General features: G+C 51.4%; 6 protein-coding genes and 1 long non-coding RNA gene across 16 annotated transcripts; 5 read left to right on the forward strand and 2 right to left on the reverse strand.

The window, feature by feature from the left end:
• Positions 1–11515: 11515 nt before the first annotated feature.
• On the forward strand, positions 11516–16233 carry NDUFB7 (NADH:ubiquinone oxidoreductase subunit B7). The gene is made up of 3 exons (XM_047776809.1): positions 11516–11722; positions 15548–15716; positions 16037–16233. Exons 1-3 carry the CDS (start codon positions 11611–11613, stop codon positions 16167–16169), a joined length of 414 nt encoding a protein of 137 aa, XP_047632765.1. The 5' UTR covers positions 11516–11610; the 3' UTR covers positions 16170–16233.
• A 66-nt stretch (positions 16234–16299) lies between these two features.
• TECR (trans-2,3-enoyl-CoA reductase) lies at positions 16300–45261 on the reverse strand. 3 transcript variants are annotated; one of them, XM_047776808.1, is made up of 13 exons: positions 45112–45261; positions 19375–19425; positions 18619–18670; positions 18256–18300; positions 18057–18160; positions 17863–17978; positions 17673–17778; positions 17494–17566; positions 17357–17400; positions 17221–17278; positions 17044–17132; positions 16642–16687; positions 16300–16556 (listed from the first exon to the last, which is right to left on the reverse strand). In XM_047776808.1, exons 1-13 carry the CDS (start codon positions 45124–45126, stop codon positions 16429–16431), a joined length of 927 nt encoding a protein of 308 aa, XP_047632764.1. In that variant the 5' UTR covers positions 45127–45261; the 3' UTR covers positions 16300–16428. The 3 variants fall into 3 exon arrangements, with proteins under 3 accessions (XP_047632764.1, XP_047632761.1, XP_047632763.1); XM_047776805.1 differs by lacking the exon at positions 45112–45261 and adding an exon at positions 19626–20071; XM_047776807.1 differs by lacking the exon at positions 45112–45261 and having other exon boundaries at positions 19375–20047.
• LOC125125576 (uncharacterized) lies at positions 21501–50674 on the forward strand. Of its 3 annotated transcripts, none has more exons than XR_007134439.1 (5): positions 21501–21858; positions 26722–26895; positions 28481–28719; positions 46653–46739; positions 50143–50674. It is a non-coding gene; the product is annotated as an uncharacterized LOC125125576 (long non-coding RNA). The 3 variants fall into 3 exon arrangements; XR_007134437.1 differs by having other exon boundaries at positions 21502–21858; positions 46653–46722; XR_007134438.1 differs by having other exon boundaries at positions 21504–21858; positions 28533–28719; positions 46653–46722.
• A 4047-nt stretch (positions 50675–54721) lies between these two features.
• DNAJB1 (DnaJ heat shock protein family (Hsp40) member B1) lies at positions 54722–58533 on the forward strand. The gene is made up of 3 exons (XM_047776810.1): positions 54722–55051; positions 56261–56838; positions 57136–58533. Exons 1-3 carry the CDS (start codon positions 54841–54843, stop codon positions 57364–57366), a joined length of 1020 nt encoding a protein of 339 aa, XP_047632766.1. The 5' UTR covers positions 54722–54840; the 3' UTR covers positions 57367–58533.
• A 14621-nt stretch (positions 58534–73154) lies between these two features.
• On the forward strand, positions 73155–87150 carry GIPC1 (GIPC PDZ domain containing family member 1). 4 transcript variants are annotated; one of them, XM_047776813.1, is made up of 9 exons: positions 73155–73432; positions 76796–76850; positions 79198–79285; positions 83359–83679; positions 84491–84676; positions 84773–84953; positions 85701–85813; positions 86118–86199; positions 86335–87150. In XM_047776813.1, exons 4-9 carry the CDS (start codon positions 83392–83394, stop codon positions 86484–86486), a joined length of 1002 nt encoding a protein of 333 aa, XP_047632769.1. In that variant the 5' UTR covers positions 73155–73432; positions 76796–76850; positions 79198–79285; positions 83359–83391; the 3' UTR covers positions 86487–87150. The 4 variants fall into 4 exon arrangements, with proteins under 4 accessions (XP_047632769.1, XP_047632767.1, XP_047632768.1 ...); XM_047776811.1 differs by lacking the exon at positions 73155–73432 and adding an exon at positions 74385–74564 and having other exon boundaries at positions 76761–76850; XM_047776812.1 differs by lacking the exon at positions 73155–73432 and adding an exon at positions 74385–74564.
• Positions 87151–87650: 500 nt separating this feature from the next.
• Positions 87651–92457, forward strand: PTGER1 (prostaglandin E receptor 1). 2 transcript variants are annotated; one of them, XM_047776817.1, is made up of 3 exons: positions 87651–87854; positions 90588–91558; positions 92102–92457. In XM_047776817.1, exons 2-3 carry the CDS (start codon positions 90608–90610, stop codon positions 92366–92368), a joined length of 1218 nt encoding a protein of 405 aa, XP_047632773.1. In that variant the 5' UTR covers positions 87651–87854; positions 90588–90607; the 3' UTR covers positions 92369–92457. The 2 variants fall into 2 exon arrangements, with proteins under 2 accessions (XP_047632773.1, XP_047632775.1); XM_047776819.1 differs by lacking the exon at positions 87651–87854 and adding an exon at positions 89437–89527.
• A 520-nt stretch (positions 92458–92977) lies between these two features.
• On the reverse strand, positions 92978–117538 carry PKN1 (protein kinase N1). Of its 2 annotated transcripts, none has more exons than XM_047776816.1 (22): positions 117303–117538; positions 112337–112640; positions 110671–110822; positions 109362–109497; positions 106186–106331; positions 105752–105965; positions 104590–104784; positions 102441–102550; positions 102204–102347; positions 100184–100259; positions 99960–100101; positions 99777–99870; positions 97168–97247; positions 97016–97091; positions 96844–96935; positions 94931–95107; positions 94704–94766; positions 94525–94601; positions 94206–94348; positions 93817–93924; positions 93647–93727; positions 92978–93250 (listed from the first exon to the last, which is right to left on the reverse strand). In XM_047776816.1, exons 1-22 carry the CDS (start codon positions 117321–117323, stop codon positions 93047–93049), a joined length of 2835 nt encoding a protein of 944 aa, XP_047632772.1. In that variant the 5' UTR covers positions 117324–117538; the 3' UTR covers positions 92978–93046. The 2 variants fall into 2 exon arrangements, with proteins under 2 accessions (XP_047632772.1, XP_047632771.1); XM_047776815.1 differs by lacking the exon at positions 117303–117538 and adding an exon at positions 113634–113755.
• Positions 117539–127079: the final 9541 nt, after the last annotated feature.

The raw sequence follows: 127079 nt of genomic DNA on the forward strand, positions 1-127079 counted from the left end.
TGCTTCTGTTTTGTAGACAGGTTCATTTCTGCCTTTCTTGTTTTGCTTTTCGTTTGTTTGTTTGTTTGTTTGTTTGCTTTGCTTTGCTTTTCAGGCCTGTGCTTGTGGCATATGGAAGTTCCCAGGCTAGGGGTCAGGTGGGAGCTACAGCTGCCAGCCTACACCATGGTCACAGCAACTCAGGATCCGAGCCATGTCTGCAACCTACATCACAGCTCATAGCAATCCCTGAGCAGGGCCAGGGATGGAACCTGAATCCTCAGGGATGCTAGTTGGGTTTGTTCCCACCGAGCCACGATGGGAACTCCTGTGCCATATTTTAAATCTTACATATAAGCGATATCATGTGGTATTTGTCTATTTCTGACTTACTTCACTTGGTATGAGAATCTCTAGTTGCATTCATGTTGCTGCAGATGGTATTATTTTGTTCTTTTTATGGATGAGTAGTATTCCATTGTGTATATGTATTACATCTTCTTAATCCATTCATCTGTCAATGGACATTTAGGTTGCTTCCATGTCTTGGCTATTGTGAATAGTGCTGAAATGAACATAAGGGTGCATGCATCTTTTTGAATTATAATTTTGTCCAGCTATATGCCCAGGAGTGGGATCGCTGGATCATACGGTAGTTCTATGTTCAGTTTTCTGAGGACCGTCCATACTGTTCTCCATAGTGGTTTGCCAATTTACATTCCCGCCAGTCATGTAGTAGGGTTCCCTTTTAAAATGGAGGGTATTTTTAAAGTGAAAGTTAAAGAGAGAGGAAGAGGTCTGTCCACTCTGTGGGGAAACCACGAGATGAGGTTTTGACTTATATCCAAAACAGCGCAAAGTAAAAGAATGGACATGGGGGAAAGGGTTGTTGTAGGAGTGGCTGCGTTTTTTTTGTACATCAGGGATGTGGAAGTTTCCTGTGAACCTTGTGAAGGCGGTGGAATAATCAGACTGATGCCCAAGGGGGCAGCCTGCCCGTGTTTCTCAAAAGGACCACCATTTGCCTTTGAAGCAAACAGCCCCAGAATTACCCATGACTCCTGCCTTCTCTCCCATTCCATGGCTATGGCAAATTAAGTTTTCAAAAGATGGCTGCAACAATGTCTCATGTCTTACATGCTCTCATGCAATGTGACCATTTCCACTCCATTGAGAGGTAGAGTCTAATTTCTCCAAGGAAGACATACAGATGGCCAATAAGCACAGGAAAAGATGCCCAACATTGCTAATTATTAGAGAAATAAAAACTACAATGAGGTGCCACCTCACATGGGTTTAAAAGACCATCATTAAAAAGTCTACAAATAATAAATGCTGGAGAGAATGTGGAGAAAAAAGAACTCTCCTACAATATTGGTGGGAATGTAAATTGATAAACCACTAGGGAGAACAGTATGGACGGTCCTCAGAAAACTGAACATAGAACTACCGTATGATCCAGCGATCCCACTCCTGGGCATATAGCTGGACAAAATTATAATTCAAAAAGATGCATGCACCCTTATGTTCATTTCAGCACTATTCACAATAGCCAAGACATGGAAGCAACCTAAATGTCCATTGACAGATGAATGGATTAAGAAGATGTAATACATATACACAATGGAATACTACTCATCCATAAAAAGAACAAAATAGGGGAGTTCCCATCATGGTGCAGCAGAATCCAATCCGACTAGGAACCATGAGGTTGTGGGTTTGATCCCTGGTCTCGCTCAGTGGGTTAAGGATCCGGCATTGCTGTGAACTGTGGTGTAGGTCACAAATGCAGCTCCGATCCTTCGTTGCTGTGGCTCTGGCGTAGGCCAGCAGTACAGCTCCGATTTGACCCCTAGCCTGGGAATGTCCATATGCCACAGGTAGGGCCCTAAAAAGACAAAAAGACCAAAATAAATAAATAAATAAAGGAAACTTTGTTTTAAAAAAAAAAAGAACAAAACACTACCTTGTGCAGCAACATGGATGCAGCTAGAGATTCTCATACTAAATAAGTCAGAAATAAAAAACAAATACCATAAGATATCACTTGTATCTGGAATCTAATATATGGCACAAATGAACCTATTTACAGAAAAGAAACAAACTCATGGATATGGAGAAGAGACTTATAGTTGCCAAGAGGGAGGGGGAGGGAGTGGGATAGACTGGGAGTTTGGGGTTAGTAGACGAAAACTGTTTCATTTCAAGTGCATAAGCAATGAGGTCCTGCTGTATAGCAAGGGTACTACTATATCTAATCACTTGTGATGGAACATGTTGGAAGATAATGTGAGAAAACGAACGTGTGTGTGTGTGTGTGTGTGTGTGTATAAATGGTTCATTTTGCTGTACAGCAGAAATTGACAGAACATTGTAAATCAACTATAATAAAATTTTTAAATGTATTCAAAAATAAATGGGTAAATAAAATATGATGCAAATGTACTTATTTATGAAACAGAAACAGACTCATAGACTTATCATTCCCAAAGGGAAAAGGAAGTGGGAGAGTGATAAATTAGGAATTTGGAATTAACATTTACACACTGCTATATATAAAATAGGCAAACAACAAGATCCTACTGTACAGCAGTGGGAACTATATTCAATATCCTATAATAAACCATAATAGAAAAGAATATGGGAGTTCCCATCTCTGTGTCTCAAAGCTAGATGATGGAGTTCCCATTGTGGCTCAGCGGTTAACGAATCAGACTGGGAACCATGAGTTTGCGGGTTTGATCCCTGGCCTCGCTCAGTGGGTTAAGGATCCCGCATTGCCATGAGCTGTGGTGTAGGTTGCAGACACGGCTCAGATCCCATGCTGCCGTGGCTGTGGCGTAGGCTGGCGGCTACAGCTCCAATTAGACCCCTAGCCTGGGAACCTCCATATGCCATGGGTGTGGCCCCAGAAAAGACAAAAAAAAAAAAGCTAGATGCTATGCTGGTGGGTTTGAAGATTCAGGAAAGGGGCTGTGAGCCAAGGAATGCAGTTCTAGAAGCTGGAAAATGCAAGAAAACAGATTCTCCCACCTAGAGCCTCAAGGGAGCCGTGGTCCTGCTGACACCTTGGTTTCAGCCACATGAAACAATTTTGACCTTCTGACCTCCAGAACTATAAAAAAATTCATTTCCTTTGTTTTAAACCGCTACATGTGTGGTCATTTGTTACGTTAACCATAGGAAACTTACATACCCACAAAGAGCAAGAAACCAATTCCTCTTTTGAGGGGCTTTCCACTAAAAGTAAAAGGAAATTCAACTTGAATTGGCTTCAACAATGAAGAAACCACTTCAGGCCCATCCGTGTATGGGTTTGAATATTGGGGGCGGGGGAGGGGGTCACTATAACAAAGATTCAGAACAAGAGTGGCTTAAACAAGATGGAATTTACTTCTCACCACACAGTCTCGATATAAGCAATCTACAGTCTCCATAAGCGGAAATTCATCCCCAGCATGTGCGGAGGGGGTGGCCCCAGCCCTAGTTAAAGTGGGAGGGCAGCAGCAGACCAGCCTCCCTCTCCAGAGAGAGCTTAGTCCATGGGCTGAGCTTTCCCCCTGTTCCCATGATGTACATGCAGGACCTCCCCAGCCTATGTGAGGGGGAGGTATACTGTTCCCATTCTACAGATGGGGAAATGGAGACTTAGAAAGGAAGGAAGAGTCTGTCCGCCCAGAAAACACCCACCGAGCACACACAGGGAGCATGAGGCTCCAGACAGACATGGACGAGGGGGGTCAGGGTGGAGGGATAAGGAAGGGAGGGAGGCTAGCCAAGAGGACCAATGGCATCCCTGACCATCAAGGGCATTCTTTGAGGTGAGTGGGCCTGGGGCAAGGTAAGTGCAGTGAAGGCTGGATGGTCTCATGGGAGGAGGGTGATGGCCATGGGGCCAAGGTCATCCCTCAAGACTTGGCACACAAGTATGCAGGAACTAGTAGCGAAATTCAGTCCCCTCAACTGGGTGTAACATAAAGCCATGGGCCCCTGCTGACCTCAGCTCTGTCCTGTTCGTTTGTGACCTCAGGGGATTATAAAAACACCTCTGAGCAAAGGTCTCCTGATGTGACCAATGGAGGTGGGGATTCTGCTGTTCATTCATCTATTCCATCGTTATGTGCTGACCACCTACTACATGTTAGGCACTTTTCTGGCTACTAGACATACACTGATGAACTAAAAATCATCATCATCATCATCATCATCATCATCATCCCCACCCTAGGGAATAGCAACAGGTAGAAATATAATGAATAAAATAAATAAATATCTTATACAGAGAACAAACTAGTGAGAGGTTACCACTAGAGAGGGCCAGGGGTAGGGGCAAGCTAGGGGTGGAGGATTAAGAGATACAAATTATGGAGTTCCCGTCATGGCACAGTGGTTAACGAATCCGACTAGGAACCATGAGGTTGGGGGTTTGGTCCCTGCCCTTGCTCAGTGGGTTAAGGATCCAGTGTTGCCGTGAGCTGTGGTGTAGGTTGAAGACGCGGCTCAGATCCTGCGTTGCTGTGGCTCTGACATAGGCCGGTGGCTACAGCTCCAACTAGGCCCCTAACCTGGGAACCTCCATATGCCGAGGGAGCGGCCCAAAGAAATAGCAAAAAGACAAAAAAAAAAAAGATACAAATTACTATGTATAAAACAAATTACTGGAGTTCCTGCTGTGGCACAGTGGGACCAGCTGAGTCTCTGCAGAGCCTGGACACAGGTTCAATCCCCAGCCTGGCACAGTGGGTTAAAGAATCCAGCATTGCTGCAGTTGCAACTGCGACTCAGATCTGATCCCTGGCCCAGAAATTCCACATGCCACATGGCAGCCAAAAAAAAAAAAATTTCAACTGCAGTGCTTCAGGTTGCTGTGGAGGTGCAGATTCAATCCCTGGCCTGGTGAAGTGGGTTAAAGGATCCAGCATTGCAGCAGCTGCAACATAGATCAGCAGCTGAGACTTGGATTCAGTCCCTGACTTGGAACTTCCATATGCTGCCATAAATTTAAAAAAAATAAAATAGGAGTTCCCGTGGTGGCACAGTGGTTAACGAATCTGACTAGGAACCATGAGGTTGAGGGTTCCATCCCTGACCTTGCTCAGTGGGTTAACGATCCGGCGTTGCCGTGAGCTGTGGTGTAGGTTGCAGATGCGGCTCGGATCCTGCGTTGCTGTGGCTCTGGCGTAGGCCGGTGGCTGCAGCTCCGATTCGACCCCTAGCCTGGGAACCTCCACATGCCATGGGAGTGGCCCAAGAAATAGCAAAAAGACGAAAAATAAATAAGTAAATAAATAAATAAATAAATAAATAAATAAAATAAATAAGAAGGACTGGAGCTGCATCATGGTGCAGCAGAAACGAATCCATCCCTGGCCTTGCTCGGTGAGTTAAGGATCCAACGTTGCCATGAGCTGTGGTGTAGATCACAGACGTGGCTTAGATCTGGCGTTGCCGTGGCTTTGGCATAGGCTGGCAGCTATAGCTCCAATTAGACCCCTAGCCCGGGAAACTCCATATGCCACGGGTGCAGCCCTAAAAGGACAGAGACAAAAAAAAAAAAAAAAAAAAGGACATTTTTACAGTGCAGGGAAATATAGTTTTTTGTTGTTGTTTTTGTTTTTCCACACTGGCAGCATATGGAAATTCCCAAACCAGGGATTGAACCCACACCACAGGAGCAACCCCAGCCACAGCAGTGACAATGCTGGATCCTTGGATCCTTAACCCACTGAACCACACGGAAATTCCAATATAGCCCTTATTTTGTAATAACTTTAAATGAAGTATAATCTACAAAAATATTGAATCACTATGTTGTACACCTGAAACTAATATAATATTGTAAATCATCTATACCTCAATTATATATATGTATATACAATTATATATTATACATCTTAGAAATGTTGTTAAGCAAGAAAAAGAAGTAAAATAAAGCAGGAAAGAGGAATCAGATATGCATGGGCGTGGAGGTGGGGGGGGAGGCCTGAGGTTTGCCCTAGGAAGAAAGACCACAGAATGCAAATCATACAAAGCATGGTCTTGGGCCAGAACCATATCTGGGAAATCCACAAGTATTTGGAAACTAAATCACACCCATGAGTCAAACAGGAAGTCAAAACATTAAAATATTTTTAATTTGAATGAAAGTGAAAACATACCATATCAGGAGTTCCCACTGTGTCACAGTGGGTTAAGAATCCTCACTGCAGGAGTTCCTGCTGTGGTGCAATGGGATCTGCAGCATCTTGGGAGCATTGGGACACAGGTTCTATCCCTAGTCTGGCACAGTTAGTTAAAGGATCTGGAATTGCCTCAGCTGTGGCATAGCCCACACCTGTGGCTTGGATTCAATCCCTGGCCTGGGAACTTCCATATGGTGTGGGTGTGGCCAAAAAAAAAAAAAAAAGAACCACCTTTTTTACATGTGCCTATAAACACTTCCTCATAGGCATTACAGAACATACACTCCATCCACCTGAAATAACTGTTTTCGAGGAGTAAGTAGCTTGTAATAGTTCTCATCACAAGAAAAAAACAATTCTAGCTATGTGTGGTGATGGATGGATGTTACTTAGACTTAACGTGATGACCATTTCACGGTATATACAAATATCACATCATTGTGTTGTACACCTGAAAATAATGTCATGGTATACATCAATTATATCTCAATTTTAAAAGAAGGAAGAAGAGGAGAAGAAAAAGCGTTGACAATCAAAATCAACTGAGTTGGGGTGGGAAGGCCATGTAAATATCTGGAAGAACAGCATTCCAGGCTATGCAAAGACCTTGGTGTCTCCAAGAAACTGCGTCTGAGCACCAATGTCCCCTTCTCAGTAAAATTTTATAAAACGGCCTTATTTTGGAGTTCCCGCCTGGCTCTTCGGGTTAAGGATCTGGTGTTGTCACTGCTGTGGTTACGGCCGTTGGGGGGAGGGCGGGGGGCGGGGATCCATTCCTGGTGCAGGAACTTACATATGCCCTGGATGCAGCACACCCCCCCCCAAAAAAAAGGCCCTATGTCAAGTTCCAAGTCAACGCCTCTCCATACACTCCATTCATTTCTCCTAAAGTTATCACCACCTAGTTATACATTAGGTGTCCAGCGGATGCTTGTTGAATGAATGACTGATGGTCCTGCCCAACAAGCCCTGACTAAGGCCAGGCCCCTCCAGGCTGGCTCATGCCTCCACCACCAGCCAGCCGCCCTCCACATAGGCAGCAGAATCTTGGGGCCTCGGCTGGGGACATCTGGTCTGTCCCACAGGCCTAGACGAGGTCTTCCCCAGGGACTGTCTAAGCCACGCTGCTTTATTTTTCCTCCTGCCCCAGAACTGAATTACCCAGAGCTTCCCATCTCCCATCCAGTGGACCGTGGTGAGGCCAGACTCTGCCATCGGAATTTTCTTTTCCATCCTTGGCAGGACTTGGGGCCTCTGAGGCTGTTCTGCCCACAAAATGCTAATAGAGCCGCTGCCCAGGGTGGACCAGGAGGGGCTGGACTGGAATGAGGAAGGGGCGGAGGCGGGGGGAGCGGTGGGCAGTGATGCGCAGGTGCGATGGTGGGGCGCACAGGAAGGTCTCTTTGTCAGATGGTTGGTAGAGAAAAAAAAACAGGAAGATTGCGGGCCACGGGTGACAGAGCCGAGGCTGCCACCTCACCACCACACAGGCTGCCCAATACCACCCTCACTCTAACATATATCCTCTCTCTCAGGTCCCAACTCCGAGTATAAACAACCCAGGCTGAAGCATCTGAATCCAGGGACCTCAAGATAGAATGGTCCACATCACCACCCACGCAGAGTCATCCCTGGCTTGGACTTCTCTGTCCTCTAGTGAAATGACTAAGCGTGGGAGTCCCCTCAGGTTGGCCTTCTAGTCAGAGACAGAGACCCGGATGAAAGTAATCATCGTGAGCATGTTTGGGGCGCCTCCTAGCTGCAGGCGGGAGGGCTTGCAGCCATGGAACTTGACTCCTCCAAACCATCCTGTTCATTTATTCATTGGTTGATTTTGACAAACATTGACTAAGCCTCTTGTTAGGTGCTATCTGTAATGTGGAGACAAAGTCCAAAACGGAAGATGTGAAACCAGCCATATCATCAAAATTCCACCCAGGCTCCAGATGCGATTTCAGCTGACCAAACCTAGAAAGAGACATACTCCAGCACAGATGAAGGCCCCAGTGTTAGGACCTCGGAGTTAAGAGAAACAGAGGCTGGAGTTCCCATCATGGCCCAGTGGTTAACGAACCCGACTAGGATCCATGAGGACACAGGTCTGATCCCTGGCCTCACTCAGGGGGTTAAAGATCTGGCGTTGCCATGAGCTGTGGTGTAGGTCACAGACGTGGCTCGGATCCCACGTTGCTAAGACTGTGGTGTAGGCTGGCAGCTGCAGCTCCGATTCAACCCCTAGCCTGGGAACTTCCATGTGCCTTGGGTGCGGCCCTAAAAAGACAAAAGACCAAAAAAAAAAAAAAGAGAGAGAGAGAGAGAGAGAGAAACAGAGGCTGGAGTAGTGAGAATGCAAGCAGGTTTATTGACCAACAGAGTGGCCGGGAGCACTGAGCAGAGAGAACTCAGGCTCCCTGCTATAGGGGCAAGGGCTTTTTTATAGTTAGGGTTTCCTGTAATAGGTCACAGAGTCTCAAGGAAAAAGGGGAAGGGGGCCTGGGAAACAGGGAAGGAGGCCTGGGAAACAGGGAAGGAGGATTTAGGTCATTCAGTGTGAATTTTAACAGTCCTTTGGGAGTTCCCGTGGTGGCGCAGAGGAAACAAATGCAACTAGGAACCACAAGGTTGCAGGTTCAATCCCTTGCCTCACTTAGTGGGTTAAGGATCTGGTGTTGCCGTGAGCTGTGGTGTAGGTCACAGGTTCGTCTCGGATCCCGAGTTGCTGTGGCTATGGCGTAGGCCGGCTGCTAGAGCTTCAATTGGACCCCTGGCCTGGGAATCTCTATATGCCACGGGTGCAGCCCTAGAAAAGACAAAAAGACAAAAACAAAAACAAAAGATTAGGGGCCTGACCACCTGGAAAAAATCGAACAGCCATTACCCAAGACAGGAAGACAGAGGGCAGGGTGGATTTAGGAGAGAGCAGGAGTGTGGTTTGTGTGTGTTATAGACTGTGTCTCCAGACACACACAAAAAAATTCTATGTTGAGGGGTTCCCATTGTGGCTCAGCTGGTTAAGAACCCCACATAGTATCTGTGAGGATGTGGGTTTGATCCCTGGCCTTGCTCAGCGGATTAAGGATACAGTGTTGCCGTGAGATGTGGCATAGGTCACAGATGTGGCTCAGATCTGCCGTTGCCATGGCTGTGGTTGTATATGACGCCAGTGCAGCCAGAAAAATCCAAAACCAAAACAACATGTTTCCAGCATTGGCAGCTGCACAACCAGAATCACAGAATTCAGACACAGGAGGGCATCAGCCAGAGAGGTGAAGCACTGCCCTGGGGCCTGAGTAGTATTGATACCAAGAAGTGATGATGTTTAGAGTTATGGTTGTTCTACACCAGCTCTACTCACCGGATCTCAGGTGACACTAGCAGCCTTTGTTCTTCAGTAAATTTATTTTGTGTTTGTAATATGTGAGGTCTTCTAAAGCAAGCCAGAGACCTTTACTTGGGTCAGAGGGGGTCCCCTCTATTTGAGAGGACAGGTGTCCTGGATTAGAACACTAGTAGTGTATCCTGGGCTTTGTAGAATGGAGATATCAGGGTTTTGGGGGGGTTTTTTGTTTTTGTTTTTGTTTTTCTTTTTCTTTTTACAGCTTCCCCCATAGCATATAGAAGTTCCCAAGCAATTGGTCAAATAGGAGCTGCAGCTGCCGGCCACAACCACAGCCACAGCCACAGCCACAGCAGCGCTGGATCCAAGCCACATCTGAGACCTACACTTCAGCTTGTGGCAATGCTGGATCCTTAAACCACTGAGCGAGGCCAGGGATAGAACCTGCATCATCACGGAGACTGTGTCAGGTCCTTAACCTGCTGACCCACAATGGGAACTGCAAGACCCTGTTTTCAAATAAGATCGCATTCACAGGTTTTGGGGTGGGGGTGGGGAGGTTAGGACTTCAACATATTTGGGAGGGGGGGGACAATTCAACCCATAGCACCTTGTCAAATGAAATCTAATCTTTCACTGCCAACTATCACTTCCCAGCACTGCCAGGCACCCATTGAAAGGCTTCTCTCTTGTGTTCCAGTGTGCAGGATTCCAGATTTTTGTTACAGGTACACAGTGAAGCCAAGAAGCATTTGGCAGTATTAAATAATGTATTAGACTTTCAAATATTCCGTATAGCAATTCTTTACAGTGGCAACTACAGGAATACCAGAATCACAACTTGGTTTTGTTTTTTGTTTTTGTTTTGGTTGCACTCGCAGCATAACTTCTAGGCCACCAGGGAACTCCACAACTTGTTTTATTTTTACTAAAGTACTCAATTGGACTTAAAATTTCAGCTTTAAATTGTTTTATTTATAAATAACTTTTATTTGCAAACTTAAATTTAATTAAAATATATGTTAACTGTATTTAAATTTTTTATATTAGCTAATTACATACACCATCGGTATATATAATTTTTATATATGCCAATGACATACATATCAGGTTTTTTACCGACAATTCGAATGTTTTAGAATAAAAACTTTTTTTTTGTCTTTTGTCTTTTTTGTTGTTGTTGTTGTTGTTGTTGCTATTTCTTGGGCCGCTCCCGCGGCATATGGAGGTTCCCAGGCTAGGGGTTGAATCGGAGCTGTAGCCACCGGCCTACGCCAGAGCCACAGCAACGCGGGATCCGAGCCGCGTCTGCAACCTACACCACAGCTCACGGCAACGCCGGATCGTTAACCCACTGAGCAAGGGCAGGGACCGAACCCGCAACCTCGTGGTTCCTAGTCGGATTCGTTAACCACTGCGCCACGACGGGAACTCCTAGAATAAAAAATTTTTTAATCAAAAAAAAAATATGATATATTGGTGTTCTCGTCGTGGCTCAGCGGTTAACAAACCAGACTAGTATCCATGAGGATGCGGGCTTGATCCCTGGTCTTGCTCAGTGGGTTAAGGATTCAGCGTTGCTGTGAGCTGTGGTGTAGGTCGCAGAAGCTGCTCGCATCCCGCTTTGCTATGGGTGGCTGTAGCGTAGACTGGCGGCTACAGCTCCGGATTGGATCCCTAGCCTGGGAACCTCCAAACGCCAGCCCTAAAAAGACAAAAAAAAAAAAAAAAAAATATATATATATATATATATATATATATATATATATATATAATAGTTTTCATTTGTGCTCTAGCTCAGAGAGACCAGGGGTTACCTGGGAGGGTGGGAGGAGGCCCCAAACTCGCATCCTCCACCCTCCCCTGCCTAGATGGATTTCCAGATGTAGGGAGGTCTTCTCTGGCCATCCCTAGTGGGGAACGCGCGCGTTGCTTCTCCTCCTAACCGCGAGGTGACGCTAAAGACACCTGAGGACCTCTGGAGTCGTTCATCTTTATGATCCCTGCTACGGCCCGAGCAACCCGGAAGTTGTGGCTGTCCAAGGGGGAATGCTTCCGGGCAGGATCTAGGTGACCCCGGCTGCTTCAAGAACCTGCGGTGTGACAGCAGCCATGGGGGCGCACCTGGCCCGGCGCTACCTGGGCGATGCATCAAAGGAGCCCGACCCCCTGCGGATGCCCACCTTCCCGCCTGAGTACGGCTTCCCCGAGCGCAAGGAACGCGGTGAGGCCCAATGCGCAGGCGCGGCCGGCGGGAGTTGGGCTAGAGACCTGAACGCCGGGGTCCCCAGTGGTGGGCTCGAGCGTAAAGCGGCGTGTCCAAACTCAGCCCTGATCTCTGCCCGGAGGAGTACGGAGGATGCGCGTGACCCTGCCTGAGTGCGAAGGCATTCCAGGCAGAGAGCACGGTTTGAGTAAAAAGCTCTGGGGGTAAAAGAGAGTAGAAGAACGGGGTTTATGAGGCGCTCGGGCATGGGCTTAGCCCTGGAGTTAGTGGGGCAGCCATGGAAGGGTTTATCACGGAAGGGATGTGCTCATGGTACATCTGTCCAGACGGCACTCCTGTTTTTAGATATGCTCGAGAAAACAAGGGGGGGGCTAACGCCGCACATACTTTTTTTTATGTATTAATATCACAAGCATATCGAGCGCCAGTCCTGGGCCAAATTCCAAGTTGGGCATCGAGGATGCAGCAGGCACGATTAAAGGGAACTCACAGCTCTTTGGGGGAAACAGTGGAACCTGGCCGATCTTGGGGGACCAAGCAGTATCAAGGCGGGCTTCTCGGAGGCTGTGACTAGAAGCAAGACCTGAGGGGGATGCGGAGGAGTTGCCCACAAGGAAACCAAGGAGAGGGGAGAGCTAGTGCTTCTAAACAGAGGAGGGACACGATCAGATTTGCTTTGTCCAGAGGTGGCGCTGGCTACCAGGTGGGCCACAATTTGGAGACAGGGAAACCTCTAGGGTGGGGGTGGTTCTGAGAGGTTTGGATTTGGAAGAACGTTGGGAGGTACAGTCCTCTAGTGTCTGAACTCCTGGTAGTCCCTTCAGCTCTCCCTGAACCTACAGCCCATCAGTACACCCACCTCCTTATCATGTTACTGAGCCTCACACCCAGCTTTGCCCATGATGAGTTTTGCAAACACCCACAGCCACCCCCCTGACCCCCATTCCTCTCTCGTGCTTAACCAAAACCCTGGTTAAAGCCAGCTCTCCTTGTCTCCTGTCCTTGTGTAGCTGAATGTCATGGGAGAAGAACATCCAACTTCCCTGACTGGTCTCTCAGTTGCTCCCCCAGTTGACTCTTCATGCTGCTGGTTTTTGTGTGGCATTCCCTGGCCCTCTCTGTTGCTCCCCCTTAGGCCACTGTCTCACACCTTCTCTCTCAGCCTCCAGCACCTCCTTTCAGCTAGTTTTTGCATCTTCATAAGAGAAGCATCCAGGAGTTCCCACTGTGGCTCCGTGGTAACAAACCCAACTAGTATCCATGAGGATGCGGGTTTGATCCCTGGCCCCGTTCAGTGGGTTAAGGATCTGGCATTGCCGTGAGCTTCTGTGTAGGTCGCAGATGTGGTTCAGATCTAACGTCTCTGTGGCATAGGCCGGCAGCTGCAGCTCTGATTCAACCCCTAGCCTGGGAACTTCCACACGTGGCAGGCACCACAGCACCAAGAAAAAAAGAGATAGAGAAGAAACCAAAAGCTCTTTAGGCTCTCTTCACCCCTGCTTGCTACACAGCCTGGGATCCCTCCTTCTCTCTTGTTACTCCAGGTGATCTGCCCCTGCTTTGGCTAAGCCTCTGCTCCAGGTGAACCTTCTGATGCCCTCCATCCCATCCTCTCCCCTACCCAAGGACAGCCCCAACCATTCTCCTCTCGCAGCATTGGTCTTCCCATCAACATGCCAATACATTGTTATTTCCTCTCCTGACCCATCTCCCCCTCCAGCTGTCTCCCCAACACTTTGCTGACCAGGCTCCGGTCAGGCTTCCCCCACCCCTTCCCCACTATGTCCCTAGTGCTAACCCCCATTGTCAGTTCTCAGCTTTAAGGACACTGCAGCTGGGCATTGCCACTTCCTGAAAGCCCGTCCCCACCTGGTTCCAAGAACTCATAACCACTACCCACCTCCCTGCCTTGGAAATGCTGGGGTCATCTGTCTCCACTCACTACCTGGAGGGTCTCAGCAAGTCCTCTGATTTCACATGCAGAAGGCCAATGCCAGAGTTTTTCTCTCCAGCTGGGCCTTGACCCTGAACCCCAGATGCATGGACCTCACTGCCTGCCTGTAAGCTCCACTCCATATTAACAGGCATCTTGCACTCAGCAGGTCCAAAACAGAGGTCCCAACCTCCCCTCCCGAGTCTGCACCTCCCTCCAACACTAACCACCATGTGCTCAGGCGGAAATCCCTGGGGCATCCTGCCTGTCCCATCTCTGCACCTGCTGTTGCCTCATTGGAAACCTCTTACCCCAAGTGTCTTTGTGACTCACTCCCTCACCTTCAGATGCCATCTTTTGAGGGACCCCACCTCCATCTAAAGTTATAACCCACCTCCCTACACAGCCTCTCTCTCTCTTCCTTTTTTTTATTTTCCACACAATACTTAACATTGTCAGGCATCCTGCAACATCTAGTTCTACCTGTTCGTTCCATGTCTCCCTCCAAGAGCAGGGATCCTTGCCTGGCATGCTCCATTCTGCATCCCCAACACCTAAGCACACAGAAGGTGCTCCCTAGATCCTGCCTGCTGGTGCTAGAGCATCTAGTGTGAGTTGGCACCACACTGACATAGAAACTGTCAGGGGCTACAGGTGACCCAAGGCCTAGGGTTGCAGGAGTTGAATTTGAAGATGGAGGGACCAAGTTGGGGCTCATCAGTCTATGGAGTGGAGATCAAAGCCTTGGATTGGAACGTGCAGAGAGCTCTTAGCAAGAACCACCAGAGGCCGATGCTTAATGTTTGGGCTTGGGAAGCCATAGCAAGGGGAGGAAACCTGGGGAGAGTGTGGTGGAGAGGGGAGCCATGGGAAGTGAATGTTTGAGAAAGAAGCAAGCAAGAGGCTGAGGAAGCGCAGTGTTCTGCAGTCATGAGTGGCTCTGGAGAGCCAGTGTGTGGGCAGTGCTGGGGTGGGACATGGAAGCTGGCGGAGGGGGAATGAGGACTTGGGCTGGAGTGAGACAGAAAAGCAGCTGGGAAGCAGAGGGGTGAGGAGCCAGCAGGGAGGACTGCAGGTGAGCTGTGGACACTTTTTGCTGCTGATGGGAAGGCGCTAGGATCAAGAAAGATGCAGGAGTAAGTTCAGGGGGGCTCTCGTGAGGATGCGGGAAGGCCAGGTCCTGAGCACTCCTGGTGGGCAGGACAGAGCTCAGCATCACCGGCACAGCGGGGCACGTGCAGGGGTGTGTGCCCAAAATTTCTCACAGCCCCAGTCGGCCTCTTGAAGGTTGATTTCATCTGCGTCGAGTTTGCCAGGTGGGTGGGCAGGCAGGCAGCAGGACCAGGGGTTAGTTCGGCTCTCTACGGGCAGGCACCTGAGCACTTTACATATAGTAGCTTAGTTAACTTTCAAGCTGAGGACTTTTAGTCCACTCATGAGACTCTGAGAGGCACCTCTGCTGAGAGGGTAAAGCTGGGATCCAGGTCTCCTGCCCCCCACCCCCCCACACACACACACACTGGATTGTTCCCAGCAGAGGGAAGAAAGCGGTTTCTGAGTGCATGCTCTGCAGGGTAGGGCTATCTGGAGAGTGACTCTAGGGGGAGGAGAGACAAGAGTCCAGTATGGGCATTGAGGCACCCAGGGTGATGGGAGAGGGGTCCTTCCTTTGTCTGGGCTTCAATGTCCAGGGTTGCCTTTGTGCAAATCAGGCACACTCCTGTCTGCCACCAGGTCGTTGATGGGGGCGCTCCTGAGCTGTGGGCCCCACCACCACCTCACACATGGGTTGGCTAAGTCTCCCTGGATTGGGGTGTGACTGGGAGGGAGTCCCCAACAGTCAGGCCCCAGCTAGCAAGCCCCGGCTGAGCCCCACCGGTCCTCTGCAGAGATGGTAGCCACGCAGCAGGAGATGAACGATGCACAGCTGATGCTCCAGCAGCGGGACTACTGCGCCCACTACCTCATCCAGCTGCTCAAGTGCAAGCGTGACAGCTTCCCCAACTTTCTGGCCTGCAAGCATGAGCAGCATGACTGGGACTACTGCGAGCACCTAGAGTGAGCCCCACACCCCACCCCTCCAAATTTCCACCTCAATAGAAAGAGGACCCCAAAGGGGTTGTTGGGTGGGATAGTGGCTTCGAGGCTGCCTTGGACCTTTGAGGTGGGAGGCCCAGCCCCTGCTCTGGGTTCACTGGTGTCCACCTGAGGGGGTGGGGGTGGTCCCCAGACAATCCACAGATACAGGTCTTTCCTATTCAGGCCCCCCAAGTGCCACAGGCCATGTGCTCCTGTCCCATCAGTTTCTCAGACTATGGGACGGCTGTGTCCTGGCTGGGGGAGGGGCACCTGACACCACTTCTCTGCTCTGCCCACAGCTACGTGAAGCGCATGAAGGAGTTTGAGCGGGAGCGGCGGCTGCTCCAGCGGAAGAAGCGGCGGGAGCAGAGGGAAGCAGAAATGGCCAGAGGCCAGGGGCCCAGTGAGGTGGCTCCCGAAATGGCCCTGTAGTGGGCCCACCTACCACCCTGTGGACCAGTCAAGAAATAAAAGCCTCCAGGCCCCTTGGCCCAAACTCTGCCTCTTTCTGTCGTGTGCTTGTCCCTAAACCAACCCCCAAAAGAAACACCCTGAGTCTGAGTCCAGCTGGGCAGGCAGGTTTTATTCCAGGCGCTAGAGAGCAACAGTTCCCACCCCTCCCCCAGGATGACACTGGGGCGGGGCAGGGGGACAGAGCCCAGCTTGCCTGAGCCTGAGTGGGGGGAGCCGCTCAGAGCAGGAAGGGGATGATGGGCATGCGTAGGGGCGGGTAGTCTCGGAACTCCTTCAGGTAGCTGCGGTGCTTGCCCTTGGCCCAGATGGTCATCTGGGTGAAGCCCACGAGGGAGAAGAGGGCCACTGTAGAGCAGAGCAGCGGAGTCAGGGAGGGCTGCACACAACCAGGGCAGACAGGCCCCACCTGGGGAAGGGGCAGCAGGCTCACCTGGGAGACACTGTGTCATGATGGCAAAGCCAATCCAGGACCCCACCTGTGGACGGGGCAGGCAGGGCGAGGGTGGGCAGGGCTGCACAGCCCCAGCTGTTCTGTCAAGACCCCGCCCACCCTCCTAGCCACCTCCCCACCAACCCTTACTTTCTATTCTAGTAAGGGGGTGGGAACCAAACTCCAGGGCTCAAAGGGCCTGGAGTAAAGGAGGTGAAGGGGGGACTACATGGTGAAGCTGCCCCCCAGGCCCCCAAGAGGCCATCTCCTTCTCCAGGTACTTTAAGTTCAAACTATGAAAGCAGCTACGAAGCTAGGCAACCCCCCTCCTAAAGACTAGCCCTCCACACAGGATCCCGAACCCCAGGAGGGACAGGGGAGGGGAGCCAGGCAGACCCTCACCTCGTATGTGTAGTTGGGGCAGGACACCAGCAGGAAAAGCCATGTGAAGGGGTTCTTGGTGGGGTATGGGATCTTCCTGGTCTTGGACCCTGGAAGGACAGGACAGAAGTGAGAACACCCTAGCCCAGCCCAGCCTGCCCAGGAGGCCAGCCCCCCTGCCTGGAGGAGGCCACTCACCTGCTGGCCGCAGGTCCCGCAGGGCCATGTGGATGGAGAAGTTGCCAAGCTGGCAGATCTGTCAAAGAAGCAGGGTCAGCTCGGACGGCACCCCCCCAGACTCCCCCAACCCCGTCATCCACCCCAGACTGCTTACCACAAAGATGGCGAGTGCCAATTTAACCTGCTGAGCTCCATAGGCTGAAGAGGAAGCAGAAAGGGAGGCCTGTCAGGGGAGAGCCTGGGTCAGGGAGGGGGCTGTTCACAGGGAGAACAGGGTCCAAGGCCACTTACTTGGGGGTGTGTAGAGAGGGTGGTTGATGTAATAGGCCATCCATGCAGCAAAGCCCCAGTAGTAGGTGCAGTTCTGAAAGGGAGCGGGGCCGGGATGGAGCCTGCCCCAGTGGAGGTGAGGAAGACCAGGGAGGGTGGGCCAAGGGTGAGGGGCCTGGGATGGGCAGCTGGGGGCTGACCTTGAAGATGTTGCGCAAGGGCATAGTGCCATGGGAGAAGCGATGCACGAAGAGCGTCTCCAACAGGCGCTTGATGTAGTGGAATGAGTGGCAGATGCAGGCGAGGCTGTCGGGGAAGTCAGTTTAGCAGGGGCAGGTCCGGCAGGCCTTCCCCTCCCTCTGCCACCGGCTCCCACCTGGCCCTACTCACTGCACCACCGTATGCCGACTGGACGTGAAGTCATATTTGTGGCCATAAATGAAGGGCACCCGGAAGTAGAAGAGCAAATAGATGAAAAGGGGACCCGCATACTCTGTCAGGAAGACCTGGGGAGGGGCAAAGTGAGTCACCGCAATGTGGCAGATGAGAGTCAAGGCTACTGGGAGAGTGGCATCTGCACTCACCGTTACCCAGCTGATCTGGGCCCCCAGGTCCCGGAAGTAGAGTGTGGCCGTGGTGCCCACAGGCAGCTTCTGCAGAACGTCCTCATCCTTCAGGGACTTGCCCTCTGTCAAGAGGCGGGCCAGGGCTCAGGGGCTGCCTGGGCCTCCACCCACTGCCACCCAAAAGCCCAGGGGGAGCCAGGCAGACAGTTGTACTCACTGGGGTCCAGGCGGAGGGACTGGCGGGCAGGGTACCACTGCGGATCTGTGGGGAATGAGATGTCACAGCGCATAGCCTGGTGGGACCCAAGTTCCCTACAGCAACTCCTCTCCCCCCACGCCCCGCCCCGCAAAAGCCCGTGCAGCTCCAGGACACAGACCGGAAGAGCAAGCAAAGCCGGACGTTGTCCTTCCGACAGCCCAGCAAGGGCGTTCCTACCAATGGCCACGTGGGGGCGCCTGCTCCAGGCAAGCCCACAGAAGCCTGGGCCACACAGGGGGAATCTCTGCAAAATGGGGTCCCACCTAAAGGTCCTTGCCCAGAGGGGTCGCAAGGGGCAGTGCATCCAGGCCCCAGACTTACGACTCTTGGTGAAAAGGTTCTTGATCTCGGCAATGGTGGCTTGGGGCTCCACCTGGGAGAAGCACAGTCCGCAGAGGCATCAGCCCTGGGCAGAGCCCAGGACCCAGGATCCCTCCTGATGAGGTGGGATGAACTGGGGTACCAGGCAGCTGCTACTGGACAGGTGGGTGGGACCAAGCCCCCCAGCCCCCATGGCTGACAGGACAGCCATGGGCCTGAGGGCCGTTTTAGCCAGGCAGCCAGGACAACCCAGAACTAGCTGGGAGATGGTTTGAACATGGGAAGTCAGGCCTACTTCTCTGCCTCCTCTCTCCACCCCCACCCACAACTGCCCCAGAGTGAAGGTCCTCAGTCTACTGCAGACCTCCTCTGGGATGGAACAAGCCCCTTCCCCTGGTCTGGCCTCAGAAGGAGCAGGTCTCAACTCCATCTCCCTCCCAGGCCCCAGAGCTGTGTGGGGTCCACGGAGGCCGCTTCACTTCCTCCCACACTAGAAGGCCAGCTCCACTTCCTCCCACACTAGGAGGCCAGCTCCAGACCACACTCAGGGGCCACGATGCACTATCCTGAGGGGCCAGCTGTCTGGGGCCACCAAAGGACAGGACCCCCTCACACAGACCCTCAAGGGCAGGGGTGTGGGTATCAGGGGACAGGTTAGAGGGGCACTCCCATCTCCCTCGGGGCCAGGAGCACCCAGAAGGGGTGGGTCCGAGGCCCAGCACCCTTGGCCCAGCACAGTCTGCACCACGATCTTACCTTGTCCAGGAAGCACAGCTTCTCCCGGGTCTTTGCATCCAGAATCTCCACCTCAAAGAAGAGAACGGCCTTTTTAGGTTTCTTGGTCGTCTTGGGGGGTGCAGGCCGGGGAAGGCCATTGAGGCCAAAGGCAGGGCCGAGGCCCTGGCTGGTCTCCCGGGCCACCATGCTCATGCTCAGGTCCATGCTGCCCGGCTCTGCCGGCTGTGGCCAGCAGCCCCAGCTGCCGGCCGTCAGCCCCCTCCACAGACCTCCCCACGCGAAGTGCTCTGGGCCGGGCTGGCGCGATCAAATTCTGCCGCGGTGCTGGAAAGGAGCCCATGCCTGCCCTGGCACTGCCGGCTTCTGTGCAGATGTAACCCGAGTGGCCCAACGGCCATGGCCCAGCTAAATATAAAACTGCCCCACACTGAGCCCCCCAGGAGCCTGCCACAGAACTCTGAGGAGGGGGGACAGCCCCCCTCCAGGGCTGGGGTGCCCTGAAGGTGGGGCTTTTGAATGGACATGGACCCCCAACAGCACAGGGGAAGGAAGAGTCCCAGAGGCAGACAGGGAGGTGCCTCCCGGCCTCCCCGCCCAGCGCCAAAAGAGGGCCAGTCAGCAGGAGGAGGGTGAAAGACCAGCCAGAGCCCAAGCCCCAGAACCCAGCTCAGGCTCGCAGAGTCAACTAGGCTTGGAGGAATCCCAGCTATTTTGAGAATCCATGAGATAGATCATCCATTTCCCCTTCTGAGCTCTAAGAGACACTCTGGATTATTTTCCTTGTGCATTTGTGTTCCCAGGGAGGTGACAGATTCCATAGTTATTGGTGCAGAGAGCCTCTAAGTGTGGAAAAGATCAGGAAACCAGGAAGTTGCCAACAAGCGCCCCCAGTCTAGGCTGAGATCTTGGCTCCCATCTCCCCAGACTCCCTCTCCCATCTACTTCTCACTAGGTCCACCCAGGCCTTCTTCAAGGCCACCTTCTGGGCAGTCATCCCACCATGTCAGCCCAACACAGCCCTTGTCCAGACTCTGTGCCCCCTAAAGCCCAGAGCAGAAAGCCTGGGCCCCCCACATGCACACTCTGCTCTCCCTGAGCTCAAGGCAGTGGTGGTACAAAGGAACAGGCTGGGAGGGAGGGAGCCTCCAGGGGACCTGAGAAGGCATCCAGGCCAGAAGTGAATGGTGTAAACTGCCAGGGGAGCTGGGGTGAGGCCCCGCAGGCCTCAGCCCATCACAAAAGGCCTCAGAGCCCCAGCGCAGGGCTAGGAGGCATTGCTCCTATTAGACGTGGGGTTGTGGCAGGCAGCACTGGGTCTGACCCCAAGCTGGCCACTGGGCAGCAGGTGCTGAGGTCCCTTCCCCGCCTGGTTAGGTTGTCAGTCAGAGGCAGCATTGGGGCAGAGCTGGGAACCTCGGGGTAGGACTCCAGACACACCCACTCAAAGGAAAGGGCTCCCCTCACAAAGACCCCACCACCAGTGGGAGAGGCAGAGGGTGAGGTGGGCAACACAAGAGACTGAACCTGGCCCTGCCACGAAGTCACAGGGTGACTCTGGCCTCACTTCTCTTGGAGCCTGAGCCAAGACAAGTGGGAATGTATGTACTTCCAAGGGCTGGGTGGTGCCGGACAGACACCCAAACCACAAGGACAGGCGGGAGGAGACTCTGGGAGTCTGTGATGAAGAGAAGGGGATGGGCTTGGGTTCTGGTCCTAACTCCCCTGCCGGCCAGTGGGCAGCTGCAGCTCACAGGCCTGTTTGCCCATCTATGCTCCTCCCACCTCGCATCACGGACTAAGGGTAGGAGAGGGCCTGGAGCCCAAGAAGTCCTGGCCAAGGCTACTGTTACACTGGAGTGTGCCTGCTGTCAACTGGGGGCTCTGTGCAGCCATGTGGCCTTGGGGAGCAGGTTACTGGACCCCTCTGAATCACAAGAATAACAAGCCCAGGCAGAAGGGCCAGGAAGAGGGAGCTGGTCACACCGCCTGGAGTGTCTGGCCCCACTAAGAGGACTTGAAAGAGGAAGGGGCACAGGTGGAATGTGCCAGAAAGGGCGAAGAGAGCAGGTCCCTGGGCCTGCCCTGTGGCTGCAGGTATATTAATAGTGCCTGGGTCCCAGGCGGGCAGTGCCCACATGCCTTTGGAGCCCGTGTAGTCTGCAGGAAGGCAGCAGTGTGCCTACTGGGAGAGCAGGCCTCCGAGTTCCTGCTGAACCACTCAACAGCTTAAAATACAACCAGCCCCTCTCCCTGCCGGCCAGCTGCCGGGGGAGGGCTGAAATCCTACCCTCTCCCCCCAGCCCGGGCACTGGACCAGGACTCAGGAACAGATGATGGGCCATCGGGGGCCCAGACTGACTGCTGGGAAAGGAAGCTGGGAGGCAGGAGGGGGCGGCCGGTACAGGGGCCACACTCCCAGCAGCCGCCACCGCAGCTGCTGCCGCTGCCGCAGCCAGGCCAGCCCACGGCGTGTGGAGAGGAGCAGCAGCACCCTCACAAGAGGTAAGCCCAGCCATGGGACAGTGCTCAAGGGCCCGGCCCTCTGGGGAGGGGGTTGCTGCAGCTCAGAGCCACTGTGACAGGACCAGTCCTCTCTTCCCATGTCCTGCCCCCAAATCTCCACCCAGAGTTCTGAAAAGCCTTGCAGGGCTGGGGCAAGGGGGGTGCAGGACCTCTCTACTATTTTGCAACTGCCTGTGTCTCTATCATTACTTTGAAAGGTAAATTTTAAATGCCAGGTGGGGGGGAACACACACACACACTAGGTGAAAGAAGCCAGATACAAATGGCGACATATTTATGTGAAATGTCCAGAAGAGGTAAATGGAAGGAGACAGAAAGCAGATTGGTGGCTGCCAAGGATAGGGGAGGGGAAATGAGAGGGTTGGTTAATGGGGACCTGGTCTCACTTTGGGAAGATGAAGAAGTTATGGAGTTAGAGAGAGGTGGCGGCTGCACAACACTATGAATGTACGAAAGGCCACTGAACCATTCCATTCACTTTTAAATAGTTAATTTTATGTTATGTGAACTTTACTTCAATAAATCATTTTTAAGGGGGGGGTAGTGTACTAACAAACCAGTCCCAATTACCCATAGAAAGAAAAGGTCCAGGGGAAGGAAGCAGCAGAGGCTCCCCACTCCCCCTCCCCCCACCTGACTGAGGGCCTAACTGTGGGGGGCCCGGAGCCAGTGCCTCCCAGTCTTCAGTCCCTGAGCTTATCCCTGAATGCACCCCTCCCACCCCTACGCTTGTCCCACACACACACCTATGCCTGCCCAGGCCTGACACCAGCCTCGGGTAGGAGCCCAGGACTGGGGTTAGAGGGCACAGGAGGCTCTGGGCAGAGCCCCAGGCAGGAGTCCTGAGCACAGGAGAGGCAGCAGGCCCAGGCCCCACCCTGGAGACAAGGCAGGTGAGGGACAGGGAGGAGTGAGTGGTGGGCCATCCTGAGGGAACCAGGGGCACCCACAGAGGGAAGAGGCTGGGGGGGAGATGAGAGACAAGAGGGTGATACAAAGGATGAATGAAGAAAATCCCGGTGTCACTAACCTGAGGTCCAGCACCGGTCACAGGCAGGGGGTGTGGCCCCAAAGCCTCAGGCACAATGGCCAGAGGACAAGGACAGGGCACGATGATGGCTCTGCAATGGCAGTTCCCTAAGCCTGGGAGGAATTCTCACCCAGAGGCCCCAGATTCCAGGACCGGCCAACAGCAACTGGGGGCAGCACGAGGTCAGGGCTAAGGGGATAGGGGAGGGCCAGATGAGGGGTAGGGCACAGCCCACCCTGCAAGAGGAGTGGGGGAGGAGCAGGCCGCAGGCTTGCCCCACCCAGACTGGGGCACCCAGAGCCACTGATCAAGGAAGCTGCAGCAGAAAAAGAGGGGCTTGTTTTCTGTTTCAAGCTAACGGGGGTGCCCAGAGCCTCAGGGAGATAAGTCTCCAAGGATGGCCCCCATGTGGCAGATGAGAAAACCAGAGCTCGAGAGGAGAGGCTCAGGGCCTTTGCACATGCTGTTCTCACTGCCTGAACTGCTCTCCCCCAGACCCCCCAGGGCTCCTCCCTCACCTCCTCAGACCTTCTCAGTGAGGCTGTTCCTGACCGTCAACCTAAAATAGCAACCCAGACATTTATCGTCTGCCTCCCGTTGGACCTGCCTCCCACTGGACGGTCAGCTCCGGAGGGCAGGGACTACCTTGTTCTGTTATTTCCCAGCACCCAGACCAGAACCTGGCAAGGAGCGGCGTTCCATGAACACCTGTGTAAGGCACGAAGGTCACAGAGGCAAGGCCTCAAAGCCCCCTCCCCACCACCCTCTGAACCAAGGCCTTTCCTACTCCTCCTTCACTGCACTCTGGTGCCCCAGCTTCAGGAGATGTCACCCCCCCAGAGCCCACACTCCCCCACAGGCTCAGTGCAGGCACTGGCTGGGTTGTGCCAGGCTGCCCAGCACAAGGCAGCCTGATTGAAGTAGCCTGCCAGAGCCCAGAGAAGAGGTGGGCACCCCAGTGCAGGAGCTGCTGCAGGGGTCTTTCCCTGACCTGAGCCAGGGGCCTTGCTCCAGGGAAGCCTCTGTGAGCCCTGCAGACACAACCATTCAGCTCTGGTGACCCTGTGGGCTGCCACACCCTCCTCCCAGACCCTAGGGCATGGCTCACTGAAGGAAAGGGTCAGTGATGAGCCAGCTCCAGCTCCTGGAGAACCCCTCTGTCCTTTTTCATCAGCCACCCCACCACAGAAGGGGCCCTACACTGACAGGCTCTACACAGCCTGGGCCCTTGGAGGCAGCACCAGAGGCCTAGCGGCCCCTCATAAGGAGGCTGCAAACTCAAAAACACTCACCTATTTCCTGGCTGTGTGGCCCTGGCAAGTTACCCAACCTCTCTGAGGCTCCCTCTCCTCACCTACAAACTGGGCTGCCCCCAGCTGCTATTTCACAGGGTTACTGCAAGATTACAGATAATAACAACCACCGTTCTGGTCTTTGTGTACCAGGTGGGGAAATAGGGCAGGGACAGATAATTCTTCCATATTTTGCAGGAATTGTGCAGAAAAAAAGAGAAGTGGGCGGGGGGTGTGGAGGAGCAGTAGGGTCAGGAGTGTGGAGGATGGCCATTTTAGACACAGAACTCAGGGAAGGCCTCCCTGTGAAAGCACATAAACATGTCCTGTCTAGAATAATTCTTACAAGGGATCCATGTTATTCCACCAATACTAGCGAAATAGAAGGGGCAGACACACAGGGAGTCAGGGCTCCTTCTCCCCAATTCCTGACCACAGCCATGAAGGAGCCCAACCACACCAAGGTCAGAGAGGTGGTGCCATGAGCTGGTGACAGTGAGCCTGAACCCTAACAATAGCAAGACACGTGCAGGTGGTGGAGGCGGGACCTGCAACTGTCCCTACTTTAGTTCATCACCACTGCCCCAAAGGCGGCAGGCGGCAGAGACTGCCGCGCTCTCTGCTGCCCCCTTGTGGCCGTGGCCTCTGCTCCACCGGCGGGAAAGGCATCCAAAGCAGCTCCCGAGCCCAGGTGAGTGACCCAGGTACATCCAGGGCAGGACGGGGTCAAGAAAGTCGGCACTACCTCTGGCTCTACCACTTAACCAGAAAAAAAGCCCTCAGGGGGCCACTGCTTCATACTTAATCCTTCATCCTTTCCTGCCTCCTCTCTTCCCCTGGGAACTGCTGAGCAAAACCAAACCGCTGCCTGCACAGAGGCTGCATTCCGGAACTGTATGCCGGCAGGGGGAGGGAGCAAGGGCGGGGACAGACAATAAATGGTGGCGAGTTTTGTACCAAGAGTTGTGGAGAAAAACAGAGAAAGGTGACAGGGTGGGGTGGGAGAGTAAGGAGTGGAGAGGATGGCCACTTTAGCAGAGAGGAAGGGGCATCCAAGGCAAAGGCCCAAGGAATAAGGGTACAAACCCTGCACACGTCTTAGGGAAGAGATTTCCAGGCATAGGGAACAGCAAGTCCAGAGGCCCTGGGACTATTTAAGAAGCAGGCAGAGTGGTAGGAGCAGCGTGTAGAGGGGGAGCAAGGGAAGATATGATGAAGTGAGGGGCAGACTGACTTCTGGGCCTGTGGGCCCCTGGGGGCTCTGAGTGGGGTGGAGCCATGGAGGGTTCTTGAGCAGAGGAAGGATGTGACCTGATTCAGCTGCTCATAGGCACCCCCTGGGAAGTGGGAGACCAGGGTGCAGGCAATGACAGGGGCAGGGGCAAGGAGGTGGCCATGGAAAAGGTAAAAAGTGGCAGTCTAGGAAGATGGAACTGACCAGATGGACTGATAGTCTGGATGTGGGGGTGACCTGAGCCGCAGAGGGAGAAGCACCAAGAAGGAGGGTGGCAGGAAGGGTGGGCACCACCTGAGCTGAGGTCAGAAGAATGCAGCTGTTGCTCTGCCCTGCAGGAGCCACCGGGCAGGCATGGCAGAGGGCCCAGACACCAGTGCCCGGAAGGCCTCCTCCAGATTCAGGAGCCAGGGCCCCTCTCAAGCTTCAGTTTCTCCATTTTCATATACATAGCCTGGCCCAGTGTTCCTCAGGCCCTTCCCATCTAAACAAGGCACAGCCACCTCCCCACAGTCTCCTTCCCAGGGTCTGGGACAAGGGGCAGACACAGACCTGAGAGTCAGCTTGGGTTCCTGGTCACCCTCATCATCTCCCACTCCTAAGATGGAGCCCGCCCAATAGGTATGGTGAGAACTACAGACGCCCCTCTTCACCCTCTCCCTTCAAACCTCGCTGCCGGCCTGCTGCCCAGGGAGGAGCAGCCATTAATTCCATTTAGATGAGTAACCTCCACCACATACAGGCCTCTGGGGCCGCAACCCCCAGGCCAGCGCATGCTCTGCAGAGGCCCCCACACAGTGAGTGCGCTTGACACCACATCCTGTCCAGATTCAGCTCTCTGGGGCCCCAGAGGGTTCTCTGCCTGCCAGAAAAGAGTACTTCAATCAGGCTATCTTGTGCTGGGCAGCCTGGCACAACCCAACCACTGCCTGCACTGGGCCTGTGGGGGAGTGTGGGCTCTGGTGGGTGACATCTTCTTCCAAAGCTGAGGCACAAGAGGCCTGCTGTGGGTGCAAGCCCTGGTCCATGCAGCCAAGCAAAGGACTCCAGGCAAAGATGCAGAGGGCCTGACAGGTCCTTCAGCCAGCCAACACGGGCACCCTTGGCCCCACAGCACCCCCCACCAACAGGGGCACAAGGGCTGCCGCACCCAAAGGATGGAGGCCTGGCCCTGAGCAGAGCAGGGCCGGACCAGCTCACCTACTGCACAAATGCAGAGGCTTGAGCATGTTCACCTGGACTCGGCAGCTCAGCACTTTCGGCTCCCTCTCCTTTCCACTTTCCAGAAATATCGAAGTCACACTGCTCATGCCAGGGCATCTGAGAAGACCCTGGGTTCAGCTGCCAAGAAGCCAGCACAAGCCACACCTGCTCCGCCAGAAATACCTCCTTCCCAGTGGCCTCAGCTCATGACCCCGTTTCTCCGAGGTGCCTGGGGCAACTGCATCAGCCTCCGTGAGGTACTGAGGTGGAGAGTATGGCACCCAGGGTGGGATGGGCAGAGAGAGACTGACCACCCACTCCCAGGCCCTTTACCAGCTCCTGCCTCCTGTCCCTAATGACCAGCTAAGAATGCCAGTGTCCCAAGGCTCTAGGATCTGGGGCCAGGAGAAGCTGGCAGAGCCCCACACAGCCTTGGGGGACATTAGGGGACTCAGGTGTCCTGGTTGGTGGTTGGGACCAGAGAAGTCCCAAGAAGAAAGAGATGCTGGACCAACACAATGGGACTCTGGATCTTGGGCCTCAGAGGACCATACTCTTTAACCATTCACCCTAGTGCCCACAGCCCTGGGGCTAGATGCTCACAAGAAAAAAAGGGGAACAAACCCTGGACCCAATTATCTGGAAGGCAACCCCTCCCTGCTGACCTTCCTACTCCAGAACACCTAGTCCCTGGAGGTCCGGACTGTGCAAAACATGCCACCTGGACAAGGAATGCCCTTGGGAGGCTGAGCCTACCTCTCCCCCGGCCCCAGCCTCTCTTGGCCCCAGCAGAGTCAGGCCAGGCCAAGGGCAAAAGGCCTGTCATCCCGATACCACCCAGCAGGGCTCAGACAGGGTCAGCAGCTGTCTCCATACTTCCTGCATGGTTTTCTGCAGGAAAAACCACTAAAGCCACTAATGAGCCTGCAAATCCAATGCCATGGCGGGTGTGAGGGAGTCCCCAACACTGAGCACATGGCAGAACTGCAGAGGCCAAAGTCAGACCAACCTCCCTGCCTGAGCCCTGGCTTCTCCACCTGGTAAATGAGAATGTTTATAAGAGGACCTGACAGAGATGATGCCTGTAGCAGATGGCAGAGGCCCTGCCCAGTGGTCCTGAACCCTGCCTGCTTATGAAACTCGCCTGAAGAGTGCTGGCCTGGGCAAATCAGGCAAGGAAATTGGGATCTCTGATGGAGGGCCAAGCATCCACAGCTTTGAAACCTCCCAGGGACAGGTGGACGCAGCCAGGCCAACCCAACCTGGGCTCGATTGAGCCTTGCTCAAAGAGGCTCCTGCCCTCTGGATTGTGCCAAAAACCCTCCTAACTGATGCTGCCCTCCAAGACCCTCCCTGAGGGCCCTCAGTTGCTCCCCACCCCTTCCCCTACTCCCTCCTCCAGCACCACCAAGCAGGAGGCCAGCACCCAACCTCCACCAGCTCATGATCACTTGTTAAAGTGACATTGTTACACAGTTTTACAGACGAGGCAGCCAAGGCTCAGGAGCAGAAGTCACTGGCCCCAAGGACACATGAGTTAAAAGTTCCAGGGGCAGAGATCTGACTGTCTGTTTTTGCTCCTTAGAGCTGAACATGGAGTTCCTATGCTGGCTCAGTGGTTAAGGAACCCGACTTGTACCCATGAGGATGCAGGTTCGATCCCTGGCCTCACTTAATGGGTTAAGGATCCAGCATTGCGATGGCTGTGGTGTAGCCGGCAGCTATATCTCCACTTCGACCCTAGTCTGGGAACCTCCATATGCCACAGGAGCTGCCCTAAGAAGACAAAAAAAAGAAAAAGAAAAGGAACTGAACGCTCTTTCTCTGGGGCTGTCTCTATAGCCCCAGATCCCCAGAGGATGGTCCAGATCTACACCTCTGCATCCCCTGGCAGGGTCAAGGATGATGACCACATCTGGTCTCTCTGCATCTCTGGGCTGGAAGGCGCTGTCAGGCCAGGAAGCTGGAAGAGGCGGAGAAGCTGAGCCCTGAGGACGCAGGCTGACTGCAGGCTGACCAGGGCAGCAGAAGGCCAACCCCGCACCTGGGCCCAGCACGTCCAGCCCAGGTGCAGCAAGCAGGTCAGTGTACACCCTGAGAAAACAGCTTGTGCACAGTCCAGTCTGGGGCCCACGCAGCAGGCCAGATATCCACAAGCAGCTAACACCTCCCGCATGCACACAAGGTGCAGGCAGGATGGCACGTCCTCCATACAATTTATCTCCTTTATTGTTAATCCCCTTCTGCAGATGAGGACACTGAGGCTCATTCACTCACTGCACAGTAACTGAATGCCTACTACACACCAAGTACTTTTAAGGGCTGTGGGGATTCAACTGTGGAGACAGAAATCCTTGCCGGAGTTGCCGTCGTGGCGCAGTGGTTAACAAATCCGACTAGGAACCATGAGGTTGCGGGTTTGGTCCCTGCCCTTGCTCAGTGGGTTAACGATCCGGCGTCGCCGTAAGCTGTGGTGTAGGTTGCAGACGCGGCTCGGATCCCGCGTTGCTGTGGCTCTGGCGTAGGCCGGTGGCTACAGCTCCGATTCAACCCCTAGCCTGGGAACCTCCATATGCCGCGGGAGCGGCCCAAGAAATAGCAACAACAACAACAACAAAAAAAAGAAATCCTTGCCCATGTGGAGCCAACATTTTATTGGGGTACAGAGACAATAAGATAGATATGTTCATGTCATATTAGATGACATGTGCCATGGGAAAAACAAAGCTGGAAAAGGGGACAGGTGAAAGGGGCAGAGAGTTGGCAGGCGAATGGAGCTGGCAGTTTCACTGCTCATAGGGGTCAAGAAAGGCCTCCTTGAGGGACTGCTGAGCCAAGCCCTGAAGGCAGTGAAGGAGAGGGCAGATGAGATCTAAGGAGAGCATCCAGGCAGGGGAATGGCCTGTGCAAAGGCCCTGAGAGGCAGCCGAGGCTTCCGTGGCTGGGGAGGGGAGGGGGGACAGGGAGGTGATGGGTGGCACAGGATCTCTTAGGCAAGGTGAGGGCCATAGCTTCTACTCTGAATGAAGTGGGAGCCATACAAGGTTCTAGGCAGAGGAGGGATGTGATCTAACTTGGGTTCCTAAAAGATCCCTCTGGGAGTTCCCATCATGGCTCAGTGGTTAACGAATCCAACTAGGAACCATGAGGTTGTGAGTTTGATCCCTGGCTTCGTTCAGTGGGTTAAGGATCCGGCATTGCCGTGAGCTGTGGTGTAGGTCGCAGATGCGGCTCGGATCCCACGTTGCTGTGGCTGCGATGTAGGCCAGTGGCTACGTCTCTGATTAGACCCCTAGCCTGGGAACCTCCATATGCTGCAGGTGTAGCCCTAAAAAAGACAAAAAAAAAAAAAAAAAAGATCCCTCTGGACTGTAGGGGGATAAGGATAGACGCAGGAAGCCCACTAAGGTTCTCAAAATCAAAGGATGGCTTAGATAAAGGGTCAACTAACTATATATAGCCCACAGGCCAATTCTGGTCCACCACCTGTTTTTGTACAAGCTACCACAGTTTCTATATTTTAAAGTCAGAAAAAAATCAGAAAGAACCTATTTTATGACATAGGAAAATTATATGAAATTCAAATTTCAGTACCCACAAAGCCATGTTCACTCGTTGACAATCATCTAGGGCTACTTTTGTGATAGAGGCAGAGTTGAGAAGCTGTCACAGAGGCTGTACGATCAGCAAAGTCTAAGCTATTTATTTACCAGCTGGGCCTCCACAGGTAAAGGCTGCTACACCCTGGCCTGGGCCTCAGGATGGCAGCAGAGCTGATGAGAAGTGGTTCTATTCCACCTGTATTTTGAAAGCAAACAGGATTTGCTGACTTTTGGACATGAGGTGTGAGGGAAAGAGCTGAGTCAAACAGACTGGAGCCTGGTAATAAGATTGGGAACGCCATTGACTGGGGAGGAGGAGGTGGGGAAACGCAGGTTGGTGATGGGGACCAGGTTCAGTTTTAGACATACTAAGTCTGAAATGCCCGTGAAATAGCTCCAAAGAGATCTAGCTGAGAAATACCACTCCTTCCCCCCCGGAATTAGAAGGAAACATCTGCAAGTGAACAAACTCAGCATTCTTTGAACACTTTTTGGCCATGTATCCCTAAAATGAGTCTATAGGAGGTTAATGTGACTCGGTAGGTTAATGATCTAGCTAGTCTTTGTGCAGGCGCTGGTTTGGTCTCCAGCCCGGGTTAAGGATATGGTGTTGCCACAGCTGTGGCGTAGGTGGCAGCTCCAGTTCAGATTTGATCCCTGGCCCCAAACTTCCATATACCACAGGTGCAGCCATTTAAAAAATGCATAAGGTAAGTCTGCAAATTGTGCATACCCCTCCCCCACATTTTTTAATTGCCACACCCAAAGCCTATGCTAGTTCCTAGGCTAGGGGTCTAATCAGGAGCTGTAGCTGCAGCTGCAGGCCTATGCCACAGCCACTGCAACACCAGATGCAAGCAGCATCTGTGACCTATGCCACAGCTCACAGGCAATGCCAGATTCTTAACACACTGCATCCTCACAGAGACAATGTCAGGTCCTTAACTCACTAAACCATAAAAGGAACTCTCCCCTCCCACATTTTAAAATTGATATCCAGTATTTTTTTTTACCTGAGCCTGAATAGTTGCAAAAGATGTCACCTCTGGCCTACTGGAGATAACACAAATTCTATATAAACATTTTTTGGGTTCTGTTATATCTCACAATAGAGTTTAAATACATGACTAATTTGATACCTACCATCATCCCTTTAAAAAGTTATAAACAAGCTCTTTAATATTAACTCCTTTTTTGTTCCATTCCTATTCCCCTGCCCCATGGAATTTTATCCAAATACGTGCTTGTGACTAAAGGTTATTACTAAGCATCCTACCTATTGCTCAAATTGAAATTTAATTTCTTAAAAAACATTTTCATGACCTAAGGCTCTAAGTGTAAAAAGAAAATCCTTCAGGATGAGTTATTACAATAGCAGTTTAACATACATCGTAAGTATAAATCATCAGTGTAGTATAAATCTATTCGCTAAACATTAACCATAAATAGTAGATTATTGGAGTTCCCATCGTGGCACAGAGGAAACGAACCCATCTGGGAACCACGAGGTTGTGGGTTCGATCCCTGGCCTTGCTCAGTGGGTTAGGGATGCCACATGGCCATGAGCTGTGGTGTAGGCCGGTGGCGACAGCCCCAATTGGGCCTCCAGCCTGGGAACCTCCCATATGCCGCAGGTGCAGCCCTAAAAAGCAAAAAAAAAAAAAAAAAACACCATAAAAAGTAGGATATTGGCACTATCTCAGTGGGACGGATGCACCTTTTTTTCCAATTAGTTCATGTAGCCAAGGTGAATTTTGCTTATTGCTAGAATAAGATAGGGCATTTGGTGGGGTGGTGGGACATGCCCACAGGATGCGGAAGTTCCCAGCCAGGGATCAAACCCTGATACAGCAATAACAATGCCAAATCCTTTACTCTGACAGTTCTTTATTCTTTTTTTTTTAAATACTAAGAAGCTGTGTTCACGTAAATAATCAGATGAGAATGAACAGAGTTTTGTTAAAGCAAAACAAAAAAAAATCTCACTCCTGTAAACTCCTTCTGAGTTACAGGCCCAAAGTCACAGAGTGATTCAATGTCGAAAACATTTGTAAGGATCTTCCAGCTGACTAGCCCATTAGGCACCACTCCACTGTTTTTCTGAAAGCAGTGACTTGTGACCTGGTCCCAGGGACTGACAACAGGACCCAGTCCCCAGGGCCTGGTGTTGCTCACTTTCTCACACCCATGCAGGTCCCTAAGAGCCCAGTAGCACAGTAGGCATTAACCAGTCAGGGTCAGAAATCCTGATCCCATCTCCAAGTTCAGACTCAGCCCCAGGCACCACTCATTTCCCAGACTCTACATGGCCCAGAGGAACTCCAAGCAAGCCCATCAAACCTTCTGATACACAAGCCAGAAGGCTCTGCCTAAGGGTGGCTGCAGCTGCCTACTGCAGAGCACTCCTGTTTTCTGCATACTTCTCAGGGATGCCAGGCTCAGGCCAGAGAACCCCAGAGCCCTGGAAACATATCTGTGCCCAAGCTGAATTAGGATGTGCTTGCTGTACAGAGACCTGCAAGGGCTCAACCACAAATAGAGGGCATCTGGAACCCCTAAAAGCCTTTTCTGCTGACTGAGAAGTTCCCGTCCTGCACTTGCTCAGTAAATGCTTACGGAGCCCTGCGATGGATGTGCCAGGCCTGTGCTAGGCGCTGGGCTCGACAATGGACAGAAAGACCTCAGATATGTGACAGTGGCATGCTGAGTGGTGACCCAGGTGCTTGGATACAACAGCCAAGCCCCCCCACCAGGCCTGCTTACACTCAAGGGGAATATACATAAAGAATCGATCACGTAACTCAAGGATGTACCAGTCACTGGGAAGAAAAGAGCAGGGCAGGGAGCCCAGAAGGTCACAGGCTGTGTGGTCCACAGAAAGCCTCTCGAAGGAAGCCTGATTTGAGCCAAATTAAGGACCAGCATGAGGCTCCCTGAAGGAAGTACAAAAGCGCTGAGGCAACACAGAGCCTGGCACAGCTCAACAAAAAACTGGAGCACAGCATACTTGAGGGCACGCAACTGAAGAGGAGGCTGGAGCAGAGGCCAAGACAAGAACTCTGGGTCTGAAAAAGCGATGAGTGATGGCAAGTTGGTGGGGTGCCACAAGCTGATCAGGTTTTGAGGACCCCCCCCCCCAGCTGCTGGGGACAAGCAGGGAAGCAGAGACAGGAGTGAGAATCTCGGAAACAAGACAGGCCAGAGACCGTGACAGCTTTGACTAGGGCACAGAGGCAGCAAGTGGTAGAAAAGACACCCTAGTTCCTGGATCCTGAGGTGCCACTGATTCAAAACAAGCTGGAAATTTGGGGGAGGGGGGAATGACACATATATCAACTTAAGATAAATAGGTAGATGGACATAAGTCTTGATATCCACCCCAACTTAAGGAACATGAAAATATGGGGTTAGGGGGTGCTGCAGGTATGTGAACCTTGGGAGAGTAGTAACAAGTAAGAGAGATGTTGGCAGAGTGCAGGTTTTCTGGAATATTTAACAGGCCTTACTATGTCCATAAAGGGAAAGGAAATTTAAAAGACAACACTCAGCTGCAGCTGTCGAGAGAAGGGTGCGGGAAGCTGCCCTTCTTTGGCCTTCCCCCTGCAGTGTTACCTGCGAGCAGCTCCTCAGGCCAAGGCCCTCGCACCTCTCCCGGCCCCACAGGTCTGGAGGATCGGCTCTGCATGAAGCAAGAAGAAATGAGCTCCAGAGTCTTCACACAGACAGCCCTCCCCATGCTTTCTCCTGCGGTGGTACACAGGTCCCCAGGCCCAGCTGGAGAGACTGGAAATGGTGCCATCCACTGAAGCCCTGGGTGAGTCAGGATGTGGTGAAAAGGACTGTTCCTGGGCCGATGTCTCAGACGGCGGTGTCTAGAGGAGCCTGCTAGGAAATTTACTGGGGCCTGTCGGTCATGGTTAGTTCTTCCTATAGGATCCCTATCTCATCCTTAGAGGAAAACTCAGAGTTCAGGTAACTGGGTCAAAAACGGGCCGAGGGAGCAATGACCAAATTCCCAAATGACAAAAGACAAGCAGGAGCCCAACCAACACTTCGAAGCTACATGTGCTCATGGTCTGGCACCCCTCGAGCCTAAAACCCTCCTGGGACCCTCCTCCTTGTTGGGCAGCAGTGCTGGGGCAGGGATAGGGGTGTGGGCATGATGACGTGGCTAACTGCCTGGGCCTGAGCTGCCCTGTGTGTGAGTCTCCAGTCATGCACACAATCACTCGATCCTCAGCAGGAGTTGCCGAGGACAGCCTGACACGAACAGCTACAGAAGGCGCCAAACACTACGCTGAGAACCAGAACAGGAGAGGTGACAGGGTGACAAGTGTGGCCTGGGTAGGTCAAAGGGAGACTTTCGGAGGAGGTGACATTCGAGCTGAGACCTGAATGATGGGATTCCCAGATGGGACAAGCAGAGCCACAGCTCCTGGAACCATCCCACCATGGGGCTCTCCCCACCTCCAGCCAGGAGATTTTGTGAGACTCAATTATCTGAAGAGTTTCAACAACATACTATTTCAGACTAAACACATCTCCCCAAGAATTCTACTGTTACCCTCACCACCCCCAGCAAAGAGAGATGCTCCCCTGACCCCACCTCCCCAGAAGCATCAATTTGGCAACTCTCCCAACACACACTTCTTTCTGCTCCAGAATTCCAATTCTTGACAGCTTCTCCTCACAAGAAGACTGGCGGCTGCAGCGCTTGGACCCCCTCAAGTTCAACCTGCTTCCTGTTGGTCCATGAAGCCCCAGTGCAAATGTTAAGCTCTCTCCCCCCAACTCGACAGACCCACTCCCACCCTAAGAACAGGCGCCATTCCCTCGGGCCCCACACAACTGGCACGGCCCCCTGCCAGTGCTCCCTGGTCCTTTTAAAGAGGAAGGAAAAAAAAAAAAAAAAGAATTCAGAAGGCCCAGGAGATGGCACAAATGCTGCAATCTCCTGGCTGCCTAAATGGCCCACGAGCTCTGCTTATGTAAGAGCCCAGTTCGAACAGGGACAGGGACAGGGCTGTGCCAGCCTGCCAGTCACAGCGAGCAACTGAGAGGCCCTTTATTCCTCAGAGGCCTGGGAAAGGCTCATGGTCCACCTCTAACTAACCACGGGACTGCAGCAGGGAAGCAGAGAGGCCCAAACACCATCCACAGCACACTCATCAATAATAAGGAACAAGTACTCTCACACATTTACATTTACGTAACACACACCAAATGCGTGTCCCCTGCCAAGGACTTAACAATAAACTGCCCTCTGAAAGTTAAACTTGCCATTCTCCTCCCTTCCTGAAAGACCTCCTCTTTCAGACATGGGCTTAGTGGAAGAGACCCTGAGGACAGAGGCTGTGGTTCACTTAGCTCAGTATTCCTAGTGTGACAGGCACCAGAGTTCCCGTTGCGTCTCAGTGGGTTACAAACCCGACTAGTAATCATGAGGACGCAGGTTCAATCCCCAGCCTTGCTCAGTGGGTTAAGGATCCGAGTTGCCATGAGCTGTGGTGAATCACAGGCACAACTCAGAACCCATGTTGCTGTGGCTGTGGCTGGCAGCTGTAGCTCCAATTAGACCCCTAGCCTGGGAACTTCCACATGTCGAGGGTGCAGCACTCAAAAGCAAAAAAAAAAAAAAAAGTTGGAACAAATGAACAAATAAATACACAATGGACTGAAAAACAGGTGAGCAGAGCCTACCACAAGAGAGCACCCAAACCAGCGGAACCTGTCAGCCACCTCTGCAATGAAAGACAGGCCCACATACAGTGCACAGGTTCCACAAGAAGTAAGACAATAGGAAATAGGTCACTTAAGGCTGGAGTGGATCAGGGGCTTACAGCCACCTCATAAAGTCAGCTTCCCTAGGTCAGGACTACTCAGGACTGGTCACACGGGGCCACCTCAGCCCAACACACGAGACACTGGGCTCATGAGGTCCCTGCAGCAGGCCCCCATTCACCCTTCACTTCCCATGAACCTGACCACAGGGAGAAGCTGCATTCACCTATCCATTCAAGAATCATTTGTTCAACAAGTCGGCACTGGTCAGATATCAGGGAAGCTGCAGGAACAAGACACCCAGAGTCCCTGCCCTCACGGGCCTCACGGTCTGTCCAAGTGAAAGACCATCAGGTACCCAAATGAAAACGCAACCACAGCCCAAGGAGGACCAGAGAAAATAAACAGAGTGCAGGGGTCACACTCCAGACGGGACGATCAGGGAAGGACTCTGGATGACGCTGAAGCCATGCTCTCAATAACAAGAAGGGAGCAACTATAGGGAAAACAAGAGGGAAGAGCATTCCTGCTAAGGGAACAGCCTATGCGCAGGGCACAACCATGGCTGAGGATGTTTGAGATGAAAGCAATGCAGCAATGAAAACATGAAAAGCAAGGGATTAGAGAAGGACCAGAAATCTCAGAGGATGTTCTCAGCACCAGAGTGCTAAGCTCCTCCCCTCTATGTGGAGAGACTTTCTGGGGGCTGCTGGGTGGGGACAGAGTCAGGGGGCAAGAATAGAAGCGATGCATTTGTGAGTAAAAAGGCCATAATAAGTATCAGATGACCAGGCCCACTTCAAGCACCCACTTCCTGGAATGGTCCTTTGTCACAATAAGTTAAAAAGTGGGTTCTGTGCTTGGACTTCACTGAGGATCTTGCCATAGAGAAGGAAAGAGCAGAGCAACCCAAGATGTGACTTGGATGTGTGACATTCTATCAGAACTGATCCTGATGACTAGGCTTCTTCCTCCATCTTCTGGGCATGTCACTGAGCATGAATCCACCTCCGGGAGCCTGCTGGGCCTTGTTCGCTGACAAGTCTTGAGGTGTTCAAAAGAGGCCACATGCAGACAGCATTTCACTGATGCAGACCTGTCCTTATCCACAAAACAATGTGTATGTTGTATGCACCTTGACTACAGGCCAGGAAGCATGCTGGGCACGTCATACTTCCCAGTGGCCTTCTGATACAGGTATCTTTATCCTGGCTTCATGGATGACAAAACCAAAGCTCAAGCAGGTTAAATAACTGTCCCGCAAGCAGACCCAGGGGCCTCCAAAGGCCACAACCACTGGACCACACTTTTTTCCTTCCACAGTGCATGACTGCCTGGACCCACCCACAGTAAAACCGACTTTGGGTCTAGTAGAATCAGGTTCTGCCACACACTAGCTGTGTGACCCTGGGCATGCTGCTTCGTCTCCCCATCTCTCAAATAGGTATAAGAATAGTACCAACTAGGAGTTCCCGGCGTGGCGCAGTGGTTAACAAATCCAACTAGGAACCATGAGGTTGCAGGTTCGATCCCTGCCCTTGCTCAGTGGGTTAACGATCCAGCGTTGCTGTGAGCTGTGGTGTAGATCGCAGACGCGGCTCGGATCCTGCGTTGCTGTGGCTCTAGCGTAGGCTGGCAGCTACAGGTCCAATTCGACCCCTAGCCTGGGAACCTCCATATGCCGCGGGAGCGGCCCAAGAAATGGCAAAAAGACAAAAAAAAAAGAATAGTACCAACTTCATAGGTTTATTGTAGGGGTAAACGAGTTAATAGATAAAAAGCACTTAAGAGTGAGCACCGGAGTTCCCGGAGTGGCGCAGTGGTTAACGAATCCGACTAGGAACCATGAGGTTGCGGGTTCGATCCTTGGCCGTGCTCAGTGGGTTAAGGATCCTGAGTTGCCATGAGCTGTGGTGTAGGTTGCAGACACGGCTCAGATCTCACGTTGCTGTGGCTCTGGCGTAGGCTGGTGGCTACAGCTCCGATTAGACCCCTAGCCTGGGAACCTCCATATGCCGCAGGAGCGGCCCTAGAAAAGGCAAAAAGACAAAAAAAAAAAGAGTGAGCACCATATTAGCAGTGGCTTTCGTTATTATTATGACAATGCTCTGGCTATATACTCAGGTTATTTTTTTTATTAAAACATTCTCAGCTGCCACCGTCAATATCAGCAAGAAGGTGTTAAGACCTAGCCTGAATTTAACCAACCAGCCCAAGGTCTCTGGCCTTTCTGTCGGTGAAAGTGCAGGGTTTCCCAACCAAAGTCAACAGCATTGACAGAGGTGCAAGTCTTCCAGAAGCACAGCCCTCATTCAGGACTGTCAACTCTCCACCTCTCTCACTCCTCAGGAACCACTTATTCAAGAGGATCCACTGGGTTCAGCCCCCACCACTGGGCTCCAACTGCTGCCCCACCCTGCACCCACCCAACCACACCCACCACTGGTCTTCTCCCACCCACCTCCCCCACCCCACCTCCTCCACCTTGGCCTCCACCTCCACCCCACCTCCTCCACCTCAGCACCAAGGTTTGGCTTGGCAGAACTTGTTAAATGTTAGCTGCTGTGCTGTGCCCTGCACTGAGCTGAGTGCTTTCCCTGCAACTGCTCCTCTAATGCTCACCAGAGCGACAACCCCTCGGAGAGATAACCTGGTGAAGCAAGGCCCATTGTGTCAAGCAATGTGCTGGTCAATGTGCAAATTGGGGCTGAACAGGGGGAAGGGCCTGATTGTAGTAGCACTTGCCTCTTCCTACAGTGTAAATAGCCCCACCGCCTCCACTATCCCATCATGGCTGATTTATCAACCTGACGGCCCTGAACGCAGAGCTGGGAAGATAAGTACAATCAAAGCCAATGCAAGCCAGCTAGAGCACAAGCTCACCCCGACCCCAATTATCTTTATGAGAAAATTGGCTTGAGAAGTTACAAAACTGGTCCACAGGCTCCACACCTTGTACAGGGCAGGCTCTACACCTTGTACAGAGCTGAATCCAGCTCTGATCCAAAGCCTGGCAGCCGTTGCTGTCTGCCCAGGGAGGAAACCACCCAACCAAAGGGAAACGGTGTGGCCCTGCAAAAGCCCCTCCTCTCTTGAGCTTCAGATCCCTCATCTGAGAGGTCTAGAGAGTTCTAAAGCTCATTCAGGCTCAAAGGCTCTGAGATTCTAAGTGCCCACAATCAGGGAGTGGGTGGCTGTAGTACAGAGGAACAATACCAAGGGTTAGAAAAAGGGAATCACCAGGAGACTCTGCCAATATGAATTACCACCCACCTGCTCAGAGCAAGAAGCCTTCAGGGTGTGGAAAAGCTAGGATCTCCCATAGGCTCTTGGCCTGAGGCACACCAACACAAAACACAAGAAAGGTCCTTAAAGCTCACCCTGCTTTCCAGGCTCCCCAGTCCCCACCTAGCTCTCACATCCAGAAGGCTGAGGGGCAGCCCATCCAATCTGAGGGCCAAGGGACTCCCTCGATCAGCAAACCACATTGGCCCAGAGCCCCTCCCGCTCTCCTCCAGGGATGCTATGGACTCAGAACAGCACAGCCACCAGCCACCTCAGGGCAGCATCAGCAGGGACAGAAACTGGAGTCTGGGGAACTCCCTGGTGATCCAGCAGTTAGCACTTTCACCACTGTGGCCCAGGTTCAATCCCTGGTCTGGGAACTGAGATCCCCACACCAAGCTGCTACACGCCACAGCCAAAAACACAGATAAATAAATAAAAATAGCAGGAACATGGATGCAACTAGAGATTCTCAAACTAAATGAAGTCAGAAAGAGAAAGACAAATAACATATGATATCACTTACATGTGGACTCTAAAACGTGGCACAAATGGGAGTTCCTGTCTTAGTGCAGCGGAAACGAATCTGACTAGGAACCATGAGGTTGTGGGTTTGACCCCTGGCCTCGTTCAGTGGGTTAAGGATCCAGCGTTGCCATGAGCTGTGGAGTAGGTCACAAACACAGCTCGGATCTGGCATAGGCCAGCAGCTACAGCTATGATTAGACCCCCAGCCTGGGAACCTCCATGTGCCATGGGTGTGGCCCTAAAAAGACAAAAGACTAAATAAATAAATAAATAAATAAAATGTGACACAAATGAACCAATCTACAAAACAGAAACAGACTCATGGACACAGAGAACAGACTTCTTGTTGCTAAGGGGGATGGACTGGGACTTTGGGGTTAGTAGGTACAAGCTACTGCATTTAGAATGGATAAGCAATGAGGTCCTACTGTACAGAATGGGGAACCATACCCAATCACTTGTGACAGAACATGATAGAAGATAAGATAACATGAGAAAAAGAACGTATATGGAGTTCCCATTGTGGCTCAGCGGTAACGAACTCGACTAGGAGCCATGAGGACACAGGTTCAATCCCTAGCCCAGCTCAGTGGATTAAAGATCTGGCATTGCCATAAGCTTTGATGCAGGTCACAGACGTGGCTAAGATCTGGTGCTGCTGTGGCTATGTCTCAGGGCGGCAGCTGCAGCTCTGACTCGACCTCTAGCTTGGGAACTTCCATACGCTGTGAGTGTGGCCTTAAAAAAAAAAAAAAGAGGAAAAAAAATGTATATATACGTATGATTGGATCACTGTGCTGTACAGCAGAAACTGTCAGAACATTGTAAATCAACTATAATCAAAAAAATTTTAAATAAATAAAAATAAAATTTAAAAATTTTAAAAAAAGGAAAGAAACTGGAGTCAGGCAAACCTGAGTCTATGGCCCAGCTCCACTGCTTCCTAGCACTTCCCCTTTTGTGCATAACCCTTGATGACCTATTTCCAGCAATTCCACAATTTTCTTTAATACTGGCCTTTGCTGGAAGCTCCCCCGTGGAAGAGCAGGTTAAGGATCCGGTATTGCCACAGCTGTGGCGCAAGTTGCAACTGTGGCACAGGTTCAATCCCTGGCCTGGGGAACTTCCATATACCTCAGGCATGACCCTCCCCCCAAAAAAAGAGAGTTCCCATCATGGCTCAGCAGAAACAAATCTGACTAGCATCCATGAGGACACAGGTTTGATCCCTGGCCTTGCTCAGTGGGTTAAAGGATCTGGCGTTGCCGTGAGCTGTGGTATAGGTCACAGATGAAGCTTGGACCTGGCATTGCTGTGGCTGCGGTGTAGTCTGGCAGCTATTGCTCCAACTTGACCCCTAGCCTGGGAACTTCCATATGCCGTGGGTGCGGCCCTAAAAAGACCAAAAAAAAAAAAAAAAAGTACCAGCCTTTGCTGTCACAATTAAATAGATTTTAGGGAATTCCCTTTGTGGCTCAATGGGTTAAGAACCTGACTGGTATCCATGAGGACGTGGGTTCAACCCCTGGCCTCATTCAGTGGGCTAAGGATCCAGCATTTTCATGAGCTGTGGTGTAGGTCAAAGACGAGGCTTGGATCTGACATTGCTGTGTTGGAGGCTGGCAGCTATGGCTCCAATTCAACCCCTAGCCTGGGAACTTCCATATGCCACAGGTGCGGCCCTAAAAAGACAAAAAAAGAAAAAGAAAAAAAAAACAATTAAATAGATTTTGCTCCAAGGAGCTGAGAGAGACTAAGTAACCTGCCCTGGGTCGTAGTTATTTAGTGAATAGCAGAGCCAGGCCCATCCAAAGCCCACACACCTAGGACACCAGTACACATGAGTCTGTGTTCTCCTTAATTTTCACCTTCCTACCCAGTTTCCTGACCCTAAACAACTGCCTCTTTACCAGAACACCACTTCCAGAAAGGTTCACATACTTATTCCTGTGGAGGAGGCTGAAGCAAGAACTACGTTGGTCTAGAATTATTCACAAGATGAGCACCAATAGAGCTACCCTTTTGGGGTAGAGGGTTGGGGAGGGAGTGGAAGATCCTAAATGGGGCAGCGGGGAGCCCAAGAGGATGAGCTTTTTTGCTTCTGGGTACCTATCTGTAGGAAATGGGCAGTGACCTGAGCTCAAGGAGGCTAAGAAGGACTGAACTTCCCAGGAATTAACAGACTCATTTACAAGCTACTGTAGCTGTTTTTCCAGTTACTACTGGGATCTGTGACCTCTCACCTGCAATGGCAAAACAAAATTTAAGAATTTTTTAGGAGTTCCCGTCTGGCTCAGCAGTAAGGAACCAGAATAGTATCCATGAGGACTCGGGTTTGATCTCTGGCCTCAGTGGGTTAAGGATCTGATGTAGCCGTGAGCTGCAGTGTAGGTTGCAGACACGGCTCGGATCTGGCATTGCCGTGGCTATAGTGTAGGCTGGCAGCTACAACTCCAATTCGACCCCTAGCATGGGAACTTCCACGTGCCATGGGTATGGCCCTAAAAAAGACAAAAAAAAAATTTTTTTTTAAAATCCTAGAGCCTAGGATAAGCAGTTCCCTTATTGACCTTGCTCTGACCCCAAGACAAGCCCTAGGCCTGCTCTGCCTTCCAAGAGCTGCTTCAGATATGGCCCAAGAGTGAGTGACCTGTTCTACCTGCTTGTCTCATCTCATTGTGAAAGGCCACATTTTCCGCTCACATCACAGAAGGGAGATTGGCAGTGTCGGCAAACTGTTATCAGAAATAGCAACAAATTTCCCCTCCAGTTGGAATCCTTCCTGCCTCATTAACTGTGTGTCACTGAGCCAGTCCTACACTTCCCTGAGCATCATTTGTACCACTTGTAAATTACACTTCACAATCTCCAAGGTCTCAGAGTCAAAAAGGTTTTGGGGTGGGGGGGTTATTAATCTCTCAGTGGACTGGGGGTCACTTGGGTGTGGAAGGATGGACTTACTTCCAAACAGAAACACATTCTTTGACGTGGATAACTAAAACCTTTTCTCAAACTGTTAAATGGGAGGGAAAGAATCTCTGCTATTTTTACTGCAACAAACACCTGAAGTAAAGCTCATCTGCCTGCTGTGCAAACTGGGCTGGGAGACAACTGCTCCTCCCGTACAGAAACTCTGCAGCTATCACCTCAGTACTTACTTGGCAAATGTTAGAAGAGAATGCCATCAGGGAACATGTCAAAATAACAACTTTTTTTTCCCCTCCAAAGTCAGTTTAAACAGTGGGTCTGAAGTTCCCACCTTCCTTCGGGGAGGGAAAAGGTTTGAGTAAGGTAGAGTGTGACCTCCAGTCCAAGCCAAGGGCCGCCCAGCTTCCTAGAACAAAAGTGGCCACCCCCAAGGGTCCTCAGAGGCCTACCTTATCTGCATGCCAACTAGCAAAACTAACTCCGTTTTATAAAAGGCCACACTTATCTTCCATCCTGCATCTTTCAAATTGAATGTGGCTTTTCCTCCAGGGCTACATAGAGGGTTTGAGTGGGAAAACTATATTAGAAGAACTTTATTAGAAGAATTTCATTCTGTAATCATAAAGTTGAATGAAAGATTATTGAATCCTACCTCCTTATTTGTGTACCATGTCAAAACAAGCAAGGACTTATAGGTTAAAAGCTTCAAAAGATGCTGGGTAAATTACCACCAAAAATAATAGTAGTAGTAAAGGGGTGGGCAAAAATAGTGGTGTTCCACTTATGAATAAAAACAAGAAATCTCTCCTTGTACTTACAGGAAGCACCTCACATGATCAAATTCATAGAGACAGAAAGTAGAATGGCAGTTACCAGAGGCTGAGCAGAGGAGAGAAGGAGCGGTTAGTGTTTAATAGGTACGGGGTTTCAGTTATGCAAGAATAGAGTTCTGGAAATGGATGGTGGTTATGGTTGTGTTGCACAACAATGTGAATGTACTTCATGCCACTGAACTGTACACTTAAAAATGGTTAAGATGGTAAACTTTATGTGTATTTTACCACTTTTTTTTTTTATCTTTTTAGGGCCGCATCCACGACATGTGGGGGTTCCCAGGCTAGGGGTCGAATTGGAGCCGTAGCGCCAGCCTACACCACAGCCACAGCAACACCAAATCCGAGCCTCGTCTGGAATCTACACCAGACGCCAGATCCTCAACCCATTGAGCAAGGCGAGGAATCAAACCTGAGTCCTTATGGATACTAGTCAGATTTATTTCCACTACGCTTCAGCGGGAACTCCACCACATTTTTTTTTTAATTGGGGAAGAAACTAATTTTCATTTAGGGACCAGCATAGTATAGTGGCTAGCAACTGAGACTCTGGAGTCCTGAGTTTCTGTCTCTGTTCTGCATTTACTAGCTGGGGACCTTTGAGCCAGTCATTTGAAATCTCTGAGGCTGTTTCTTCATCTATGAAAATTAGAATAATAATTAGTAGTCTCCTACTTCACAGGGGTGTGAGGATGAGAAAATAAGGTAACAGAATCTCACTAGTACAAAAGTAAGCACTCTCTAAATTATTCTTACTATGAACTTTATTAATAAATTTGTTTATTATTTAAGGTTACCTGCAAGCCAGCAATAATTAAATGACGGCTAGGTCTGTAAGGGCATCAGAACACTTCGTTTTAAGGGAAAAAGAGGCCCAAGTTAGGAGTCAGAAGACCTGGACTTCGAGAGTGGCTATGGGTGTCACACTTCTCCCTCGGCGACACGCAAGGGGTTGACTGAGATGATCTATTAGATTACCAGAAAGCAAGATCATCTTTATTGTAGTGTGGGAGCCAGCACTGGAGCTTCACCTCCTTCACCACCCAAGCTTCTCAGGCAGATGTCCTGGGCAAGGGAAGGGGTCCGAAGGTCATGACAGAGAGGACAGATTGCAAAGCCCCTTCCTAAACCCAAGGCGGAGGCATGCTGCAAGGTTTGTAAAAGACACCCTCGGTTTGGGAGCAAAGGCCCCACACCCTCGCTCCTCCCCCTGCCTAAGTCTGCAACTCATCCCACAGGGGTAGCTGCAAGGAACCTGCAAGCTTCTCAGGTCTTTCAGAGACCCCAAGAAAAGGCACCCCCAAAACAGCCTGGGTTGCAGAATTATAAATACCTCCCCCGCACATGCGCACTTCAATTTAAGAGCGGCCGCATAGCACAACACGCGCCTACTGCGCCTGCGTCGTCCGGCTCTTCCTTTAGGGCACAGGGCAAGAAAGGGGAGGTCCTGTTATCTCAAGTAGAAAAAAGAATGGGTCTGCCGGGGCCGCTCGGTCCCCGTTTCCTCGTTTCTTACCTCGTAATGCTTCATGGTTCTCTCAGGCGGCGCTACTATTTCTGCTGCTGCTGCCGCCTACCTGCGCGCGGGACCGCACTGGATAACTCACGCGCTCACGACCGCCGCGCGAGACTAACCGTGGCTCCGCGACGGCCCCGCCCCTCCCTGCCGCTCGCCCCACCTCTAGCCAATCAACGAGGGAGGCTCCCACCTTTCCCCCCGCGGGGCAGGGACAGCAGGAGCAGGAACTAGCCGCGCCAGGGGTCTAGCCAATCAGCTTACGGGACCCACTGAGGGGGCGAGGCGTGGGCAAAGGGGCGGGGGACGGGTGGGGAAAAGATGGGGCTTGTCTACCCACCAATCAAAGGGGCCCTCTGCACCACGAGCCCCCTTGCCCCGCCCTTTGGTGGCGTCGCTGTGGAGACCAAGGGAAGCGAAGGTGTCTGCAAGACCCGAGGAGGGAGCAAGCAGTCGAGTAACAGGGAGGGCAGCATCCACGTGGCAGGCACCTCGACCGGGTGAATTCTGAGGTGGGCGGCCCCACCCGGGTATCCGGAAGCAGCGGGAGAGGGCTAGGGTTGGAGGCGTGGGCTGGGCCACCTGGATGGAGAGGCCCTCTCCAACGAGGGGACCCCCCCCCCCATTTGTCATGATAGGAGGAAAGGAAAGGGGAACTGGGTGGTGAAAAGCCCTCTGGAACCCCCACAACCTGCAGTCTAAGCTCTCGCCCCATTCTGGGTATGTCTTCACGGCCCTTTCAATGCAAGCACTGCCCAACCTTGCTCAACCCTTGTGGGCAGGGAGCCCACATTTGTCTCCACCGGCACTGTCCAATATGATCACTACTGGCTACATGCAGCGAATGAGTCCTTGAAATGTGGCTGGTCAAAACTGAAATGTGCTGTAAACATAAAACACACACCGATTTCAAAAATGTGGTACAAAAAGGACAATGTTAAAAATATGTATAGCATTGATAACATTTTATGTTGCTTACACGTTAAGATGATAATACTTTGGATACACTGGATTAAAATGCCTTATTAAATCTAAATTCCCTTGTTTATGTTTACATTTTCTTTAAGAGCCTCACCCACAACATATGTGGAAGTTCCCAGGCTAGAGGTCTAATCAGAGGTACAGGTGCCAGCCTACACCACAGCCACAGCAACGCAAGGTCCTTACCCACTGAGTGAGGCTGGGGATCAAACCTGCAACCTCATGGTTCCTAGTAGGATTCATTTCCACTGTGCCACGACAGGAACTCCCTGTTTATGTTTACTTTTTTGATATGCCTATTGGAACACTTAAAAGTCACAGACACAGCTTGGATATGGCTGACAGTTGTACCTCCCACACTAGCTCTACTGAATAGTGCTGTCTTGGGGTCGTGTCATGCTTTTGCTTCACTGATTGTCATGAGCTGGCTGGGGAGGTCGATTGCCAATAACACTCGCGTGCATGCACACGCGCGCGCACACACACACACACACTCATGCACACACTCAGGATAGGACTTGGCACATTCTCTAACCTTTTCCTCTTTCTCCTGGTTCCAGATTCTGCCCCTTGAGCCTTCATCAACTGTCAAAACTTCCCAAAACCCAGAGACCTGGCATCAGGGATATGGTGAGAAGTCCCCAAAGGTAGAGCACTGATTCACAGGGGAGGAGGGCGGGGAGAAGGTGAATCAATGCCTGGCACTTAGTCATCCAGGTTAGGCTTGAGAAACTTCGGAGGCTACAGCCTTTGGGGACTTCGTCTCCGAGTAAAGGAAGCTAAGATTGTGGTCTTCAGTAATTCATTACCTTTTTCACTGGGCCTATCTGGGCAAAACAGATGAAAACACAAAGTATTTTATACTTGTACTTTCCAAAGCACAGATCTTTTCCTATTAGCAGTTGTGATGTTCACAGTATCATGAGATTCTTTGTGTTGTGACAGACCTCATTCCCTGGCCTTATGAAGGAGCATGGGAGACTACTCACTCAGAGGCCACAAGTGTGGGGGGGGGGGTTTGTTTGTTTGTTTGTTTTTTCTCTTTTTTGGCCGCCTCTCGCCATATGGAGTTCCTGGGCTAGGGATCAGACCCAAGCTGCAGTCACAACCTAAACCACAGCTGCAGCAACTCAGATCCATAACCCACTGTTCCCAGCCAGGGATCAAACCTACGTCCAGGCACTCCCAAGATGCCGCTGATCCTGTTGTGCTACAGTGGGAACTCCCAAGTTGAGTTACTTGAGGTGTCTATTTCTGAGATGCTAAGGGGGCAGAGCTGAACCCCTCAAATCTAGCCACAGTTTGCCAGTTCTGCCAATGTGATCTAAGCTTCTCCAGTGTGATCTAAGTAGGTATGTCTTCCCTATTGCTGGGTTTCAGCTAGGTAAGGTGTGTGGTGTCCAAGGAGATGTCATTTTTGGAGATTTTAAACACATTCCTGTAGGCTTGGAACATTCTGGAATTTCCCCTTCATGACTGCTTTCCTGAGCCCTGAACTTACTCAATAGCACCAAATCATTTGGTGGACATATTATGCTCCAGGCCAGCTGGGGCTTACAGATAATTTCCACCCCGCCTCCTCACTTGGAAAAAACTCATAGAAAGGCATGATCCAGCCTGCAGAGGATAATTCCTCTTTGTTTTTGAAGGGCATTAACAGGGATGAGGACCCCTCGATGGCCTTGTCTGGTTCTTAGTAAGCAGGTTGTCGGCAGAAACCAAATCCACCCTGGGAATGAAGACTGACCACTTTGTTGAAGCCATTCATGACCCTGTACCATTGCTCTGACTGTACAGAGTTCAGCCAGGTTCCCCAGCACAGTGGCTGATTCCTAATGGTGACAAGTTAATACATTTGGCGTTTGCTGAGCCAAATGTAACACGCCCCTTAAAGCAGTTTCCAAAGGGAAAATTCCAGAAAGATCTTCGGCTGTAGTGGCGTTGAGAGATGAGTGGGACCTCCTTGGGTCTCAGACTTGGAGGAAACTACGGTCGTTGGGATGTGGAAGATCTGGTGTGTTTGGTTGTGTCCTTCTCACGAGCTCTTTTTCTATTTCTCACGTGCAAGGAAGATAGGATTTTAATTCTTCCAGGAACCTTGCTTGGCTTGTTTTTGGGTGTGTGATCAAGCTGGTTCAGAGCAGTCTGAGGGAAGGGAAAGCCTATAACAGACAAGCCAGGGCTGGTCAGCAACTTTCTGGAGCCCCAGAGAGAAGTTTCCCAACCCTATCCTGTCTGTCTTTTTAATTTTAATTTTTAGGTCCATGGGATTTTTTCTTTCTTTTTATTGAGGTATAATTTACATACAGTAAAATACACTTTTTTTAGTGTACAGTTCTGTATAAATAGAGTCATGTAACCATCACCAACAGTCAAGATGACATTTCCATCATCTCAAAAATTCCTCTATATCCCTTTGTAGCAGATCCCAAGCCCCTGGTGACACTGATCTACTTACTTTCTGAATCAATACTTTTGCCTTTTCCAGAGGTCCTTTAAAATGGAGTCACACAGTAAATAGGTTTTTGAGTCTGGCTTCTTTCACTAACAATGCATTTATGGTTTATCTGCATTGTTTCCTGTGTTGGTAGCCAGATCCTTTTATTTTATTTATTTATTTTTTTAATAGCCACACCTGCAGCATATGAAAGTTCCAGGCTAGCGGTCCAATCTGAGTTGCAGCTGCCGGCCTCTCCACAGCCACAGCAACTCCAGATCCCAGCCGCATCTACAACCTACACCACAGCTTGTGGCAACTCTAGATCCTTAACCTAGTGAGTCCAGGGATCAAACCCACATCCTCAAGGACACTATGTGGGGTTCCTAACCTGATGAGCCACAACAGGAACTCTTGGCCAGGAACTGATGCTTTCCCCCTCTTTTGGCCACCCTGCAGCATATGGAGTTCCCAGGTCAGAAATCAGACCTGAGCCACAGTTGCAAACCAGGCCACAGCTTGGCAACATTGGATCCTTAACCCATTGTGTCAGGCTGATGGTCGAACCTGTGTCCCAACCCTTGCAGAGGTGCCATCGATCCCATCTTGCCACAGCAAGAACTCCTAGATCCTTTTTAATGGCCAAATAGTATTCCTTCATGTGGCCAGATTACAGTTTGTTTATTAGTTCACCCACTGAAGAACATTTAGAGGTTTGGGGGGTTTTTAGTTTGTTGATTTGTTTTTGCTTTTTAGGGCCATACCTGCAGCATACGGAAGTTCCCGGGCTAGGAGTCGAATCAGAGCTGCAGCTGCCAGCCTATGCCATAGCCACAGCAATGCAGGATCTGACCAGCCTCCACAATCTGTACCATAGCTCATGGCAATGCGGGATCCTTAACCTACTGATCAAGCCCAGTGTTCAAACTCATATCCTCATGAATACTAGTAGGGTTTGTTTCTGCAGAGCCACAACAGGAACTCCTCTGTTTGTTTTTTTGGCTGCACCTGCAGCATATAGAAGTTCCTGAGCCGGAGATCAAATCCAAGATACACTGCAACCTATGCCCAAACGCTGGATCCTTAACCATCTGTACGCCAGCAGGAACTCCAACATTTAGGTTTTAATGACTATTGATAATGACAAAGCCTTGATAAACATTTGCTCATGGGTTTTTAATGTCAACATGGGTTTTTATTTCACATGGGTATTTCACCGGGGAAGACTGTTAGTTTGTATGGCTGTAATGCTTTTGAAAGTCTTTTTTGATGAAGAAGCATTGAAAAAATTGGTGATGCTTTTTTTAAATTACGACTTTATCATCATCTGAATCACATCTTCACACGATGAGTGCTTACCATAAACAGCTTGCTGAACACCTTACAGCTCAGCATTTTATTCACCGAGCAACCTCAGGCAAGTCACATGACATTCTCAGAGCCTCCATTTCCCCTGCCTGTAAAACAGAGGTATTGATAAACCATCCATTAAAGGGTTATTGTCAGGATTAAATAAGTTAATACACATCAAGTGCTTGGAACTGGCTTGGCACAAAGTAGGATATGTCAGTGTTTGCTATTATTATAATCTTCATTTCCTGTCCCCTCTCAAGTTCATCTGCAGAGCCACCAGGTCTTACCATTTTATGGAGGACATATTAAGGAATCAGAGAGTTAAAGCAAGTTGTACAAGATCACACGGGGAGTAAGTAAGTAAACAGCATTTCGGCTGAGGCTGACTGACTCCAGACTCACTTGTTTAGTAATTCTAAACAGAACCGATAGGATATATGCGTTTGTGACTGCGCCTGTGTTATGTGATTTAAGGCATTGGCTTCCATGACTGTGGGAAAGCAAGTCTGAAATCTGCAGGGCAGATCAGCAGGCTAGAAACTCTTGGCCAGGAACTGATGCTTTTGTCCTTAGGGAAACCTCAGTATTTGCTTCTAAGCCCTTTCAGTATTTGCTTTTAAAGTCTTTCAACTGGAGCTCCCATGGTGGTGTAAAGGGACCAGCAGTGTTTTGAGAGCACTGGGACACAGGTTCAATCCCCAGCCCAACACAGTGGGTTAAGGATACAGTGTTGCCACAGCTATGCTTAGGTCGTGACTGTGCCTCAGATCTGATCCATGGCCTTGGAGCTCCATATGCCACAGGGCAGCCAAAAATGAAAAAAAAAATTAAAATAAAAAAAATCAGTTTTCGGGAGTTCCTGTCGTGGCTCAGTGGTTAACGAATCAGACTAGGAACAATGAGGTTGCAGGTTCGATCCCTGGCATTGCTCAGTGGGTTAAGGATCTGGCATTGCCGTGAGCTGTGGTGTAGGTCACAGACACGGCTCAGATCCAACATTGCTGTGGCTCTGGAGTAGGCTGGTGGCTACAGCTCCAGCTGGACCCCTAGCCTGAGAATCTCCATAGGCCACAGGTGTGGCCCTAGAAAAGACCCCCCCCCCCAAAAAAATCAATCTCTTAACTGATTGGATGAGGCCCACCCCCAATATTGAGGGTCATTTCCTGTACTTAAAGTATGTTAACCTAACCACATCACAGCAGTACTTAGCGTTTGATTGAATAACTGGGTACTATTGCCTAGCCAAGTGCATGCATAAAACTACTCATCAGGGAGTTCCCATCATAGCTCAGCAGTAATGAACCGGACTAGTATCCATGAGGACTCAGGTTTGATGTCTGGCCTCACTCAGTGGGTTAAGAATCTGGCGTTGCCATGAGCTATGGTGTAGGTCGCAGATGAGGCTTTGATCCTGTGTTGCTGTGGCTGCGGCGTAGCCCGGCAGCTGCAGCTCCAATTCAACCCCTAGACTGGGAACTTCCATATGCCATGGGTGCAGCCCTAAAAAGCAAAACAAAACAAAATAAAAAAAAAAACCTGTTCATCATATCTTCTCTGAACTGAGAGCTCAAACCTTTGCTGAGGTTTCTGTGGAGGCCACTTTTCCAATAACAATCTAAAGTGCCCAGTAAGTGTTCAGGTCAAAGAATCATAGCCACAAGAAGAAATGTTGAGGTTTTTTGTTTTTTGTTTTTGCGGGGGGGGGCAGTTCTTAAACAAAACTTCCTGAATATGACCCAGGCTTATTCAAGGAAGGAGAGTTCCCAGACCTAAGATTGCCTTCATTTTTTAAACATAAGGACACAGCTTGCATGATGTTTTGGCCTACCCAGAGCTATGTGAAGACCTTCGGAGGCCCCCACATTTGTAACTCTAAGTTAAGTTTATAAGTGTGAGGAAGTCCACAAGCTCTGGGTTTTTCCCCATGATGACTCCCCTGTTACCTATTTATGTAACTTAAAAAAAAAAAAATCAGGTGTTCCTGTCATGGTTCAGTGGTTAAAGAACTTGACCAGTATCCATGAGGACTCGGGTTTGATCCCTGGCCTCTTTCAGTAAGTTAAGGATCCAGCATTGCTATGAGCTGTGGTGTAGGCTGCAGATGTGGCTAGGATCCCGCAGCTGTGGCTGTGGTGTAGGCAGGCAGCTACAGCTCCAATTCGACCCCTAGCCAGGGAACTTCCATATGCCTTGGGTGTGAAAAAAAAATCAAACTCTCTCCCCTCCATGATTTGTTCAGGACCCCTACCATGCTGTGCCCCTGGGCACCCAGGCTAAGATGCATCCTCCCAGGTCAGCTACTGTGTGTCCTAGTCCAGAGACCTTACTGATATGGCTACCCTAGAGTCAGTGAACGGCCAGAATACCCCTGCTAGATAGCAGGGGAAGGACACGGTTGTCTTTCTCAGGAGTTCCAGCCTGGGCAGTAGTTACTAGAAGCTTTTTGCTGAGGTGCTGCCAGGAAAGGGATGGCCCAGCAGCCCACCATTCAACCAGATGATTAGTCACCACTTTGACAGCACTTCCTCTAGGCCAGGCCTGTCTTGGGCACTTTACAAATGTTGACTCAATGTCGATTTCAAAGCCCTATGAGTCAGGTACAACTACAACTCCCATTGTACACATGAAGAAGCTAAGGCCCTGGAAGGCTCAGTCACCAGCCCAAGGGGTTTCACAGCCAGGAAGTGCTGTAACCAAGAATGAAAATCTGGCTGTCTGGCTGCAGAGCCAGTGTCACACTGCCTGGATCTCCCAAGCAGTTCTTCCAGGAATCTCTCCCCTTCACAGGCCACCACCACCTATCCCTTCTTCCCTATTCCCTTCTCAGGCTGTACTCCTTTCAGAGCCTCCTTTCCCTATCAGCCTTGTCCTTGACCACAGACTTTCCCCAGACTCTGAAAGCCAAAAGGGATCATGTTGCCTGCCGATGAGGAAGCAGAGGCTCTGAGAGGTGTATGCCACACCCATGTCTCCCCGAAATCATAAAGGTAGTGGGGAGAGAAAAAGAAGCAGGTGCATTAAAAATAGCCAGGAATAGGAGTTCCCATTGTGGCTCAGCAGTAACAAATCCGACTAGCATCCATGAGAATTCTGGTTCAACCCCTGGCCTCACTCAGTGGGTTAAGGACCAGGCGTTGCCATGAGGTGTGGCACGTAGGTGACAGATATGTCACAGATCTGGTGTTGCTGTGGCTGTGTCACAGGCCTGCGGCTGCAGCTCCAATTCAAGCCCTAGCCTGGGAACTTCTATATGCCGCAGCTGTGGCCCTTAAAAAAAAAAAAGCCAGAACTAGAAAGTTCCCATGTGGCACAGAAGTTAAGGATCCCAAGTTGCTGTAGCGCAGCACTGGTGGCAACTGGAGTGCAGTGTTTTTATGCTTTTTTTTTTTTTTTAATCTTTTTAGGGCCACACCCTCAGATTATGGAGGTTCCCAGGCTAGGGGTCCAGTTGGAGCTACAGGTGCTGGCATGCACCACAGCTACAGCAACATCAGATCCAAGCCACCTCTGCAACCTACACCACAGCTCACTGCAATGCCAAATCCTTAACTCATTAAGCAAGGCCAGGGATGGAACCCGCAACCTCATGGTTTCTAGTTACACGATGGGAACTCGTGGAGTTCAGTCCTTGGCCAGGTAACTTCTATATGCCGCCTGTGGCCAAACAAATAAAAAAACATAGCCGGGAATATTTAGGAAGAGTCAGACTGTTCTGACACTGAGACTCAGCACTGACAGAGGTCAGGCCCTGCTCTGATAGTGATCAAAGGCTGGGGGGGGGGTGACATTTAGCATGAAAACCAAGGAACAAGATAATTCCAAATTTCAGTGGGAGGTATTCTTGAGAAAATGGTAATAAAGCAAAAGGCTTGAGGGGTTAGACTGAGGAGACCTCTCCAGGGAGGTAAGCTTTGGTCCAGGGTCCTTGGCTCGCTTTACAGGGTCGGTATGGGTGAGGAGAGGGACAGTTCTGGGGCTCCCAACACTGAGGGTGAGTGGGGTGTTTTGTTTTTGTTTTTGTTTTTTTTTTGCTTTTTGGGGCACATGGCTCCACCCGATCAAACCCACAACCTCATGTCTCCCAGTCGGATGCAATTCCGCTGCGCCACGACCGGTAGAGGGGTATTTTTATTCCCGGATGGAAGCAGGTATCTGGGGCAAGGAGCGATTAGGCAACTAGCCTTGAATCACCTGGCGTAAACTGATTCTCCCGCCCAGCGAGATGGGGGAAGGAAGCACCTCCTAGGGGAAGGGCGGGGCCTTTCGCAGCCCGGGGCCTTTCGCAGCCCCGCCCTGCTCGAAGCACCGCATTTTTTTTTTCCCTTTTTTTTTTTGTCTCCTCTAGGGCCGCACGGAGGCATATGGAGATTTCCAGGCTAGGGGGTCCAATCGGAGCTGTAGCCGCCAGCCTGCGCCAGAGCCACAGCAACGCGGGATCCGAGCCACGTCTGCGACCTACACCACAGCTCACGGAATCCCCGGATCCTTAACCCACTGAGCGAGGACAGGGATCCCAGTCAGATTCGTTAACCACTGAGCCAAGACAAGAACATCGAAGCACCCGCACTTTAACCTGTTGACCCAGGCAGGGGCGGAGTACGCGGCAGGCCCGGTCCCCGGAAGCACTGAAGCAAGGTCGCTATTGGTTCCCTCAGAGAGTGGGCGGGGCCTCAGACGCCCAGTGCCCGCGCAGCGGAGAAGCGTTGCCTAGGGCGGAGCGGGAAGGGGTGTGGCCACGCGCGGGCAGCCGTTGGCGGCGCGTCCCCGCCCCGGATGTCGCGCGTCGCAACCTGGGCAGCGACGATTGGTCGGAGCCGCGTGGGGGGCGGGGCGGAAGGTTCTGGAGGGGGCTGGCGGGCTCTGGAAGCTTCCGCCGGACGGGTATATAGAGTCCGGGACGGGGCGGCGGCGGAGCCGGGGGACGGCGACAGCTGGGCGGCAGGCCGCAGGCGGGGGCAATGGGCAAAGACTATTATCAGACGCTGGGCCTGGCCCGCGGTGCCTCGGACGAGGAGATCAAGAGGGCCTACCGCCGTCAAGCGCTGCGTTATCACCCGGACAAGAACAAGGAGCCCGGCGCCGAGGAGAAGTTCAAGGAGATCGCCGAGGCCTACGACGTGCTCAGCGACCCGCGCAAGCGCGAGATCTTCGACCGCTACGGGGAGGAAGGTGTGTGCGCGCGCGCAACTGGGGGTGCGCCCCTGCTGTTTGACAGGCGGAGAGATCGAGGCACTGCGGTACCCCGGCGGCGTCCCCGGGGTAGCGCTAAGGGACCGGGGGACGAGCAGCCCCCGCCTTTTGGCCAAACAGGCCTCCGCCCTCGATTGGCGGCCTCCCGATGGGAGGAGGAGTCCTGGCGGTGCTGCTCGCCCAGAAGCTTCTAGTATGTCTGGGGCCGCCCGTCTCCGCCCACGTCCGCGATCCGTCGGTGGGGGGAGAGGGTGCAGAAGGAGAGGGGGTAGAGTGCCCAGCCTTGATGATGGCGCTGCGGCCCCTCGGGCGCTGGGCTCACCTGGGCGAGGTGACAGCCTCTGCCCGCCCAGGGTGCAAGGCGAGGCCTCTGGCTGAGCGCCGGGCGCAGGCTGCTTGCAGTGAGCTTGCAAATGAGAGTGCCAATTAGCGCCCAGCGACCTCCCGGGCGTCTTTGAGGGTGGAGTGAGGTAATCCCTGTAAAATGCTTACCTAGCTCCGTGCCAGACATGTAGTCGGTGGTCAAGGTGCAAGGAGCAGTAGGGCCCGCCTCTGCCCGGCCTCACCAGGATAGCTCTCTTGGGGAGGCGGGGGAGCGGGAGGAGAAGCTTTCTTGTTGTCCAGCTGCCTGTTGATGACTCAGATTGGTTTCTCGGTTTGGTCTTAAGAAAGAAATGACTTTTTATATATAAGAATGGTGGCACTTAGTGTCAGAGCGTGAGAATTTCAAAATCTCCGATTGCTGTTTCACCTTCATTTCTACTCTCCCTACAGTCTCTAGCTCTAAAGTATTTCAGAGTAAACATTTGGTGAAAACTGACCCTGGGTCACACCTTTTTCATTGGCTGTCTTGAGTTCTTTGTACTCCTTGTAACATTGTAGGAAAGATGGGTCACTCAAATGTGAAGACCTAGGTGGTGGCCCCAAGAGATGGCCATCTCAGAGCTCGAGCCCTTCTCTACTGTCATGCCACAGTTAACTAACTACCTGTGGGCGATGGTGGTTCTGTTTCTGAGACTGCAAGTGGGAAGAAAAAGCCTGGAGTTCCTCCTTGCTCTTTCCTGACAGCCAAAAAAAGAAAAAAAATTCTTCCTTGATGGCTCTCAACTCTTTTTTTCCCTCAAGGAAAGCTCCTAGAGAGAGAAGGTCCTGGCCAGCCATCTGATTTCTTTTGCTTTTGCATTTCAGGCCTGAAGGGTGGTGGCCCAAGTGGTGGGAGCAGCGGTGCTAACGGGACCTCTTTCAGCTACACATTCCATGGAGACCCTCATGCCATGTTTGCTGAGTTCTTCGGTGGCCGAAATCCCTTTGACACCTTTTTTGGGCAGCGCAACGGGGAGGAAGGCATGGACATTGATGACCCGTTTTCTGGCTTCCCCATGGGCATGGGTGGCTTCACCACTGCAAACTTTGGCCGCTCCCGCCCTGCACAAGAACCCACCCGAAAGAAGCAAGATCCCCCTGTCACCCATGACCTTAGGGTTTCACTTGAAGAGATCTATAGCGGCTGTACCAAGAAAATGAAAATCTCTCATAAGCGGCTGAACCCCGATGGAAAGAGCATTCGCAACGAAGACAAAATCTTGACCATCGAAGTGAAGCGGGGGTGGAAAGAAGGGACCAAAATCACCTTCCCCAAGGAAGGAGACCAGACCTCCAACAACATTCCAGCCGACATTGTCTTTGTTTTAAAGGACAAGCCACACAATATTTTTAAGAGAGATGGCTCTGATGTCATTTACCCAGCCAGGATTACCCTTCGGGAGGTAAGGCACTAGGCAGGGCAGTGTCTGTGGAGGGAGAAGGCTGCCTTTGGAAGCAGTTCTGTATTTTGCTTAACAGATATTTCTGAGCACTTGGTGTGTGCCAGGCTTGGGGCGTGCAGTAACAGTAAGACTCTCCAAGGCTTTGTTTTTCCAGAGCTTCTGTGCTGTACCTGGGTAGATTGGGGCAGGGTCAGCTGCAAAGGCCTGATGGCATTTACCCTCCACTAAATAGCCTCTGGGCAGGATGTGAGCTTCCTAAGCTTCTTGCAATCTAATGCTGTCCCTTTGCTTTCCAAGGCTTTGTGTGGCTGTACAGTGAACGTCCCCACTCTGGACGGCAGGACCATACCCGTTGTGTTCAAAGATGTCATCAGGCCTGGCATGCGGCGAAAAGTTCCTGGAGAAGGCCTCCCTCTTCCCAAAACACCTGAGAAACGCGGGGACCTCATTATTGAGTTTGAAGTAATCTTCCCTGAGAGGATTCCCCAGACCTCAAGAACCGTTCTTGAGCAGGTTCTTCCGGTATAATCACCCATGTTCCCCAAGGACTGACCAGGGACCTTTCCAGAGCTCAAGGATTTCTGGACCGTTCCACCAGTTGTGGATCCGCGAGAGTGTGGGAGGGCCCAGGGAGGGCTTTCGTACTGCTGAATGTTTTCCAGAGAATATATTACAATCTTTCAAAGTCGTGCACTAGACTAAAGTGGTTTTTCAAGCGATAGGGCGGCAGGTGGTGGGGACAGCAGGAGAAGGCAGTTCGGTCTGCCCCACTGGGTCCTGCAGCCCTTGAGGATGGGCCCACACCTTCCTCCTCCAGGCCCTGCCCAGGGCGAGAGGCAGACCCACAGCTGGACTTGAACTCTCTGTAGTCCCTTTGCTTGCGGATGTTAGATGGTGTCGACCTGCCATCTTGGTTACCAGACCCTGTACACTCCTGTTTCTGTTGTGTGATCAGTTCATGTTTTATTCTGTATTTGTCTCCCACATCTTGCTCTTCCCCTGAAGAATCCTGTTTTCTCTTTTGCCATCTCAAATTGAGAACCTAGACTATTTTGCAGAACTGCCTGGCCGGCTCCCATAAGCAATACCTCTTGTTCCAGCAGGACCAAGGGAGCCAGCCTCCAGTAAGTGAATAACGTGCAGCTGCCTCTCCCTCAAGGGTCAGAGGCCCTGGCTGGAGCAGGGGGCCCTCTCAACCCCTGGTTCTGAGGCTGAGTACACTCACCTTCCTATTCTTTAAGGCAATCTTTTGGCACACCTGGGATTTACCACCGGCCCAGGTAATTTTTGTTTAATGGACTCTGGACTCTCTCAAAAGGATCTAATCCTTTTGAATTTTGCACAGCCCTAGATATAATCCCTTTTGATAAAAGGGTCTTTGCTTCTGATTACAGGAGCACTGTGGAACGTCTGTAAATATGTTTTTATAATTCCATGTAAAGTTGGTGTGCACTCAAATGAAACTAGTCCACAGCAGCTGCTGTTCTCTGTATAGGGCCATGATGGAATTCAGAAGGAAACTTGGTGGTGGGGGTGGGAGCGGGGAGGGTGTCGGAACAAATGTCTGTTCCCTACAGGCCAGTCTGGTGCTCAGACCTTTAGACTCATTGTAAGTTGCCACTGCCAACACAAGACCAAAGCGTGTGACTTGTCAATGTGCAGCGTGACAGCATTAAAGACTGATGCTAAACCTCAGGGGAGCAGTCCTGCGACTCTGTTTGAGGGCTCTGCTGATGGGCTGGGGTGGAGTCTGGGCATCCCTCCAAAGGCAGCCAGGGTAGGTGGGAGGGAGAGGTTGTCAGGAGCTTCTGCCTTCCTCAGCTGGATGTGGGCTGCACAACATCAACCCACTGGACCCTGGATCTAGGTATCCAAAGAGCCCTGTGGATTCAGAGCTTGTGTTTTTGGTGAAGGTTGGGGCCAGAGTTAAGCAGGTCCTCTTTCAGGTCTTCCAAGATCTAGTTGCTGGGACCTAGGGGAGGTGTATACTCTACCTTCATGATCTCCCCCATTCCTTTCTTGCTAGAACAAGCTGGTGTTGGGCAGGCCCTGGCCAAACCAGGTTAGGATTCCAGCTGCCCTGGAGAAGACCTATTTTATTTGCAGGCCACTGAAACTGCTTTTACTTTGTAACTTTTAGTAAGGACCTGGTTTTATTATAAGGTAAGTGATTATACAGGCAGAAAACAACCTATTGCTATTTTGCTACAAAACACCATATTTAACCAATCTAGGAGTGGCTTTGCCTTCCCACTGAAACAGTTTAACTACTGAAAGCAGTCTAAGGGCAGTGCTGTCCAAGAGAACTTTCTTCAGGGATAGGAATGTTCTCTGTCTTTAAAACAGACATTCTTAAAGATTTCAAGTTAAGTTGCTTGAGAGCTCCAGCCACACGTGGCTTGCAGAGGCTATGGCATAACACAGAGGGCTTTAACCCCAAATCCAAGACAGGTCTCTTAGGACAGCAGCCACGTTGAGCCCAGAAAGGCCGTCCTATTTGGGAGGTCACCCCTGGACTATCAGAACCAAAAGAGACCTTATCACAAGATGTAATTACACAGCTATCTCAGGGGCTGAGATGACATTTACTGCAGAATTGACCCAGGCCCTCAGCTGGGGTCACAGACCCTCAAGGCCACCATTCCCCCTCACTACAGTCTCCTTGATTACATGTTACATCGCAGGTCCCTATCAACCTCATATCAGAAAGCCCTTGGCACAAATATGCACAGAGCTTCAGTGTGTCACAGGTCTGGGAACTTCAAGAAATAACCTATGCAGGGCAATGGTTGGGGCAGTGTGTCTTGTAGGAAAATATTTACAGTGAAAAAGACAAAAGGACTGAAGTGGATGGAAAACCTGCTCCTAGATGCATAGCTTTTGCCCACCCCTGGTCCTGGCTGCGTGTCAAGTTTACAAGCAAACTTCTCCCTCCTCACTTCCTTAGCTTCCTCTTAGGAGATTTACTTGACTTTCCCACACTGCCTGTCTGAGCACATTTTGGGGCTCCTGCTACAGTGTGCATAGAGCTAGCTGCCTGTGTTTTGGACCCACCTCATCTTTATCCACTGCTCTGGGAGTGTCATTTTTATATGATTCAAACAGTATAAAACTCCGGAATTCACCTGTGGCTCAGCAGAAACAAATCTGACTAGCATTCATGAGGACGCAGGTTCAATCCCCGGCCTCATTCAGTAGGTTAAGGATCCAGCATTGCCATAAGCTGTGGTATAGGTCGCAGATGTGGCTCAGATCCCGCATTGCTGTGGCTGTGGTGTAGGCCAGCAGCTACAACTCCTATTTGACCCTTAGCCTGGGAACCTCCATATGCCACTGGTATGGCCCTAAAAAGACAAAAACAAAAACAAAACAGTATACAACTCAAAATTCACTTTCGGCCTGTGGTGAAAAGTCCCCTTCCTCCTTGGGCCCCTTGTAGACAAGCCATGTTGTTAGAGATTTTTTTCCTTTTCATTTAAACGTTTTTGTATGCATCCTCTGAAAGTCTCCTTATATAAGCATAATTTCTAAATTTTCAGTTTCAGTTTTTAGCTTGTAATCACAGTACCAAATTTTTTAGGGCACATCAAGTAAAAATTCTCCCTCCCACCCTGCTTTCAAGTCCACCCCCAGTGAATGTTCCCATTTTCTCTTGTGCCTTTCCTGAGATGCTGCAAAAGTACATTTTTCTTTTTTTACACAAGTGGTACATACTGTACATTTTGCCTTTTCTTTTTTTCTCACACGTCATGGAAATAGCTTCCTCATTTGTTTTTCTTTTTTTTTTTGTCTTTTTGCTATTTCTTGGGCCCCTCCTGTGGCATATGGAGGTTTCCAGGCTAGTGGTCTGATCAGAACTACAACTTCCAGCCTACACCACAGCCACAGCAACACGGGATCCGAGCCGCGTCTGCAACCTACACCACAGCTCACGGCAATGCCAGAGCGTTAACCCACTGAGCAAGGGCAGGGACCGAACCTGCAACCTCATGGTTCCTAGTTGGATTCGTTAACCACTGCGCCACAGCGGGAACTCCCCTCATTTGTTTTTCTACACATTGATTCTGCCAGGCCTGCCCAGATGGGTCTGGGTCTGAAGGTCTAGTTCAGTGTTTGGTGGCCCTTGCCTCTCCTCTACCATTGTTCCTGCTTCTAGGTTTGAATCTCAGTTCGACCACTTTTTCTCTGTGTGGCCTTGAACAAGCGACTTAATCTCTCTGTGCTTCAGTCTCAACTGTAAAATAGGCATAATGATAATACTTCTTCTAGGGTTGTAAATATTTTCAGATATAGAAATATAAATGCGCAACAGGGCCTGGCACAGAACAAGTGTTGTGGGTCACTTATTATCATTACATCCCAACATGAAAGTTTCTCAGCCCACAGCTGGTAACTCCAAAGACTGGGGTGAATCCAAGGTCTTTCAGGTCAATGCTCTTGGCTGAGCCCCAAGAACCAAATCATCTCAAGGAAAACCCCTGAGTCCCTAAGCTCCACCCCTGGCCCTCACCCAGCTTGAGGAAGCTGTGCCTGAAACAGGATCATTCCCATCTGTCTTGTTGGAACCTGCTCACTCAACGGCAGCAGTGGAGCATTGGGCTGTAGGACTGAGCAACCTTGGGTTTGACTCCCACCTCTACCACTCTGCTGCTTTGTGTTCTTAAGTAAGTAAGTTCACCTGCTTAGTGGCCTCCTTTGAAAACAGGGCTAATGAAAGTAGAAAATTCATAGAAGTGTTGTGAAGAGCTAGGGCAGTGGGAGGTAAAAGAATATGACATTAAGAACTTGTCTTCTGGGGAGTTCCCGTCGTGGCGCAGTGGTTAATGAATCCGACTAGGAACCATGAGTTTGCGGGTTCGGTCCCTGCCCTTGCTCAGTGGGTTAAGGATCCGGCGTTGCCGTGAGCTGTGGTGTAGGTTGCAGACGCGGCTCGGATCCTGCGTTGCTGTGGCTCTAGCGTAGGCCAGTGGCTACATCTCCGATGAGACCCCTAGCCTGGGAACCTCCATATGCCGCGGGAGCGGCCCAAAGAAATGGCAAAAAGACAAAAAAAAAAAAAAAAGAACTTGTCTTCTGGGAGTTCCCATTGTGGCTCAGCATGTTACAAACCTGACTAGTATCCATAAGGATGAGGGTTCCATCCCTGGCCTCACTCAGTGGGTTAAAGATCTGATGTTGTCCCAAGCTATGGTGTATATCACAGACGCAGCTTGGATCTGGGCTTGCTGTGGTTGTGGTATAGGCCAACAGCTGTTGCTCCAATTCAACCCCTAGCCTGGGAACTTCCATGTGCTGCGAGCCCTAAAACAAACAAATAAAAAAACTTGTCTTCTGGAGCATGGCTGTGCTGAGTTCAAGTTCTGTTCACTGCCTTCCCCTAGGCAAATGTCAGCACTCTCAGCCTGTTTCCTGCCATGTGAAAGAGGACTAATCATATCCACTCCCCCCTTCTCAATCCCCCAGAGCCAGAACTCAGCCAGGCAGCTAACCCCTGAAAAGAGCTTCACACAGGCCTGGTAAAGAGAAAGTGTGCGATTAACAGGAGCAAATATTTCTAAAGTACTAAGGGGGAAAACCTGCCCCAGATCACCTTAAATGTTGATTATTCTCATTAGGTGTTAATTATTTTATTTGTCTTTTTTTTTTTAGGGCCTCATCTTTGGCATATCCAGGTTTCCAGGCTAGTGGTCTGATCAGAACTACAACTTCCAGCCTACACCACAGCCACAGCAACGCGGGATCCGAGCCTCGTCTGCAACCTACACCACAGCTCGTGGCAACTCCGCATCCTTAACCCACTGAGCAGGCCAGGGATCGAACCCGCAACCTCATGGTTCCTAGTCAGATTCATTTCTGCTGAGCCACGACAGGAAGTCCCAGTTGTTAATTACTAAGCACACAGCATAGTGCCTCACACATAATAAGCAGTGCCCATTCTGTAAACACTGAATACCTACCATGTGCCCAGTCCTGTTCTTGATGCTGAGGACACAGCAGTGGACAAAACTGGCAAAAATCCCAATGTTTGCAGAGCTGACAGTCAAATGGAGTGAGAAAGGAAAAAATTAAGGATAAATAAATCATAGCACATGCTAGATTGTGATGCGAGTGAAGGAGAAATATTAAACAAGTGGGTACAAAATGTGAGGTGCAGTTTTCTTTTTTCTTTTTTGGCTTTCTGTCTTTTTAGGGCTACAGCTGCAGCATATGGCAGTTCCCAGGCTAGCAGTCCAATCAGAGCTGTAGCTACCAGCCTACGCCAGTGGAACAGCAACTCAGGATCCAAGCCACATCTTTGACCTACACCACAGCTCATGGCAATGCCAGATCTTTAACCCCCTGAGCTAGGCCAGGGATCGAAACTGTATCCTCACTGATCCTCAAGTTCATTAACTGCTGAGCCATGATGGGAACTCTTCCTGGGGTGCAGTTTTTAAGTAACATGGTCAGGGAAGATTTCACCAAGAGGGTGACATTTTTTTTTTTTTTTCTTTTTAGGGCTGCACCTGAAGCATATGGAAGTTCTTAGACTAGGAGTCAAATCGGAGCTGCAGTTCCTGGCCTGTGCCACAGCCACAGCAATGCCAGATCTGAGCCTCATCTGCAACCTATGCCGCAGCATGCAGCAACACCAGATCCTTAACCCACTGAGCAAGGCCAGGAATGAAACCTGCATCCTCATGGATACTAGTCAGGTTCTTAACCCACTGAGCCACGATGGGTATTCCAAGAAGGTGATATTTCAACAAAGACTTCAAGGAGGTAAGGGGAAAGCCATGTGAATACCGAAGGAAGGAACTTCTAAGGCAGAGGGAACAGCCTGTGCAAAGACTGAAGCAGGAATGTGCTTGAGTTGTTTAAGGAACAGCCAAGGGTTAGTGAGGCTGGACCAGAGTAAGAGAGGGGTGAGTGGGAGGCAAAGGCAGGATGAGATGAGGCAGATGGTACAGGACCTGGTGGACCATTGGACAACTTTGGCTTTTTCTGAGTGAGACAGAAGCTTGCAGTGGTTTTGGATTTTGCATTATCTTAATTTTACTTTGTTGGAGGGGGTAGGGGGGAGTGTTATTTGATTATATAATAACTTCAGGTACCTGAGTATATCATCAGTCTTTTGAGATTGCAACACACCAACGTTCCATTTTAAAATAGCACAACGCATACAATAAGCATCTATATTTTCTATCAAAATCTCATTCTTAAAGTACATAAACTCATATTCCCTCCCACAAACCTGAGAATGCTTTCATGGTCTGCTGATTCCATGCTTGGGGGTTGGGGGGAGTGAGGTGGTGGCACGGAGTGTCTGATTTTCTCTGCGTTCTCAAACTCTGTGATTATTCAGTCAGACAACTTCACTGTTTGTAATGAAAGAGAGACAGTCTCAGGAACACTCCAGAAGACCACCTGCCACCCTGCCCCAATCAGTAACCCAAGTTTCCTTGAGTTTGCCAACCATGTCCTAATAATCTTTGGGCCCTTGGCCCAGAACTGAGTGTTTGTTGAATGAGCAATTGAGTGAAAAAATGGTTCAGACAAGAAGATCTGGCCCTGTCACTGCTCATGTCAGGGAGGGAGTGTGTGGAGGAAGAACAACCCAGCCTTGAGGTCTCCTTGTGGTTCTCCCTGGGGAGGGATCCTCCACACCCCACTTCCTCCAGCTCTCACCTGCAAGAAGTGGATTTTCTCTCTGGCTCCAGAAAAGCCTCTCTTTCCTAGGATCCTATTCCTACTTCAGAATTCATGTATTAGTTACTGGGCACAGTTCCTGAGGGCCTGCTTAACACTCAGCCTCAGGGGACCCAGCGAGAGACGAACAAAGCAATCAGGGGGGTGGGGTGGGGGGAGTGATCTTGGAGCTCAGTCTTCCAGGAAACAGAGACCTCTGTTTCAGTTTCCTGTGGCTGTGAAGTACGACAAGCTGAGCAGCTTAACTAAAACAACAGGAATGTGTTCTCTTGCAGTTCTAGAGACGTGGGCGGGGAGCTCCTGCTGTGGCACAAAGGGATCAGCAGCATCTTGGGAGCTGTTGGGACACAGGATCGTTCCCCAACCTGGCATGGTGAGTTAGGGATCCAGTGTTGCTGCAGCTGTGGCTTAGGTTGCGACTATGTTCTGATCCCTGGCCCCGGAGCCCCATATGCCAAGGGGCAGCCCAAAGTGACCAAAGGAAAAAAAAAAAAAAAAAAAGAGGTGTGGGCAAGTTTGGTTCCTTCTGTAGGCTCTGAAGAGGAATCTGTTCCATGCACCTCTCCTGGCTTCTGGCCACTGCCAACAATCCTTGGCATTCCGTGGCTTGTGGCTGCATCATTCCAATCTCTGTGTTCCCATTTTCCTGTGGCCATCCCCCCTTTCTATCTCTGTGTCTTTTTTGGTTTCTTATAAGGATACTTGTTGAATTCAGGGCCCATTTTTTAAAAAATTTTTTAAATGAAAGTTTGCTTGATTTACAGCGTTGTGCCAATTTCTGCTGTAGAGCAAAGTGACTGAGTTATATATATATACACACATTGGTTGTCTTCTTTCTTTCTTTTTTTTTTTTTTGTCTTTTTAGGGCTGCATCCATGGCATATGGAAGTTCTCAAGCTAGGGGATTAAGTCGGAGCCATAGCCACCAGCCCACACCACAGCAACAGCAACACTGGATACAAGCCACATCTGCGACCTACACCGCAGCTCGCAGCAACTCAGAGTCTTTAACCCACTGAGCGAGGCCAGGAATTGAATCCGAGTCCTCATGGATACTAGTCGGGTTTGTTACTGCTGAGCCACACTGGGAACTCCCTATACAATCTTATATATATTTTCTTTTTTATATTCTTTTCCATCATGGTCTATCCCAGGAGATTGGATAGAGTTCCCTGTGCTGTACAGTAGGACTTCATTATCCATCCATTTTATTTTTTTGAGGGGGAGGGGTGTCATACTCAAGGTATGTGGAATTTTCTGGGCCAGGGATTGAACCCATGCCACGGTTGCAACCTGTGCTTCAGCTTCAGCAATGCTGAATCCTTAACCCACTGTGTCACAGAAGAACTTTCTGTCCATTCTAAAGGTAATAGTTTGCACCTACTAACCCCAAACTCCCAGTCCATCTCTTTCCCCACCCCACGCTCTTGGCAACCACAAGTCTGTTTTATATGTCAGTAGATCTCTTTCTGATCTGTAGATAGGTTCATTTGTGCTATAATTTAGATTCTACATGTAAGTGATGTCATATTTGATATCAAGTAGTATTTGTCTTTCTGACTTACTTCACTTAGTATGATAATCTCTAGTTGCATCCATCTTGCTGTAAATGGCATTATTTTGTTCTTTTTTTCTGGCTGAGTAGTGGAAGTTTCCAGGACAGGGATGGAATCCAAGCCACTGCAGTGACGCAAGCCACTGCAGTGACAACACTGGATCCTTAACCTGCTGCACCACAAGGGAACTCCCTATACTACATCTTCTTAATCCATTCATCCATCAATGGACATTTAGGTTGTTTCCATGTCTTGGCTATTATGAACAGTGCTGCTATGAACAAAGGGGTGCATATATCTTTTTGAATTATAGTTTTGTCTGGATATATTCAGGGCCCATCTTAATCCAGGATGATCTCATCTTGAGCTCCTTCATTTAATTATTTCTGCAAGAACTTCAGCCCAAATAAGGTCATATTCACAAGTTCAAGATCACGGGCATATCTTCTGGGGGTCCACCATTCAGCGTATTACAATGGCAATGTACTTCCCATGACCAGTGAGCTTGGAGAAAGGAAGCATGGCAGGCCCTAGGCACACAGGCCAAGGGGTAGGAGTTTGTCAGAGCTCAGAGATGGGCCCTTGGAGATGTGGCCCAGTGGACAAGGCTCCTCAGCAGCCCACGGACCAAGCAAGGCTGAGCTGAGTGTCTCTTTGAGGCCTGGCGTGGGTGGAACAGAGAGCAGGAGAAAGTAAGGAGGGGCGTGCCCAGGAATGAGGCCGACCCAGAGTCAGCCCAGCTGGGACACGCCCGCCTGCCTGAGGCAGAGGAGAGGCTGGTTGAAAGAGGCTGAGGCAGGATAGACACAGTGTGGTTTGCTTTTGTCTGGAAGTTGGAGTCGTGATTTGTTTTTGCGTGGTTGGTTTGTCTCAGTGGGGCCCCACCTTTTCTTGAGAAGATTATGCTGGACATTGATGTGGCCAGGCCTGACCCCAAATGAAATATTTCATTGAAGTATTTTAAGGGCACATGGCCTCATGGTGGGGGTCATCAGCAAGAAAGGATGGGACCTGACTTGGGTCCTCACAGGTGCCCTCTGGCTGCTATTGGAGGAATAGAACTAGGGGGGAGGATCCAGGAGATCAAGGAGAAATAGTCTGCAGGAGGTGATGCAGCTGGACCAGGTGGGGAGCAAGGAAGTGGTGGGAAATGACCGAGGTGTTTTGTTTGTTTGTTTGGGTTTTTTTTGGCCACTCCCAAGGCATGTGGAAGTTCCAGGACCAGGGATCAAACCCAGGCAACAGCAGCAGCTCAAGCCGCTACGGTGAAAACACCAGATCCTTAACCTGCTGCGCCTCAAGAGAACTCCTGTAGATGTATTTTGAATGGAAAACTGCCCATTGGCCTCCAAAAAAGCAGCACTACTATTGGGTTTTAGTGTGACTTCCTGAAGTCCAGCAGCCAAAAGCAGGGGCCAAGGCCCTGGGGCTAAGACCTGGGACCAACAGAACCCAGCCCAGTTAAGGCCACTTTCTCTCCTTCCCCTCCAGACCCATCCTGCTGAGTCCAGTCCTTCCAGGCTAATAAGGGGAGCCCAATCACAGGCCACAAAGAGCCAGGCAATCAAATGTCAAGATATCATTCTGGCCAATATAACGTCCCTCAGCACTGTTTCTCCTGGGTCCAGCCTGTTCCTCACATCTCAGAATGATGAGGAAAGTACAACCTACACCTTCAGAAGGATGTCACATATGCTGGGCGTGGAGCTAAATTGTCACACTCATGAGCAGCTGTGCAACTCTGAGCCAGTGGCTCCCCCTCTCTGAGCCTCAGTTGTGTCCTCTGTAGAATGAGGGTGATATCTAGTGAAATCAGTCTTGAAAAGCAACCAGCACATGGCCTGGCACATAGTAATATCTTAATAAATGTATCTATTTATATAACAGTTTCTGTTACAAGTACCATGTTTATCTCTATGCCCTCAACAGTTTAACAATAGTAGCTGGTGTTCACTGAGCACATACTATTGGCCTGGAACCATTGTATGAGTTTAACACAGAATAATTGCTCATTCATCCTAACATAATTGTAACGACTTTAGGAAGTGAGTCCTATTATGATCACCATTTTACAGATGAGACTGGGCATATGGGGGAAGGGTCTTGCCCCCAATCACAAAGCTGGTGAGCAGTGCAGCTTCAGGAGAAATATGGCTGGATCCTACCCCACAACCTGACTAGAGAGGGAATAAAGACATAAGAAAAGAAAAACCATACAATGGATTTAAAACAAAACAAAACAAAACAAAACAGGAGTTCCCGTTGTGGCGCAGTGGAAACGAATCCAACTAGTATCCACGAAGGTGCAGGTTCAATCCCTGGCCTCGCTCAGTGATTCGGGGATCCAGTGTTGCCATGAGCTGTGGTGTGGCTCGGTTCTGGTGTTGCTGTGGCTGTGGCATAGGCCAGCAGCCGTAGCTCCAATTTGACCCCTAGCCTGGGAAACTCCATATGCTGTGGGTGCCGCCCTAAAAAGCAAAACAAACAAACAAACAAACAACCCCCCCACACTAAAAACCTCCAACACTTTGTGATTTAAGGGTGGAAAGGGCCTCCTTAATGAAATTTCATGGGAACAAACCACAAAATGTATATGTCCTATTATACTGAAATTTAATTTTTTTTTTTTTGGCCACACCCATAACTTGAGGAAGTTCCCAGGCCAGGGATTGAAGCTGCACCACAGCAGTGACTCAAGCCACTGGAGTGACAATGCCAGATCATTAACCTGCTGTGCCACAGAGAACTCCTACACTGAAATTTAAAGTTTCCTTCCAATGAAGGGGATAATATGAACAAAGCAAGTCATCACATGACACAGAGGTAGACTATGTTTGCCATGTCTGTATCCACCTTGCATGGTTGTTTAGGGGAGTTAAATGGTTTAATAAATATAAAGTTCTTAAAACAGTGCCTGGCATATAGGAAGCTCTGTCTAAACATTATTTATCAAATTATTGAAACTAATAAGGGCTCAGTAACTCAGCATTATCCAAGAGAACAATGAGGAGTTCCCATCATGGCTCAGTGGTAATGAACCTAATTAGTATCCATGAGGATTTGGGCTCGATCCCTTGCCTCGCCCAGTGGGTTAAGGATCTGGCATTGCCATGAACTGTAGTATAGGTCGCCGACTCAACTTGGAGCACAGAGAACTATATCCAATCTGTTGGGATAGACCATGATAGGCAAAAACATGAGGAAAAAAATATATATATATACATATATATGACTGGGTCACTATGCTGTACAGCAGAAACTGACAAAACACTATAAAAAAATAAAATTTTTAAAAAGTGCAAAATGGACAAAGAGTATGAACAGATAATTTACAGAGGAGGAGAACCTGCCGTCCATGAAGTAAATAGGGAGATGCTCGAAGTGATTAGAAATCAGAGAAATGGGAGTTCCTGCTGTGGTTCAACAGGATCAGTGGAGTCTCTGTAGTGTCAGAACACAAGTTCAATCCTCAGCATGGCACAGGGGATTAAAGGATCCATCATTGCTGCAGCTGTGGCCCAGGTCAAAACTGTGGCTCAGATCTTATCCCTGGCCCGGGAACTTCAAAAGCCATGGGCAGGAAAAAAAGAAAAAAAATCAGAAAAATGTAAAATAAAGCAAAGGTGATGTCACTTGACAGTAAGTCAGAGCAGCAAGAATTAGAAGGTGGGTAATGTCAATGGCTGGTCGAGATGCAGGGACATGGGACCCTCCCGCAAAGCCAGTGGATGTGACAGGGGTAGACCGAGTCCAGAGGGAGAGCCACGTGCCAAAACTGAGTCTGTGCCAAATACCCAGCATCGCCATCTCCAGGGCTCTTTCCTAGGGAGAGTCTCACCACGTGTGCCTGTGGGGAGAAGGAGGCTTTCTGGTTTCCATCCTTGCAGGACAGAGGAGTAAGATGTGAGGGATGAAACCCATGGGACACCAAGCAGAAGTTAGAAGAAAAGATATTCAAGAGATTAGCAATACAGATGGATCTTAGAGGCAGAATACAAAACAATCAATACAAATAAACAAGATGATGCCAAATGGGAGAAAAAAAAAAGTAATAAACTAAGAGTTCTCCTGTGGTGCAGTGGGTTAAAGATCCAGCATTGTCACTGCAGAAGCTTGGGTTGCTGCTGTGGCGGAGCTTTGATCCCTAGCCCTGAAACTTCTACATGCCTCGGGCATGGCCAAAAAAAAAAAAAGGAAAGAAACCAAATGTAATAGAACACTCACATAAAACTGCACATTTTCAAGGAAAGACAGGCAAATATCCATGTTAAACTCACTGTAAGGTTGCCTCTGGGGATGGCAGGGGAATGGGGATATTTTTTTTTCAGATGTTTATTTTGAAATTTTCAAAGCTATAGAAAACTTACAAGAGTAGTAAAATGAATACTCACATATTCCTCTCCTGGATTCAGCAGCAATTGTTACTATTTTGCCACATTTGCTTTCTCTATCTCCCTTTATCTCAATGCAAATGCATACCATAGTATAATATTACATATAAAATGCTGTTTACAGGAGTTCCCATGGTGGCTAAGTGGGTTAAGGATCCAGCATTGCCATAAGCTGTGGCATAGGTCGCAGGTTCAGCTTGGATCCAGTGATGCCATGGCTGTGGTGTAGACTGCAGCTGCAGCTCTGATTTGATGCCTGGCCCAGGAACTTCCATATGGTGCAGGTGCAGCCGTAAAAAGAAAAGAAAAAAAATGCTATATACATTTCTATTTTTTTTTCTGAACCATGTGACACATGCAGGTATCACAAATTTACCACTAACTGATTCAGTATATCTCCTAAGAATAAGAACTAAGAATAAGAACATCCTTGGAGTTTCCCTGCAGCCCAGCAGATTAAGGATTTGGTATTGCCACTGCATCAGCTTGGGTATCAACTGTGGCTCATGTTTCATCCCTGGCCCAGGAACTTCCCAGTCCCATGGCCGTGGCCAAAAAAATGAATACCAAGTTTTAAAAACACTCTCTCTCTCTTCTTTTTTTTTTTTTTTTTTTTTTTTTGCTTTTTAGGGCCACACCTGCGGCATATGGAGGTTCCCAAGCTAGGGGGTCCAATCAGAGCTACAGCTGCCAGCCTGCCACAGTCACAGAAACACAGGATCTGAGCTGCGTCTGCGACCCACACCACAGCTCACAACAACGCCAACTCCTTTACCCACTGAGCAAGGCGAGGAATCGAACCTGAAACCTCATGGTTCCTAGTCACATTCTGTTTCGCTGCACCACAATGGGAACTCCATAAAGAACATTCTTTTATTTAAACCTAGTAACAACAGTCACACTCAGGAAATTTAACATAGATATAATTATCTAACATTCAGTCGACATTTAACTATCCAATCAAGAATCACACATTGGGCTGCCCCAAGGTGTATGGAGTTCCTGGACCAAGGATCAGATCTGAGCCGCAGCCACTATCGATGATGCAGCTATGGCAACGATGGATCATTTAACTCACTGTGCCAGACTGGGTATCGAACCTTCATCCTGGTGCTGCAGAGATGTTGCCAATCCTGTTGGATTAATGGATTGTTTTGCCTTTCCATGACATAGATCTGTTTGATCTTGGTTTTGTTTTTAAAGAATGTCCCTCCATCAGGATATGTCTGGTTTTTTCCTGGTGATTAGATTCAGGTTAAACACCTTGGGCAGGACCAAGTTCTTTGAAGGTGATCTTGTGTCCTCAGTAATACACCACAGCACTGGACATAGTGAGTTTCATCAGCAATGATGTTAACTTTGATCACTCCTTAAGGTGGTGACTCTCAGGTTTCTCCACTGTGTTTTTCCAAGGTACCTTTTTGCCACTGAAATTAACAAGTAATCTGTGGGCTGGTCCTTTGAGACTGAATATCCACTTCTCCATCGACAAGTATTGCCTGAATCAATCATTCCTCTGTTTGTTGCAAAATGGTGATTTTTTTCAAACACAGCATTTGCTTTTTATGTCTTAGTTGGCATTCCAGAATTATTTCCCCACCCCCACCCCCTAAAAGTGGCAGAGGTAGCACTCAAATCTGACCTCCTCACCCACTGAGCCTCCTAGCTTCTTGAGCTATAAAATCAAGTATGTTGTGGTCTCTGCATGTGGGTGGAAAAGTAATTTTCTAAATTTAAAGCAAGGTGTATAAAAGACAAGTATATTGAAGCAAGAGACACTGTTAACACATCAGGTCGACTTCCTGATATTCAGGGAGAGCAGACCGTGGGGGCATGGTTGTGTCTGTTTTTATAGCCCAAAGACAAAGAAGCGGTCTTGCCATACACCTGAGGACCTAGTGATTGGTTGGGGAAGAATGAGGTCTTCTGATACACTTGCTGGTTGGTTGGGGAAAGACAGGGTCTTTGGATACACCTGCTGGTAGTTTGGGGCCATATGTTGCCCCTAAAGGGGTGGGGTAAGGAGTGGGCTACATACCTTTTCTAGTGGGGGGAAGGAAGGAGTAGGCCAGGTTGATCAAGGGGAAGAGGTGAGGAGTGGGCCACATACCTTTCCTAGTAGGGAGCAGGAAGTAGGCCAAGTTGCTGGGGTGGGGAGGTCCTTACGAACATTGTAACAGTTACAGTGAGACAGGTGGGATGATAAGGGTTTGGTAATTCTTATCTTGGCTGGAGGCTTTTTGAATTTTATTTCCTTGGAGAAACTTTGAAGTCCCACAAAGTAGGAAGGAGATGCCCCGTGTTGCTCTGTGCCCTTGCCCTCACCCCTCCCTGGGCACTTCTTCATCAACAGGTAGAATCAGGTGGATTCCGCTCAGGACTCTGCTGTGCCCACAGCCCACATACTGTCCTCTCCAGGTGTGTAGGAAGCAGCTTAGATGCCAGGCATAAGCAGGGCAGTGGACACAGTCCCAGAGAGGGCACAGGCCTAGCCAGAGGCAGCTGATCGCTCAGTGGGCGTGGCAGAGGACAGCAGAACAGGAAGAGAAGGACATTAGCTGTCCCTGTTGCCTCTGCAGTCTCGGTATTTGCCAGCTGGGTGGGGCTGCCTGGGCAGACCTCAGCAGCTAAGTCCAGGGCTCATGCTCCGTTTTTACTTTGTCCCTCTGCAGGCCCTAGCGGGGCTGGAACGCTCAGCATCTCATCCAGGGAACTGCAAAGAGCCAATCGTTCGATGAGGGTTGAGAAGTTAGGTCTCCAAGAACTACAATTCCCAGAACACACAGTGAACTACGGTCCAGCCCCAGCTGCCTGAGTGGCTGGCTTGTTCCTGGAACAAGGGAATCTCACCTGTCCTGGGAACTGAGCTTCCTGGCCTGGGCAAGTTGTGTTGGTATCTTTGTTTCTTGGACCTGCTCCTGCCTGAGAAATCCTGGTTACAAGCCAAATCTGGAGATGGTGAGATTACCCAGTTCTTTTACCCACACATATGTACAGAGACCCTGCTCTGTGCCAGTCTGGAGGTGGGGGTAGGGAGGCGGAGAACAGTCAGATGTAAGAAACTGAGGACAGAGGCTTGGGTTGGCTGGATATCCCTTTGTAATCCAGCACATAGTATGTGCTCAATAAATATTCGCTGGTCAACCAACGAGCGAACAGGCCATCTTGCCCTTTCACCCTGCTTTGCTAGCTCCTACAGTACTATACTCTCCTAAAGCGTGCTGTATCTTTCTGTCCGCCCTCTAAGTCTTTGCACGCGCTGTTCCTTCTACCAGGAGCTCATTCTTTCAGCTTACTCATCAGTGTGTCTGTAGAGATAGGACAGAGACTGGCACGGACCAGGGGCACATTAAATATTTGATAAGTGGATGAATGAATGAATGCCCTTGTCCATTGTCCATCCAAGATGCAGGGACACTCGGGACCCTCCCTATTCATCTCAGTCTCCCGCCTGCCCGCTCGGAATGAATGCGTGTTTTTATCGACCCCGAGGATGGCCACGCAGGGGGAGGGGCAGGCCGGGCGGAGGACTGGATCTGAAGCTGCCCTTGGCTCCCTCCCGGATTTCCTAGCGGGTCCGTTTTTCTGGACTTTGGCAGTTTTCATCCTCTCTGCGAAACTCAGTCTCGGTCTCCTGACTCCCAAGACTAGCCCCCAGCTTCTTACCAGCCACAGCACCCCACCCGGACACTCAGCCAACAGCACGTGATTCAGGAGTCCCAGCTTTCCATTGGCCACTGGCCTCCTTCCTTCTCTGAGATTGGCCGGGGCCCAGCCGCAGCTCCCCCCTCCGCAGCTTTGCGGTGGTACAGCCCGCCGCGGCTTAGGAGGGGCGGGAAGATCCAATGCTCCGTGGCGCGGGGGAGGTGTCGTGAAGAGCCGGGCGAGGCTCAGGGATCCCTCTGGAATGTTTCCTTCGGTTCCACCCGGAACGGGGGGCGTGGAGACGATTGGCCGCGAACGCCGAGCGGCCGCTCCTGATTGGCCGGACCCGGGCACAGGCCCCGCCCCCTGGCTGTGCTGCTGGAGAGGCCCGGGCCAGAGTTTGCCGAGGGCCAAGTGGGGCGCGCGCTGGGAGGCGGCAACGCAGGTGAGTGTCCCCAGCGGGCGGTGCGCATCGCGGCGGCTCGAGGGACCCTAGCGCGGATCCGTGGGATCGCAGATCCACGGGGATCTGGCAGGTCCTGCGAGGTAGGGCCGGCCCTATGGAACGAGGCTGGAGGTCTAGGCTAAGCCAGGGGATGCCGGAGGCCCCTCCCCAGCGGGCCGCCTGCCTTCCTGCCGGAGGAAGGAGTAAATGCCTCCCGCCGCCGGGATGGGCTCTCCAGCCGCATCCCACCTCCCTGCACTCTGGACAGTTCCCGTCCCAGAGGGGACAGGAGCGGGATCGGTATTTCTGAGCCCTGCCTGGGCAACTCTCCACAGCTGGCCTTTCTCAATCTTCCTGGGCCTAAGGAGGCTTGGGGAGGACCGAGATCCCGATAAAAATAATGAAAATAAATAACCCGGCTAGCATTTATTGAGCACTTCCGTGTCAGCTATTTACCATGCCATATTTACCATTGAATCTAAACACCTCATGGAAGGTGCTGTTGCTTCTTTCGGAGCTGAAGCGGTAGACCCAGAGAGCTAGAGTGACTTGCCCAAGATCACACAGCTAGTGAGTGGCAAATCTGGGACTCAAACCCATGCCTTAGAGTCCAGAACAGGAGTCTCAACCACTAGACTAGATGCCCAGTGGTTCCAAGGCTCAGGTGTTTCTGATCAGCTCCTCCCACTCTACCCCCTCCAACCAGACATGCCATCTGGGCCACACCCGCTGGTCTTTGCTTTCACCAGCTGCTCAAACAGGAAGCTGCCCTCATGTCCCTTCTCCCCTAAACTGGAAAAGGCAAGGACAGAATATCAGAGTCTTGAGAAGAAAGTGACATCTGAGGGAGAGGTAGATGGGGGAGGGGGGAGGCAGCACTCTGGGGTCCTGTGCCTGCTAGGCCCTCCTGGGAAGCCTGGGCCCAGGACAGTAGGCGTTCTCCCCGGAAACACCCAGGAGCTGGTTTTTCAAGACTGAATCAGAGGCCTCCCGGCTTCCTCTCCCAAGCAATACCGTGCTGAAAAGGGGAGCCTGGGTGTGGTGTTTCCCCACCCCCCCCTACAGCTTGTATGAGCTCCCAGGAACCCCCTTCCCCACTTCCTGCTTCCCTCACTGCAACTCTATATAACTATGGCTTGTTAAGTTTCATGCCCTTCCCAGAGAAGAGAGGGTGGGGATGCTGGGATTCCAGCGAATGTGCTCAATGCCCTGGGCTTAAACTCCTTTTTCTCTGTCCCTGTGTTAAGGTTTGAGGGGAGACTAGGAACATGGTGAGGAGGTGGCAGCTAGCAACTCCCCAGTGGGCATGTTCTGAAGATAGAGGGGCTCCAGAGAAATCAGAATGAAGGGTTTAAGACACATTCATTCATTCTACACATATTTATTGAGCACCTACTATGTGCCAGGTACTGTTCCTGGCGCAGAGGATATAATAGTGAACAAGACAAAAATCCATGCTTATGGGGAGTTGCCATTCGAAAGGGGGGAAAACAGGCAACAAACAGTTTAACAAGAAGATACTTGCAGAGGGTAATAAGTGCTCTGAATAAAATACAAGGGAGTGGCATGGTAGAATCTGTAAGCAAAGGGGGGCTCTTGGAGGAGGCAACTTTTGAGCTGACGTCTGGATGACAAAAAGAAGCCAGCCTTGTAAAGATCAGGTGTGCGTGGGGGGCAGGGGCTGCACAGCTGGGGCAAAGGCTCCAAGGCTGGACCAAGCTTGGAATAGTGTGGTAGTGTGACTGGGGCAGGAGGAGACCCAAAGTGGTGATTCTGCAGGGTCTATGGGTCACATGAAGGAGAATAGAGCTTTCCATCCATCAGGTAGGAAACGTAAGATTTGAGGCTGGGGAGTGACGCGATCTGGTTTATGTTTTAAAATAGAGACATGAAGTTAAATAACAGCCTAAGATTGAAAGACAAGAGTTCTGCCAGGGCAACATGTAATTAAGTTCATGGGCCTGAGTTGTCTGGACCTCAGGGGTGGATCCAGTGGGCTGGGGCAAGCTGGGGAGGCTGCCTGAACGAGGTGGCCTGGAGTGGGCCTTAGCAGGCAAAAAGGACTGGGATGTTCCTGGGCAGCGCAAGAGAAGAGGCAATAATAATAATGACAACAACAATAACAACTTTTTTAAATTGAATGTCAGGCAAAGTGCTAATTGAGTTACTTGCATTATCTCTTTGGCTTCTCATAAGTACTGTGAGAGAGAGAAATTCTGCCCATTTTTCAGATGAGGAAACTGAGGCCCCATCAAGTGAAGTGACTTCCCCACAGCCACTCAGCTGGTAAGTGACAGGGGTGGGATTTGAGCCCAGACTCACTCTGGCCTGGAAGACAGATTCATTCATCACCCATTCTCCTCACCACCATTATTACCCCCTCCTGGGAAAAGGAGGAAGTTTGAATCTTGGCAACTGACTGAAAGATGATACAAATGGAAAGAATAGTAATAATCACCAGCATTTATGGAACCCTTATTGTCTGCTAGGAGCTGTTCCAAGCATGTGCATGATTTCCTTAGAACTCAGAGAGGTTAAGACATTTGTCCAAAGTCACATAGCTAGTAAGTAGAGAATCCAGGCTTTTTTTTTTTTTTTTTTTCCTCTTCTTTTTTGGGCTAAACATGCAGCATATGGAAGTTCCCAGGCTAGGGGTCAAATCAGAGTCACACTACAGCCACAGCAGTACCAGATTTGAGCCTCATCTGCAAGCTATACTGCAGCTTGCAGCAATGCTGGATCATTAACCCACTGATCGAGGACAGGGATTGAATCCACATCATCATGGATACTAGTTGGGTTCTTGACCTGTGGAGCCACATGGGGAACTTTGAGAATCCAGGTTTGGGTTTTTGAGTTTATGTTTTTAGCATTCTGCTAAGATGTATGGGGGATGGGGGTGGGACGGGAACCAGGGGAGGGATGTGGGTTGGCTTTTTGTTTTTTTTTTCCTTTTTTTTGTTTGTTTTTTGGTGTTTTTTTGTGGCATCACTGAGTGTAGTGAAATAACTTGACTGAGAAGTACTTGTTTATTCATTAAGAACTTGTTTCTAGGAGTTCCCATTGTGGCTCAGTGGTAATGAGTCTGACTAGTATCCATGAGGATGTGGGTTCGATCCCTGGCCTAGCTCACTGGGTTAAGGGTCTAGTGTTGCCAGTGAGCTGCGGTGTAGGTTGAAGACTTGGCTTGGATTCTGTGTTGCTGCGGCTGGCATAGGCTGGCAGCTGCAGCTCTGATTCTACCCTTAGCCTGGGAACTTCCATGTACTGGGGGTGAGGCCCTAAAAAGACCAAAAAAAAAGAAAAAGAATTTATTTCTAGTGTCCAGAACATATAAAAAGTTCCCACAAGTCAGTAAGAAAAAAAAAAATGGGCATTGCAATTAAAGATAGACTATGCAATTTTAAAAAATGGGCAAAGAGAATATTCCCTTGTAGCATATCGGGTTAAGGATCTGGTGTTGCCACAGCTGTCGCATGTGTTTGACCCCTGGCCTGGGAACTTCACTATGCTGTGGGTGTGGCCAAAAAAGAAAGAAAGAAAGAAAGAAATAATTTAAAAAAATAGGGACTGGGTCACATTACTGTACAGTAGAAATTGACAGAACATTGTAATCAACTATAGTAAAACAATTAAAGGAATTCCCGTTGTGGCTCAGCAGTAACGAACCTGACTAGTATCCATAAGGACGCAGGTTTGATCCCACTTAGTGGGTTAAGGATCTCAAGTTGCCGTGAGCTGTGGTGTAGGTCACAGACTCGACTTGGATCCCAAATTGCTGTGGCTGTGGTGTAGGCCAGCAGCCGAAGCTCTGATTCGACCCCTAGCCTGGGAACTTCTATATGTCACAGGTGTGGCCCTAAAAAACAAAAACAAACACAAAAATTAAAAAGCAAAAAAAAATAGGCAAACTTAAACAGGCCATTCACAAAAGGGCAAATCCAAATGGTAAATAAATGTATTAAAAGCTGTCTAGCATCATTGATTAGGCAGGGAGTGAATACAGCCAGTGTCTCCATGGCTAGATGAAGCACCTACTCTCTGTCTAGAATCATGCTGAGAAGCAGGGGATGAGGGATTGCAGAGGTAGGACTTGTAGTTTTGCCAGGGTGATGACCCTGCTGAGGGCAGGCACTTCAGCCTGTGCTTTGCCTCCCTAGAGCTGGGCACAGAGACTGGTGGGCTGGTGAATATTAGGATCATTCATTCATCCATTCATTCATCCCACAAGTATTTACTGAGCAGCTGCTACATGCCAGGCACTGTTCTCTGCACTAAGAATAGAGGAATGAGTAAGACAGAGTTCCCTGCCCTTTCAGAAAACAGACATATTTCAGAATGAAATATGTTTTCCACCTGAAAGAGGTGAGGGAGTGAGTTGTGTGGATACCAGAGGATATCCCTGAGCCCGGACTTTGCCTCATGTGTTGAAGGAACAGGGAGGAGGCCCATGTAGCTGAGAGAATGAGTGAGGGGGAAAGTGGGAGGAGATGAGGGCACGTAGGTGATGGGGACAGATCATTTGGGGCCTGTGGGCCAAGAGGGGGGGATGTTGACTCTCATTCCAAGTGAGGTAGGAGCCCTGGAAGGGGTTGGAGCAGAGGACAGATGTGACATGACTTATCTTGTGCAGGATCACTCTGGCTGCTGTATCGACAAGAGACCGTAGGAGACAAGGGCAGAAGCGGGGAGACACAGAGAAGGCAACTGCACTAGTCTAGGTGAGTGATGATAGGGCTGGACCAGGTGGTATTAGAGGAGGTGTTGGAGAACCAATGAATGAATGAGGATGGGTGCAGCCCATGGGCTGGACTGAATCCAGGACAGCCCCCCTGGAAGAGGTGATCTGAAGAGAGGGAACAGGAAGTCCCCTTTAACAGAAAACTATAATTTGGCATAATTTGATCCTCACCACAACCTGGCCAGGCGGAGGGAACACCCCCACTGGCAGACCAGGCATCTGAGGCCCAGGGAGATTGAGTCACTTAGGGGGTCAACAAGATGGTGATGAACCTGGGATTGGGAGTCAGACCTGAGGGTGCAACCACCTTCTGTGATTCTGGACAGGTGACCTCAAAATGAAATCTGGAAGTTCCTGTTGTGGCTCAGTGGTGACAAACCCAGCTAGTCTCTATGAGGATGCAGGTGTGATCCCTGGTCTTGCTTAGTGGGTTAAGGATCTGGTGTTGCTGTGAGCTGTGATGTAGGTCACAGATGCGGCTTGGATCTGGCATTGCTGTGGCTGTGCTGTAGGCCTGCAGCTGTAGCTCTGAGTTGACCCCTGACCCCAGAACTTCCATATACCACAGCTGTGGGACCCCCCCCCCCCAAAAAAAAAACCACAAGAAACAAACAAAAAATCTGGGAATTCCCCTTGTGGTACAGCGGAAACTAATCCAACTAATATCCATGAGGATTTGGGTTTGATCCCTGGCCTCGCTCAGTGGGTTGGAGATCTGGTGTTGCCGTGAGCTATGGTGTAGGTCACAGACTCGGCTCGGATCTGGCATTGCTGTGGCTGTGGTGTATGTAGGCCAGCAGCTGTAGCTTGGATTCAACCTCTAGCCTGGAAACTTCCATGTGCTGCAGGTGTGGCCCTAAAAAAGAAGAAGAAAAAAAAAAAAAAAAAACCTGAACTCTTTCCCAGTCTCTAAGGCCCCACACAGTCAACCCCCATCACTGCTTTTATTTGCCCTCTTCACATTCTTCCATTGCTCTCTGCTGCATGCACACTGGTCTCTAGCTGATTTGTGAATCTGCTCAGAAGCCCCCACAACTACCACCTCATTTAGACCAAAAGCCCAGGTCCTCCCTCTGGCGCACAGGGCCCTGCACCATCTGCCCTCACCTCTTCCTGCCATCCCCCTCACTCCCTCTGATCTGACCACACAGACTTCCTTGCTGTTTCTCAAACATGCCAAGCACATCCCCACCTAAGGGCCTTTGCACTGACTATTCCCTCTGCCCCACTGTTCTTGCTTCCTATCCTTTCTGTGAATATTTCATCCTGTAATTCAGGGCTCAGGTTCAGCTTTACCTCCTCAGAGAGGCCCTCTCTGGCCTTGTCCATAGACCTTGTCTTGTTTTATTGTCCTCATAGCACTCTTAGAAATTATATTAGATATTTACATGTTTGCTTGCTCCCTGTGCATCTTCTCCTCTGAACTGTGTGCCTCTGGACATGGGTAGAGCCCCAACTAGCCAGCCTCTGCAGCACCTAGGAGTAGATTAGAAAAATGCAATGCTTGCAAAAAAAAAAAAAAAAGAAAGTATGGAGTTCCTGTTTTAGCTCAGCGGTAACGAATCTGACTAGTATCCATGATGATGAGGGTTCAATCCCTGGCTTCACTCAGTGGATTAAGGATCTGGTATTGTTGGGAGCTGTGGCCTAGGTCACGAATGCGGCTTGGATCCCACGTTGCTGTGGCTGTGGTATAGGCCGGCAGCTGCAGTTCCGGTTGGACCTGTAGCCTGGGAACTTTCATACTTCAAATGAGGCCCTAAAAAGCAAAAAGGGAGAGAGAAAGCAAGAGAAGTAGATAAAAGCACCCTTCCTGGTGCTTTTGCACAGTGTAACAACCTGTGTAACTGCTCATGGTGGCCCTACTCGGGGACTTAGTTGCTTGTCTTTTTTTTTTCTTTTTTTTTTCATAATAGAAGCTATTTTAATATTGCCATCATACATTTTGCACAGTGGTTCAGTAACAAGTTTGAGTTATTCATGGAGATTTTTCCTTCACCTTCATAGGTATAAGTTGTAGCAATTTTCTTTTTCTTTTCTTTTTTTCCCCAGGCTAGGGGTGGAATCAGAGCTATAGTTGCCTGCCTATGCCATAGCAATGCTGGATCTGAGCCGCGTCTGCGACTACACCACAGCTCACGGCAACACTGGATCCTTAACCCACTGAGCAAGGTCAGGGATCAAACCCACGTCCTCATGGATACTGTTTGGGTTCGTTACCACTGAGCTACAATGGCAACTCCCTGTAGCAAATTTTAATGAAATTATTAATTTTAGCTGGAATTATAATTAATTAAAGCTTTTAGATAGGAGTTCCCACTGTGGCAGGGTGGGTTAAGGATCCAGTGTTGTCTCTGTGGCAGCACAGGTTGATCCTCAGCCCAGCACAGTGGGTTCAGGATCCACCATTGAGGTGGCTGTATCATGGGTCACAACTGTTGCTTGGAGTCAGTCCTTGGCCCCAGGAACTTCCATATGCTCCAGGTACAGCCAAAAAAGAAAACACAGACACATGCACACATGTACACACACATGTGTGTATAAGTATCCACTTAAACACATACACACATGTATATATATACATGTGTATATTGTGTGTGTATTTGTAGACTTAGAATTTATCTACGTAAGATTGTTTTCTTCAGCCATTAACCACTCATCACTGTCTCCTTATTTACTCTGGGTAAGGAAATAGAGGATCTAGCTTATCATATTGAAGGAAGTATCTACAATGGTACCTGAAATATAGTAAGTGCCCAAAACATATTTGTTTGAAGGGAGGGAGGGAGAAAGAAAGAGAGAGTGGAGGGAGAGGAAAGAAATGAGTATATTAGTCAGGTTAGGTTTTGCTACAGTAACAAGCACCCCCCAAAATCTTAGTGGCCAAACTCAACAAAGGTTTATTTTTTGTTTGTCTGTTTTGTCTTTTTTTAGGGCTGCACCCACAGCATATGGAGGTTCCCAGGCTGGGGGTCAAATCAGAGCTATAGCTGCTGGCCTACACCACAGCCACAGCAATGTGAGACCCGAGCCGAGTCTTCGACCTACACCACAGCTCATGGCAATGCCAGATCCTTAACCCACTGAGCAAGGCCAGGGATCCAACCTGCGTCCTCATGGATGCTAGTCAGATTCGTTTCTGCTGAGCCGCGACCGGAACTCCAGGTTTCTTTTTTGTTCCTGCTACATGTCCATCATAGCTCATCAGGGGGTTCTGTTCCATTCAGTGTAGTCGCTCAGGGCCTGGCCTGATGGGGCCACCACCATATTGAATGTGGCTGGTCACCCTACCAGGAGGAATAAACCTCTCAAGGCTCTTATTCTAGTAATTAAATGCTTCAGCCCAAAAATGTCATGTGTCGCTTCTCACGACTCATTGGCCAGAATTGGTCACACGCCTGCCCAGTCACAAGGGGGCCAGTAAGTGCCACCTGCTTACATGCTTTGAAGAGGGAGAGTCAGAAATTTTCTGTGCACAGCACTATTGACTGCGACCAATAGAAAAATAAAGAGATGGGAGTTCCCGTTGTGGCTCAGTGGTTAACGAATCCGACTAGGAACCACGAGTTTGCGGGTTCGATCCCTGGCCTTGCTCAGTGGGTTAACAATCCGGTGTTGCCATGAGCTGTGGTGTAGGTCGAAGACACGGCTCAGATCCCGCGTTGCTGTGGCTGTGGCGTAGGCCGGCAGCTACAGCTCCGATTAGACCCCTAGCCTGGGAACCTCCATATGCCGGGAGCGGCCCAAGAAATGGCAACAAGACAAAAAAAAAAAAAAACCTAAAAAAAAAGAAAAGAAAAATAAAGAGAAATGTAGACTCTGAGCTCCATTTTCTTATCCGTTAAATGGGCACAATCACAGCATGATATTGTCCCCACAATGCAGTTAACATGGGGCTGTGATAGATAATTGGCTGCTATTATTACTTCTGTGCAGTTGTATAAGTGCTAGGACTGGATTTTGAACCGAGACCAGTCTGTTCTCTAAATATTTAATTGGAGAGGCTGCCCGAGGCCACTGCCCAGGCCCTGAGCCCCTTTTCCTGTCCTGCAGATCTCCTGGGCACACCCTATCTTCTTGCTGCTCATGCCGCTGGGACTGGGGCGGCGGAAAAAGGCGCCGCCTCTGGTGGAAAATGAGGAGGCCGAGCCAGGCCGTGGTGGGCTGGGCGTGGGGGAGCCGGGGCCCCTGGGCGGAGGTGGGGTAGGGGGGCCCCAAATGGGCTTGCCCCCACCTCCCCCCGCCCTGCGGCCCCGCCTCGTGTTTCACACCCAGCTGGCCCATGGCAGTCCCACTGGCCGCATCGAGGGCTTCACCAACGTCAAGGAGCTGTATGGCAAGATTGCCGAGGCCTTCCGGCTGCCAGCTGCTGAGGTACCCATGGGGAGCCAGATACCGGGGTGCACATCCAATTAATGAGCTGTGGTTCAGGTGCTGAAGCTGCAGATGCTGAGGCCTTACCCCAGTGAATTATGGGGACCTGGAGGGCAGGGCTGGGTGCTGAGTTTCATCAGGCACTGGGAGGCCTGTGCCCCCATGGACTGTAGGGGAAGGGGAGGCCACAGCTGGATGCCGAGTTCCTATCAGGCACTAGGACAACAGCACCCCCATGTATTGTGGGGGACTAGAGACCAGGACTGGGTGCTGAGTTCCCATCAGGCACTAGGAGCCCTCTGCCCCTGTAGATTGTGGGAATGGATGAGGATGACCAGGGCTGGATGCTACATTCCCATCATGCATTGGGAGGCTTATGACCCAGCAGATTGTGGGAGCGCTGGAAGTCAGGTGCAAGATTCACTTCTCCATGATTCATCGGAAGGTCTGACCCCAAGGACTTTGGAGGAAGGGAAGCAAGGAGGGTAACAGTGGGATTGAACAGAAAGTAGATGCAGGAGTCTTAGGAGGCAGGATGGGTATCTATGCCCCTTCATTCATTCCCCCCACATTTTCTGGGCACCCACCACGTGCCATGCTGTGTGCCCTGGAAACGGCGAGAAGTTCTTGCTAGGACAGAAGTTCAGCCCTCACAGAGCTGACATCCTAGTGAATGCCCTGGCCTGGCTCCAAAGGTGCTCAGGCACTGGGGTACCCCAGGCCATTCCCAGCTCTCCTCCCTTCCCCCTCAGGTGGCTATTAGCAAAGGGTGCAGGGGGAGGTGAGGGTTGACTGTCTCCCACCATTGCAGGTGATGTTCTGCACCCTCAACACCCACAAAGTGGACATGGACAAGCTCCTTGGGGGTCAGATCGGGCTGGAGGACTTCATCTTTGCCCACGTCAAGGGGCAGCGCAAGGAAGTGGAGGTGTTCAAGTCGGAGGACGCGCTGGGGCTCACCATCACAGACAATGGGGCTGGCTATGCCTTCATCAAGGTGCCTGAGGGTGGGGTTCCCAGAGTCTTGAGGGTCAGGCCTAGCCTTAGGACCCAAGGACAGAGCTCTGGGGGCTGACAGCTCCTCTCCCCACAGCGCATTAAGGAAGGCAGCGTGATCGATCACATCCAGCTCATCAGCGTGGGTGACATGATCGAGGCCATCAATGGACAGAGCCTGCTGGGCTGCCGGCACTACGAGGTGGCCCGGCTGCTTAAGGAGCTGCCCCGAGGCCGCACTTTCACGTTAAAGCTCACAGAGCCCCGAAAGGCCTTTGGTGAGTCGGGGCTGGAGCCTGGGTCATCCCATTCGCTTGGGTCCTGGCTGAAGTGTCAAGAGCCACCAGCAGGTGGTGCCCAAGCCCATCTAGCCACAGTGGAAGGGGTAGAGCAGCTCCACCTCGCCTTAGGGAGGGGGTGCTGGCTCTCTGCCCAGCATGGAAGGAGGATGGAGGCAAAGAGGAAGTTGCCCCCACACCCAGCTTTCAGGAGCCATTAGCCCAGCCAAGCGCCCCCAACCCTGGCTAGCCCCCCAGTCCCAAGAAGCCAAGCTTGGCTGCCCTATGCCAGCCGCTCCATTCCTCTGGCTTCATTAACTTTCAGGAATGGGCCCAAGGCCCCTGGGATGGGGGCGGGGACCCTAAAGCAGATATGGCTGCTTCCCCAGGCAGATACGGCTGGTCTGTGGCCCAGCGGCTACACCCCCTTGGCCTTGGGGAAAGCAGCCAGAGACCCAGGAACCACCCGCTTCCTGTACCTCAGGCCCTGGGAGCAGAAGTGGGCCCCTCCAGTCTCCCCTCCAGCCTTTTCCATGCCTAACCCCTGGTGGCGCCTCCTACACCCATATGCCAAGCCTGAGTCAAGAGTCCTCCCTCTTGGGGTCACTTCAGCCCCCAACTCCCCCAGAGCCTACAGAAGCTTAGAGATGGTAGAGGGTTGTCTGAGGCCGGGAAGCCTGGGTTCATGCCCAGAACATGCTGGAATTGGGGCTTCTCCAACCCTCACCCCTTCCCTGCCTCCCACAGACATGATCAGCGTCCGTTCAGGGGGCGGCCGCCCTGGCTCTGGCCCCCAGATGGGCACTGGCCGAGGGACCCTCCGGCTCCGATCCCGGGGCCCTGCCACAGTAGAGGATCTGGTGAGTGTTCCAGCCAGGCCCCAGGTTCCCCTTCCCTGGGTGGCAGCATCACCTCTTAGCTGAGGAACTCTGGGCACTAGATGCAAATCCACCTCTCAGCTCCAGGACCTTTCTTGGGCAAGTGGGCTGCAGTTTCCTAATCTGTAAAGTGGGGATGTGGGGATAATAATATTGACACTCTCAGGGTTAAAGCGAGGATGAACTGTGGGTTTATATACCAAAAGTGGTAAATGTCTCACCTGGCACTTACAATGACAGTTATAGTCACATTATTTATGTTTTTGTCCCTCATCCCACTTCCCAGCCTTCAGCCTTTGAGGAGAAGGCCATTGAGAAGGTAGATGACCTGCTGGAGAGTTACATGGGCATCAGGGACACAGAGTTGGGTGAGTTGGGGTGGTGCCTGGGTCTGGGGATGGGTGGGAGTTTGGGGAAAGGGGCTTCTAGGTCTTGTGGGGCTGGGTCTGTCCTGAGCAGCTCTGTCATCTGTGCTTCCATCCTGCTCCCCTGCTCCCCTTCAGCGGCCACCATGGTGGAGCTTGGAAAGGACAAAAGGAACCCAGATGAGCTGGCCGAGGCCCTGGATGAACGGCTTGGTGACTTCGCCTTCCCGGATGAGTTCGTCTTTGACGTCTGGGGGGCCATTGGGGACGCCAAGGTTGGCCGCTACTAGGCCTCCCGCTGGACCTTGAGATGACTTGGCCCAGACCCTGTGGGAGCCTCTGGGGTGGGGACACCACGGCCTGGACCCCACGGTCCGACTTGGGCCCAGCTCAGTAGCCCAAGGATGATGCGGAGCGGAGGTGGGGCCAGGCCTCTGCCCCACTCCAATCGGTACCACCACCTCGCCAGTTCCCAGCCTGGCTGGGGTCCCCAGCACCCCCACCCCTGCCCCGTTCCCCACCTACCTCAGCCGGGTCAGGCGAGGGGAGGGACCAGCCAGATCAGGCGCCCACCCCCGCCCCCAGTACTTTCCGCATCAGCTGCCAAATTGGTCCCTCTATCTCCCTGGGGCCTCGGGTTCTGTTTGGGGGTCATGACCTCCCTAGTTTCCTGACGCAGGGAAGGCAGAAGGGGGGGTGTCTCCCCCACCTCAGCAAATGCAATAATACCCTCCCCTTCCGCCCTGCCCCGCCCCTGGAGGAGCCCCCTCAGTGTGGAGCCTGTTGCCTCCACATCTGAAAAATGTCTGCTGTGAACCCCCCAAACTCCCTCCCTCCCCTGCCCCCTGTGTCTCCCTCAGAAGCCCAGGACAGAAGGGGAAGGAGGGATGATGGCGGTGGGCTTTTGTATCTGAGTTTGCTGTCTGGAACATAAAGAATCTATCTGCTGTTGGACCTGTGTGGCAGCTTCGGCTTCGGGGTGGGAGAGGAGGGTGGGTCGGGGCTGGGAAAGAATGCAGCAGCTGAAATCCATCCTCTTCGGGCTCCAAATTGAATTAGGAGCTGGCCCCAGCCACCCGCCCCCTCCCACTCGTTCCGCCTGACAAGGCTCTTGGCCGCAAGCCACCAGGCTTCCAGGCAAGGCCAGAGCTTCTCGGCCTCCTGAGGGTGCAAGTCTCGCTCTCTCTTGAACAAGGCTTCCCGCCCCCCTTAGCCTGATGTGAACAGCGGGCACAGGGCTAAGGGCTGGCTAGTCCTGGGTACAACCCAAGGCTGTGGGGACCACCCAGGCAGGGAGGCATGAAGAAAGAGGGGAGAGGCTTCAGAGAGAGTCTCAGGCCTGCCCCAGTGAGTGCTGATGGGGAGGAACCTCACCCCGAGGCTGGGGGCAGGGGCTATCACGGGGTGGGGGGGGGTCATGATGCAGCCCCAGCCTCAGCTGATTCTGGGTGTGTGGGGTCTACCAGCATTCACAGCGTGCCACCCTCTGCGCTGGACATAAACCCGGCGTGCTTTTTTTGACAACCTACTTCATCCTTAAGGATTGAGGGGGGATCAGGGACAGGCGGGGGCGGGCCCCTGGCCAGACCTGGAGGGAAGAGCAAGCGAGGACTGAAGCTAGGGGAACCAGGCCAGAAGTCCCTGCAGGAATGTTTGGGGTGAGCTGATAGGGGAGGTCTGAGCCTGCCCCCTCCCCATTTCCAGGGGACCTGGGAAGGGGGGAGCAGAGAGGACCCACTGGGTGAGATGGGTTACTTAGCCTCCCTTGGTACCTGTGGGTTCTTTGTGTGTCTGTGCCCATAGCTCAGGTGGTGAAGGGGAGGGGCTGTGTGCGTCTGGGTGTTGTGCGGGTAGGACTGTGTCTCTGAGAGTGTTGGTGGTTTGTGACTACGTTGAGGGAACAGGGTGAGATGACTATGTCCCAGACTGTGGCTTTAGCCGGCAGGGCCTCTGTGGAGTGTAGCAGTGTGACTGCATCTCAGAGGGTCCAGGGCTGCAAACATGTATGTCTCCGAATGTCACTGTTGCTAGGGTTGGGGAGGGGTGACCGGCTGGATCTCAAGGTGTCCAGGGGGTGTGACTCCTTGTGTCTTGGGTGTATGCATTGTGTACCTCTGGGGTCTGTGTGACTGTTAGGGGGCACCTCTAGATGATGTGGGGTGTGGTTGGGGGCTGTGACTCAGGGTGCTCAGTGGGACTCAGCGCTAAGGGGTGTGATGGTCTCTTTTTCACGGGGCTGTATTTCAGGGTGTTAGAAGTGGTAGCTATGGGCGTGTCTCTGGCGCTGGGGGTGAGATTGTCTCAGTGTGATGAGGGCTGACCTCAAGGCACTGAGGAATGTGGCTGCTGATGTGCTGGGAACAGGCAGTGATGGTGGTGGGTCTCAGGGTGTTAAGGGATACAGTTGTGTATCCTCATGTGTGAGAGTGTGTGTGTGCCCGCCAGGGATGTGATCTTACTTCTCAGGGCAGGAGGCGATGCTGCAGCTGTATGTGTGTCTACAGGTGTGGTTATGGGTGGTTTGGGATGTGGGTGTGCGCACCACATCCTAAAGCAGGAGTAGAATCACCGGGTCTCTTAGTTCCCCAGCCCCGCGTCAGCCTTCTCCCTCTCCCCACCCCCGCCTCCCTCCCCCAACCCCAGGATATGACTGTGCAGCCCTGGCCTGGGCTTTAAGCCCCTGTGTAAATAATGGGCGGATCGGATCTCCTGGTCATACTAGGCCTGACCTAAGCTGGTCCACCGGAGCACTGCCCACCACCACCCACCCGACATCTATGAAGGGCAGGGCAAAGGGGTGCTGCTGTCCCCAAGCAGGGTTAGCCCTCCAACCTCGCAGCCTTGATGGGGGTAGCAGCACCCCCTACGCCGCCCCAGCCTGCCCTGGGCGACACTCACATTTTCCAATGTTTAGATTTTATCCGCTTTATTAATGAGCCAGGCGAGAGGCCCACGCCTGGGGGGGGAAGGGGGCTGCTCCCGCCTCACCAGGGGGAGAGGGTCATGGGGGCCAGGCCAACTTCCCAGAGCCCCCCTTCCTCCTGGGGGGAGCTGGGGCCCAGAGTAACCCCTGATCATTGCCAGGAGTGCAGAGAGGGGGTCTCTGCCACCCCAGGCCCCCTGCAGGCGTGCGCTGGGTGGAACAGCCCCTGGAGGCTGGAGAGGGCAGCGGGAGGAGGCAGGGAGTGGAGGAGCCGCCCCAGGAGGGAGGGAGGGAGGGAGGGAGCGGCCTGTTGGAGAGCTCAGGCGCAGCGGGCCGCGGGCGCAGCAGGGCACCGGCACAGGGGCTGAGCAGCAGGCAATGGGGACCCCGCATCCTAGGCAGCGCCGGGTAAGAAGGCTGGGGCATGAGGATCTCCAGTGGGGGAGGAAGGCATTGAAGGACGGGGCCATGGCTCCCCCACCCCCGTCTGTCCTTCCTGTGTTCCTTGACTCTCAGTCCCATCTGTCTGTCCCTGTTGATCTTACCTCCTGCCCAGCCTCCCATCCCATATGACCCAGAAGGCAGTTTGTCCTCTCAGCCCTCATCAGTGGGGTATCAAGGAATGGGTGGTGATGGGCTAGACTGGAGGCCTCTGGGGCAGGAATATGGAACTGGCAGGACTGGAACTGTGGGCATTCACGGTGAGACAGCTGTGGTCAGAGGTAGGGCCTGGATGAGAGACAGCAATGGAGCTGAGACGGGAGTGTGAGGGACAGGGATGGGGGTGTAGGGACAGGGCTGCGGGGATGGAGATGTGGCCAAGGGGATAGAGATAGGTTTATGGAAACAAGAAAGAGCTGTGGGGACAGGGATGAATCTATGGAATCTATGGGGACAGAGGTTTCACTATGGGGACAAAGATGGGGCTGTGGGGACAGACATGTAGCCCTGGGGAAAGAGACAGTGTGAAATGTGCCCACAATGGCAGAGGTGGGGCTGTAAGCATCTAGGATGGGACTGGAGTAAAGGTGATACGGTGATGGTCAGAGATGGGGCAGTGGGGTCAGATGACATCCTGGGTCAGAAATGGGTCAGTGGGTATCAGATGGGGTTAGGGCCCAGGAATTTGCTGTGGTGTCCGAACGGGAGGGGGGTGTCAGAGCTGGGTGGGTAAGGCCCAGAAGTAGGGATAGATACAGGTTGGGCTGAAGGCAGGTGAGCTGTGGTGGACAGAGGAAGGGGCAGTGAGGGCAGACTGAGGCCGGGAGCAAGAGATGGGCTGGTGAGAGGCAGAGGAGGAGGAGTGGGTCAGGAATGGGGCAGCTAGAGTCATCCGGAGTTGCCCTGGGTAGAGGGTCCATAGAAGAACGCCACTGGGTCAAATGGGTCCTGATATTGGGAGATGGGTCCTCTGGCTGGTCCCAGGCCAACGGAGGGACCTCACCTTCCCCTCCTCTCCTCTCCCCAGCCCCACCCCCGGCACCTGACATGAGCCCTTGCGGGCCCCTCAACCTGAGCCTGGCGGGCGAGGCGACCACGTGCACGGCACCCAGGGCTCCCAACGCGTCCGTCGGACCGGTGTCGGGCCTGGCGGGCGCATCGCCCGCACTGCCCATCTTCTCCATGACGCTGGGCGCCCTGTCCAACGTGCTGGCGCTGGCGCTGCTGGCGCAGGCCGCGGGTCGTCTGCGGCGCCGTCGCTCGGCAGCCACCTTCCTGCTATTCGTCGCCAGCCTGCTGGCCACCGACTTGGCGGGCCACGTGATTCCGGGTGCGCTGGTGCTACGCCTGTATACCGCGGGGCGTTCGCCGGCCGGCGGCGCCTGCCACTTCCTGGGCGGCTGCATGGTCTTCTTTGGCCTGTGCCCGCTGCTGCTGGGCTGCGGCATGGCCGTGGAGCGCTGCGTGGGCGTCACGAAGCCACTGCTGCACGCAGCCCGTGTCTCGGTGGCCCGCGCGCGCCTGGCTCTGGCCGCGCTGGCCGCCGTGGCCTTGGCCGTGGCGCTGCTGCCGCTGGCGCGCGTGGGACGCTACGAGCTGCAGTACCCAGGCACGTGGTGCTTCATCAGTCTGGGCCCGGCAGGAGGCTGGCGCCAGGCCTTGCTCGCCGGCCTCTTCGCCGGCCTCGGCTTGGCCTCGTTGCTCGCCGCGCTCGTGTGCAACACGCTCAGCGGCCTGGCCCTGCTGCGTGCCCGCTGGCGCCGCCGCTCTCAACGGTGCTCCTTGGCTTCCGGCCCCGACAGCCGAAGACACTGGGGAGGGCGCGGACCTCGCTCAGCCTCCGCCTCGTCCGCCTCGTCCGTCGCTTCGGCCTCCACCGCCCCTGGCGGCTCCCTGGGCCGTGGCTCAGGGCGCAGAGCCCGCGCCCACGACGTGGAGATGGTGGGCCAGCTCGTGGGCATCATGGTGGTGTCTTGCATCTGCTGGAGCCCCCTGCTGGTGAGGGGCGCACACGCCCCTCTAACCCTGCTCCTTCCTGCTACCTCCGTGGCCCCTCCTACCCCTTTCAATCCCCGGACACCGGAGTCCTTTCTCCCAGACCCAGCCAGGGCTCCGCCCCCTAGAGGCCCTACCCCTGATCTTGCTCTTTGGTGGAGTTTCTTTGTAGTTCACCCTGATCCAGGCAAGCCTCCCCTCCAATCTCACCCCTCTAGGTGCCTTCATTCCCTAGCCACTTCCACCATCATTCCCTTTTCTCCCATTCAATCTTCTGTCATTTGGGATACCTGGGACTTCTTTCTGGCCTGAGCCCACACTTGCGGAAGGCCTTTGCTTCTGCCACGCCCTCCAACCCCAACCACCCACCCCTCCCCTGCTTCTTTCATCTTTCCAATTAGACTCGTATTTACCCTCCCCGTGATGCTGTGTCCCTCCTCACAGCTTCATTTCCTCTCAGACACTCTCCCAAGCATTCTTGCCCGAGCCCTTCGCCGGTCCCCTTTTCTTACACCAGCCTATTGCTCACACGGTCTTCTCTTCCAGGTGTTGGTGGTGCTGGCCATTGCAGGCTGGGGCTCCAGCTCCCTGCAGCGGCTGCTGTTTTTGGCCGTGCGTCTCGCCTCGTGGAACCAGATTCTGGACCCCTGGGTGTACATCCTGCTGCGCCAGGCCGTGCTTCGCCAACTGCTTCGCCTTCTGCCCTCACGGGCCGGCGCTAAGGGCAGCCCTGCGGTGCTGGGCCTCACCAGGAGCGCCTGGGAGGCCAACTCGCTGCGCAGCTCTCGGCACAGTGGCCTCAGTCACTTCTAGGCGCCCCCGGCGCCTAAGCCAGACCACCCCGGGCCTGCCCCAGGTCCACAGTGCAGAGACTTCGAGGAATAAAGCCTTTTTGCTGACAAGCCCAGGGCGGTGTGTCCCGTCGGGGATGCTGCGCTCTCGTGGCCGCGCAGCGGCGGCAGAGGCGCTGCCTGCGCCTCCAAGGTGTGCAATACCTGGACCTGCCACGCGGGGGCGAAGAGACCCAGAGCCAGAGCCGCAGGAGCATGCACACGACGCCCTGGTCTCAATCCCGGGGCGGGAGCTCTGCTGCGAGCAGAGCTAGGGGGTTGGTGGGAGCTTCTTGCCCCTGCGGACGCCAGGAATAAATCCTGCAACCGTTCGTCACCGGCCTCTAACCCCCTCAGCAAAGTTCCAAGCCCCTTCCCATTGCGTCCTGCCCACGTTCCCCACCACAGTAACAGGCCTGAGTCCCCACCATCCCTTGGCCTCCTTCAAATGATCCCCCACAGCATAATCCAGGGCATTTCCCCATCACTCCCTAACGCCCTGGTCACCCATTGCATCTGCCTCCTCCAACTCTCTCCACTTCCAAGAACCTCCCCCATTACTGCGCACAAGAAGAGACAGACAATGCACCGATGGGGCAAAACCCAAAGGCCTTTTTAAAAACTACGAACAGCTGGGTGGGTGCAGGGACGGGGCAGGGGACTAGCAGCTCCCGGCCACGAAGTCGAAGTCCCGGAAGGCTGCCTGCTCTGTGGCTGTGAGGGGCCGTGCGTCGCGGGGTGGGCTCAGTGTGGGGGACTCCCCCGTGAATTCCTCGTCGAAGTTGCTGACATCAGTGCGGCCAGACAGCGTGGGTACAAAAGGCGGCGGGAGGCGCCGCGCCAGCAGGGCGTCCCAGCCCAGCGTCTGCAGGGCAGAGAGGGGAGAGGTCAGCAGGGGAAGTTCAGGGGGACTGCAGGAAGGGATCTGCTCCATGTGCCCTAACCAGCCTTGGGTCTGTGGGGAGTCACAAAGATAAGAGGAGGAAAGTGGGGGAACGGCCTGGGGGCTCAGGAAGTGTCACAATGTATGGGGGGTGCTGGTGGTCAGGGCGGGAGTGGTGGCCGAAGCCTGGGCTCATTCACAGATCAGTGTTTCCCCCCAGGCCAGTCTGGAGTAGATGTGGGTGTGGCAGGGCCAGTGGGGGTGAGGGAAGGGGAAGGAAAGGCAGGCAGGAACCAAGGGGATGTGACAATGCTGGAGATGAAGCCACTAGACCTTGGGGTGATAGGGGGATGATTGGGTCCTGTGGGGGGACCTCACCCTGAAGAAAGGCTGTTTTTTCACATCTTCTGCATCCCTCTCGCTGGACCCCAACCTCCGCTCTGGATTCCTCCGCAGCAGCTGGAAGAGGGAATACTGCATTAGTGTTCCCCTTCCTGGCCCCAGAGCCACTCCCCTGGCCCATCTCAAGTGTGTAGGGGGGTCCTCACCCTGCGCATGATGCTGATGGCTTCAGCTGACAGGAAGCGGGGATAGCGAACCTCATCGTTGACAATGCTGTCAAATACCTCCTCCTCATCATCCCCTGGGAATGGGGACTGGGGACAGGGAGAGCCATGGTGAATTAGGCCCCTCTGGCCACACCACAACCAGCCCCACCCAAGGCTCCAGCTGCACTTTTACATGGCTCACTTGGGAGGGTAAGTACCCCCACTTTACAGATGCAGAAACTGAGGCCAGGGGGCAAAGCCCATCTGTCCCCAGTCAGACAGCACATGGTGTGGAGGCCAGTTTTGATCCCCTCCCACCCCACATAACTACCGATTGTGCACACACAGGTTCCCAGAGACAGGCAGGGTGGAGCAGCCTGGGGCCTCACCTCGCCAACCAGCATCTCATAGAGCAGCACGCCCAGCCCCCACCAGTCCACTGCCCGAGTGTACGATGTGTCCGTCAGCACCTCAGGTGCCAGGAACTCCGGGGTCCCACAGAACGTGCTGGTCCGGTCCCCATAGCCCATCCCTGAGGGCAGCAGGGCCATGTGAGGTTATTGGTAGGGGTGGGGGGTAGTCCAGACAGCCAGCCCTGTCCTAGGACCAGGGTAGGGGGTAACCCAGGTAGGGCTGGGCACTCCATTCCCTCCCTTCTCTGTCTAAACCCCAGAGGCCAGCCCCTCAGATTCTAGCCCTTCCCCTCACCCTCCTTGCAGAGGCCAAAGTCTGCGATCTTGACATAGCCCTCGGTGTCCAAGAGCAAATTGTCCAACTTCAGGTCCCTGTTGGGGGGGGGGATGTAAAGAGAGATGAAAGGGGATCTGGGCCCTGCCTGAAGCCTGAGGGCCTCACAGTGGGCAGAGCACACAGACACACAAACACACCTGTAGACAATCTTGTGTTCATGCAGAAACTGCAGTCCCAGCACCACACAGGCCGAATAAAAGCTGCAGAAAGAGGCTGGTGTGAGGAGGCTAGACCTCCAGGCAAGGGAGGAGGGTCACATAAAGCTCCCACATCCTCAAAAGTACCCCTCCAGTCCCCGAAACTCCAGGAGCTGGGGGAAGGCAGGGCTGATAGGTGGAGGTGTAGGGAGGGGAACCAGGCTCACACAGCTCGTGGCTCAGAGAACACATCGCTGTGGATGTGCAGCATCAGGTCCCCACCGGCCGAGTACTCCATCACGAAGCACACGTGCTCTGGTGTCTGGAAACAGCCAAACAGGTTCACCAGAAAGGGGTGTCCTGCACTGGTCACAGCTGCCAAGATCCGCTTCTCACACATCAGGCTGGGCAGGGTAGAGGGGCAGGGGTCAGAAACCATAGCAGCACCCAACCCCCAACACCCCCACTCTCTAGAGTCTTCAGTCATCAGATTCTTCTTTTTCTTTTTCTTTTTTTTTCTTTTTAGGGCCGCATCCACGGCACATGGAAGTTCCCAGGCTAGGGGTCGAGTCAGAGCTGTAGCCGCCAGCCCACGCCACAGCCACAGCCACACCAGATCTGAGCTGCATCTGTGACCTACACCACAGCTCACGGCCATGCCGGATCCTTAATCCACTGAGCAAGGCCAGGGATCAAACCTGTGTCCTCATGGATACTAGTCAGATTTGTTTCTGCTGAGCCACGATAGGAACTCCCTGATTTTTTTTTTTAATTTTTGTCTTTTTAGGGCTGCACCCACAGCATATGGAAGTTCCCGGTGTAGGGGTCGAATTGGAGTTGCAGCTGCCAGCCTACAGCACAGCAACACCAGATCTGAGCAGCGTCTGTGACCCACACTGCACCATGTTGCAATGCCAGATCCTTAACTCACTGAGCGAGGCCACGGATCAAATCTGCATCCTTATGTATACCAGGTGGGTTCTTAGCCTGCTGAGCCACAATGGGAACTCCAATCATCAGATTTTAAGGGTCTTGCATGGCTGTGCACCCCTGAGCAAGATGCTTAATACCTCTGAACCTAGGCAGCCTTGTCTGCTCTCAGGCACCCAGAATCCATCCAGTGGTCTTAGCGACAGTTCCCTAAATTCCCTTTGGTGAACCACCAATGAGACTGTTACTTCCCTTTGGAGCAATCCATCTCCCTGACCAGGAATTGGTTCACAAATGGGCAAGCCAAGCCAATGGGGCTCAATCTCAGGATTTCTGCTGGAATTATTAAGGAAGAAGGGCTAAAGCTGGCAGATGAGCAATAAACTGCTAGGGTGGGGAGGAGCACCTCTGCCCTGTAAGGGGACTGTGAGCAAAGCCCACACATATAAAAGCAAAATTGAGAGACATCAACTGAGCACCTGGATCCAGCCAGGCCTGAAGGTAGTCCACCCCTAGATTTTTCTAATCCAAAGCAATCAATTCCTCTATTTGCCTGAGCCTGTCTAAGTTGGGTTCCTGGTTAGTAAAAGGATGTCAAGAAGACTGGGGACAATCTACGAGCCACTGCTGGGCATCTACAGTGGGCAAGGCATTGTGCAGAATGCTCTAGAGACATCCTCTCATTTAATCCACCCAGCAATCCTGCAAGAAAGGCATTATTACTCCTTGTCTATAGATGGGGAGGCTGAGGTTCAGCAGGATGAAGTGAGCTCCCTAAGGTTTCCAAGCATGTCTGTGGCAGAGGCAGGATTTGAACTCAGGGTCCTGACCCTAAAGCAGAGGCAGTACAATGGCACCATTAATAGCACAGGCTTCAGAACTCGAGTCCCTAAACTCAAATCCTGGACCAGCTGCTTACTGGCTATGTGACCTCCGGCAATTTGCTCAACCTCTCTGTGCCATGTGCAGAATGGGAACTATAACAGTATTTCCCTCTTAAAGCTGTTGTGAGGAATGAGTTACCGAATGTAAAGCACATGGTGGGTGCTTTCCAAGAGTCATTATTATTATCGTAATTACGAGCTTATTAATACGTATGAGTGACTGTTATGAGTCACTCTCATAGCAGCTCCAAGGAGGGGACTGCTCTGTCTCCCATTTCCCAAAAGAGGAGACTGAAGTTCTTAGAGGGCCTGAGCAGGGTCCCCACCTCTCCACCTCGTCTCGGGCCACAATGTCCCCTTTCTTCAAAGCCTTGATGGCAAACAGCTCCCCGCTGGGCCGGAATTCGGAGAGCAGCACCTGGAATCACAGTGGGCAGGGGTGGCCTTAGCAGCTGGTCCAAGGACCTGGGGGTCTGGACCCCCAGTTCCCCAACTCACCTTCCCAAAGTGACCCCGGCCCAGCACTGCAAGGAACTTGAAATCCTCGAGGGTCAGGGGTGACTTCCTCAGAGGGCTGTGGAAAGAGGAGACTGGTGGACATGCAATAGCAGGCAGGGGTGGTGGGTGGTGGGCAGGGGAGGGGTGTCAACCTGCACAGAGTGGGGCCTGGGGTCTCCTGGGTCTCCGAAGGCAGCTGGGGAGTGGTGGAAGTTTCCTGGATTGGGGAACTCTGTGGCAGAGAGAGGAGGTCAGAGAATAATAACCCATAATTACAAAAGCAACCAAGGCTCCCATCACCTCTTGGACCTCACCTCTCCCTCTACTCCCCACCTCACTCAGTCTCCCTTCAGCCACATTGAGACATCAGCTGAGCACCTGGATACAGCCATGCCTGAAGGCAGTCCACCCCTGGACTTTTCTGATCCAAAGCAATCAATTCCTCTGTTGCTTAATCTTGTCTAAGTTAGGTTAATAAAAAGATGTCAAGAAGATTGGGAACAATCTCAGAGCCACTATTGGGCATCTACAGAGGGCAAGGTACTATGCAGAATGCTCTAGAGAAATCCTCTCATTAAATCCACCCAACCCTGCATGAAAAGGCATTATTATTCCCTGTCTATAGATGAAGAGGCTGAGGTTCTATTCACTGTCCTGAACACATCAGGCATATTTCCACCCCAGGAGCTTTGCACGGGTTCTTCTCTCCACCAGGAATTCTCTTTCCGCAATACCCACATGGCCCCTCCCTCAACTCCTCCAGGTCTTTATTCAAATATCACTTTCACAGGTGGCCAGCTGACTGCCATATTAAATAACCAACAGATCTTCCAACACTCTCTGTCCCCTTTCTCTGCTTTATTTTTCTTCTCAGCACATTTTATGCTGTAAATGTATTTTACCATTTATCTGCATATTCCCTTGATTGGTATTAGTTCTATAGAGCTACCAAATCCTTTATATCACATGCATACACAACTTCAAAAAGAATCAAAATTAATAATTTAAGTGGGGAAAAAAATTACCTACTGGTCCACCATTCTCCACTACAGAGATAGTTCCAAAGGTTCAGTCAGTGCCAACAGGTGTACAGTGGAAAACACAGTCCACTCCTGCCCAGCTGCCCTCTCCAGAGCCAGCCATTATTACTGATTTCATGAGTATCTTTCTAGATGTATCCTACAACCATTCAAGCAAAAGTACAGGCACAGGCTCCATTTTTCTTGCACTCACAATTGACCATATGCCAATTTCACCTCTCCCAGTAGACACTCTGTCTTGGTAATCAATTCTGTGCCAGCACACAGAGAACAGACTCATTTTCACAGTTGCATACTATTCCATCTTGTCATTTATTTAGCACTGCTTCCTATAGGTGGACCCTGAGGTTGTTTCCACTCTTTTGCCCACACAAAACTGCAATGGCAAACATCCTGCACATGTGTTTTTGTGCACATGGGTAACTGTCCATCATGGAAGTCCAAGAGTGGGACCTTTTAGCCATCTGTGTCCTCCAAAGGAGATGTAGTGATTCACATGCCTCCCACTGACTGCCTGTTTGTCTGCAACCTTTCCAGCTTTTCAATGTTATTAAGCTTTTGGATTTTTTGGGTCAAACTCATCTAACTGAATAAGGCACCTATTCTCATTGTTTCTTTTTTTTTTTTTTGGTTTTTTTAGGGCCACACTGGCGGCATATGGAGATTCCCAGGCTACAAGTCAAATCAAAGCTGTAACCGCTTGCCTACACCACAGCCACAGCAATACCAGATCCAAGCTGCGTCTGCAACCTACACCCCAGCTCATGGCAATGTCAGATCTTTAATCCATTGCACGAGGCCAGGGATCAAACCTGCATCCTCATGGATACTACTCAGATCCTTTTCACTGAGCCACAATGGGAACTCCTCCATTTTAAAAAAAAAATGAGGTATAAAATGCACTCAATGAGGTGGGAAATGGAACCATCGTCCAGGCCAGGGGTTGACAAATTCCATGTTTTGTATAGTCTGCTAGCTAAGAATGATTTTTATGTTTTTAAAGGGTTGGGGGAAAACCAATCAAAAGACAAAGAATATTTCACGATACATGAAAGTAATGTACATTCAGTAAGGCTTTCCTGGTTCACAGCCACACCCCTTCACGTCTGTCTGAGTGGCGACTTTCTAGGACAGCAGTATTGAATAGTGTGACTGGGACCTTCTGGCCCACAAAGTTGAAAACATTGACTATGTGGCCCTTTACAGAAAAAAATGTGCTGACCTCTGACCTAGATCAAGATGCAGGACATTCCTATCATCCTAGAAGGCTCTCTTGTGTCCTCTATCAGTAACCGCCCCCCCCACCACAAGAGAAAACCACTATCTTGACTTCTGTCACTGACGTTTTAAACATACTCATTCTATAGGGCAATACACTAAGCACAGAGAGCTGAAGTGGCTTGGTGTGGGTCACACAGCTTAGAGGCAGCATGGCAGGGACAGGACTTACGGGTTTTGTTTTTTCCGTTTTGGACATGCCCACAGCATGTGGAATTTCCTGGGCCAGGGACTGAACCTGTGCCACAGCAGTGATCCAAGCCACAGCAGTGACAATGCTGGATCCTTGAACCACTGAGCTCATGTTTTTATCCAGGATAGAGAATAGGACCCTGTTTCTGACAGGGATGTGCTGTGTGACCTAGGGGAGGTCCTAGCAGTCTCTGGGACTCAAGCTGGGAAGAAGACCTCCTGACACTGCCCAGGCCAAGGGGGAAGCTCACCAGACTTGATGGGCTGGAAGGAGGACCCAGAGGGCTCTTCTGGGGCGAGCCGTCCAAGTCAGTCCCGAGGTTCAGCTTCTCCACAGATATGTCACTGCAGCACAAGGGAGGAAGGTGCATGAAGACCCAGCACCCTGGGAGGCAACCAGGGGCAGCTGGAACCCCGGGGCCCTCCCTCCTTACCCTGTGGACCGAGCCTCAGGTCCTGGGGAAGCCCCCGGGCTGAAGGTGCCTATGGCCGAGGGGTTGGGGATGAGCCTGCGAAGCAGCCGCACCCAGGTGGCGACGTCGATGTTCATCTGCCTAGCACGCTGAAAGGCCTTCCCTGGGCAGATGGGGGCAGGTGTCAGCCTCCATGACGCCCTCAGGACCCCTGGTCTCTCCCCTGCCCTGGCCCAACTCCTTACCTTGTTGCTTGGAGAAGATCTTCTTCTGCCGTCGGAGCCGGGGTATTCGCTCAATGACAGGGTTGCGGAAAGTGACCTGAGGGGAGGAGCCAGTGTCAGAACCCTCACCCACCTCCGGGCAGCGTGGTGGAGGAGCCCTTAGAAGCATAGGTGCGCATCCTCAGATGTTTCAGGGTTTCCAATCACTGTGGCATCGTGTCCAGCTACAGAATACTACGCACTCTATTAAGAGGTGGTAAAACCAAGCCATCCCTCAACAGGGCCACCTCCTGAAGTGCCATCTTGGAAAGGCAAGCAGCATGTGAGCAGGCCCTCCCCTTGGGGTGGGCAGCAGGTCTGCTCCAATGAGACATACATACAAGTCCAGCAAACAGGCCCTAAGCTTGATCGATCTAGTGTCCTGATTCCCCAAGTGTGGTCCCAGACCAACAGCATCAGCATCACCTGGGGACCTGCTAGAAATGCAGATTCTCAGGGCCCCGCCCACCTGGACCCACTAAGTCAAAAATACTGGTGGTGGTGGTGGGGGTGGGGCCCAGCAATTTGTGTTTCAACAAGCCCTCTAGGTAATGCTGGTGTCCACCAAGGTGGGGGAAACCACTGCTCTAGTTGAATTCTCCCAACTAACACATCTTCTAGAAGGTGCTAAAGTCACAGAACTGTGTGACTTTATGGGTGTCCTGTACAGTTGCCGCAAGCTGCAAGCCGCATGTGGCTATTTAAGGAAAATGTAAGAAAAATGAAAACATCAGCTCCCTGGCTGCAATGGTCATACTTCAAGTGGCCAGTGGCTACTATATTAGATGACACGGATATAGAACATTTCCACCTACAATAGAACTCAACTATTGTAGGCTCATGGACAACAGAACTGCAGAAAATTCCACAGGATGGTGCTTTGGGGGAGGCATAAGAAAAACACAGAATGTTATAAACCTTGAAGGTAAGCAGGACTGTCTCAGAATTTGTCCCCCGGGCTACCCACCACCATTCGCCAGTTGGGTTTTGGACAGTCTTCCCAACAGAAGAATAATTTCAGGGCCACCTGAAGCCAGCCTTTCTCGGCTCCTTTCCTTCAGAGGTCCTTGATCATGAGATCACATAAGAATTCCTCCCTGGGTAGTAAAATAGCCCTTGAATAGTTTGACTTTTTCTGGATGTTTTTTCAAGAAAAAAACAAACAAACAAAAAAAACCCCAAAAAACAAAAACCCTACATGTTAGGAATTAGTGAAGATTTACTAATGTTTTTAATTTTTTTTTTCTTTTTATGGCCACCCTGCACCATATAGCAGTTCCCAGGTTGCTGGTTGAATTGAAGCTGCAGCTGCTAGCTTATGCCTCAGCCATGGCAAGCCAGAACTGAGTCACATCTGCAACCTGTGCCACAGCTTGCCACAATGCTGGATCCTTACCTCACTGAGCGAGGCCAGGGATCAAATCCACATCGTTATGGACACTATGTTGGGTTCTTAACCTGCTGAGCCACAATGGGAACTCCTTCTTTTTCTTTTTATCTCTTTTTTTCTTTTTCTTTTCCTAGTCAGGTTTGTTACCGCTGAGCCACAATGGGTACTCCTCCTCCTTTTTTTTTTTTTTTTTTTGTTTGTTTTTTTTGGGTTGCACCCATGGCATATGGAGGTTCCCAGGCTAGGGGTCAAATTGGAGCTGTAGCTGCCAGCCTTCACCACAGGCACAGCAACACTGGATCTGAGCCATGTCTGCGGCCTACATCACAGCTCAGAGCAATGCCCACTGAGCGAGGCCAGGGATCGAACCTGAAGCCTTATGGAGTCATGTTCATTAAGCACTGAGCCACGACGGGAACTCCTCCTCCTTCTTTTTAATATCTTGCTTCAAAGCAAAAATCAGTCCCAGCTTAAGTCATACACTGATGTAACTAATTACATGTACTTTTCTATCAAGGTTCAGAGACCAATGCAAAACATAACTTCCTCTTCTAGAAAACTGAGAGCAGGAGATGCAAAAAACATTTTCTTAGGATCAGGGTCAGGCTGTACCTCGGCCACCAGGCAGCCCTGTGGTTCCATGTCCAGCTGCACCTCATGCCTCTCATTGTCCAAGAAATCTTCCAACTTCAGGAATTTGAGGGCACACAAGCCCCGTTGGTCCCGCCAGAACACTGCCAACTCCAGTTCCCGTGCCTCAAGGGAGAAGAAGAGGGCCTTCACTTTGGGTGCTCGAGGCCCCAAACCCCTCCACCTTCAAGCCCTGTGACCCCCCCCAACCTAGCTCACCCTCTCCAGCTCCAGGGTGAAGCTCTGGTCCCAGGCGTTGGGGCCACATGGCTTCCAGGACGTCTGTCCCACAACCGTGTTATCCAGCTTGAGCACAGTGCTCACCTCACCTGGAACAGAGGTGGGGGTCGGGTGTCAGGAAATTCGGGAGGGTAATCCTTCGTGTAACTTTAAAGAAATCCTCTCCTCCCCTCATGATTTTCTACTATTCTATCTGCCAAAGCTTTACAGTTCTTCCTTTCACATTGGGTCCTTTAATCTCTCTCTAGTGGATCTCTCTGTGTGGTGTGTTCAGGTTTTGGCTGAACCTGCTGGCATGTAAGAGTTCCCAGGACAGGGACTGAATCTATGCCACAGCAGTGACCCAAATCACAGCAGTGACAATGCTGGATCCTTAATCCACTGAGCCACAAGGGAACTCCTCACTTTTATTCTCTATGCAAGTTCCAGTAATATATTCCTAAGTATTGACCCTAGAAAAATGCATGCTAAATATAATGCTCATACAATAACTCTAAACTAGGAACATCTCACTGTCTATGAACAAGAGAATTAATATACCAGTGATAATACAGTCATTAGCTAAACCATGAAACTACTGATATTCAACTATTTTTTACTTAAAAAAAAAGAGTAATTTGATATGGTTTGTTTTGAGACAATGGATTATCAAACAGGAGTAAAAACAAATGAACTATATATAGTTTCATGCAACAATATGGATAAGTCTCCCAAACAATGCTGAATAAAAGAAGCCATTCTCATGAAATACATTCTGTATGATTCCATGTATATGAAGTTCAAACACAGGCAAATTAAACTATACTGTTTTGAGATGTGTACATGGGAGCTAAAACTACAAAGAAAAGCAAGGAAATGATAAACATAAGTCAGGAGAGTAGCTACCTCTAGGGCAGAGGAAGGGGCTGGAATTGAGGAGGGGACATGAGGGGGCTTCCAGACAATTCTATTTCTTGACCTAGGTGGTGGTAACATAGGTGGTTACTCTATTGTTATTCTTTTTTTTCTTCACACTTTTAAAAATGTATGTATTAGTTTTTTCCACACTGAGGTAAAATTCATGTAACATGAAATTTACCATGGTCATAATTAAGTGTACAGCTCAGTGGTATCAAGTACATTCACACTGTTGTGCAATCATCACCACATCCATTTCCAGAACTCTTTTCATCATCCCAAACTGAAACTGTTGCCAGTAAACAATAACTCTCTTCTCCCCCTCACCCTCAACCACTAGCAATCACCACTTCTTCCATCTCCATGACACTGAGCACTCTAGATACTTATATAAGCAGAATCATATACTACTTGTCTTTGTGTAACTGGCTTATTTCACTTAGTGTAATATCCTCTAGTTCATCCACATTGTCACATGTGTCAGAATGTGCTTCCTTTTTTTTTTTTTTTTTTTCTTTTTAGAGCCCCGCCTTGGCACATGTAAGTTCCAAGGCTAGGGGTCAGATTGGAGCTACAGCTGTTGGCCTATGCCACAGCCACAGCCACATGGGATCCGAGCTGTGTTTGCAACCTACACCACAGCTCTCGGTAACGCCAGATCCTTAACCCACTGAGCAAGGCCAGGGATCAAACCTGCAACCTCATGGTTCCTAGTTGGATTCGTTTCCGCTGCGATATGACGGGAACTCCAATGTCCTTCCTTTTTAAGGCTGAAAAATATTAATCCTATGGTGTGGATGAACCAGTTTGTTTATTCCTTCATCCATCAATCAACGTTGGGTTGCTTTTGCTTCTACCTTTTGGTCATTTGTGAATAATGCTGCTGTGAACGTGGGTGTGCCAATGTCTCTTTGAGACCCTGCTTCCAACTCTTTTGGGTATTTACTCAGAAGTGGGATTGCTGGGTCAAATGGTCATTCCATGTTTAATTAGTTGAGAATCTGCCATACTGTCTCCCACAGTGGCTGCACCATTTTACATTCCTACCAACAGTGTAGAAGGGTTCCAATTTCTCCACATCCTCCCTAACACCTGTTGGTTTGTTCTGCTTGACCATATCCATCCTCGTGGGTGTGATGTATTCATTTCTTACAATATTACAAAGGTGGGCCATCCCAGGATCCCACCCCCACCCCACCTCTTCCCTCCACGCCCTTCAATGCCCACTCACTGGTGTTCTCGGCTTCTGCTTTGAGGCTGCTCCGGCCACTGAGGCTTCCACTTCGGCTGTAAAGGCCCCGGGCTGGACGGCTCAGGAAGGGGGTACGGCTTTCGGGGGTCCCAGGCCCCCCCACCAAAGGTGAGGGATTCCAAGGGATGGTCTCTGGAAGGTCTCTGCACCCCACCACACGCACCTCCAGGGTTCCTGAGAGACAGACAGGCTCATGGGGGGCCACATCTAGGCCAGGATGAAGGGATGGGGTTGCAAATAAAGTGGGCATGTGCAGAAGTGGCCAGCATGCAAGTGCGAGTTAGTTAGGGACAATCAGTTTGAGAAAGGGGCTCTGAGGCATGGATGCCTGTGCCTGGACAAGGCGAAGGAGGTGGGATAGTTTGGGGAGGGGCTCTGGATGCTGGTGTTAGTGTCAGAAGAGAGGTTCAGGGTGTAGGTCAGAGGGCCAGGCAGTGGTGAGCCAGGTAGGACTAGTGGGTCCGGGAAAGAATCTGGCAGGATGATCTGAGGTCTGACACTAGGTCTGGGGTCTATGGTAGGGCTGGTCTGGGGAGGCAGTGGCTGAGGGCTCTACGGAGGGAGGAGCTGACTTGTCTGGGGGTGGGAATGTCAGTGATTTAGGGCTGAGGGCTCTGAAAGTAAGACTGAGACTGGGCTGGGGGATTTCGGCTGGAGAAAAAAATACAAGGCCATTTTGGGGAGGGGTGGGGAAAGTGAGGATGAGATGGGAGCAAGAGTCCAAGAATCAGGAGTTCCCATCGTGGCTCAGCTGAAATGAATCCAACTGGGAATCATGAGGTTGCAGGTTTGATCCCTGGCCTCACTCAGTGGGTTAAGAATCTGGCATTGCTGTGGCTGTGGTGTAGGCGGGTGGCTACAGCTCCAATTAGACCCCTAGCTTGGGAATCTCCATATCCCATGGGTGTGGCCCTAAAAAGACCAAAAAAAAAAAAAGTCCAAAAAATCAGAGGGCAAGGTAGGGTGGGCCCAGGGCTTAGAGGGTTGGGATGAATGGAGGAGGGAGGGAACAGTGGGAATGGGAGTCCACGATGGGGAGAGTGGAGATCCAGGTTGGGAGACTCAGGCCTTGGGCGACCTGGAGGAAACAGAAGTCCAGGGCTGCAGGGGTGGGGTCCAGATGAGGAGAGTCGGGACCCACCTGTGAGTGGTGCTGGCTTGCACAGGGTGCTGTAGTGCGTGGCAGGGAAAGGCCCGGCCAATCGGGCACTGAAGGCTGCAGATGTGGCTGCAGCGAGCTCTTCGCGCAGCAGCCGCCCCTTAGGGTGGTCAGCGGGCAGCTCCCCGAGCCGCCGCTCCAGCGCCTCCCGAAGCAGCCCCAGCTTCTGGTTGGACTCTGTCAGCTTCTCCTGGGCCTGAGGTGGGAGGAGCCTGGTTGGGCTGGGAGCGGGATCAGACACACCCCTCCCCACGTGCAGACCCAGGCCCCTCCCCCAGACCAGCTAAGTCCCAACTGGGGCTCCTCCCTGGAAGGCCAAGCCCTAAAACCATCTGGGTCTTGACCCTGGGCTCCCGGAGAAGGAGGCCACACCCCTTGCAGCAGCCCCACACCCCTGGCGACGCTCCGCCCCTAACCTCGCTGAGCGCCTTGCGGTCTGGGGTCTTAGGGGCACTGAGCAGGCGTAGCACGTTCTTGGCGCCCTCTGCCACCGCGTGCTCAACTCGGAAATGGTGCCGCAGCTCCTCGATGCGCAGTTCCACTGCCCCTAGGTCCGGACTCCCTGTGGCATGGAACATAAGGCAGTGAGGCCAACCTGGGCCTCAGGTCCAACCAACCTGGCCCAGACATGCAGCTATGTGCGGGAACAAGAACTGGCTACGGCCATTGCCACCAACATGCATCACTTTCTCCCAAGGAGGGATATCAGGGTGGCACAGTCGCATTGTCACCCACAGGCAAATGGCCACACTTACACTCAGATGCTGTCACTCTTTTATCCAGACACCATCACCCTCATGGACAGTCCCAGGATGTAGTTGAGCTGTCACACAGGGACAGTCATATATACAAGGTACACTTAACATTGACTTAGGGACACATACATTTTCAGGTCCTCTTTATCCCCATGGATTATCACAGGGACACCACAGCAATTGGATAGCCACAAGGATATAATGACAGAGATACAGGGACATGTAAGAAAAAAAAAAGTAACTTTTATTCATTGCTGATGGGAATACAAGTTGCTTTCTGATGGCGGCAGTTTGGCCATTTCTATCAGAAACACTAATGTATTTACCCCTTGATTCAGCAATCCCAGTTCAGGGATTGTATCCCATAGAAACACCTCTGCACTTGACATATGTTCATGGTTATTATTTTTTTTTTTTTGGTCTGTTGTTGTTGTTGTTGCTATTTCTTGGGCCGCTCCCGAGGCATATGGAGGTTCCCAGGCTAGGGGTTGAATCGGAGCTGTAGCCACCGGCCTACGCCAGAGCCACAGCAACGCGAGATCCGAGCCGCGTCTGCAACCTACACCACAGCTCACGGCAACGCCGGATCGTTAACCCACTGAGCAAGGGCAGGGACTGAACCCGCAACCTCATGGTTCCTAGTCGGATTCGTTAACCACTGCACCACAACGGGAACTCCCCTGTTCATGGTTATTCAAAGCCTTCAAGACCAAAAGACTAGAAACAACCCCATTTCCTCCAGTAGGGGTCTGGATAACTGAATGGTAACTACCCACATCATGAAATATAATGCAATTAGGAGAACAGGGACAACATCACACAGACATTGTTATGCTGTTATGCTGTCACTCACAGGGTGACAATGGCATTATCACTTTGTCACCAGTGTAGGCACTGTTACACATACCCACAGGCAGATGAACACACACTCTCACAAAGATGCTATCACGCTGCTACACAGGGACACTGTCACAGGGTTGAGGCTGATATTACATAGATATGTGCCTTGTCAACCTCAAGCAAAGGGACACGGTCACAAGGGCAGAGGAAAACAGTCACAAAACATAAACCCTCATAGGACACAGTCACATGGTGGCAAAACTCCCAGGGTTCTAATTTCAACCCAAGGAGAATCGCAGGAACACAATCACACTGCCATGTGGATCAGGCATAGGGACAGGTAAAGAAATGCTGCCACATTGTCACACAGGCAAGGTAGCATCAGCAATACTCATAGAAACAGAGACCCAGTCACAGGGAAACAGGCTGGCTACCATATTCAGGGCAAAGTCCCGGGGACACAGCCACAGTTATCCAATGGCACAGGGATAGGCACTGTCACACAGGTATGGGAAACCTGTCACCTAGGGACACGAGGTCAAAGTCACCCTTATCCACGGCTGTAGATTCCAAGGACAGTCTCATTGTCCTGCATAATGACCCAGACTCAGACTCTGGCACTCAGAGAGTCACAGTCACCCACAGGTGTGTGGCACTCACCAGGACTGCTGTCACATGTGCCCAGTTACCAAGACTTTTATACTTGCAGGGACAAAAGCAAGCTGCCACCAAAGGTTACAATGTCACCCAGAGGCACAGGGACATAATCATACCATCGCACACTGACACTGAGAAATTCACGTTCAGAGTTCATACAAACAACCACACACACCTCCGCACTACAAAGACAGAGTTCAGAGGCATTCAGAGTTCATACAAACAACCACACACACCTCCGCACTACAAAGACACATACATTGTCATCCGTGTTACAGGTCCAACTGCTATGGACTGCATGTTTCCCTGCAAACTTCATATGTTGAAACCCAACCTCCAGTGTGATGTCTTTGGAGGTGGTGACCTTGGTGCCCTTGGGAGATGACTAAGTCATGGGGGCTTTGCCTGCATAAATGGGATCAGTGTCCTTATAAAAAGGACCCCAGAGAGCTCCCCGGCCCTTTCCAAAGTGAGGACACAGTAAGAAGGCATCTGTCTGTGAATGTGGGAGAGGGCTCTCACCAGACACTGGATCTGCCAGCGCCTTGATCTTGGACTTCCCAGCCCTCAGAACTGTGGGAAATAAATGTCTGTTGTTTAAAAGCCCCCTCCCCTATCTGTGGTACTGTGGTATATTATAGCAGCCCAAATGCACTATCACTCACCAACAGTTGACACTTCTCTATTTCTCATGGTGACAGGCAAATTATCATAGTTACAGAGCATCCATACAACCCCTGGTCCCCATGGCTAATATCACATTAATACTGACACACATCAGTAGCCCATGCATACATCAAGACTCCGTCACAAATTCAGGCTGACAATCAGGTTGAGACCCCTCCCACCCCGAGAGATTCATACACTGAAACACTCACAGAAACACACACACTAAGGACACCACAGGGGCCAACATGACAAGGCAACCACCTAGTCCAGCGGTCTGCCCATCTTTTCCGTAAGAGTCACAGGGTAAATATTTTTGGCTGTGCAGACCACATAGTCTTTGTTGCCACTACTTGGCTCTGCTGTCAATGCCAAAGCAGCCTTAGGTGACAGTAAATGAATGGGTGTGGCTGGGTACCAATAAAACTTTATTTACAAAAAGGCAGTAGCAGATCTGGCCCAAGAGCTTTGGTTTGCTAACACTTGATCAAGTGGAAACTTTGAGTGGGACAAAATGAGAAACTGAGGCCCAGAGAGGGTCAGGAATGGGTTCCAGTCACATGATGAGTCAGAGCACTCACCTCCCTGCCCCAGAAAGGAACCCCCTATGTGACTGGGAGCAGAACTCTACAAGATAGGATGCAGGCTAAGCTGTATCAGGGCAACGGACTCACCTTGGGCCTCATCCGGGGCCGCCTGGCTCTCCAGCTGGCAGGCCTGCAGTGCCCGGCGGAGCTGCATGCGGATGATGTCAATCTTGGTCTTACTGTCCTGCAGCATCTGTTGGGCCGTCAGCAGCAGCTTCCGGTCCTAGAGGCAGAGATGGGCCGTGAGAGGAAGGCTGGCCAGATGGGAGACTGACCAGCAGCTCTTCTGTCCACACCAGTGCAGGCCCTGGGTAACCCATGGCATTTGAATCCTGGCTCTGCTACCTAACAGACTGCTATCTGTGTGACTTTGGGCAAGCCACTCAACCTCTCTGGGCCTGTTTCTTCATCTACAGGACTGGGATTGCTAATTGGATTGCAACCACCACTCGGCTGAGGATTAAAGGAGCTAATCTGTATGTAGGGCTCAGTGCTGTGCCTGGCACCGGCAGGCACTGTATTTGTGTCAGCTGTCAGAAAGGCATATGTGTGGCTCAGTGTTCCCCGTGGCGGGTGTAGCCCTGACAGGAGTCACATAGGTGGGTCCAAGTTCCCTGACCAGGGAACTCCATATGCCTTGGGGTGGCCAAAAAAGAAAAAAAATATACTACACATCCCTTTGTTACACCTCAATAAAAGGTTTAAAAAAAAAAATCCGGCATGGTCTGTGCCCTCCCACGTAATATTCACCTTTGTGTGTGCACACAGGTATGGGTGCTCTCCCGGGTCTCTAGCTATAGGTCTGGCTGTGCTTGTGGGTATATCTCTGGGTGTGGGTGCAGACCTGTGACTGTGTTCTTGGTGTTGGTATAGTTGGGGGGAATGACTGTGTGACAACTCTGCTCTCTGGGTGTGAATTTAATGGTGTGCGTGTCTGTGTGTCTAGACGTCTGTCGGCCTGTGCTGTGTGTCCTGGGGTTATTATGATGGTATGTCTCTATGTGTCCAGAGAGCCCTGTGGTAGTCATCCTCCACGTGTCCAAGTGTTGTTATTGCTGTGTCTCTAGATGTTATAATGGTGTGTGTGACTCCAGGTGTTGACCTGCACGTGCACATGTCAGAGAGATGCCAGTAGCAGTGAGAGGCTGCTGGGTCTCCAGGGCTAACTGCTGTGTGTCTGTCTGACATCACCCAGTCACTCTGTTTCCCACATACCACCATGAGCTGCCTGCACCCCAGTTCTGCCACTCAGTCACTCATCAGTCCCTCTGTTCCCAACCCAGAGGGCCCAAGCCTCCCATGGGGCACATGTAGGTACCCCCCCAAACCCCCTCACTGTGTGATGTGCTCCAGGCGTATGTGCACACAGGGGTGTGTTCACTCGTGCTGCCCCCACCTTGGTGCTGCCGTTGCTGTACGTCTGGATCATGTTTTCCGCCCCCTGCTTCACCTTCAGCTCGATGGCCAGCTGCTTCTCCAAGCCAGCCACGAGGCTCAGGTTGGTGGCTGAGCAGGTTGGGCCACCTGCACCGGGGGACTGGGGGGCATCTGGAGGGGGTGGGTGGGACAGAGTCACATGGCCCTCACCTCCATCTGCCCAGGAAGCTTTGCCCCAGCTGAGAGAACCCACCCGGGGGGGCCGGGAGGAGAAAGAGCTGGGGGCCAGGGGACCCAACCACACCATCGGTCACAGGAAACCCTCTCAGTGCTGGGATAGGACCAGCATGAATGAGCATGGGCAAGTGTCCAGGGGTGCATGAGTGCCTGGTGTTGGTGTGACTGTACATACCTTTGTACAGAAGCCCCCAACTATGTACATGGCTGTGTGGCTGTCCATGGGTGTGGCTATGCTTATGTCTGTGACCCGAAGGGTGTTGGCATAACTGAGCATATGTGTCACCCCAGGTGCTAGTGTAACTGTGAGATGTGAGGTGTTGGAGTGACTGTGTGAGGTTCTGGGTGCTGGGGTGACTTTATGCATATGATTCCGACTGTCGGCACAACGGCATGTTCAGATTTCCTGGCACTGGGACCACTGTGTCCAAGTGTCTGGGTGTTGGTACAGTCAGACATGCGTGTCTCTGGATGCTGACAGAGATCTGTGTCAGGCTCTAGACAGTATTGTGACTATGCAGGGGACTCTGGGTACAGCTGTGACTGGATGAAGTTTTGGGTGTTGGCTGAACTCTATCTCAGAGTGTTGATGTGACAGTGTTGGTTTTCAGCTGTCATCTAGGCAGTGTAGGTGTGTTGGGGTAAGTGGTGTTGAGTCTTGTCTGATTGCGTATGTAAGTTTTGGGCTGTTGATGGATTGGAGAACATCTTAAGGACTGGGCAGATCTGTGTAAGTGTGACTCTCTGGGGGTTGGTGTGAACATGTCTAAGTCTCTGGGTGTTGTTCGTGTGACTATGTATTTCTCTAGGTGCTGGGTGGTGATATGGAAGTTTCTGGGTGTTGTGGTGAGTCTATGAGAGTCTCTGGATATTCATACATTAAGACAGGTGCTGGCATGACTGTGTGAGAGGGTTACTGGCTCCTGATGTGATGAGTTTAAGGGTCTTTGGTTACAAGATGCAAACGTTGTGCAGATCCTTTGCACAATAATGTGAGTCTTCTCAACATCATTGAACTATAACCTTCAAAATGATGCATTTTCTGTTATTTGGGGGTTTTGGGGGCTGCACTCGCAGTATGTGGAAGTTCCAGGTCAGGGATCGAACCCATGCTACTACAGTAACCAGAGCCACTGCAGTGACTACATCGGATCCTTAACCCACTGAGCCCCAGAGGAGTTCCTGTTATGTGAACAAGTCTTTGGGGGTTGTCCAAGTGGTGTGTGACCATGTGAGTCTAGATACTCATGTGATACCATGTAAATCCTTTGGGTGTTGCCAAGGTGTGGGTGTACCTGTGTGTACCTTTCTCTGGGTGTTGGTTTTGGCATCTTTTCTGGCTGTATTCTGAGATAGAGCTGTCATGAGTGTGTTTCCCTGGGGGTCAGTAGTGATGGGTGAGCCCTGGAACCCCCACAGTCCCGCATCCCTGGGAAAGCCTGGCTCACCATGGGCAGTGGCTGCGGGGTCAGGCAGCACCACGTGGGCATGCAGCTCCTGCAGCTGCTGGTGCAGCAGGTCAAGCCTGCGCGAGGAGCCACGCAGCACAAGCTCCACAGGACCCAGGCTGCGGCCCAGGTCGGTAGTAGCCCGACGCAGATTCTCAGCTCCCTCCTTCAGCTTCAGCTCCTTGCGGATCTCCCGCCGCAGCCGTTCCCGCTCCAGCTCCAGCTGCTGCTGCACCCCGGGGGCCGCCAGGTCGGCACCCGCCAGGCCCAGCTGCTCCAGCAGGGACCAGCTGCGGGGCTCACTCTGCAGGGGGGACGGAAGACAGAGTGGGGTCAGTGGGGACCAGGAGGACTCTGGGGTGCAGACCATACTCAGCCAACCTGGCTTGGCCTCCTCTCAGGGTGGGACTCCTGACACAGGGCCAGCTCCATGTTCTCTGACCACCCCTCACCGCCACCAAAACTGGGAAGTGAGACATGACCCTGTCCCTGTTTACTGACATCACCAAACTGTGGTGTCCCCAGGGCAGGGCCTTCTTCCTTCCCTGTCCCCTCGCCTATGGGTATAGTTCTGTCTCCCTTCATCTGTTCCTATGCAGTGAAACTCTGGAAGACAGGCCCCATCACTCCACCACTGTGTCCCCCATGCTGGGGGTTCCCTGAGGACAGGTACTATTGCCCTTCCCTTGTCCTCCCAAATTAGAGGGTTCCAGGGACAGACCTCATCTCCCTTATGCTGTCCCCCCAAGTGACACAGTCCTGAGGGCAGATCCCTTTTCCCCTTTTGCTGCCCCCCAAACTGGAGATAGGCCCCATCTCTACTCCCCTACCCCCCAAAGTAAGAGGTCCTGAAAGCAGGTTTCATCTTCCCTCTGCTGCTCCCCAAACAAGGAAGTATCAAGGGCAGGCCTCTGGTGCCCCCCAAAACCACAAAGTTGGGGTCTCAAGAGCAGGCCTCCACTCCTCACTACTGTGCCGTCAAACTAGATGCTGAGGGACAGGCCTCGTCTTCCCTTCTCTTGTACCCCCAAACTAAGAGACAGGCCCTGTCTCCCCTCCTTTCATTCTCTACAACCAGGCCCTAAAGAGCAGAGCCCTGTCCTCTTTCTCCTCTGTCTCTCCAACCTGGAAGACCCAAAGGGCCCCCCAATACTTTTATCTTTCAAACAGAAAACTCCAAGGCCAGCGCCCCATCTCCTCCCCTCAGTCCAAAACCTAGAGCCAAGGGCAGGGCCTCTGGCCTGTACCGCTTGGGGTCCTCTTCTGCCAACCACCCCATAAGGACCCCAGCCCCCACCTCCAGCTCCCGGTCCAAAGGGGGACCAGCCTCCGCCATCCTGGGTCCCGGCTGAGGGCCCCGCCCTCTTCCTGAACCTCAGCCTTGCCAGGGCCTCTCGCCTGCCACTTCCTCTTTCCTGCTAGCTCCCAGCAACCCCCGCGACAGGCCGGCTCTGGGGCTCTGGGGCATCTAGAGGGCCTCCCTCCCAGCCCCCACTCCAGGGCTGAGCCTGCTTCTCTGGAGGCATCCCAGGAATGGCCCCAACTCCCTGAACCGAGAGGAGACCCAAGGTGTACACAGAATACACACACTCACAAGCCCACTAGTGTGGATACAAAGAGCAGCCTCCCCCATGTGTACAGGCTCCAGGGGCTGACCTGGGTGGGCCCGCACCCTCGTGTACCCATAGGGGTGTGCACAGATCACAGGCTGACGAGTGTGTGCACACCCCCACGCCTGCCCCTGTGTACATTATACGCAAACACTCAAGAGTGCTTATGTGAGCAGCCCAGCCCCCTTCCTGCAGACACAGCCTGTCCCAACTTCCGGCTTCTCAGCTCGGTCGCCCGCTGCTGCTGACCACACCTTGGAGGCTTAGGAGGCCCAGCCAGCCCAGCGGCACCTCCCCAAGGCCCACATTGTGAGGGGACAGCACTGGAGGATTGAGGTGAGGGTGTCCCCAAACCAGGGGCTCACTAAAACTCAAGTATGACTATTAAGAATGGTGACAGTTACTACAATTGCACCCAGGTCGACTAATGAAACTCCAGGAAGCAGGTGCTATTATCATCCCATCTTCTTTTTTCCTTTTTTTGGAGGGGGCACCTCACAGCATGTGGAGTTCCTAGGCCAGGGATCAGATCTGAGCCTCACTTGCGACTTATGCTGTAACTGTGGCAACACTGGATCCTGTGCCAGGCTGGGGATCAAACCTATGTCCTGGAGCTACAGAGATACTGCCAATCCTGTTGCACCACAGTGGGAACTCCTATCACCCCATTTTCAAGATGAGGAAACTGAGGCCTGGAATGGTGACATAACTTGCCCAAGGCCCCTCAGCCAACAGGAGGCAGAACTGGGATTTCCAACAGGAATGCCTAGAATCTGAGCACTGGCTAGGTGTCAAGCATAGTGCAAAGAGCTCCATGTATATTATCTGCTGCCACTGTGAGAACCCATTTCAGAGATGAGGAAAGTCATGGTTGGATCCTGACCAACTTCCAAGGCAGCTGACCCCGGGGAGAATTTACTTCTAGCCAAAAAATATCCCTCCCAGGATTCTACCGACCCCTCACATTATCCTGAGCAGCTGTCATAATTCTCCCCCACTTTATAGGTGAGGAAACTGGGGCTCAAGAGGTGACAGCTGCAGTTCTCAGTGGAGGAAGGAATTTTACCACCACCACCCAACTTTTGGGGACATCTGGCAACATCCAGAGACATTTTTGGTTGGTTATCACAACTAGGGATGCGACTGGCATCTACTGGGTTGAGCAGCAGAATGATGCTGCTCGACATTCTACTATACGCAAGACAGCCCCACCTCAAAGAATGATTCAGCCCCAAATATCAATAGTATGGAGGCTCAGACAACCCTGGATTAAAGGACACAAACTCACACCCTGAGCTGCTGAACATGCCCAGGAAGGATGTCACAGTAGACCCACTGGTAGACGTGCTGGCCTGGTCTATGTCTTTCCCCACCGTAAAAACACTCTTGGCCCCATTTTTCTGCTGGCAGAACCACGGCTCAGAGAGGAAGAGGCTCTGGGCCGAGGCCATACCGTGAAAAAGTGACAGTTCTGCAGTTTAAACCCAGCTCACCTCATACGGTCCTCTACCAACCAGACCCCGTCTGCCACCCAGCCCCACCCTGTCCCCAGCAGGCAGAGCAGAGGTACAGCCAGGAGCAGGGCCAGCTCAGCTGGGGGAAGTCCAGGCCTAGAGGAGGAGCAGGCTCCCTCAACCCCACCTCCTTTGGCAGCTGAGGCCTGAGAATATGCAGAGCAGGGAGGGAGGGAAGCCCAGCCTCCTGGGTTCTCCTCCCTTGGGTGAGTCACTCCTACCCAGGGCAGGGGTCACCTGAGGGCCAGCAAAATGAACCTATGAACCAGAAGTCTGGCCTGGCCTTGAAGAATCCCTGCTCCCCCAACTTCCAACATAAAGCAGGAGATCTCAGGTCCAGAGGGCCCACCTCCCAGAATTCCTCTCTTCCCAGAGTGGCCAGGGACCTAGACCCCATGTCCGGAGATTTCAATGCTTTGGGCGTTTCCGGAATCTGGACAGGACATCCGTTCGCCGGACACAGAACAGACAGGCACACACTGGGACAGACAGAGGGACAGATTGGCAGACCCAAGCAGCCACAAGAAAGGGATGATCAGGACGGGGGGGGGGGGGGGGGGGAGAGCAGGCAGGACATGGGAAAGGGGACCAGGGCACAGGTCCAGCCTCGTTCCAGGAATTATAGCTTCTGTCTGGGTCATGTCTGCTACACGCCAAGCGCATGCATGCGCCAGGGGATTCCTAAACAGCTCTCCCAGAGCTGAGGGGTAGAGGCAGGGACCCCGGCCCTCCCCAGCCCCAAGATCTGACCTTGTGTGATCGGCAACACCAGATACGCCCAGCTCCTCGGCAAGGCTGGCAGGCCATCAGCAGGACTGGGGTGGGGGCACAGGGGGTCATGGGGGGAGAGACACAGAGGGATATGGGGGCAGGTGCAGAAGGAGACGAGAACCCAGTTACACAGCAACCACAGGACGATGGAGGAATGTTGAGGCACTAATAGGAGCACCAGAGGTAGAAGACATGTCTCAGATTTGGGTCACTGAACCAAAGAAGGTCAGAAGTCACCCTGGCCCTGATTGTTAAAGATGGAGAAGGTGAGTCCAGGGCTGTGATGTCCACAAGGTGGCACAAGGAGAAGCTGGCTGGGGCAGCAGGTTGGTGCTGGTCACCTGTGCCTCTGTGTCTGTATATTTGTGTGTTTGCAGGGGTGATCCAACCCTGCCACCCATGCTCAGGTCAGATTCCAGGTATAAGAAAATCCCCAGTCTGGACCTGGACATTCCCCACCTGGGATAAGGTTCCACCTGGCAGCCAGAAGGCTGGCTGGGTGAGTCCCCCATTCTGCGATCTAATGAGGCGACCCAGGCACTTCCGCCAACAGGTGCCAATCTGGGTGGCGTCGGGACCATCATAAAGCTCTGTCTGGAAGCTGGGGCCACTGGAGCTTTGTTGTGTAGGGGAGGGGAATGGGCCGGGCAGCCTCCTCCTCTCCAGGGGCACAATGCCAGACACCTGCCCAGGTGGAGCGGCACCTGTCTGGAACCGAACGCTGAGGAGGGAGAACAAGTGGCAGGGGGCACCAGGCACCAGGATGCACAGCCGGCCACAGACACCCGAAATCGAGCCTCTGCAGCGCCCCCTCTAATTCTCGGGGAAGGGAGGAGCTTGAGGATGCTGTGGGACCTCCCCGCTGCCCCCTCTGTGAGGACCTCCACCTGCGGAGGAGACTGTGGGAGCCCCACCGTGCCGGCCCAGGGAGAAAGCGCCCAGCGCTCGGGGGCGAGGTGAGGGGGAGGGAGGCCGCCCTTACTGCCCCATCCCGGGGGCCCCGGGAGCGTGCGGTCGGGGGTCCCTAGTGCCCGCTGGCCGCCAGGCGGCTGCGGTCGCAGGTGCGCCTACCTGCACAGCGTCGCTGGCCATGTCCACGCGCCACCCGCCAGGGGTCCCCGCGCGGAGGGAGGGGCGGTGAGAGGAGCGCGCGTGCGCCCCGCGCGGGGCGGGGAGGGGGCGGGCGCGGCGCGACCCCCCCGGCGCACAGCCGGCTCAGGCCTGCTCTGCTCGGGCCCCGCCTGGCCAGGCCGCCGCGTCCGCGCGCCGCGCCCTCCGGCCCCAGCGGCCGCCGGGCCGGGTCACGTGACCGCGGAGGTCGGCGCCCGGGGAGGGGGCGGGGCCGAGGGGGTGCGGCTCCCGGCGGCCCCTGGGGCTGCGGGGTCCTGCCTGCCGGACACCTCCCCTCCTCCGCCGAAAGTACTTTGTCTGCTTCCCCCGCTTTTTCCCCTTTCTGGATCCTCTCGCTGCCCACCGATCCCCCATTTGAGCGCGGGGGAAACCTAAGAAAAGAGTGAGCCACGTTAAAGCGGGGAGCGGTGGAGGCCTTTGGGCCTCTCTGGGCCTCTCAAAAAACAAAAACAATTTATCCCCCTCTGTGTTGCAAGTTCAGGCCTCTTGGACTGGACATTCAAGGGCATTGGAGCTTCCCCATAGGGCTGAAGACAAGATTTGGGCAGACCTAGCTCCGAATCCCAGCGCCCAGTGCCTTGGGGGAGTCCGAAAACCCTGAAAGCAACGTTTGTGAAACGGGAAGGATTTAGCTACCCATTCCTTCTCGATAGCATTAAGACAGTACATGCCAAGTGCTGGGAGCACAGTAGGTGGTTAAGAAAGGTTAGCTGCTGTGATTTTAATATTTTGCCTTTGTTATGAAAAGAGAATTGAACCCTAACTCCGTCACTGACTTGTGGGCCCTCCGGCCGCTGAGCCTCACTTCTCCCTGTTGTAAAATGGGGACCAGCCTCTCTGGGGCTTCTGCATGCAGGTGGCTCTCCACAAAGCACATTCGAGCCCCAGCGGAGGCAGAGGGTGGAGACCATTGAGGAGCTTCGCTAGGGTCTCCTGGAGTACCTGGAGCGTGCAGCTTGGCTTCTGGCCGACCCTGCACTCCCTTTCAGACCCAGTTGACGGAGCCAAGTCACGATCCCTGGGGCGCCGGGCGGGGAGCGCTCCCTGGCGGCGCCTCAGCATGCGCGTCCTCCTGGGACACGCAGGAGCGCGGAGGGCTGCTGGTACCTTGGTTACTCGAAGCTGTGCTTGATTCGCATTGTCCCAGAGATCCGGGCACGAGGTTTTCTCTTTCCCTTCTTACCTTGGGCGACTCTTTGGGACTGGGTGGTGGTAATGGTTAACAGAGGAGGAGGAGAAATTATACCAACTAAAATCCAACCACTTCTCACACTTACACCGTCTCTAAAGGTTCAGTCCTCATTGTTGTTCACCTGGGCCAGTGCAGTCGCCTCCTCTCACACAGAGCCTCCCTCCGTCCCCATAAAGCCCTAGGAAGCCTATGAATGCCTGAGTCAGGCCATGTCCCTCTTCTGCCTAGATCCCTCTTTGGCTCCCACCTTCCTCAGAGTAAAAGTGAAGTCCTACCTGCAGCCCACAAGGCCCTGCGCAATCTACTCCCTTCAGCTCCCCCCTCTCTTCTCCCACCTCTACCTCTTGCTCACTCCCTCCAGCCACACCTGCTTCCTGGCAATTCCTCGAATTTTTAATCCACTAAATTAAAGAAACTTTCGAGCTAGTTCTTTTGCTCTTGATTTAAATATGAGGAAACTGAGGCTCAGAGAGAAGCCTCTCACTCCATTTATGAAGTCAGGATGTTTATGGTGCTTGCTTGTTTTCTTCTGATTCTCCAGCCCACCCGTTTTACAGATGGAGATGATGGGGCAAGCAAGGCTGAAAGTCAGCCCAGGAACTGGGCCACCTTATCCAGGGATGGGCCCTCTGCCGTCTGCCAGGTTCCAGGCTGCCTCCCTGGATGGAGTGGGGAACCCTGCCAAATTTTCACTCCAACCTTCCAGCATTCATTTACTCAGTGAATATTTATCGATGCCCGCTGGGGACTTTGGTGGCACTGGAAACAGAGTCACACTCTGGGCTTGGAACAGGGAGACCAAGGACTTATTGTATAATTTCAGTCAAATATGATAACTGCAACAACACCTCCCTACAGCTCCTCTGGCCTCTCTCCAGTTCTCTCTAGGGTCTTGGAAACCCTAAATCACACCCACCCACCCAGTGCAGCCACTTCTCTCTGTTGGAAAACCTGTTCCTGGATCTCTGGAGCTTTTAGGAAAAACACCCACCCTTCACCTGGTCTACAAGGTGGTCCTGTCAGGCCTCTGCCCACCTGTCTCCACTCCTCTCACCCCCGTCTAGCAAAACTGTCCTTCTCTCTGTCCCTCAAATATTCTCACCTAACTTCCAGTCACAGAACCTTGCCACTTGCTCTTACCTGGTCTGTAATGCCTTCCCCTCACATCTCCCCAAGGCCGACCCCTTTGATCATTTAGGTCTCTATTTAAATGTCACATCCTCTGAGAAACCTTCCCAGAGTATCTCCATGCTCTGTCTTCTCTGGCCCATGGCTCTGTTTTATTTTAAACATCACCCCTCTTTGAAATGTCCCACTTTCTGGCCTAAGCTTGCTCAACCTTTGTGGAATGACTCAATGCACATCATGTGAGCGGTCAGGAGAAAGTATCCCAGGCTAGTGAATGCCTTGGGGAGACAGCTGCCCCACTGCAGAGGAGGCAGAAAGGCTGGAACCAAAGGACAAATTAGGAAATCGCAAAATTAAGACAAAGAGACAAAGGATGTATGATGGAAGGAACAGCAGGGGCAAAGGGCTAGAGGTGGGTGAGGTAGAATCTGGCATGTCCTGGTTCCTCTGTCTTCATCTCCCAGCCAATTCCCTCATTCATTCCACACTGGCTGCATGGCCTCCTCACTGCTCCTCATACATTCCTTTTCCTACCTCAGGGCCTTTGCACTGGCTGTTCTCAATGCCTGCAATGCTTTTCCTTCTCTGCATTATCTCTTTTTCACTTTATTTCCACCTTTGCTTAAATGTCACCTTCTTAGAGAAGTTTTCCCTGCCTGCATCTACACCTGAAACAAGGCCCACCCCATCCCTACTAAACTCTACCCCTCACAAAGTTTGATTTTTCTTCCTTGCACATTTTAATAGATTTGTCTTTACTATTTTTTTTTTTCTTGTCTGACCTCACCTGGAAGACGTCAGCTCCCAGAAGGCAGGGATCATTCTCCTGTTCATACTAGGGTTCTTGGCTCCTGGAACAGCATCTAGCACACAGAAAGTACTCAAAAAAAAAAAAAAAAAAAGCTACTGAGCAAATACATGGATGAACAAACCAGGCATCATAAAGCATGGCTAGAGTTTTTTTAGTGCTGATTAACCTGGTGTAGAAGGAAGGCTCCAGATGTTGCAGATGGTGGGAGTGAAATTCAGACTTGACCATGAGGACTGTGGGAACTACTGGTGGATTCTTAGCAGGGGAGGGACTGAGTGAGGATTATTTCTCGAAAGATAAGGCTCTTTGCAAATCAAGTCTCCAAGATGGGGCCTGAAAAAGAAATGAGAGTAGATTCCTCTGACATCAGAAGAACTGAATGTATCAACAAGGCTAAACTCAAAAGCTTCATGTGGAGGGAGGATAAAAAAGAAAGTAAAAAAAAAAGCTACAGTTTGAGGAGTTCCCATTATGCCTCAGGGGTTAACGAACCCAGCTGGTATCCTTGAGGATACGAATTCAATCCCTGGCCTTGCTCAGTAGGTTAAGGATCTGGTGTGCCGTGAGCTGTGGTGTAGGTTGCAGATGTGGCTCAGATCCCACGTTGCTGTGGCTGTGTTGTAGGCCCCCAGCTACAGCTCTGATTCAAGCCCTAGCTGGGAACCTCAGTATGCAGCAAGTGCAGCCCTAAAAGGCCAAAAACAAAAAAACAACAAAAAAACTACAGTCTGATATTATTTATATCAATTACTAAAAAAAAGGAAGAAACTATGTATCAAGTTTGTAGACTGTTCAGCTGTTCAGAGTGGTGGGCTTGTAGTACCTCTGGCATCCTGGCTAATGCCCACCAGGCTATCCAGGTTCAAATCTTGGCACCATCACACACACATAGCAAGACTTTGGGCAAATTACTTCACTGCCCTGTACCTTAGTTTCTTTGTAAAAGGTAATGATGATAATAGTGGCACCTACCTCATAAAGTTGCTGGGGAGCTTAATTTATTCTTGTAAATCATAGAATAGGGTACAGTAATTGTTCTGCACCTTTTTTTTTTTTTTTTGTCTTTTTAGGGCTGCACCCAGGGCATATGGAAGTTCCCAGGCTAGAAGTCACATCAGGGCTGCAGCTGCCAGCCTGCACCACAGCCACAGCAACACCGGATCCTTAACTCACTGAGCAAGGCCAGGGGTCAAACCCTCATCCTCGTGGATACTAGTTGGGTTCTTAACCTACTGAATCTAAATGGGAACTCCTGTATCATTGTTTTTATTTAGGATATTTCTGTAGTGGGGCAGGAGAATGGAGTTGGGGAAATGAACACAGATGACTTCTACTTTGACAGTAATTTTATATGTCTTCTATTTTTATTTATTTTATTTATTTATTTTTGTTCATTGGCGGGGAGGGGGGCTCACTCATGCCCTGTGGAAGTTCCTGGGCCAGGGATCGAATCCAAACCACAGCAGTGACCTGAGCCACTGCAACGACAACTCCAGATCTTTAACCTGCCGTGTCACATGGGAACTCCTTTTGTTTTAAATTATTCGTTATTTTGATTGAGATACAACCTATTTGGTAAAGTACACAAATCCTTTGGGGGATAATAACTCCACGAATTTTTATATACATACACACCCCTGCGACCACCATCCAGTCCATTCCCCTGCTACATAAGTTCTACTTGTGTTATTTTTCACACAACCTCCTCATGTAGATTTTATCACCATAGGTTAATTTTGCCTTGAACATCATACCTCATGAAATCATTTTTTGATTTAAAAAAAAATCTGGATTCTTTCCACTCAAAATGCTTTGTTTTGTTTTCTATTAAAGTTCATTTACCATGAAATTCTTTTTTTTTTTTTTTTTTGCTTTTTGGGGCCACACCCACAGCATGTGGAGGTTCCCAGGTTAGGGGTCCAATCGGAGCTGTAGCCACTGGCCTACGCCAGAGCCACAGCAAGGTAGGATCTGAGCTGGGTCTGCGACCTACACCACAGCTTGCAGCAACACTGGATCCTTAACCCACTGAACGAGGCCAGGGATCAAATCCACAACCTCATGGTTCCTAGTCAGATTGTTTCCGCTGTACCAGACAGGAACTCTGGCCCACTGTTTCTTTATCTATTCATTTGTTGGTGGACATGTGTGTTGTTTCCAGTTTGGGGCCATTGTATATAAAGAATATTACACTTCATATTTTTTTGTGGGCAAAAAATGATTCATTGATTGTTAAATCTATACATAGAAGGGCTGCTTAGTCATGACATAGGTGCCACTCTAACCCAGTGGATTTCATCTGGGGTGATTTTTCCCTTTCCCCAAGGAGGACATTATCAATGTCTGGAGACATTTTTGGTTTGATGACATTGGGGGATAGGTGCTACTGGCATTGAGAGGCCAAGGATGCTGCTAAACATTATTACAGTGCACAGGATGGCTCCCACCGCCAAGAATGATCCAGCAGGCTGGCACCACCTTGGGTTCAGCCTGTTCCCCTCTAATGCCTTAATAAATCTTTCTTGCTTTGCCAAAAAAAAAAAAAAAGATCTAGTGGAGTTCCTGCTATGGTGCATCAGGATCTGTGGCATCTTGGGAGTGCTGGGATGTGGGTTCAACTCCCGGCCTGGCACAGTGGGTTAATGATCCTGTGTTGCTGCAAGCCACAACGTAGGTCCGTCTCGGCAGCTTGGATCTGATCTGTGGCCTAGGGAACTCCATATGCTGTGGGGGGTTCAAAAAAAAAAAAAAAGAATGATCCAGCCTAAATGTCTAGAGTTCTGGGGTTCATCCTGGTGTACAGAACAGGGAGCTATATCCAATCACTTGTGATAGAACATGATAGAAGATAATATGAGAAAAAAGTTTGTATATGTATGATTGAGTTACTTTGCTGTACAACAGAAATGGACAGAACATTGTAAATCAACCATAATTAAAAAAAATTTTTTTTTAAAAAGAGTGCTTGGGTTGAAGTATCCTGGTTAACCTTATTACAAACTGCAAAATCATTTTCCAAAGTGGTTTTCTCATTAGAAGCCTGCCAGCAGTGGATGAGAATTCTGGTTCCTCCACAGCCTCTCCTCCAGCCTTGGTACAGTGAGTCTTTTCCTTTTTAGCCATTTGGGTGGGTGTTTTAAAATCTTTTCTGTCTTAAAATAATTCTGAAGTGAATCAAGCCAATATGACAAGTGTTAACATTTGTTAATCTTGGGCGGTGGATGTACTTCAGTAGACTCTCATCCTTTTTGGATTTAAAGTTTGTGGTGTTTTGTGGGGGTAATCCTTTCTTTCCTTCTTTCTTTCTTTTTTTGCTTTTTAGTTTGCCTTTTAGGGCCACTATTGCGGCATATGGAAGTTCCCAGGCCAGAGGTCAAATCAGAGCTGCAGCTGCCAGCCACAGACAGAGCACAGCAGTGCAGGCTCTGAGCTGTAGCTTGAGGCAACACCGGATCCTTAACCCACTGAGTGAAGCCAAGGATAAAACTCACATCTTTGTGAATACTAGTGGGGTTCTTAAGCCGGTGAGCCATGACAGGAACTCCTTTCTCCATTCTTTCCTTTCTTTTCTTCCTCCCTCCCTCCCTCCCTCCTTTCTCCTTTCCTTCCTTCCCTCTTTCTTCCTCCTTTTCTCCCTCTCTCCCCCTTCTTTCCTTCCTCCCTTCCTTTCTTCCATAGTAGAGGCTCCCCCAGGCAGCACAGATGGTGGGTGCGCTGGGTTGTGTTCTGTTTGCCTACGGTTCTTTTCTTTTTTTTGTCTTTTGTCTTTTTAGGGCCACACCCGCGGCATACGGAGGTTCCCAGGCTAGGAGTCCAACCAGAGCTGTAGCTGTCGGCGTTTACCACAGCCAAAGCAATGCTGGATTCGAGCCATGTCTGCAACCTACACCACAGCTGATGGCAACACTGAATCCTTGACCCACTGAGCGAGGCCAGGGATAGAACCCGCAACCTCATGGTTCCTAGTCGGATTTGTTTCTGCTGAGCCACGACAGGAATTCCTTCCTACACTTCTTTACTGGACTCAACTGGCTTCAGACTCTTCCTCCTGCATCATCTCAGATATCTAATTACTCCAAGCTTGCCTCCCACCTGCTTTCCTGGAGCACCTTACCCTCCCTCGAGACTAGTCTTCTCCAGGCTTCCAACTTACTTGGCTTTGTCCCCTCTACCTGTAGAGGTTTCAGCCAGGTCTACTGGAGATGGTCTAGACTTGAATCCCTGCCAGCTCTGTGACTTTGGGACCAGGATTAACCTGCTCTAGAGATCAGGTCACCCACCTGACAATGGATATGGACAATGGATATGCTAATGAATACACTTCATCTGATCCAGGTGGGGATTCAATCTGTTGATATAGTTAGATTTCTCAGAAGAAGCCTGAGCACCAGGGCAGGGACTAGGGTGAGGAGAGTGAGACACCGCCTCAAATATGAAATTTAAGGGAGGGGGGCAAAATTCAAGATACACGTAAACATTAGTTTGCATTAAAACTAATACAGTTTTAAAAATTAATGCCAAAAAATCCAAATAAAGACAGGGTCAATAGTCCTGATTTTTTCCTTTTTTCTTTGATGCCAATATGGTTTGGCTCTTTGTAGCACTGTTTTCTGAACCTGCCTTTACTTAAGATTTTGATATTTTGTCCATCATAGATTTAAATTTTTTGTCCTTTTTTTGGGGGGGGGCACACCCGAGTCATATGGCAGTTCCCAGGCTAGGGGTCCAACAGGAGCTGCAGCTGCAGGCCTATGCCACAGCCACAGCAATGCCAGATCCAAGCAGTGTCTGCAACATACATCACAGCTCAGTGCCCAAAGATGCAGCTTGGATCTGGCATTGCTATGGCTGTGGTGTAGGCCTGCATCTGTGGCTCCAATTCAATCCTTAGCTCTGGAACTTTCATATGCTGTAGGTGTGGCCATAAAAAGAAAAAAAAAAAAGAACCCTATTTTAGAGGCTTGGGATGCTTCATAGGCTCAGGTTTGATCCCCAGCTGGGAAACTTCCATATGCCATGGGTGGGGCCACAAAAAATAAATAAAATAGGGTATTCAAATGTTACTATTACTATTATTATTATTATTTTAGGGCTGCACTTGCAGCATATGGCGGTTCCCAGGCTAGGGGTCAAATCAGAGCTGTAGCTACCAGCCTACGCCACAGCCACAGCAATGCCAGATCTGAGCTGTGTCTTAGACCTACACCACAGCTCATTGGCAATGACAATCCTTAACCCACTGATTGAGGCCAGAGACTGAACTTGTGTCCTCATGGATGATAGTCAGATTCCTTTCCACTGAGCCATGACGGGAACTCCCCAAATGTCATTTATCTTGATGACTGAGTTTTATTTTTTTGATGCCCCCTTAAATTTTGTATGCCTCACAGAGTTCCCTTGTGCTGCAGCTGGTTAGGGTTAAGAATCCAGCATTGTCACTGCAGTGGTTCAGTTTGCTGCTGTGGTTCGGGTTCGATTGCTGGCCTGGGATCTTCCATATGCAGCAGGTGTGGCCAGAAAAAATTTTTTTTTTTTTGTCTTTTTGCTATTTCTTTGGGCTGCTTCCGTGGCATATGGAGGTTCCCAGGCTAGGGGTCTAATCGGAGATGTAGCCGCTGGCCTACGCCAGAGCCACAGCAACGCGGGATCCGAGCCGCGTCTGCAACCTACACCACAGCTCACGGCAACGCCGGATCCTCAACCCACTGAGCAAGGGCAGGGATCGAACCCGCAACCTCATGGTTCCTAGTCGGATTCGTTAACCACTGCGCCACGACAGGAACTCCAGAAAAAAATTTTTTGCATGCCTCCCTCATCCTGGGTACACAGGAAGTGCTCTATAACTGTTATGATGTAATTATTACATACACTATCTAATATTATGTAAAGTCTCTCTCTGGATTGACTAGTTTCTCTTCTTGGGCATTGGGCTTTTTGGCTGAAGTTATTTTGACTTCACTTGTGAATTCATTGTCTAGAACATGGACCCAGAAATAGCATACACTAAATGAAAATGAAATGTTCCAACCTTCTTGGAAAAAAAGTGGAGGATGTTTTAATTGTGTCACAGGCTTAAGGAGAACGGATTGCTGGAGCAGGCTTATCATGTTTGTACTGCTATGGGCAAGGATTGGGAATAAACGGAACTTTCACAGGGTGTTCTTGGGAGTGTGAAGTGGAACAACCGTTTAGGAAAACTGTCAGGATCTACTAAACACCCAGGAGTTCCCATTGTGGTTCAGCGGGTTAAGAACCCAACTAGTATCCATGAGGATGTGGGTTCAATCCCTGGCCTTTCTCAGTGGGTTAAGGATCCAGTGTTGCCATGAGCTGTGGTGTAGGTCACAGATATGGCTCAGATCTCTCATTGCTGTGGCTGTGGTGTAGGCAGATAGCTGCAGCTCTGATTTGATGCCTAGCCTGGGAACTTCCATATGCCGCAAGTGTGGCCCTAAAAAGCCAAAAAAAAAAAAAAAAGCCAAACACCCACATGGACTACTGTCCACCATTCCACTCCTAGGTATTTCCCAAGAGAAGTAAACTTGTGTTCACAAAAATACTTGTTCAGTAGTTCCTGTTGTGGCTC

Source organism: Phacochoerus africanus, chromosome 4 (genome assembly GCF_016906955.1).
Source record: "Phacochoerus africanus isolate WHEZ1 chromosome 4, ROS_Pafr_v1, whole genome shotgun sequence".
Taxonomy (NCBI): Eukaryota; Metazoa; Chordata; class Mammalia; order Artiodactyla; family Suidae; genus Phacochoerus; species Phacochoerus africanus.

Coding starts and splice junctions, on each gene's coding strand:
- NDUFB7 (XM_047776809.1), top strand. CDS start 11,611: ATGGGGGCGCACCTGGCCCGGCGCTACCTGGGCGATGCATCAAAGGAG. Junction 11,723..15,547: donor CCCCGAGCGCAAGGAACGCG/GTGAGGCCCAAT, acceptor GGTCCTCTGCAG/AGATGGTAGCCACGCAGCAG. Junction 15,717..16,036: donor GACTACTGCGAGCACCTAGA/GTGAGCCCCACA, acceptor CTCTGCCCACAG/CTACGTGAAGCGCATGAAGG.
- TECR (XM_047776805.1), bottom strand. CDS start 19,880: ATGTCCATTCAAAAGCCCCACCTTCAGGGCACCCCAGCCCTGGAGGGG. Junction 17,779..17,862: donor AGTCGGCATACGGTGGTGCA/GTGAGTAGGGCC, acceptor CTTCCCCGACAG/CCTCGCCTGCATCTGCCACT. Junction 16,557..16,641: donor CATGACACAGTGTCTCCCAG/GTGAGCCTGCTG, acceptor TCTGCTCTACAG/TGGCCCTCTTCTCCCTCGTG.
- DNAJB1 (XM_047776810.1), top strand. CDS start 54,841: ATGGGCAAAGACTATTATCAGACGCTGGGCCTGGCCCGCGGTGCCTCG. Junction 55,052..56,260: donor CGACCGCTACGGGGAGGAAG/GTGTGTGCGCGC, acceptor TTTGCATTTCAG/GCCTGAAGGGTGGTGGCCCA. Junction 56,839..57,135: donor CCAGGATTACCCTTCGGGAG/GTAAGGCACTAG, acceptor TTGCTTTCCAAG/GCTTTGTGTGGCTGTACAGT.
- GIPC1 (XM_047776813.1), top strand. CDS start 83,392: ATGCCGCTGGGACTGGGGCGGCGGAAAAAGGCGCCGCCTCTGGTGGAA. Junction 84,954..85,700: donor AGAGCCCCGAAAGGCCTTTG/GTGAGTCGGGGC, acceptor TGCCTCCCACAG/ACATGATCAGCGTCCGTTCA. Junction 85,814..86,117: donor CTGCCACAGTAGAGGATCTG/GTGAGTGTTCCA, acceptor CCCACTTCCCAG/CCTTCAGCCTTTGAGGAGAA.
- PTGER1 (XM_047776817.1), top strand. CDS start 90,608: ATGAGCCCTTGCGGGCCCCTCAACCTGAGCCTGGCGGGCGAGGCGACC. Junction 91,559..92,101: donor TCTGCTGGAGCCCCCTGCTG/GTGAGGGGCGCA, acceptor CTTCTCTTCCAG/GTGTTGGTGGTGCTGGCCAT.
- PKN1 (XM_047776815.1), bottom strand. CDS start 113,672: ATGGCGGAGGCTGGTCCCCCTTTGGACCGGGAGCTGGAG. Junction 94,602..94,703: donor GAACACAAGATTGTCTACAG/GTGTGTTTGTGT, acceptor CCCCCCCAACAG/GGACCTGAAGTTGGACAATT. Junction 94,349..94,524: donor CTTTGGCCTCTGCAAGGAGG/GTGAGGGGAAGG, acceptor TGCTGCCCTCAG/GGATGGGCTATGGGGACCGG.